This window comes from Sarcophilus harrisii, chromosome 4, assembly GCF_902635505.1.
Source record: "Sarcophilus harrisii chromosome 4, mSarHar1.11, whole genome shotgun sequence".
NCBI classification, from domain to species: domain Eukaryota; kingdom Metazoa; phylum Chordata; class Mammalia; order Dasyuromorphia; family Dasyuridae; genus Sarcophilus; species Sarcophilus harrisii.
In genome coordinates, this window is record NC_045429.1 from 350,494,406 (window position 1) to 350,638,584 (window position 144,179).

Genomic DNA, 144,179 nt, shown 5'->3' on the forward strand with positions numbered 1-144,179 from the left:
GGAGAGTAAAGATCACTTCTAGGAGAATCTGTAGAAAAAAGGATTGAGAAAACCTAACTCATTTCTTGACTTAGGAACAGTAAATATGGAGCTTGAGTGACCTGCTTGCAGAGTGCAGATCCCAGGTGAAAGTAAAATGACCATTCAGTAGCACTATGTGGAGTTGTAAGTATTAGTATCACCTCCTGGTTGGAAAATTTTCTCCTCGAAGACTGTAATGTGTGATGGGTTACTATATCATGTTTAAGTGCCAATGATTGCTTATAAGTCTTTTGTGTTGGTTTGAAGCATTTCTTTTGTGATGAAGGAAATAAGTATTTATCTTATATCTGATCTATTTTGTACATAGAGTACTTTCTAGAAGGGACCTTGTTAACCACTTTGGGGAAGTCCCTCAACATGAACTCTGTTTAAGAGATTTTGTACAAAGTTGTTGTTCATCCTTTGTTTTCCAAGAAGACCACTGACATCATGAGATAATGTCCTTGACTCAGGGTAATCTGGATTTAAGTGAAACAGAGTAGTACAAAGTACAAAGTCTTCATCTTTACTCTTACTTCCAGAATCATTAGAGAACAGAGTTGTGCTATGGGGATAATGAGCTGGAAAAGTTGGAGAAAAAAAATCTGATTTCCAGTTTTTATAGATCAGGTTCTCTTAGTATTGAGCCTGGTCTGCATTAGATAAGAGTTGATGTTCCTTGGTGGGAACAGAGTATTTTACCTCCCCAGGTTGGGTGTCTTTTAACTCTCTAAGTACATGTTGTTTCCCACCATAGAATGGAAGCTTGTTTTGTTTTTGCATGTGTAGCACAGAATAAACAATTAAGAAATCCTGTTGATTGACATCCTCTGTGTAATCACTTAACTTCTCTGAGGTATAGAAAACATCTTAAAATCCTTTACTAAGTTATACATGAGTTTCAGTATATCACATAGAAGAACATTTCCTCATGAAATCAGAGATCCTTGCCATATTGACATGTATGATGGTTTAAAAAGCAATTTAAAGAATTATAACCTAAACTTATTGAAAAGAAAAGATGGAAAGCAGGAGAACAAAGCAATAAAAAGTAGTCTAAGAAGAGGAAGTTTATAAGAAGTGGGCCAGTAGACATTTTTACTAAAACAAAACAAAACAAAACACCAAAAAAACAAAAAGACACAAAGGGAAATGTATAAATATGAATAAATCAACAGATATATGGATATATTTACTTATTGTAATAGTTTTTTATCAAGAAAAGTACCAAGTAAAGGATTGATCTAGATCTACTTAAACTTATATAGTGATATAAGATCTACAAAATACTTCTTCATAGAAACTTTGTAGGTAAATTATATAATATTATTATTACTATTTTGCAGTTACATGATACAATAGATAAAATATCAGCCCTGGAGTCAGGAAAACCTAAATTCAAATTTGGCATCAGATACTTAGTACCTGTGAGACTGTTGAGAAGTCACTTAACCCTGCTTTAGTTTTCTCATCTGTTAAAAAAAGAAGAAAAACTAAAGGTCATTCTGGACAACAAATTTGGAACTATGCCCAAAGGGCTATAACATTATGTGTACCCTTTGAACCAGCAGTGTCTCTACTAGGTCTATATGTCAAAGAGATAAAAGAGGGGAAAGGACCCACATGTGCAAAAATGCTTGTATAGCACTTTTTTGCAGGAATTGGAAATTGAGTGAATGCCTATCAATTGACGAATGGCTGAATAAGTTGTGGTATATAAATGTAATGGAATACTATTATTCTATAAGAAATTATGAGAAGGCTAATTTCATAAAAGCCCAGAAAGACTTACATGAACTGATGCTGAGTGAAGTAAGCAGAACCCAGAAGAACATTGTACACTAACAGCAAGATTATGTGATGATCATCTATGATAGACTTGGCTCTTCTCGGCATCCAAGACATTTTGATGAGTTTTAGAAAGGAAATGTCATCTACATTCAGAGACAAAACTATGGAGATTGAACATGGATTAAAGCATACTATTTTTGGTTTGTTTTTTTTTTCTCATGATTTTTACCTTTTGTTCAGATTTTCCTTTCCCAAAATGACTAAGATAAGGATATGTAAATGATTATACATGTATAACCTATACAGGATTGCTTGATGTCTTGGGGAGAGCAGAGGTAAGGGAGAGAGGGAGAAAAAAATTTTGGAACTCAAAATCTTACAAAAATTAATGTTGAAAAATATCGCTACATGTAATTGAAAAAATAAAATATTAAAAAAAAATTTTTTTAATGAATTGAAGAAGGAAATGACAAACTAGTATCTTTGTCAAGAAATGTGATGACCACGTTAGCACCGTGGATACCTTAGAATCAGCTGGAGTCAGAATAAGCAAAAGTCCTTAGTCTTTATTCTTGATCTTTAGAGGTAGGATTGAATTAGATGGAAGCAGAATCTCTGCGACCTCCTTCTTCCTCATCTACCGCCAAAGTGACTCTGGTTGGTCCTACTCCAACCTCTAGTCCCTCCAGAAATCCTTTGTATATACCAATCATTGAGCTAGCACAGAATAGTGGGAAGGGCCATTTTCCAAGCATATGCCCATAGAGTATTATCCAATCTCTGGTTAGCCTCAAGTGCTTGGCTATCCTGACCTCAGTGCATCAACTCAAGAGTTTTAGCTCTCTACATCTCCTGCTTTCTTTTGTTTTAGAACACAAGTGGTCACACCATCCCTGACTTCTCAGGAGGTGAGAACCCCCAAAAGGAGGTGATCATGCCCTCCCTGACATCTCAGGAAGGGAGATGAAAAGCACCAAAGGGAAGTAGGGATTGCTAGCAGGTTTCTGGGCTGAAGGGTCTTATTAGAAACAGGTATGCACAAACTCATCAGCATGGGAGGTATTACACAAGCACATAGCAATAATGCACAGGCTATTAGTGATGACTCTCCCCACAACCAGTGTAGGCTCAATGTGGTGCAACAAACATGAATTGTACATGCAAGTAGTGATATTACAAACAATATGAATCAACATGGTGTTTTAAGATTTCCAGAAATTCTAGAAAGAGGGTATATAAACAACAGTCACACATACACCTTCTTCAGCAGCCAAGAGATAGTCCTAAACCAATCTATTATCCATTACTTCACGTGCCAGGTAATTCAATGATCCCTGCAAGTTTTTGAAGTCCTGCAACAGTCTTTTTATGTATTAGGGAATCCAATGATTCCAGCAGATTTTGAAGTCCTGCAACAGTCTTATCATTTCTCAGAAAACCCAATGATTCCTGAAGGTTTTTAAGTCCTACAACAGTCTTATCATATCTCAGAGAATACGATTCCTGAGGATTTTCAAGTCCTGCAACAGTCTTATCATTTCTCAGAAAATCCAATGATTCCTGAAAGTTTTCAAGTCCTACAACAGTCTTATCATATCACAGAGAATCCAATGATTCCTGAGGGTTTTGAAGTCCTACAACAGTCTTATGATGTCTCAGAGAATCCAATGATTCCTGAGGGTTTTGAAGTCCAACAGTTTTTGATATCCATGAGTAAAACACCAAAACTGCCAGGCTTATTCAGTGGTGGGCACAGTCAGCAATGGAACCACCAGATGTTTCTTGGGTCTTCTCCTTTGTTTCAAGGATCTGCTCCGTCTCTCTCCGATGGACAAAGCGAATACAGTTCCTTGGCACCCATCTAATTCTTTCTCCATCTGTGGAGATACAAGCAAACCCTCTCCCCCAAGCAGTTAACCTATCTGGTCCCTTCCATTCACAACTTTCTGGATCTCTCCACATCACCTGGCAATTATCAATAGTGGAGCTGCTCGCGCTGGACACTGCCCTTCTGGTGGGTTATAAAACCTGTCTGCCGGAGCCAGTGTATCTTTGTCAAAAATCAAGAAGTTAATAGCATAAAGGGCTAGATTTAGAAGTTCTCTACGGTTACCTGTGGCCTCACTTGCTCTTGAAGTTCCTTAAAGAGCTGATATATATTAGAGGCTACAAATTTTATTTGGGCTATGGCAATTCTTTGTACCACACCTACTGATTAGGCTGAATCAGATACTATATTTATATCTCCTGGATAATAAGTAAGAGCTAGAAAGATTGCATACAATTCATTCTGCTGAGTGGACTGAAAAGGAGTTCTGACTACTCTCTTTATAGTTAAGTCACGAGAGTATACAGTGCAAATATTATGTTTGGATGCATCTGTAAAGATAGTTGGTCCTTTAAGGGGAACTTTAGAAACCTTTTCTTCAAGAATCCATTGCCAATTATGTAATAGTTTGGCTATCTTTAATGGAGACCCATGTGTAAAATTTGGAACCATGGCTAATAAAATTTGCCACTTTGGGATGGTTTCACAGCATACATTAATTTGTGCGTTAGTATAAAAGGTGTATATCTTGTCAGGTCTTATCCCAGATAATTGTACTGCTTGCTAATGGCCTTTAATAAAACTTTAGCCATAAGCACTGGGTAAGAAGTAAGGCTTTGTTCTGGTTGTGCCGGGAGGTTCACCCACTCTATCACACTGTCTCCTTGATGAAGGACTGCTGTGGGTGCCTCTTGTGTAGCAAAAACTGATATTTCCAAGGTTTTTTGAGTGACTCTTTCAACCACATTGGATAAAGTCAGTTCAACTTCTCAAAGCCTCTTGAGCTTCTTTTGTAAGCTGGCGTGGTGAGTTTAAAGCACTGTCTCCCCTTAAAATGTCATATAATGGTTATAATTGATAGGTAGTCAAGCCTAACACTGGACACATCCATTGGATATCTCCTATGAATTTCTGAAAGTCACTTAAGGTGTTTAGTTTCTCTGTTTTTAAGGACAGTTTTTGTACTGTAAGCACCTTAGGATATACTTCATATCCTAAATATTGAAAAGGAGCATGTCTTTGAATTTTTTCTGGAGCTATGTGCAATTTGTAGTACCTTAGTTTTTCCATGGTCTTTTGTAGACATGCTTCTAACATTTGTTCCTCAGGTGCACATCCTAATATTTCATCCATGTAATGTAATAACATTACTTTTGGAAATGCTTTTCTTACTGGAGTAAGAGCAGCAGCAACATGGATTTGACACATAGTAGGGCTGTTTTTCGTTCCCTGTGGCAAAACTGTCCATTCATATCTTTTATAAGGCTCAGCTAAGTTAATGCTGGGCACTGAAAAGACAAATCTTTTCATATCCTTCTTATCTAGAGGGATAGAATAGAAGCAATCCTTAATGTCTATAACCCAAACAGGCCATTCTCTAGACAACTGAGTAGGAGATGGAAGCCCAGACTGAAGAGTTCCCATAGTTCCCATTTGTTCATTTACCTTTCTTAAATCAGTCAACATCCTCCATTTTCCAGATTCCTTTCTTATATACTGGGGAATACCAGAGAAGGTTGTAAGTGTCCTTGGTCAAGTTGCTCCTGTACTATATCTAGTAAAGCATGAATGTTATTGCTACCTAAGGACCACTGTTCTATCCACACTAGTGTATCAGTTTTCCATTGAATAGGAACAGGTGAAAGTGTTGGCAGACCTTCAACAGCAGCCCTGCATAAAAAACTGAAGTACTTATTCTTAATCCTAGTTGTTGTAAAATGTCTCTTCCCCACAGATTGATGGGGATTTTTTCAACTATAAAAGGAGTAAAAACTTCTGCTTCACGTTCAAAAGTCCATCTCAAAGGGGTAGCACTAACTTCAGCTGCTATTGATCCTCCTACACCAGATATGTAGTTGTCTGCCTTAATCTTTGGCCAGTGACTAGGCCAGTTGGCACCTCTAATGACTGTATGATCTGCACCTGTGTCTACAATCCTTCTAATGGTATGCCCTTATATTGCGATATATAATATCACTATTATATAGATATATAATATCATTATTATATAGATAGTGAGCACAGGTCGATCAGTTGTCACAACAGCTGTCCAGTATATTCTTGGACTTTGTTGCTTGGAGTCAGAATCTGGGTAATTATCACCAGATTGCTTATTAGGAGTCTGTATCAGTAAACTTGATGCTACTACTTCTCCTGGAGACTACTGTCTCCTAGACACATTGTCTACCTGTATTAGTGACTGGGATATTATCTACACATTCCCCAGTTTCCCACATCAGTGTATGGATGGACACTGTTTTGTAAGTGATCTCAGGAGGTGAAATGGTCAAGTTTACTGTACCCAGAGGCAAGGGATCCATAGGCTGGAGAGGAAAAGATTTCACCTCTCCAGGGAGTATCTCAGTAATCCTAGCTGTATACAACTCTATTGTCCCCAATTGTAATCCCTTTCTCCCATCAGGTTGCTTTCCGCCTGGTTGATTGCATAATCCCCTTTTCCCATCAGATGGCTTCCTGGCTAATTGGTCATGTCTGGGTACTGGACTTCTAGGCACTCTTGGGTGCCCCATTGGCTGCCATCATACCCCAAGTATTTTTTGTCTTGAGCTCTGGAACTGGGCCCCTCATCCTGTTTCCCTGAATCAGCCTATATTCTAAGGCCCAGTGGAAGCCTCTGTTGCATTTTGGACATGGGGTATTGGGTCTTGTTCTCCCACCCTATTTTCTCATTCTGTCTCTTTGCCAACATTGAGCTTTCAAATGCCCTACTTTACCCCATTGAAAGCATTGACAAGTATCCGTTGAAGTCCCTAGCCAGAAGGGACCCTGTCTTCCTATGTTCAGATCTTGGGGAATCTGCATTATAGCCTGGCTATAAAAGGCATTTGTGCCCGCTGTGGCACAGCGTCTTATGATCTCCTCTAAAGGAATATCCTATTGTAGTCCTAGTATAATTCTTCTACAAATCTCATTAGCATTTTCTTTAGCAAGTTGCCTTATCAAAATGTCTGTTACTGTATTTTCGCCATTAGTTCATATGATATCTGTGTGCAAATGTCCCACAAAATCAGCAAAGGGTTCATTTGGCCCTTGTGTTATTTTTGTGAAGGCTTCACCCTTGTCGTTTTTATTGGGGAGAGAAGCCTATGCTTTGATAGCAGCAGCAGCAATTTGCTCATATACTGCTAAAGGGTAATTAATCTGTACTGAAATTTCTGCATAAGAACCAAACCTGTTAGTTGGTCACAGGTGATTGGAGGATTAACTCCACTATGACTATTTTGTTGGGCTTGTATCCTACAGAGCTCACTACAATTCAGAAAGCCACAATAAGTTTTGTCCACGTTCTAAGCATGTCCTTGCTATAGATTTCCAGTCCCTAGGGGTTAAGACTTCATAAGCCAAATTCAGTAATAATATTTTAACATAAGCTGATGTAACCCCATAAAGAGTGCAAGCCTTTTTCAGGTCTTTGAGGATTTCTATATCAAAAGGAGTGTGTCTTCCACTTTCTTGACCTAAAGAGTTAAACTATTGAATCCAGTTTCAAATCACCTAAATTCTGCCCTTCTTCTGTGGCCTTAAGTACTGCCTTTTGCAATCTAGTCATAGGAGGGGGTGATTTCTCGGGGGGGGGGGGGGGGGGGGGGGGGGGGAGATGCTGGTGGTGTCACTGTCCCTCCCACTCCTCCTCCTCCCTCCATCCCAAAAGGTGAAGTTGATGGGGGCGTGTCAAGAACCAGTTCCAGTTTAGGTGGGGTTGAAGCTGCTTTATGAGAGTGAGAATCACCATGCCCTTCACCACACCCTTCATCCTCACTTAACTCCCCATATCCTCTGGAGATATCCCTTTTAATCCCTACTCTGTCCTCCTGATTTTCGTCACACTTCCTCATCTGGCTGTTCTGAAAACTTTTCTTTTTTCTATAACTTGCAAAATTTTTTAAAGCCAATTGTATTATCTTATATATATGTTGTTTCTTTAGAAATTGACTCAGAACCATTATCATTATAATATTCACATAGTTGATCTCCTACAAGTTTCCAATTATTTAGGCTTATCTCTTCTTCCTCTAAGAACTAAGGGATGTACATTCTAATGTATCCAGGAATCCATCAATCTGTTCCTAGGTCATAAATAAGCCCTGTCTCTTTATCAGTCTGAGTATGCTTCCTGCAGATCTCCCTTGGGGTAGGGTTGGGGATGGGGGTGGGGCTGGGGTTGGGGGAGAATCTTTTCTCAATATCTGCCCCATTGCAGCTAGAAAAGATTACTAGTTTAGCCCTTAATAAAGTAAGTTCCCTGTTTGTCTATTAAAATACTCACCCCATTTCCTGGTCACCAGAGACTTTTTCAATGAAAGTAGGGTCCTTGGCCCCATGCTCGGGCACCAAATGTGATGACCGCGCTAGCACCCAGGATATCTTAGAATCAACTGGAGTTAGGATAAGCAAAAGTCTTTAGTCTTTATTCTTGGTCTTTAGAGGTAGGATTGAATTAGATGGAAGCAGAATCTCCACAACCTTCCTTCTCCCTCATCTATTGCCAAAGTGACTCTGGCTAGTCTTACTCCACCCCCTAGTCCCTCCTACAGTCCTCTGGCTGTATCAAGCCAGCATAGGATAGTGGGAAGGGCCATTTTCCAAGCATATGTCCACAGAGTATTATCCAATCAGTAGTTAGCCTCAAGTGCTCGGCTGTGCTGACCTCAGTGCATCAACTTAAGAGTTTCAACCCTCTACAAAGAAAACCTCAAATGGGGTTACAGAGTCAAATATAGCTGGAAAATGATTGAATAACAACAGGTGAAAAAGCTGAGGCTAGGAGAGATTGTGATTGGCAAGGTCTATCTGACTCTTTATCCAGCAGTTTATCCACTATATCTTGCTGCTTTTTAGTCTGTGTCAACTTTGAGACCTGAGCACGAGAGAAGGAAAAAAGAGGAAAAATGAAGGGAAAGGGGGATGGAAAGAGTGGAAAAAAAGAAAGAGGAGAGAAGAAGGAAGGGGTTGGTAGAAAGTGTGGAAGTAACATTAATTATTCTACTAGAGATCATAGGGCTGCCTGTTCTTGATCTAACCCCAGTGATTTTCAATAGTTGCCATGGAAATGAAGAGCACCTCCAATAAAAAACAAATTGTGGCTCAAGAATATAGTGAAATCTAACTATGCTTTAAGAAAGGATGACTATGAGAAAAAAGAGAAACATGGCGAAGACTTACATGAACTAATGCAAAGTGAAGAAAATAAAACCAGGAAAACAATATAAGCAATAGCAGCAACAAATTTAAATGGAAAGAAAACCCCCTACAAAACTGAAGACTGTAATTGTAATGATCATATTTGGTCGAAAGAAAAGATGAGAGAAAATGCAACAGTTTTTTTTTTCTTCTTCTTTGAGGAGGTTTGGAAAATTGAATATACTCTTGTACTTGTTTGATGTGTTGATTAGTTTTGTAGAACTGCTTTTTCTTATTACTTCTGCTCTTCCCTCTCTCTATCCTTCTTTCCCTATTTCTTAGTTTTTCCTTCATTCCTTATTCCATCCTCTTTTCTTCACTCTCTCTTCCTGCCTTCCTTCCTTTCTTTCCCTCCCTTTCTTCTTTCCTCCCTTCCTTCCTTCCCTTCTTTCCTTTCTTCCTTCCTTCCTTCCCTCCTTCCTTCCTTCTCTCCTTCCTTCCCTCCTTCCTTCTTTCCCTCCTTCCTTCCTTCCTTCCCTCTTTCCTTCCTTCCTTCCCTCCTTCCTTCTTGCCTTCCCTCCTTCCTTCCTTCCTTCTTTCCTTCCTTCCCTCCTTCCTTTCTTTCTTCCTACCTACCTGCCTTCCTTCCTACTTACCTACCTACCTACCTTCTTTCCTTCCTATTTACTTTCTTTTCTCCCTTTTTTTCCTCCTTTCCTTCCTTCCTTTCTTCCTCCTTTCTTTCCTTACTTCTTTTCTTTCTGAGGATGGTCCACAGTTACTGCTTAATAGCCATCTATGACTACCTTCCACACATATTTCCCAATATTGTTTTCTATCAGAATAATAATAAAATACAAAGCCTCTTTTTTAATCTAATTAAAAGTGAACTAAAAAGGAACTTTGGTAGTTCTCTCTGTGCATTAATATGATTATGAAATAATAGCTGTCAGTGGTTATTCATGCACATGTACCCTCTTCTCAAAGCCTTGCTTTAAGTGCCTGCTCCTTCCCACTATGTCCTTTCTTAGAAAGCTTAGAACAATTTTCTACTCACCATCCACTTCTTTCTTTTCATTTCCCCAGAGTGACAGTTAAAAGGTGGATTGTATTCATTTCTATTACTTAGGTTGAGATGAGAGAAAATCTGCCTCCTTTATTCTCCATCATTAAATAGTGAGTGAATAGCCACCTGGTGAGCAATGAAGATTGGGAGATTTGGTTTGGGAGAACAGAAAGAGAACTGCTTGTCTTAGTTCTTTGAGACTGAGGACTTTATTATTTTTCATTTTTGAACCCCAAATACTTAGCATTATACATAATGCATAGGAGCTGTTTGTGATACTGAGTAGGGTTAAATGATTTCAGCTCGGCTATTGTATATCAGGCAGCTAGATGGTACAATGGGTTAGAGTGCCAGGCCTAGAGTCAAGAAGGCTCATTTTTCTAATTCAAATCAAGCCTCAGATATTTACTAGCTGTGTGACCCTGGACAAGTCACTTAACCCTGCTTGCCTCAGTTCCCTCATCTGTAAAATGAACTGGAGAAGGAAATGGCCATCTACTCTAGTATCTTGCCAAGAAAACCTCAAATGGGGTCATAAAAGGTTGGACATGACTGAAAAAATGAACATTCTCTGTACTTGTATATACTAAAGCAAGACAATAACCTTTGAGTTCACAGAATTACCGAACCTCAGAGATCTCTAATCTGACCTGTGGACAGAGGAGGTTCCCTTTAGCAACATCTCTGACAAATAATCATCCAACCTTCTGCTTGAAGAGCTCCAGTTATGGGTAACTTGCCACCTCTTAAGTCAATTTGTTGCCCTTTTGGACAATTCTAATAATTAGAAATATGGCTCTGTGCAACTGCTAGCCAGTTGCTCCAAGTTCTACTCTCTAGAAACAAGAGAAATTACTTCTGGCCTCAGTTTCCTTCTAAAATTATAGATCTAGAGCAATAAATCACCATGAAGTCCATCGAGTTCAATCTCCTTATTTTACAGAAAACTGAGGCTAAAATAGATTAAGTGACTTGCTGAGGTTCACACAGACAGCAAATATCTAAGACAAGATTTAAATTTGGGTCTTCCTGATTCTAAGACTGGGGCTCTGGCCACTGTGCCACTTTGCTGCCTCCTCTATACCTCAATAAACATTTACTAGATACCCACTATGGTGTTGAATATACTAGAAAGAAATGAAACAGTCCCTGGCTTTAAGGAGGTTTTATTCGATTTCATGTACATAGATGAATAAATACAAAGTATGCATATATGTCCCTTGTGTACATACAAGGAACAATTAGTTGACATGGTAAATAGAGCTCCAATTCTACAGAGAGAGGACTTGAGTTAAGATTCATCCTCAAGACACTCACTAGCTGTGTGACTCTAGGCTAGTGACTTAACCCTGTTTGCTTCAGTTTCCTCATCTGTAAAAAGAACTAGAGAAGGAAATGGCAAACCAGTCCCAGAAAACCCCAAATGGCATCACAAAGAAATATGATTGAAATGAGTGAACAACGTAAAATATATGCATACAGTATGTACATATGTATATTTCTCTTTCTATATGTATATATAGATAGATATCTATATCTATATATATCACATAGACAAAAGCAGAGACAGAGAAAAGAAACGGAAAGATAGAGACAGAGACAGGGAGAGAAGAGAGGGAAGTAATACAAAATAATTTCAAGAAGGAGAGAGCATAAACAAATAGGAAAGTATCAGGAAAGATTTTATGTAAAAGATAGCACTTGAGCTATATTGTAGAGTAAACCTGGGATTCTAAGAGGCCAAGGTGAGAAGGTAAGGAAGGATACATTGCAGAAATGAAGGAACTTTAGAAGGGAGGAGCAGGATAGAATGTTCTTTATTTGTAATAACCAGCAGGCAAGTTTAACTAAAGCAGAAAGAGCACAAAGGGGAGGAATATAATATAATCAAGCAAGCAACAAACAGTTCTTTTTTTCCCTTTAATTCAATAGTATTTTATTGTTCCAATTACATTAATAGTTTTCAATATTAATTTTTGTAAGATTTTCAGTTCCAATTTTTTTTCTTTCTTCTTCCCTTACCAACCCCCCAAGACAGCAAGCAAGTTGGATATAGATTATATATGTACAATAATATGTAACATGTTTCCATTTTAGTCATTTTGTGAAAGAAAATTCAGAACAAAAGGGAAAAATCACAAGAAAGAAGCAAATAAAAAGGTAAAAAAAGGAGCAGCTAGGTGGTGCAGTGGATAGAGCACCAGCCCTGAAGTTAAGAAGACCTGAGTTCAAATTTAACCTCAGGCACTTGACACGTCCTAGCTGTGTGATCCTGGGCAAGTCACTTAACTCCAATTGCCTCACCCCCCCCCCCCAAAAAAAAAACAAAAACAATAAGTATGCTTTGATCTGCATTCAGTCACCATAGTTCTGTCTCTGGAGCAGATGGCATTTTCCATCAAGTCTATTGGAATTGTCTTGGATTCCTGTATTGCGGAGAAGAGCCAAGACTATCATAGTTGATCATTACATAATCTTTTGTACTGTGTACCATGTTCTCCTGGTTCTGCTCACTTCATTCAGCACTAGCTCATGTAAGTCTTTCCAGGATTTTCTGAAATAAGCCTGCTCATCAGCAACAAACATTTCTTAAGTTCCAAGCACTATGTTAAATGTTGGAAAAGCAAAAATAGTCCTTACTCTCAAATTGCTTAAGGGGAAGTAACACAATAGCTACATACATTGCCTGCAACTAGGTGGAGCAGTTTATAGAGCACTGGATTTGGAATCAAATCTTCCTGAGTTCAAATCTAGCATCAGACCCCAACTAGCTGTATGATCCTAGGCAAGTCCCTTAATCTTATTTGCCTCAGTTTCCTTATCTTTGCTAAGTATCTTTGCTAAGAAAATGCCAAATGGGGTGACAGAGTCAGACATGACTGAAGAACAACATAGGTATATATATATATATATATATATATATATATATATATATATATATATATTACATATGAAGTACACAAAATTGATACAAATAACAAATAATAAGTATAAACAACAGGTACATACAATAAATAAATATATATAATACACATACATATAAATACATATAAAATGTCTGTGTATATATATTATGTACATCCTGTATGTGTACAAGATATGTACAAATAGGAATAGAAAGATATGTGGGAGTCAGTCTAGTTTTAAATGATAAACTAAGGATTTTTTTTATCCCAATAGCAAGAGGGAGCCATTGATACATAAGCAAAGTAAGGGGTTGTACTAGATGCCCCCCTGAATTTCTATCTAGGATTAGTAGAACTCTGATTTTAAGATGAACTGAACTAGAAAGTACATATATTTTGAAGACAGATTCTCTTTTCAACACTTATTACCAATGAAGCCTATGTGACTTTCAGCAAGTTCCTTAAACCCTAGACCTCAGTTTCCCCTTTTGTAAAATGAAGGGATTAGGCTAGATACTCTGTAAGGGATTTTCAGGTTGAAAATCCATCATCCTAAAATGTAAACATTTATTTCTGAATAGTTTAGAGTGAGCTGCTTATTACATTACAGAGCCACAAGAGGGCTCCCTACTCTCTCTTTTAGCCTTTGTCTAGGTCGTCTATTAAAACTTTTGGTTCCCTTTTTGTCTAACACCTAGGTTTGCACTTGCCAAGGTGCTGATAATGGTGGTAAAGTTTCAGTGCAGAGAAAGATTTGAAATGGTAGATGCCTGTTCGAATTTTTAGTCTAAGGAGATTCTTTTGCTCAAGTAACTCCTTTAGCAAAAGGATTAGAGGAAGACTTTGAAAGGGTGAATTAACTAACTTGCTGATTTCTTATGCAAAGGGAAATCATTTGATTAATAGAAAGAGAAAATACCACCTTTCTAAACCTAGAGAATAGCTCCACATCTGGATTCTATACTTCAGGTACCACTGTAAAGTGAGAAAATCTAGGGCTAATCAATCATTCATTCAAATAACTTGTGTATAGATTACAAAGAGCTTTATAGATTACAGATATTAAAAGGCTTTAAAACTTGGAGGCACATTATTTCTCCTATTTCTTTTATTCCAGTAGACAAGGTAAATATGACCTAGCTATATAAGACAGGTAGTTTGGTTATAAAGTAGTTTTCTTTTTTAAAAATTAAAAATTTTTAATTACCAAAAAGCTATTTTCTTTCCTGTTCTCATTGTGGTGGAAAGAGACAGAAAGAGAAAGAGAGGGAGGGGGGAGGAGGGAAGAGAGGGGGGGGAAGAGAGGAGTTATATTTTAACCCTGAGTCTACCACCTTTCTGTTGGGAAGTAGGTCACATGAATCATTACCCATCCTCTGGAACTGTGTCTGATTATTGAATTGATCAGAATTCTTAACACTTTCCAAATGTTAAATTGATATCCCCCAAATGGCACATCATTACCTCAGCTCCCGTACTTGAAAACACTGGACAAACAAACATATCTGTCCTCTTCTTTCTCCTCTACCTGAATTTTGAATTTGTCACCATCTTGCAACTGTTTCTAGTAGGATGTCTGTAAGATGATCAGTGGGTATTGTTCAGCGGGTTAGTGATCAGGAAGAATTAGAAAAGAATGGAGCCAGTTTTAAAATGCCTAGTTTAAATAGCATTCTCATGGCACTGGAAAGGAGCCCAACCCTCTGTGGGGCCCACAATACACAGTCCCTTTGCTGTCAGGCAAGAGACTACTGTTCTAGAAATTACCAGAGCACTTGTGCTTTGACCCATCAGTTAGTGAAGCCAATGAGCTCAAAGCAAAAGAGCTGGTCAGCTAAGCTGTGCCGATAGTTAATGATGCTATCCTGTGACCAGAGGAGATGAATCCAGTTCAGTTTTATTTTTGTTGTTGTTTTTTTCTTTCTATTTTTTTAAAGAGAAGAATCTAGCAGAGGGAGGGAGGCAAAAAATACCACAAAAGAGGCTGTGGCAGGCTATGGGATGTTACAGGAGTAGACTAGGGCAACCTAGAAACTAGTTTGAGTCATATATGCTAAATTCTTTCCTCTGTTTTTTGTTTTTCCTATGGGTAAGGAGAGCTATCCTGTGGCCTTTTCAAGAAGCTTTATTATGGTCTATTTATTGGTTATTTGAGGATAAACTTGAAGCAAAAACTAAGATCACAGAAAAGGTTATTTAATACTGATAGCCTTAGCTGCTGATAAATGGGGATGCTAATATTTGTAGTGCCTATGTCAGAAGCTTGCTGTCAAGAAAGAGAGGCAGTTAACCTGCTGATTCTGAATTACAAATTCCTGATCATCAATGACTATATTTCCCAGCTAGAAAGTGCCTTTCATTAGGGCACTAATGATTAGAAAAGATTAGAGTTGACTATCACTGGAATGATAAAAAGAATTAATGATAGCAACATTTGAATGATAGCAACAATTGAAACCAACATTTATATATAGTGTTTTTTAATTTTTTTTTTTTTTTTTTTTGGAGAGAAAGGGAGGAAGAAAGGGAGAGAGAAAGAGATGGAGAGAGAGAGACAGAGAGACAGAGAGAGAGACAGAGACACACACAGAGACACACACAGAGAGAGAGGCAGAGACAGAGAGAGAGAGAGAGAGAGAGAGAGAGAGAGAGAGAGAGAAACTGACTATAAGCAATATGCATAGTCAATTAAAATCAATGTCCACTTTGGCCAACACCAAAAAGCTATATCACCCCAGTCCACCACCTTTCTTCTGTTGGGAAGTGGGTCAAAGTACAAAGCACTTTGCAAATGTCAGGAGTCCCAAAAGTCTTAGGGTAGTTGTAAGCTTTTAAAAAAAAATCTCATTTTATGAGATTATTCAGGCCAGTTCCAATGATTTTGTGATGATGAGAGCCATCTACACCCAGAGAGAAGACTGTGGGAACTGAGGGTAGATCACAACATAGCATTTTCATTCTTTTTGTTGTGGTTTGCTTGAAATTTTTTTTTCATTTTTGACCTGATTTTTCTTGTATAGTAAGATAATTATATAAATATATATGCCTAAATTGGATTTAACATATATTTTTTACCCTGTGTAACATATATTGGATTACTTGCATCTAGGAGAAGGAATAGGGGCAAAGAGGGGAAAAATGGAATACAATATTTTTAAAGAGTCAATGTTGAAAAATCATCCTTGCATATGCTTTGAAAATAAAAAACTTCAATAATTTTTTTAAAAGAAAGAAAAAAAATCTCATTTTATCCTTACAATAACCTTGGGAGGTAGTTGATATTATTATCTCCATTTAATAGATGAGAAAATTGAGGCAAACAGAGAAGTTAAGTCATTTGCCCAAAATCAGAGTTGAATTCTAGCCTCCTTGGCTCCAGGTCCAGCACTCTGTTCACTTTATCACATAGCTGCTTCCTTTTAGATTATTGACTGAACATGGAACATAGTGTGAAGTAGCAATTTTGAACATTAGGCCACAGGAGAATGTATAAGCTACTTGGTTGTAGTGGAATTTTGTTATAATGACTATATTGCTTACAAGCATATGTGCTCTCTAAAGTGAAATAAAGGATCTGAATTTACTGAAACAAGAAGAAGGAGATATCATCCACATCCCTTCCCATCTCTTTCCTCCTTATTTTCTTGCTCCTTTCCTGTGATATGCTGTTGATTGGTAGAATAATATAGGAATTTAGGTAGGTTTTCTAGAGGATATGGTTGAACTGTTTAAAGATTTGGGTGGAGGGAGGAGAAAATTACAACTTGATGATAGAATGTTAGTGGTATTAATCCACAGAATAAGGCACAATCTAATTTAACAAATTATTGCTGATTTTTCACTCAGTGCAAAAAATCCGGAATCAGGCATTTTTTATTACTTGGGAAAATAGAAAAAGTATTGTTATAAAGGATGATTCATTGTAACTGGATAAATGAAGTCCCAAGACCCACAAATTTTAGGTATAGAATTGGTTTCTTTGTCTCACCTCTCCAGGAACCTATTCAGCTCTTTAAGCTTTTATTATTCTGACTGCCTCTCCCAAGTAAAAAGCCCTTAGGGTTTCTATAATAATAATATTAATGATAATATCTATCACTTATATAACATTTAAAATTTTCAAAGTGCTTTACATATATGATTTTGTTTTATCCTCACAAGAACTCTACAAAATGTATACTATAATTATCCTCATTTTCTAGATGAGAAGACAGAGGAGAATGAAACAAATTAGTGACTTGACCAGGTTCACACAAGAAAGTATCTGTGGCTGAATTTGAATTCAAATATTACTAATTTCATTTCCAGTGCTTTATTTATTGTATCCCTAGCTGTTGGTTTCTCTTCTTTTCACCTGCTTTATTATTAATTTTTTGTTCAATCATGTCTCACTCACTATGACCCCATTTGGGGTTTTCTTGGCAGAGGAATTCAGTGGTTTGCCATTTCCTTTTCTGGCTTGTTTTACAAAGGACAAAATGAGGCACACAGAGTTTAGGTACTTGTCCAGAGTCACAGAGCTAGTAAGTGTTTGAGGCTAGATTTGAAGTCAGGAAGGTTCATTTTCCTTATTCCAGGCCTGGTACTCTGCTGTGCCACCTAGCTACCACCCTCTTACCTGCACAGTCCAGGTAATTTGTAGCACCAGCAAAGGATATTTGTTCCCTGTATGTATAGACAAACTTAGGTGTTTTATTCATGCCTTTTGTCCTTTTGGGCATTTCTCACTCACCTCTCACAAATGAATCTTACCTTCAGACAAAGAAAAAGAATGAAAAGTAACATGGAAACATACAGAAATCTTTTTTTGTTAATGAATACCAGGCTCTGCCATACTAGTTCCTTATCTCTATGAGCTCTGGGAGGAGATATTTTCAATTTCTTTCAGATTCTTTTCTCTAGGAAGTTCAATGGTATTTCTGTTGCTCAGAGTTCAACTTCCTTTTAGACACACACACAAAACAACTGCATTGTTGAAGTCATAGAGTATATTGTTCTCCTCTGGCTTTGGCCCTTGCTGCTTCCCATATTTTAACTCCCAATTGTCCTAGAACCATCTGTGGGTGCAAAAAGCTTAGTACAAGAATTCCTCTACTTGCTAGGAATTTCTCTGTCATTCTGCTGTTGCCACCTCAAGATCAAACTAGAGCTCCAGCCATAACCCAAGAGTTCCTCATTGCTCTTTTGATACTTCCAACTTCTGCTATCTTTGGGGCTATATAATTCCTTTTCAGGGAACTAAGTACAAATTTCTGTGAATAGCTTCTCTCTTCCTCCTATGCTCTGACCTTTGATTCTCTCTAAATATAGTACAGATGTATGAAGTGGTCTAAAAACAACTAGTCTAAAATCAACTAAAGTTAATTTTACACCAGTCATTGTAAATGTGGAATGTGGTCTATCTTAGCCAACACTCCCTTCTTTGGGTGGTCATCACCAATTCAAACTTATGAGGATAGGCAACTTCTGGTTTGTTTGTATTTGTATACCAACACTCTAGTTTAGCAAGTTGAATTTGCTGTTATTTAGTCCTGTCAGACCCTGAGAGACCCCATTTAGGCTTTTCTTGGCAAAGATACTGGAGTGGTTTGCCATTTCCTTCCCTGGCTCATTTTACAAATGAGGAAACTGAGGCAAACAAAGTTAAGTGACTTGCCCAGGATGTCTAGTAAGTGTCTAAGGATAGATTTGAGCCTGGGAAAATGAGTTTTCCTGACTCTAGGCCCAGCACTCTACCTCATTATGTAGCTGCCTGACCAAGATAAGTTTAGTACAAATTTATAAATGCTTAATCATTCACTTATTTAGCAACAATGTCATCTTATGTAATTGTAAAGGTCTCATTAAAAGTTAACTTATTTAACATTTCTTTTATCAGGGTACTCATACCTCTTTTGAGGGATTCAATAAGACCTTTTTATAAAGCTCTTCTTGGACACATGTTATACCTACAGATCTTTCTTTGGATTAGGAAAAGACTGTATATAGATAGGAACTTACCTCCAATTCTCTCTATCTTGTTCCCTTACCCAGTTTTTTTTTTTTTTTTTTCAGTTTTAATTGGGAAGTTTCATTATTATACAGCTTCCCTTTCTGAGATTTACAATACCTGGGACTATAAGATTCTTGGTGATTGCAGGTATAGTCGAAAGAGCTTGGGTTTTAAAACTAGAAGACATGGATTAGAATTCTGGCTTTGACACTTATTAGGTGTCAGAGAATGCTGGAGAAACTGAGCAAGACAGAGATTAGAGAACAATTTAATAGTTTATTAAATGGAGAGATTTACTGGAACCAAGTAATCCATGTTTAGTTCCAGGGCTGAACAAGACTATCTTCTCAAAGGATCTAACCCTGAATATCAGACAGCAAGACTCTTTTATAGAATAACAAGAAAGTGACTGGAGTAGGTACCTGGATGGGGATAACCTAATGGAAGGAGGCACCTAGGATGGAGGGAGGTAATGGAGAGGATACTGATATTCTAATGATGTCTAAAATGGATAGATCTTTATCCTGTCAAACATTAAGAAGGAATGATTATAGCCTAAAGATATAAAATCTTTATCTCATCAAACATTAAGAGGGAAAGGTTATAACCTGAGGCAGAGTAACTAAATAGGACAATAGGACAGTTTCTCTAAACTGGGTCAGGACATTAAAAGGGAGGAACTGTGGCACAACATCAGATTTATAACTTCTCCCAGCCTCAGTTTCCCCATCTGTAAAATAATAGCTAATAGCTAACATTTATAGAATACTTATTTGTACCTTATAGTAACTATCTTATTTGATATTCACAACAATCCTGGAAGATAGGTGAAGGTAATAATATTTGTCCATAATAACAACGTTATTAGAGCACTTTGTGGGGGTAGGTTAATTTAATTCTTTGTCAAGAAGTTAGAATCCTAGAGTTATTTTCAAGTTTAAGGTCAAATTAATTTATACCCCAAAGTCTAGGCCCTAGAGAACCTCCCTCCAGGTAATGGAGCTGTGATTAAATAGATGGACCTTAAGAAGTTAACCAAGCTCATAATATTACTTGATTGATCATTAAAATATAAAATTGTGATCTCATTCCATTATAATGAAGAAGAGAAGGGATAGATTACTAAGACTTCCTCCCATTTGGGCAGAAAATTCAAACAGGTACTTATTATGCAACTACTGTATCCCCTAGGGATACAAGGAACTGAAAAGTACCTGCCTAGTGGAGTTTACATTCTAATACAGGAGACAATAAGGTACTCATATTAAGTAGATGCAGAAAGTTGTTCATGCTTGTTTTCAAAGAAGACCAAGAATGTCTTGACTTGTATCCAAATGGGATTTAAGTGAGATAGACTTCTACCAGAATTCTCAGACTCACTCATTTTTTTTTTTTTAAGTTCATCATCAAAGTGAAGTTGGAAGGTCAAAATAAGGATGACTGGCCATGGCTGAGGAGGCAGTGGATGATGTTTGTGCCTAGATGTTCAACCAAGCTCTAACCATTGGCCATTCAGACAAATTGTTTTTATCATCTTATTCTCTCTTTCTCTCTCTCTCTCTCTCTCTCTCTCTCTCTCTCTCTCTCTCTCTCTCTCTCTCTCTCACACACACACACACACACACACACACACACATTTTTATAAGACTTTGTGTTCCAAACTTTCCCCCTCCCTCCCTTATTAAGCTATCCCCCCAATGGATAGCTATCCCTTTATTTCCAATTTTTTGCTACCACACAAAAAAAGCTGCTGCAAATATTTTTGTTCATGTGGTCCCTCCACCTCCTTTTTATGATCTCTTTGGAACCTAGTATTCTTAATTTTCTATCTGTCATGCTAGACTAACTGTATAAATTTGTAATGCCTCATTGTTTGTAAAAAGACTATGAACTATTTGAGCTTTGCTGCTTACTATCCATGTGACTTTGAGCAAGTCATTTTACTTCCACTCCAGTTTATCCTTTGTAAATTAAAGCATTTTAACTAGTGTCTAAGGTACTTCAGCTCTAAATCTTCTGATCCTCTAGTTCTGTTGCTGTTTTCTCCTGGGCCTTTAGGATTATCTTCCAAGGATACACCAACAGACCAGCAGGGGCCCTCAGATTTCACTTTGAAAACTGGGGCTCATTCTCTTAGTGTTTTTTTTTTTTTTTTTATTAAACCTTTTACTTAAACAGAAACAGTAGTAACCAATGTTGTTACATAAATGCCAGTATCATAAAGTCTTAAACTAATATGTGTCAGATGCTAATCAGTTACACGCCACTTCACTTTAAAAGTATTCCTGAAACCTTGTAACAAGTGGGGATGATGGCCCTTTACATCTGTCTGGATCAGTGTTCATTTTCAAAAGGCTTTTCTGGTTTAGGATTCTTTCTTGTCAGAAGCCATCATTGTTAAATCAGATTTGGCTATTTGGTTCTTAGGAAGGATCAGGAAATTTTGTTCATTTTTAGACTTTCTCTATCTAAAAAATGTTACCAATTAGGTGATGATCTCTAGATCATCAGATCATGTAAATGAAGGTCGAAGGTGATAGATGACAGAATGGCAAACATTTAATTAAATAAATATGTATGATTAGTGCTGCAGGTGAATTCAGCTGTGTGCTCCCAATTGTCTCGGCAAAAAATAAAATAAAATAAAATAAAATAAAATAAAAAAGATTGCTAGGGCTTTCTCCTTGGTAAATCTGTGGAATCTGAAGCAGCTTGCTATCTTGCTCAGGGCGTCTAAAAAATTTTCCACTTTCTTTCTTTTCACCTAAGAAATTGTTATGTGCCTTCAGGTATATAGGTACATAAAATAGGTAGAGAAATCAAATATTTACTGATAAGTCATAATTCTGCAATCCCCACGTTAAAAGATTCTATATGGAATCTCAAACCAGTCTAAGAAGCTGTGCTCTACCTTACCAGTTCAATGGGACTCATGGATTGCTCCCTTCCAACACAATTCAGCACAGCTGGTGTGCTCAGTCTTAAGTTTTGTAACATTTCTTGATTACAGAGAATTTAAAGAGGCTTGGTAGGAAGGTAGATGAAAAGACAATTAACAATACATCCATCTCCCAGAGCACAAACTTTATTAACAGGACTGTTTTTATGTCATGGAAAGCTGAAGTGCTTAAATTTCTTTGCTTTGCTTCATCTTTCTCTTCAGCCACCCAGTCAGTGTGGAGAAGGTAACTTGGGGAGATTTTCTTTTTCAGCAAAAGTGAACCCATCAGTCACAGAAAGAGATAAGGGCTAAAGTAGAAGGAATTAGGACCTGCAGAATAACTCAGTCTCAGTAAGGGCGGCCCATCCATACCCCCAATCTTTCCAAAGGAGAATGTTTGGAATCTTTTGACACATGTTGCACTTTCTCACAGCCTCCTCTCTCTAAAAGCTCTCCTTCTCCTCACCCTCACCTCCCATAAACTCCAGAAGAGGTAGTAAGGATGTCTGTCTCAGCTAAGCAAAGCTGGGAAACTGTGGCTACAGAAGAGCAGCCTTCTGGAAGATATTTCTTCATAGTACTTTCCTTGAGATCATGGTCTTGAGAATTTTTGCTTTGGACCTGGGCACCAGCTAGGTAATTTTAGGAGTATAGAAGGGACTGAGTAGACTCAAGGTTCATTCTAGCTTGGTTCTACCTCCCTGGAGGGCATGAGTACCCAAAGCTTAACTATAAAACTATATAAAAAGTCCAGCATTTCTACTAGGTACATATCATGTACCCCTTTCTCCCCCTATTTCCCACCCCATGCCCGTGCAAGTTGCAGCTCTCCGGTGATTGAATGAACTAGCACAGGCTGCAAGTGTAGGGACTGCGGGGATCTATATTTCCTCTTCTCCAAACTCCTGTCTCTCTAAGTAAAACTCACACGCCGGCCACGAAGGCCGGGGTCGGTCTGTCTATCTATCAATCTATATCTATACATATTCCCAAACCTAAATAAACAATATGACGCTGAAGGCACACCCCATCCTGATCACCTTTTTCCTCTGACACCACCAGCATCCTCTCCCCGGCCTGGATTCAAAGAGACTAAACCTCCCGGGCCACGCAGGACTCAGCTGGGACCCAGGGCCCAGGCTGTGTGGTCCTTAACTCAGTCCACTCCCCGCAACCCAACTGGCACGAGCTGTGGGGGCAGGGAAGAAGGGGCGGAGCTCCATCAACAGCTGATTGGCTTCGCGTGGAAGGGCTGCGGCCAACCCCAGCCAACCGGCTGCGTGTTGCTATGTGCCGAGCAGAGGGGATAGGCGCGGGGGCGCGTCCGTCACCTGGCAGCCCCCGGCCCGGTCCGGGAGGGATGCGGAGCGCTGGCGGCGGCGGCGGCAGTGGAGGCGACTGTGGCTTTAAGAAGGAAGCGCGAGCGGAGCCCGGGATCCAAGCCGGGCCGCCTCCTCCTCCTTCTACCCCGCAGCACAGCTGAGCTGAGCCGAGCCGGGCTGCGCCGAGCCGGGCAGAGCAGAACTAAGCCGAGCTGAGCTCTGGCCGGAGTCAGATCTCCTGGCCAAAGAGGGGTGAGTGCTGGGACTGGGGCTCCCAGAGGGAGGCCCGGGCTTCGGGGGCGGCGGCGGGAGCTGGAGCAGGCGGGGAACGGGGTGGACGCGGCTTGGGACCTGGGCTGGGGTGCGGGGGCAGGCGTGGGTGTGGGCGTAGGGCGCTCTCCAGCCTCCGCCACCTCCAGTGCTCCCCATCCCCGCACTTCTCCAGCTCGGTGCGTCGGCCACGGGGGTCCGTGCCTCAGCTTGTGCGGGCTTCAGCCCTGCGGGGTTCCCGAGCGGAGCTCAGGCGCGGAGCTTTGAGACTTGGGGGGAGCCGGTCGCCCTGAGCGCCACGTGACTGGTTTGTTTACAAACACTGCCCGCGGGCCCCGAGAGCAGACGCTGCCGGCGCTGGCTCTGAGGGGACCGGGTCCGGGACTGCCCCGGCCGAGTCTTCGGATACAGCCAATGGCTTTCGTCCCCCGGTCCGCTTCCTGCAGCGCCTACTTAACTGCTGGGCAAGATCCCCCGAGCGCTACTTTGGGGTCAGCAGCCTAGAAGTGACCCAGGGAGGTTGGACCCAGAGAGCGAAGTTGAACTTGCCAGAGACCCGACTAATTGGCAAACTCTTTTTTGAAGAAAACGACCCGGACCCAGCTTCGGTCCTTTTTGGAGTCCCGTTTTTAGGTCTGGTTTGCTGAGCTGAGATCATCCTCCGGTCCCAGTGACCAGGTTCGCGAGTATCTGTGGGAGAAGGAGTGGGTGGGGAAGGTCTAGGCCCCCTGCTGAGCGGTTTCTTTACTTCTGGCGACTCCTGCCCTGGGCAGCTTCTGGGTCATCACAGTGGCCACACGCTCCTAGGGGGCGCTGGCTTGTGGTGCTGCCTTTTCCCGTGGCTAGAAGAAGAGCTTCCAGCATGCAGGGACTCGGTCCACCTTTTGCTCTGAACCTCTCTTGGAACAGGGTTCACCAGCCTACTCCTTACTGAGCTACTGTTAACTCCCAGCTACAAAGATGGATGGGGAAGAGAAAGGGGGATGCTTTTTCCCCCTTCCTCATTCCCTTGCCGTAATACAACTGGAGGCCCTCTGCTTCTCCCCTCCTGGCAAGGATAACACCCCAAACTACCCAGGGAACCTTCAAAGGTAAAGTTGGAGTGGACAGGTCTTTGGCTTTCTGTGGCTCTCGGACCTTTCCTTTGGACTTTTACACCTTGCTTTATCCCATTTCCCTTTCTGTTTGTTTTTCTCCCAACTAGGCTGTTAAATACTGTTTACTCTGATCACTGCACCAGATCACTGTATTTGAGGGACAAATGCCCATTTTTGCAGTTGATAAAGGGGCCTATGACTTTAAAATCAAAGTATTTTTCTCTTGGCTATTTAAACTACATTCTACAGCCCCCGGCTTTAGGCCCTCTGAAATCATTCCTGTCAGGATCTTTTGGTTGGCAGAGGAGATTCTTCTATGCATCAATTATGCATCAATTACTTTTAGATTTTATACCTTATTCTTTCTTTACCTATGTGTCTACCTTGGATCCCCTTAGGTACTCTCTGAATTACTTTCTGAAAAGTTAGAAAGTAGGGGAACAGTTCTCTTTCAGCTGAATTGAATCGGGCTGAGATTGAGGATTGACTGGCTGGATATCTAGCCCAGAGAAGGTCTGGTGAAAAAACCAGCTTTAGCTATTTACTTCCATTCGTCTCATAATCACATTAAGAGCTGGATAGGACCTTCTGAATCATTCAATTCAATCCCTTCATGTTGATTGTGGAGGTAACTGAAAGGGTTGTGAATGTGTCTAGTACAAAGAACCCCCAGGCCATTGCTTCTTTGTTTATGGGAGTGGGGACTGTTATCTTTCACTATGATTTTGCTTCCGAGACCCTCTTGTCTGGTGAACTTGTCTCAACTCATTTCCCCTCGCTTCTCTATCTCCCAACACGCTGGCAGAATCTTCCTTATCTGAAGTTTTTCTTTTCCATTTTCTTCTCTGTGACCATGCAGTAGGTGGGCAGCCTTAGTCTCTGACAGCTCTGGAGGCTGAATTTCTTTCCCTGAAGAGCAAGTCCCACGTGTAGCCTGAGGAGCAATTGTGAAAGCTTTCCTGTGGCACTAATCTCTGTCCCAGAGGAGCTGTGAGTGTCTCTTTGGTTAGAAGAAAAAGTATAAGATATAAGAGTATCTGGCAGCTTATCCCCTGCCTAGCCTTCCTTGTCAGTTTAGCATTTCTTATCCTCAAGTCAACCCTATTACTTGTTAATAAATGTTTTTCAATATAATTGGATCCCTATGTAATCTTATGTACTTATTTGTGCATTTAAAAACATTCTGGGAAGGGCTAAGTAGGTTTTTCTTAGTTGCTAAAGAGATGTGATACAAAAATTAACTTTTTAGGGTATAGGAGATGTTTTGAGATTGGCAAATTCATTTTACAGACTTTATTTCATTTGATCTTTACGAGCCTGAAAGACAGGTGCTATTATCTCCTTTCTACAGATTGGGAAATTCAGGTTCAGAAAGGTTGTGATTTCCTTAAGATCACAGAGCTATTAGTTAAGTATTGTGGAAGTATTCCTGAGATAAAATTAATTTCAGAGGTACTTCCACAGTATGAGATAGGATTTGAATTCAGTTCTTATGGATTGTTGTCCAGTATTATCCATTGTATGCTTTTCTTTAGAAGTCAGTTTCCAAAAAGCCTGAACTGAATGCAGGACTAGAATTAGAACTTTATGAGGAACTTCTTCTTGAATAGCAGTCAACTTTTCATGTAAGGATTAGCTGACCATGATTTTATACTAGGAAAAAGGGTCCTTAACTTGGGGTTCATGGGTACTTTGGGGTCTCTGTGTCTGGACCACAGTGACCAGTAGAAAAAATCAGATAAATCAAGTGTGTGTGGATTTATACTGAGTCCCAGAAGTTGAGAGCCTTGAATAACAAGGAGATGAGGAAATTTTTTTCTATTTTTATTCTTACTAACCTCTGATTAAAAAGCATTTTTTTCAATTTCACTTCATCTTGGCTAGCAAGCCAAGCATCAGACTGGTGGTGGCCTAGGTCATGGTGGGGGGGGGGGGGTGAATCTGGGTCCAAAACCCTCATGGGTTCAGGTGGTTGTGAAAGATGCACAACCCTGCTTTCCATACCCTCCACACACCCAGCTGTGGGTCCTGAATTTTAGCTTAGCATTTGTTTAGTGCCTAGGGCTGAGATGGGGGTGGGGAGTAGAGTGAAAATGGAGTCCTTCTGGCTATTGTATTGTATTGTATGAGGCTATTGTTGTGTTTCTTGTGTCCTAGTGGCTTTTAGAGGGTTGTACAGGCGTGTGCTTGGGGCCATTAACAATTCCTGGCAGTCACAAGTAGAAAATGTTGATTATGCTTATTTCAAAATCTCCCCTAGCCTAGGCTGTATAGCCTGGGGGAAGGGCAGATTCATAATAACTTTTTTGTTGGGGAGGGCCGGTTGCACTGGAAGGGAGGGTGACCTTTGTTTATCTACAAGCCTGTATTATAAAGCAGAGCTCAGGTCCCAATCTTTCTCCCTGTACCCCAGCCTCTTTAACACCTGAGTGTGTTTGAGTTAAATTACCCTGCTATAATTCCTTGTCTCAGACTCTCTAGCCCCTGGGACTCAGTATAAATCCACATATACTTGTGATTTATCTATATATCAGATTTTTCTCATTGATTACTGTGGTCCAGACACAATTGTGTGTGAATCAGTCTCTGAATTATCATGAGATTGTGAGCCCTTTGAGGGTGAGGATTTGTCTTTTGTATCACCTGGTGATCACCACACATCCTTAACTTAATAAAAGCTGCAATTTCCCTTTAAAAAGAGCCTAGATGACAAAACTAGAATTCAAGTGAAATGTGCTTTATATGGGAACATTAAGTACAATAGCAATCCCCTCCTCCCCCCTTTTTTTTCTAAGAAATTAGCTTTGGAAACTTTGGGCTAGTTTTGGAAACTACCGGTGTAGAAATGTCCTTAACCTATTTGGCCAACAATCTTTTGGATTTAGGGTTGGATTTTTTTGTTCTTCGGAGGTTTTGTATCATGGAGGAAAAAAAAAAGGATAAAGGCAAAAATGACAATGTTCAAATGGCCGAGGTTAGTATGACATCTGGTTGGGTAGCTAGCTAACAGAGTTCCTTCTAGTGTTTGAGTTTCACATTTCCAGTTCCTCCACAGCTTTCTTCAACCTCTTCCGAGATGGAGTATGTTGGTCTGATGATGGCAGACTTGGATTTCATCTTTATAAGACCTGCTAACCAAAGTCATTAGGCATAGTGGCAGAGATTGATTTCCTTAAAGTGAAATGGTTCAAAAGGCAAAGCCGATTCTTCTTGGACTTCAGATCCTGTGGGTGATCCATGTGGATGGTCTTCCAAGATGTGCTATTGAATTGTAGACCAGTGAGTGGGCTTTGTTAAATCATTTTCGGCTGTATTTGACTCTTTGCTACCCTATTTGGAGTTTTCTTGGCAAAGATAGTGGAATGGTTTGCCATTTCCTGTTCCAACTCATTTTACACATAAAGAAATTGAGGTAAATGGGATTAAGTGACTTGCCTAAAGTCCCAAATTATTTTTAATTTTAATAGCATTTTATTTACAAGTTATACGTCAAATTATTTTTCAATTGTGTCTGATTCTTCATGATCCCATTTGTGTTTGTTTGTTTGTTTAGCAGAGATGCTGGAATGGCTTGCCATTTCCTTTTGCAGCTCATTTTACAGATGGAGATACTGAGGCAAACAGGGTTAATCAACTTTGCTATGCATCACACAACTGAGTTAAGTGTCTGAAACCTAATTTGAATTCAGGCAGATGAGTCTTCCTCATTCCAAGCCCAGTACTCTCTACTAAGAAAAGTCAGTGAAAAAGACTTGTGACACCTGCTATAGCCAGTTATTCTCAATGGGTGTAGTTGACCAAGAGCCAGAAGAGAAAAAAATTAGGATTTTTTAGTTCTGGGATGGAAGAGATTTCCTCTCACTTCTTTATATGCCGAAATTATTATGCATCATCATTAGATTGGGAATTACTTCACAGGTGAGGACTGTTTTGCTTTTCCTTGTATCCCTCTTTTTACCAGAATTGCAACTTATCACTGGCAGGGGATATAGTAGCTGACCAAGAAGCAGCTCTCTTAAGCTTTTCTTGCTTTTTTATTTCTGAACCCAAAGCTTTTTTCCTCCTGAAAGTTTCCAACCTTAAAGAGGTTTGCAAATACATATTTTACGTATATTGTCTCATTTGAGCCTCACAACAATCCTGGGGGATAAGGAGTGTTGTTATAAGTACTCTTCTTGAGGAAACTGAGGCTGCCTCTGCTCTCTTATTTTTCAGGTAGGATTTATTCCTCTACACTGCTATGAACCTTCTCAACAGAGGCTGTATTTTCTAGGTTTCTCTTGACAAATATTAGGGTAACTACAAGTAATTACACTTTAGAGATAGAGGCTGAAGTGCAAAGACACTCCTAATTTTAGAGTAAAGAGGTGGCCTTATCAGTAGAAAAATACACCACCACCCCGCACTTTATATTAGAGAAGATAAATGAAAACTTAGTCATGCTACTTAAATCTGGAAGGGACCTTATATGTCAACTTTCAACACCTTCATTTTGAAATTTACTTCCACATCTAGTATTTTCTGACTCTTTAATGATTTGTCCAAGGTCAACACAGCTTGTTAGTAGCAATCTGGGACTAAAACCTAGGTCATCTGGCTTTCCAGCCCAGGGCTCTTAACTACATCACAGCTTGAAAAGATGCCAACTCCTGACCTAATTAAGTCTTGGTCATCCAATACAATTTCCTACAACCAATGAAAAGCCAAAGCAGAGGGATGAGTCTCACTCTTCTGTGATGTGGCAGAGAGAGAAGAGTTCCATAAAGGGCCACCACCCAAATTCTACAGCCAGATCATCCAGTTGGGTCAGGAACACCTTGGGGTCCACCCTGTTTGTCCTGAGCACTGGGGAGATTGAGAAAGATACCAGAGGCATTTGGGTCTCCTCTGTTGGTTTCCCAGACCCTGGTCTGGGATGTCCATATGGCTAGAGGGTCAGGATGTAATTCCTTCCAAGATGCTAAAGTTTCCCTAATACTTCCTTAGTTCTCTTTTGGAGTGACAAAGGAAGGTTAGAAGCCCATATGATGTATGTCACTAAGGATGAATAGATTGGAGTTCTGAAATGAATATCATCATTGAATCACATTGTATGTCCTGATAAAATGACATCATGTATGTCCTGATAGGATGTGTTTGTTATATCCTGACTCTAATATTCTTCAAGAAGTTCAGGTAGGAGGGTCAAGATAAGGGTTCTATATTAGATGTATGGGGCGGGGTGGGTATGCAGTCTTGGTCTAATAATATACATATTTAATTTGGTTGGGGAATCACTTGCTTGTAGGGTAATCTGGCTCTTGGCTTTTGTATATAACTGGGTATTCTGACCACTGCTGCTCCTACTTCAGAACTATTGAAGAACTGCATAGAAAATAGTTAATTACCATATTTCTTATTAATGCTTATCCCAGAACTTCCTAAGATTTTCCCCCTTTTTTCTTTCCCTACTTCTGAGTGTGTGTGTGTGTGTGTGTGTGTGTGTGTGTGTGTGTGTGTGTATGAGCTTGGGTGTTGTGACAGGGGCCTTGATTTTCCTCTACCTATGTTTCTGTTTCTCCCTCTATGAATATAATGTGTTTCTTCCTCCCTATGCCTTTATCATTGTCTTTCCTCTTATTTCTTCCTCTTCCCCCATACAAACTACAATCTAGAACTCGGTACAAAAGTGGATAAATCATACTTTTTGTTTGTCATATGGTTCTTGATTAGCTTCCCTTCGAACCCTTTCCAGTATGTATTAATAGGGGAAAAAAAAGATTTCTCTTCTTAAGTATAGAATTCATTGAAATTTTCTAGAAACGGGAAGCTGGTGTGAAGGAAAATTCCATTTTGTTGCATCCAACTTAAAACTTTGAGTGGCACTTCTTTCCCAATTTAAGAGAACATGCACCTTTTGTAGTTAGAACAAAGTTTATATTAGATTCATGTGCTTGAAGATGGGGAGGAGGGAGCACCTGGAGCAAGGATGAGAGTTAACACATGTTTAAGTAAACCCCCTAGCTACTGCTTATGGTGTGTTCTGGAATTTTTTGGTCTGCCAGTTTGTTTTCATTTAGGTTTTTATGGGTTCCTTTTGTTTTTACATTTTCTGTTTTCGTCTACCTTTACACCAAACCTTTCTTGGAAGAAAGACATGAAGAGAAAACGGTACAACCAAATTACCCACTGAACCTGATAAGCATTTAGAATAGTTCCCACCCCTTAATGAATGGAGAAAGGTACATTTTCTCGTCTGGAGCCAAACTTGGTCATTGTAATTACACAGCATCCAGTTAAATTTGTATTATTTCATTTGTATTATTATGGCCATTGTAGATATTTTTGCTTATTTCATTTTGTTTCGATTATGTGTGTCTTGCCATGTTTCTCAGAAATGCTTACATTAGACTGTCTGTCTTGTTTGTACAAGCGCTTGGAGAGACCTGTGTTCTACTTCTGATAGTAGCTACATGATTATGAATAAGTCATTTCCTGAGCTTCCTTCTACAATGGTCATAAGTGCTGTAGTACCTTCCTTACAGGGTTACTGTTAAGCTTCAATGAGATAATACCATATGGGTAGAGCACTTTGTACACCAGAAATAACAACAACAAATTGCAACATGTAGTTCACCCTGTGAATTCCCTACCCTCCAACCTCATTTTGTCGATAGTGTACCAGCCCTGGAAGAGAAGAGGTTTTTAAGCTTTAAAAGTTCATTGTTCACACAGAGGAGAAAGCCAGAAATTTGCTGCATACTTAAGCTTTCCCCCCCTTCTGTAAACAATTGTGTTAATAGTTTTTAAGATGAAATCCATCCATCTCTGGAATTAAGGACAGCAAGAAAATCATAGCATCAGGAGAATTTGGGGCTGAAAGGAATCTTAAATACTATATTATGTAGTTCCCTTATTTTACATATGGGGAAACTGAATCCCGCAGATAAGAAATAGCAGGTTCATGATTTGAAGCCAAATTCTTCTCTACCCTCCCTTCCCCCCCCCAAATAATCTTCATGATTTTTCTCCAGGTTTATATCAAGTTGGCTACAAGAGCATCCTTTTTTGAAAGAAGCATGTGTTTCTTTGTCTAATTCTTACATTTACACATGGGTGGGATCCCAGTCAGATGGAAGGGTCTAGAGTTTTAAGACTGAGTTTCAGACTGAGGCAGATTGGTGATGTAGCTGCCTTTAGCCGTCTTGATCTTCTACTTATTTTCTGGGTTTATGGGAGTCTTGATGGGAACTTCTTAGAACTAGTGATAGAGCTTGCTTTGTCAATAAACACCAAAAGAAGAAAAGTCTGCACAATGAATTTACCATCATGTTTTCTACAGAGGTAACATTCAAGATAAAGTGAACAAAGCCTGTATTCTCTTGCACTTTCTCTGAATTTGCTGCTATTCTGTTTTTAGATGAGAAATTCTTTCTAAGGCTGACCTACCAGGTGTCTGTTAGACCATATATATCTTGATTAGTGTTCCACCTGTGCCTAAGGATCAGAAAGAAATGAAGCTCATATACCCCATAGATGAAAGAAATGCTCAGGAAAATGTGCTATGTATTTTTTTTCTACTCTTTGGGATGGTCTGTTTTTCACTTCAGGTTAAGGGTAGGTCTAATTATATAGTGGGATGGATTAGATAGTCTCAGGAGACTTCAGAAATATATTGTCACTTATCCCAAATCATGAATATCCTTTGGGGATGGAGTATGGGGGGATGAGACCCAAAGAATAGCTTGGGGTCACATAGCAAGTTGGTAAAGCTAATTTGCCACTTAAAAATAACATTCCTATTGTGTTTTAAAAGTTTGCATAATGCTGTGAGATGGATAGTACCTGCCATGTTAGGAAAAAAAAAAAAAGGAAAAAAAGAATGGGGGTTGAAAAACAAAGGTACCTGGGAGCATTAACTATGACAATTTACTTTCTCCTATTGGAGCTCCTCAGACAAAGTGGAATGAAGAATGAGAAATGTCAGGCATTGTGCTAAGTGCTGGGGATACAAAAAGGCAAAAAGTCCCTGCTGTTGAGGAGTTTATAATCTAATTATGGAACTAATATCTAATAATTATCTAAACTCTAAAGAGTACCTTATACTACTGTATACAAGTCATCTCTTAATAGCTGAGTGCCTAATCTCAACAAAATTGGATTATTTGCTTTTAATTAAACACATTGCACTTTCATCTTTGTGTTTGCATAGACTGTCCCTCATGCCTGAAATGGACTCTCACCACTTCAGTCTTTTTTCTCCTTCAGTCTAGTTTTCTCCAAAATTTAGCTCAACAATTTGGAACTTTGCCCAAAGGGCTGATCAACTGCATATCCTTTGATCCAGCAGTGTCTCTACTGGGCCGGTATCCCAAAGAGATCATTAAAAAGGAAAAAGGACCCACATGTGCAAAAATGTTTGTAGCAGCCCTTTTTGTGATAGCAAGGAACTGGAAACTAAATGGATGCCCGTCAGTTGGGGAACATCTGAATAACGATCAGCAGGATGATTTCAGAAAGGCCTGGAGAGACTTAAACATGAACTGATGCTGAGTGGAGTAGAACCAAGAGAACATTGTACATAGTAACAACAAGATTATGCAATGATCAACTCTGATGGATGAGGCTCTTTTCAACAATGAGGTAATTCAGGCCAATTATAATAGACTTGTGATGGAGAGAGCTATCTGCATCCAGAAAGGAGTGTGGGGACTGAATGTGGATCACAACATAGTATTTTCACATTTTTTTGTTGTTTGCTTTTTCTCGTTTTTTCTCCCTTTGGATCTGATTTTTCTTGTGCATGATGTAGGAATATGTATAGAAGGAATTGTTTGTGTTTAATATATTGGATTACTTGCTGTCTAGAGAGGGTGGAAAGGAAGGTGAAAAATTCAGAATATAAGGTTTTGCAAGGGTGAATGTGAAATATCTTTGCATGTATTTTGAAAATAAAAAGCTATTAAAAAAAAAGTTTGGCTCAAATGTCACCTTAGAGATATAGTGTGGGAATAGTGGATAAACCAGCTATATGGGTGGTTAACTTCTTATTTCTACAATGAATGAGAGATTTGGATTAAATAGTCTCTAGGGTTCTTTCTAAATCCTATACTATTCTCATGAGGCTTCATGTGACTTCCTCAGCTATTCTTGCCTCTTAGCATATCTTTATGTACCATTACCTTTTCTTCCCCTACTGAATGTAAATTCCTTAAGGTTAGAGACTGTTTTTGCTATGTTTCCATTGTCTAGTAATATAGTAGGTATTTAATAAATGCTTGTTGATTGAGATCATGTGTACAAGAGAAATCTGAGAGACCTTCAGTGCTCCAACCAGTTCCCACTCAGCCTTAAAAGAGAAGTAAGTCTTCTGGGAAGCTCAGGAAGATCTCCTGAACTACTTAGGAAGCAGTAGAATGTGTGTGGTCTAAAAGATGAAGATGTAGCCATGGTGTTTGATGGGCATTATGTCTCTGAGACAAATTTCCATAAATAATGGTAGATCAGAGACAGATAAAGCTCTGAGTCTTAATATTAAATCTACCAATACAGGGGATTCAGCCTTAGTTGCCCCTAAGAGGCAGAGTTTGCTAACGGGAGACAGTGTTAGCCATTTAACCTAAATGCTAAATCAAGCCAAAAATGTGCCATTGTAAAATATCAAACCGTCAATTAAGGATTTATTAAGCACCTATTACTACAAGGCAAAGGGGATAAATATTCAAAGAATGAAATGGCTATATAGAACTTCTCTTATCTTTATCTTATCTTTATGTAAAGAGATTAAAAAGAGTGGCCCAGGAGTGCTATTCAGTGTTAAGGTCCTTAACAATCCATCTTTAGAAAACCAATTTTCTTTGTACCTGTTTTCGATTAGGGGTTAAAACTATCAATGGAAAAATCTCAGATCTTTTCACCTGATAAGACAACCAATCTGTAATCTGTAACCACCACAGTGCTCCAGCTTCCAGTAATCAGATGCCAAGTCAAGGTGCTTCAGGAGAAATTGCCTCTTCTCCATGCAGATGTTGTGACAGCTGCAAGCCCCACATGTGCCCCTCCCCCCAACAAATCTATGAATGAACGAATAGCCATGTGGTGAATACATTTACTTTTCTAACAGATGTTTCAAAGGCCTAAACTCCATCTATAAGCAAAACTTCCTTTGCTGGAGGACTGGTCCTAGATCCTGCCTCTAGCCCATGACACATACCAAGCTGGTAAATTCGTGACCTAAATTCAAGGTCTTTCTAACTGAAATCTGTTAGATTTAGTTGAGGACTTGAATTTTACAGTCCAGAATCTTTGTCATATTTATGATATTGATTCCTTTTTATCAGAGGTAAAAGTGATCCATTTGATTAATGAATGCTTCCTTAATTGTGATTTCTTGATGATTGACAATTAAATGGGTTAGTTTTCAGAAAAGCCCTACCTGCCCTTCTGTGTGTGTGTGTGTGTGTGTATACTTTAAATCAAAAAAAGGTTATTCATAATTATTTTTGAACTCTTAAAGCATTCAGTTTGGTAAGTCAAAGAACACTTTGAATTTTGTAAACCTTAGATTAGTTCTGTTGAACTTCTAAACTTGTTTTTAGAGCCTACAGCATATTCTTTGGACAGTCTTCAGTGGTGACATATTGTTCTTCAAGGGCATATTTGATTTTGGAAGGCCTCAAGTTCAGAGTTAAACTTGGCACACAATGTGGGTGATCAAGCTTATGCTATTTTTTTGGGGGGGGTATATGCCTACAATGCCAGGAGGCTGATTTTCTTAGTTTGGGCTCTGATGGTTCCCCTAAAGGCATCCCAACCACGTTTGAACAATGTTAGCATTGATGGAATAAGTGCTTGACCTTCCTCAAGTGACTTGGGGAAAAGCAGATTTTATTTAGAATCTTTGAATTTGGGACTACCTTGAAAAGTAAGTTTTAACTTTAAAAAATCATTTCCTTTGCACATAATTAAAGGATACTTGGAAAATTGCTGTTTCTTGTCTGGAGAAATAACAAAAGCTTGCCTTCATATATCACTTTTAAGGTTTGCAAAGTGCTTTGCAGAAGTTAGCTTTTTTATCACAGCAAGTTAGGTGCTAGAAATGCTAGATTTTGTTTCAAAGGTAGAAAAGAAGGAATTGTTACAATTGCTTAACTTCCAAGAGAATTCTTAAAAGAGAAAGGTTGGAACTCATGTTTTAGAGACAACATCTCATTGTGATGGGCTAGAGGGAGGGAGGGAGAGAGGGAAGGAAGGAGGGAGCTCAGTTTTTGATTTCAAAATCAAACTCTCCTCTCCAACCCTTCCCTACCAATGAAGCATTTAAGGAAGTCTCAAAGGGGAATTGTCACTAAGGTCATCATGTTTCCTGGGAATCCCTGCTGTCCCATAACTTTTTTCTCCCTGTCTCCCTGAAGTTAAAATTAGCCTATTCTTGGCCTGAGGCTGGAATGGAAGCTAGAGGGAAGAAGTGTCTATTTTTTAAATTTTTATCCATCTTCCCCACCAAGAAAAATTCAAAAAATTGAATATTCAAGGAATGAGTCTGGTTGTCTTGTGGTTGAGCGTCATTAGATTTTTTTTTTTTTTTTTTTTTTTTTTCACCACCAGACCAAATCCTCCCAATCCTGCCACCTCTATCAGTGGTAAAGGTTTGCTTGGGAACATTTGCACAGTTCCAACCTAGTGTCTCGAATGAAGAATAATGGGCCTGGTGTTACGGTGCATGGTAGTGAGGTGAGGAAGGTTTTGCCTTAGCCCCTAATACTCTGGGCTTGTTAGGCGATTCACGGTGCTTCTAGGTTGAGACTATTGGGGTTTTTCTGTTGTGGTTATGGCTCATTTAGGAAAAGGCATCTGTCTGGGTGAAGGAGTTTTGGCCACATATGCTGGCAAGGTCTGAAGTGTGCCGCTGATGGACTTTACCCTTGATCGGGTGTTGCCAAGCTCCTTGTTTTTAATAATATTTCACATCTTTACTTCTTTCTCCCTTGCTGATAGGAAGAAGCCAGCTGCTAATGGTAGCAAATCTTTCTTTAATTTTCACAGTGATAGATTATTACTTCATTTAAAATGGCGTTTAATTTGTACATGTGCCCTGAGGCTTTTAAATATTGAGCTTATTTGATTAGTTGGAAATCAATCTGAGCTTCACCAAAGCCCATGCCCCTCGTTTATAGATGACAAAACAAAAGACCCAGATGGTTAAAAGCTTATAGTGAGTTAGAAGCAGACTCTGCCCAAATAGTGTTTGGAGCCCCTAATCTCATTCTTCCTTCCCCACCCCCCCACCCCCCTTTCTGTCCATCAAATCTTATTTTTACTCTTGATTTTCACCTGAGAATCCAAAACAAAAAGTAGTCGCGTTTCCCCTCCCCCATGTGTCTGGTAGGTAGTAGTTTCCTACTTAAAGCTTGTCTTTTTCATCTAATCTCTCCTTTCATCTTAGCCTTGCAGGCCTTTGCTGAATCCTCTTGTGCTAGTCTCTCCTTTCCCCTTCCTCTCTTTTTTTACATACCTGAGACAGTGGCTTGCTTTCCTTTCAACTAGCCACCTTTCCCCTCCACCCCCAAAGAGGAGTATGAACAAGATGGCAGTTGGCCAAGTTGAGATTCTTCCTGAGCCTCTTAAAGGAGCTTATCTGTCTGAGAGGGCTTCCTAGGTGCCGATGAATTAGTGCCTTTGGTCCGTGTGTGTGTGTGTGTGTGTTCATCTGCTGGGACATAACATATCCCACCTCTTCAGATTGAAGATAGGATTAAGTTTTCGGACCCAGAGTTGAGCAAAACCAGAACCTGTCTTGCTATTTGTATTTCTCCCCTCCTCCTGAAGAACAGAAGTGAAAGAAGAAATAATCCTGCTCCCGGTAAATGCATAATTTAGAATCTGCCCTGTATGGATAAGAAAACAGACTCTGCAGCTGCTGTATAAACCCAGACTGGCAGCCAGAGGCTTGTTTTCTTTTCCTCCCACAGTGTTTGCTCAGGATGGGGGTGGTGGTGGTGGATGGGGTTAGAGCTTGTCCTCCCTTCTACCCTGCCTTCCTCCATCTAGCAGTCAAGATTGGACTTCAGAAGCATATGGTCTAAGGAGAAGGTGTTTGCTTTCACCCCTCCTGCTCTTGCTAGTCTCCTACAGACTTCTGGGAGCTCTGTCTTTCTGAGCTGCTGTATTTTCAGTATTTCATGCTCAGGGAATGAGGGAGGAGCTCAGGAAACCCCAAATGAGTTATCATATTCTTTGTAGGAGGGACATTTTATGTTTTAATAGTGACTGACCCACAATGGTTCAAATTTGGCCTCCAAAGATGACCCTTTTATTAAAGGTAAACTTAGAGCTGCTAAGGTATAACTCATTGAGGGGGTTCTCCTGGGCTCTGTGCTTTGGGAGATGGGGGGGTCACAAACAAAGAGATGGGGGAAGGTCCTGTACTGTCAAATGACTAGGGTAGTGGGACATTACCATCAGCAAATGTGACCTTGGGCAGGAATTTTGTTTCCAGGTGGTATAATGGCAGGAACACTAGTCAAAGACTTGAGTTTGGAGAATTGTGGCCTATGTGACTGAGGAAGTCAATCTTCTATAAAATGAGAGTGTTAGACTAGATGGATCATTAATAATTCTATAGTAAAAGGGGGTCTCATCATGAAATGGACACAGAAAACAGTAAAAAGTTTCTACCATTGTCATCTCTTAACTCCACAGGAATTGGCATTAACTCAACTGTAATTTTAAATCTGTACCTTGCTGGTTTGCCTTGATGCTGATTGACAACTCAGTCAGATAGTGACAGGAAAATTGCAAGTGCTTAGAGGGCCTTCTCCTCACTTGAATTTTATACCAGAAAATTGGTTCTGAGGGAGGAAAGTTGAATACTGACTGGATGCTGCTAAGTCTACTGGTTCTTCCAGGCCTCTCTGCTGCCTTCCCCCCAGGCATCCTGAAATGGACCTGTACCTGAGGTTCTGCCATCAAAACAAGGCCAGTAGGACTGTCCCTCCTCTCTTCCTCACCCCATGCTCCCTCAAGCTGGTCACTGTCTATCTGTGACAACTTTTTCTCTTCTATCTTCATTTCAACTTGATTTCACCCTTGATTAAAAATATGGATGGGGAAGGAGAGCACATACTGTGCTCTGGGCTCTCTCATGTCACCCTGCCTATTCTAAGTTCATTCTGCAAAAGTTGGATGGCTCAGCTTTAACTTAGACCAAAGATTTTTCTGGCTCTATGCTCGTGGAAAAGAAATACTCACACTGTTGAGTTCAGTCTGTTGGTATCTCAAGCCTGAGTGTTAATTCAACTGCCTGCCTAATTAAATGTTAAAGAAGCTGGTGGGAATCAGATGAGACTTTGAATCCCACTCTTAACATCCACTAGCTGTGTGACACTGAGAAAGCCATTTAAGATCTTTGATCCTTTGTTTCCCCATGTAGAGTTTGTAGCATCCACATTACAAAGTTGTTACAGATAATGTGTGTAGAATACTATGAATACTTGCTGCTGTTGTAATTATAATCTGGGTATATATAGGAGCTTTTGGTGACTACTTGTATGACTGTGGGGTAGGAGAATTGGGCAGGACTTGAAGGATTGTCTTAGAAGGTTCACCACAAAAGTGGTGGGCCTGGTAAAAAGGAGACAGTGCTTTGTATGCTCTCTGAAAAGACAGATGGATCCCAGATATAATCCACTAAGAGAAGACTTGATTTTATTTGTCTTCCTCCCCCATCTCTCTAAATAATTTTATCTTCAAAGTGTGATGCAAGTGTTAATTAACACTCATAGTTCTCCTGGGAGGTAGGCGAGTGGGAGCACCCCCAGTAAAAGAAGCCCAGGAAATAAACAGGCTCTAGAACAGCTGAGTGGGCTGGAGGGTGGGCTCAGAACCTGTGGGTCTCTCCCTCTTCTCTTTGAGGTTGCTGCTAGTCCCTGGCCATTATTATCCAATGTCACAAGGCTGTCCTGTGGAGAGCATCACACATTCTTGGAGTAGTCTTCTCCCAGTGGAAGAGATGTAACTTCATGGAATTAATTGCTTGACTTCTCTATTATGTCCACGATGACCAAGAGGGGCAGAGGAGACATTCTACTTCAGAAACTACCTCAAACAGGAGTCTGAGTATAGCATCAAAGCTTATTAAATCTTTCTTGTGTGGGGGCCTGATGCTGCCCCATGAGAACTGCTTTCCTTCTGAATTAAGATTTGCAGGTCATTCGGTGGAGAATATACTCCTGGAGTCAGAATGTCTCCTGAGTTCAGATCTGGCCTCAGACATACTGACAAGCTGCTGTGTGACTCTAGGCAAGTCATTTAAATCTATTTGCCTCGGTTTTCTCATCTTAAAATGAGCTACAGAAGGTAATGGCAAATCTCCATCCCACTGAACAACAACACAGCACATATATGCACATGGTCAAATGTAAAATGTGAGGGCCTTCAGGGAAGAGCCTGTTTGTCTCTAGGGCTTAATATTGTGCCTGGCACATGCTAAATAAATAGATGCTTAATATATGCTTATTGACTGACTGACTTCCTTGAAAGAAGTTGGCCAGCCAGTCTCCTGCTGGTGTTTATGCTCAGTTCAATTGAGTAAAGACCTATTAAAATAATAAAGTCTAATAAAGACTTGCCATGGTCAGTGTGTACTGCATTATGAGCTGGGGTTTGTGAAGATGAAAAAATGACAAGAGTTTAGCAACCCCCAAGTCCAATTGTAGGAACAAAGGTTGATTTAGGGTTGACTGCATCTTTACTGATAGTCTCTTAGAGGATTCTAGAGGTGCCACTTGGGGATGAGAAATTCTCCATGTAAGTGTTGGGAATCAGTGGTTCTAAGCCTTGGGCTAAGGCAAAGGCAAAGAAGGGGATTCCCTTAGAGTTTTTTCTACATGGACTCTGGCCCAGCACATTTTGGAGTCAAACTTTTCCCAGCCCAAAGGGGCAAATTTGACTGGAATCCAGATTACTGGATTTAAAAAAACAAACATTTTTTGATTAAAAAAATCTGTTCTCTCCCTCCCACTTTCTTTTCATAATAAACATGCATAGTCAAGGAGAACAAACTCCTGCACTGTCCAGGTCCAGAAATGTCTCATTTTGTGCCCTGAGCCCATCTGTTACCACTATCATGATGTGGGTAGTATCCAGCTTGCTGGATTTTAATGGACACTCTGGTAGCTGTTGAATACACTTGTAGCTTGGGGGTTTTATATAGAAGTATGTGTCACCATTCAGCAAAAGTGGAGGTATTGCATCCTTTACAATGCTTCACGCTTCATTTAATTTAATTTTGGGGATATTACAAAGAAGAACATTGAAGAGATAAGACCTTGTGGTCCTAGAAGGGGATTTTGGGCTCTCCTTGTCTCCTGGTTCACTTCAGAGGCAGCATCTCTGACAGCTTTTGGGCTATGAGTCAGAAGCTTTGGTCCCATGGCTAATTATTTTATTCTCTGTTGGCACTGCAGGCTGCTGACAACGTGCCGCAGACCTCTGCCTGCGAGTGAGTCTTTCCTCCGAAGCCATCGCCAGTGTGTGGAGCCTGCCCCACACCCGCCACCTGCCAAAACCACGGCCTTTACCTGTGTCTTTCGGTGTTTCCCCTGCGACCCGTCCTGTGGGAGCACCTCCTGGGCCACTCCTGAGTTTGCACAGCATTCAGCGGCGGCTCCAATGGTGAAGATGACAAGGTCCAAGACTTTTCAGGCATACTTGCCTTCTTGCCACCGGACCTACAGCTGTATCCATTGCAGGGCTCACCTGGCCAACCATGATGAACTCATTTCCAAGGTAGGTGTCTTGTTGGGGGCGCTCCTTCCTCATCTGTAAGATGTACCAGGATGAGTTGTGCTGTTTCACTAGGGGACAGATCTCTCACTGGTGAGGTTGACTTCCCTTCTCATCTCAGCCACCCCCATTTTGATGCTTTTAGTCAGCTGAGAAGACACTTGGGGAATGGAGGGGATGGTGTAATTTAAGTGAGAAATTGGTCATCATCTAGCCTGCAATCAGCTGGGGTTATGTGCCAGTTAAGAAAGGGGAGATAGGGGCATTATTGGGGATGATGGGATGTGATTGTCCTAAGCCCACAAGCTCACACATATTGCAGTCTTTCTGGGACTGGTTTAGAACGTCAGATAAGGTCATAGATGATCACATTTAAGGTTAGCCCAGTTGTGCTTATGCTAGTTTGCATCATACATTTCTTTGGAAATCTGGTAAGGCCTTGGACCCCTTCAAAGAATATTTTAAAATACATAAAATACACAGAATTACAAAGAAAATAAATTCTATTGAAATAAAATTGTGTGTGTGTGTGTGTGTGTGTATCTAACAAGTTCACAGGGCCCTTTTCTCCCTAAGTAAGTTGATTTGCAGAAGTGGTCAAGCATCTATAGAGAGAACCAAAAGAAAATTAGTTGAAGAACTGATGAAAGCACATGGGACCCTGGGATTATAGGAACATGAGTCCAGAACCAGAAGAGATTCCCTGTAGTCCATTTTATAGATGAGGAACTAAAGTCTCAGAGATTAAGGATCTGAGACAGGATTTGAGCCCAGATTCTCCGATACTAGACTAGAGCATTTAGCCCATGAATCCAGGCAACTTGCACCTGGCCATCCAGGACAAAAATGGTGCTATTTTTGGTCATAAACAAAAGCAATAGCATCCAACTTTCCTTCTCAGCCAGAATTCCCACCCATTCTGGCAAAAAAAAAAAATTTGCCCCCCCAGAGGTCAGAGCATTCACTGACCTTTCCTTTTCTCTGCCTCTTGCACTGATTCCTCCTGCCTAGCCTTGCTTAGGTCTAATGTTGAAGGAAGCACTGCCTTAGGCAGACCCTGGCTCCATAGGGTCCAGGCTAGAAGCTAGCCTAGAATGAGAAATACAAAGGACATCATGGAAAGCAGAACAGTTTCCTTCTAAAAGCATCGTCTCTATTGTTTGGCAGCTGGGAAAATCTCAGATACATAGTTTTCTTGGTGTGTCCATGGGAAATCCCCTGGATTGACTTGGAGCCATTGTGAGGCAGAGGATTGTGTGTGCTCAGTCTTCAGTCAGAGACCTGAAGAATCGCAGCACAGATGGGGCTGCAGCTTGCCTTGACCAGGAGCCATCTGCACTAAGCTGCTGGGGCAAGGGGACCTTGAGCTTCAAGTGTGGCCCTAAGTCTGCACTTGACTCATTGCAGAACACTGCAGGATAAAGACACAATTATCAGCTCACTAAGCTGAGCTAGGCTGGGGGAGCTAGTTAATCTGGGAGAGCATGGCAGAGCTTCCCAACTCACTGCCTAGCACAGTAAAGAAAGTGGCTACTAGAAAAGGAAAAATGATGGCATATAAAGCAGGGGCTCTTAGGCTGTTCCCAGACAGATTTCATCCAATTTATAAACTTGGGTGGTGAAAAAGACATCTTTATTTTAACTGACCTCTAACTGAAATTTAGCATTTCACTCAATTATGGATTTTTAAAGAAACATCCTTTAGAGAAGGGATTCAGTCATCAGACTCTCAAAGAAGGGGGTTCATGACCCCTAAAAATGTTGAGAACCTTTGGGAAAGAGGAACCTCAGAAGAGCAGAATCAGATGAAGTAGACAGAACCTCCTCTCCCTTCTGACCCTGAGCCACGGGTTTCGAGTTACCAGTGAGCTTGAGATCTAAGCTTCAAGGCCTTGGCTAGCTTCCATGCCTGGAGAATCTCCCATGGAGACTCCCTATAGAGTCCCATAGACCCTAGAGGTTCAGCTTTTGGTGCTGCCATGGAAAGAGAAGCTGACCCTACTGGATTCTCAGCAGGATAATGGATAACCATTAACCAGCTTAATCCACCTCAGATTTCGGTGAGAAAGAATATCTGACTGTGGTTTGTTCTTCATTTTTACATGGGTGGTGATGCCATAACATGCAAGTGAATTGACTATAGAGATTCTCTATTAGGATATCTATTCTCTATTAGGATTCTCATAAATAGGAGGAAGGCAAAAGTTCGTTTGGTCTGCTTCCTTTCTATTCCCTTTACTCTTTCTCCTTAATGCTCCTTCATTTGTTTAGATGACCTTTAGACTCGAGTCAATTGAACCTGCATTTATTAAAGGCCTGCGGCATGCAAAAGTACTTTAGTGGACAAGTGCCCTTACAGAGACTACTCTGCTTGAGCCTCTTTCTCTGACAATTTAACTTGTCTTGGCTCCTCTTTGGATTTTCTAGAAATCCCTTGCTTTTTAAAAGTAGGAAAAAGTTGGGGATCTCTGCTCTCTTCTCCTTCCCCAGCTGAGAACAACTGTTTTAGCCATCAAGGAGAATGATGGAGAAGATCACAGTGACCATGACATTGAATTGAAATATTTCTGTTTAGGGAAATTGACATGTCCAAAGTTGTGAGATTTCCCTTCCCCACCGTCCCCCAGATGCCTTTATTCTTTAAATTTTTATTTTTTGCAATTGTCTTGATTCCAATCTCTTCATTTTAGCCCAGTATTCATATTCCTCAGGATCTTGCTTTTCTCATTTCCCTCTGTATCTTAGGATAAGATGAGGGAGGGGGGAGGAGGAGGAGGAAAGGAAAGGAAAGACAAGAGAAGACAAGACAAGACGGTTTGGTTTCTCTGATAAAACACTAGAGTGGAGGATGGGTGCTAGAATGACTCCTTCCCACTGGGAATCTTGTTACTACTGAGAAGGGGACATCAGTCAGATTACTGGCTATGTCAACATCAGCCACATTAAGATCTATTTGGCCAAAGTTGACTTTTGGAGACACCTCCCCCACCTCAGAGTAGTCTATTCATGACTTAAACATAGTGAAAGGGAGGGGAGGATTTGCTGTGATATCTCACTCAAATCAGTCTAGTCTGAGCATGAGGTGATGGGAAGCTTACACTGTAGTTCTCTGGCCAAGTTTGGGTTGAAAAAGTATCTAGTGTTAAATGAACCATAGTGAAGGGGCAAAGTGTCTGGCTGACTCAAGGGATTTTTTCCTCCATCCCCCAGTTTTTGTTGTTGTTTTTTCAGTATAGCATTTTAAGACTTAAAGGAACAATAACTGATTTAAGTAAAATAACCCCCCATTTGGTATTTTTGGCATTATTATCCCCATTTTATAGATGATATATGTATAATCTTGTGTCTGTGTGTGTACCCAGCTTTATCTGTGGAAAGTGAGACAGGTTACCTTGCACAGCCCTCCCTCACTTTAATCCAACTTACTTACACATCATAGCTTCATCTCCCTGAGGTATTGGATCCTCGTTAAGAAGGACAAACAACAACAACAATGTGTGTGTGTAGGGGGTGGTGGACTTTGAATATTCAAAGGTAGGTCTCCTGTAGGCCATTTCTCTTTCATTGTAGTGTCTTTCCAAGGTGCAGTATAAGACATTTTTCTTAAAATATTCCTTGAAATATATTGTAGGTCATATTTTATAGCTGGGACTCCCCAATAAAGTTCTATCCTATGCCTTCTCCTAAAGCCCTACTCCAAGGCCTGTTCCATATCATGTAAGTGAACTTGAGTTTTCTAAAACTTCTAAAGAAGAGTACAAGCTCACTTAATAAGGTGCTATTGAGTTGGAAGGCCTTTGGTTTAGCCTTTGGGGCCCTGCTGAAAAGGAGACTCAGTTTGGCTATAGACTGAAGTATTTTTTAACCACAGCAATTCTTGAAGAGGGGTTGCAATCTATGTTGAAGTGAATGAGTCTTCCCTCATAAAATTATAAATCTTTGAAGTTGAAGTAATGATAATCTTAAACAAATTATACAAAATATATCCTTCTGAGGTAAGGGTTATCATAATCCCCATTTTACAAATTAAAAAAAAAAAAAAAATCCGAGACTCAGAAAGGTTTAGCAGATTTGGTCAGAGTTACTTATTAGTATTTTAAAATATATATTTATTTTTAACATTATTATTAAATTTTACATTTTAAATTTGAATTTATTAAATTTAATTTTAACTCTAAAATCTCTCCTTACCTCCCATCCCTTGTATACCTGCCGAGAAGACAAGCCAATTATCCATGTGAAATCATGCAAGATGTTGTTTCCATAGCTAATAAGTTTTTAGGACAGGATTTGAATTCAGATCTTCTTGACCTAAAATCCATTGTTCTAAAGTACAGATGGGGAAGTTGAGGCTTAGTATCTTGGTTTTCTCTGTGGGTCATATAGTGAGTATCAGAACTCTTGATATTATTTGATTGGAGGTCTAGTACCAGAAGCTCTTTAACTCTGAATGGAATCTGCTTTCCTAGATGATGAAAAAGAAAGGTCTTTATCTCTAGGCTAGGCTAGGCCAGAAACCTTAAGAGAGGGGGGGTGGTAGGCTTTTTCTCCATTGAGTCCCCCCCACCCCCCCCAAAAAAAAATTGGCTACAAGAATTTCTACCAGAATGTCTAAATTCTGGGGAGGGGAATGTGTTTGGTGACATGAACAGGGAAGAATTAATAAGTGCTCCCTGTCCCCAGCTAGGGAGGAGAGAGAAACCTTCAAATGACATTTCCAGGTGGATCCAGAATTATTTTGGTCTTCTTTCCAGTCTTTCTCTTCCTTAGGTGGAGAAGGCTGTTAAACAGGAAGTTATTTTAGGTTTGTAAGAGAAAACTAAATTTTAATTTAAAAAATATCTTGGACATAGTGTCTGGCAAATGACCTTGAGAAACCTGAATGCCGAGTGAATGAGGCTGGGTGGAGTACTTAGATCACCTTACCCTAGTGCTGTTCTAGCCTCTTATGTTCTTGGAACCCAGACTTTGCTGGCTTCAGGTCCTCCTTTAGAGTCTCCCTTTTCCCTGCAGAGAGAGGTCTATTCACAAGCACAGGCCAAATTTAGCACAAGCTTTAGTTTCCTTGCTCTCTCCAGGGTTAGGATGGATGAGTGGATAGATGGGGGGGGGAGGCGCATTTTAAAGCTCTGTATTTTAGAAAATTGAGCAGAACTGGCTGTTGTTAAAAGAGTAAGGAAACTGGCTGGCATTGTACAAAGATTCTTTTATTTTGTTCCTTGGTTAGTCCCAGCAAAAAATAATCCATAGGTTCTTTTGGAAGTTTACTTAATGGAAAGAATAGTTTCTCCTCAACCGCCTTCTTGGGAAACAGACAGTCTTTATTTTCAGTTGTTGTCTCCCCCGCCCCCCTTCCTTTCCTCCCGCCCTTTCCTCTCTTCCATTTAAGAAAGCCCCACTGGAGAATATATCTCTATTTTCCCAGTCTTGACTTCATCTCTTTTGGTTTTGAAGAATGTCCTGAGGGACATGGGAGCTGAAGCTGATAGATTGAAGCTGGGGTAGTTAAGTGATACTTTGTACTCTTAATAGAGCCTTTATCTGCAGATTGGAAATTGTTACACTTTTTATTATTATTTTGGCTAAATTCCATTATGGAGATGAGGAGAACTGAAATGTTGAGTTCAAGGTCCTCCAGGGAGTTAGATTCCCAGGAAAGGGAGAGTAAGATTCCTGGCTCCTTTTTTTGCACTATAACTTTGATTCTAGACTTTGAGGCACTTGCAATAGTACTCCTCTACCTCTTTTTCACTTGAATTTCTTGTCATCCAAGTCAGATGGTTCCCTTTCCCCCATAAGCTCAGCATATCTACATCTTAGCTGTGTAATTTTCCCCTTAGAATCAGAGCTCCAGAAAAAAATGAACCTGGAAGGGAAGGAGATAAGAGAAAGGGAGAGTTTGGAAAGCCTGGTATGTCTCCAAGACTAAAAGCCTGCTTTTATTATGGAGGAGAGGGAAGAAAGGGTGAAAGAAGCTCAGTGAATTGATGACTTGAGATATCTAGAGAATGTGCTGAGACATCCTCCAGCCTCTTATCTAGGGGCTGTCATGGCTCAGATGTTGGAGTGTGTGCAGGGAGGTGGCATTTTGAGTTGGCACAAGGAATGGCTTACATTGTTGTGCTTCTTTAGTGAAGAATGCTACTGTAAAAATGTGCTTTCGGATTATAGAACAAAAAAAGCTGCCTTTGGTACAGTAGATAGAGTGCTGGACCTGGAGTCAGCAGGAGCCGAATTCAAATTCAATCTCAGACATTGATTGAGCTGCAGCATCCTTATGTGTAAAATTATCTGGAGAAGGAAATAGCAACTGACTCCTGTATCTTGACTAAGAAAACTCCAAATGGGGTCATGAAGAGTTGGATAAGGTTGACATGCCTGAAGAACAAGGCAAAAAAAAAAAAAAAAAAAAAAAAAAAACTGCCATTGAAAAAGATAAGATGGCTAGAATGAGTAGAAAAACCTCTACAGGCTCACTGTTCAACAGACCTAGAATATGTACTTTGGTAAACTTTTTTTTCAGATTTTTGAAGGGCTTTCGACCAAGAGGATTACAACTTACCATCTATACCATTTTCCATGAAATACTTTCTGTAGCACCCGCAAAGTATTGCTGGCCCCTTAGGGGTGCATCAGTGACCCATTTAAAAATTCAGTATTCATAAATTTATTCATTCAAATACAGTATGTAGATCACTGAAAGCACTAGGAGACACACGTGTGTGTGTATGCACATAGATACATATAAATATACACACACATACTTGTATGTATGTGTGTATGTAAAATATAAAAATGTAGGTTTTGCCTTCATGGAATTTCTAAGCTAGGAGGTAAACTGCAAACACAGATGTCTACAATGCTCTGGGTTATATTAAGAATTAGAGAAAGATAAGACCATATTAATTGAGGTCTGATAATGTAGTTAAGCACTCATTTGGGGGAATAAATAAAAGCTCCTTGTTGACCTGTTACCATTAAAGAAGCCTCGGAATCTAAATGGTGAAGAGTATTCTATATATAAGGAGGAAAAAACCATCAACCAATAATAAGTAGTATGAAGCAGAAGAGCAAACACCATGTGGACAAATGAGTAATCTAACCTGGATAATAAAAGGGAAAGGGAATAGTGATATGAGAAACTTGGAAAGTACAGTTTGATAACATATTATAAATGCCCCTTGAATTTTGGGCAAAAGTTTGGATTTTGCTAACTAGGCAATAGGGAGACATAGAAATTTATTGAGCAGAGGAGTGACATAGTGGAAAAGATGAATGGTGATATCTTAAGTAAGTAGCGAGTAAGGAAGAACCAATCAGATGAAAAAAAGATGTTGCTCTGAATTTGAGACATGAGTGAGATGGGTTATTCAGATGGAAATGTGCAACCAGCTGCTGAATTTGGAAATTGAAATACTGAAGAAAGGTCAAGATTGGTGACAAAATTTTGGAGTCATCTAAAGGATTGTTTGTGCTTTGAGGAAGCTCTTCTAATGGATTGACCATCCATTAGTTTGTGACTAATGGATTAATCCTTAATGTGTTGGTGAAAACAGGGTTTCTCCATAGTGGAGAATGTGTTTCATCATGGAACTGGAGAGATGGTTGGGTCATTACATACATACAGTATATCTAAATCATACTTGTTCATGTTCTTAAAAAGAGATAGTCGCCACACTTCTGCTTTAGACTTCATTGCTCTTTTGACTTGTGTGATCTCGGGCAAGCCATTCAATTTGGACTATTCATGTTCCTCATTTAGATATTAGATGGTTTCTGAGAGGAGATGATTCCCTTCTAGCTTAAATCTTTGCTCCTTTTATCTTCTCCCAAAGCTTCATCTTCTAGAATTGCCCTCCAGGGAAACTTGATTGGACAGAAAAGAAAGGTTAGCAACATCTCCCACCATATTCCAAGATAAAGTCAAAATGGGTACATGATTTAGACATAAAGAACGATGCCATAAGCAGCTTAGGAGGGTAAAAAGTAATTTATCTGTCAGATCTATGGAGAAGGGAAGAATTTATGGCCAAACGAGAGTGAACATTATGAAATGCAAAATGCATAATTTTGATTACATTAAAAAATTAAAAACAAAACCAAGGCAGCCAAGATTAGAAAGAAAACAGAAAGTTGGGAAACAATTTTTACTATAATTTTGCTATGATAAAGGCCTCATATCTCATATGTAGAGAATTGTCAAATTGATAAGAATACAAGTCACTCCTCAATTGATAAATGGTCAAAGGGTATGAATAGGCATTTTTAAGATAAAAAAAATTAAAGCTGTCTATAGTTGCTTGAAAAAATGTTCTAAATCACCAATGATTAGAGAAATGCAAAATAAAACAACTCTGAGGTATCACCTCACACCTATTTGACTAATATGATAGAAAAGGAAAATGATAAATATTGGGGAGATTGGAACACTAATGCATGCATTGTGGGTGGAGTTGTGAACTGATCCAGTCATTTTGGAGAGCAATATGTGATTATGCATAATCTTGGGTCCAGTGATATCACAACTAGGTCTATATCCTAAAGATAACATAGAAAAGGGAAAAGGACCCACATAAAGCAACTCTATATAATGACAAAGAATTGGAAATTGAGGGAATGTCCATGAACTGTTGCATGACTAAACAAGTTGTGGTGTATGAGTATAATGGAATACTGTTGTGATTTAAGAAATAATGAGTGAACTGATTTCAGAAAAACCTGAAAAGATTTACATAAACTGAGTGAGGTAAGCAGAACCAGGAAAACATTGTGCATAGCAACAGCAACATTGTGTGATCAGTGATCTAAGACAATTCCAAAAAACTCAGAGAAAATGCCATCTACATTCAGAGATGGAGTCTGAATGCAGATCAAAGCATACCATTTTTTTTTCTTTTTTGTTCTGATTCTTTTACAACATGCCTAATGCAGAAATATGTTTACATGATAACACATGTACATCCTATATCAGATTGCTTCCCATCTTGTGGGGAAGGGAATGGCAGTGAGGGAGGGAAACAAATTTAGAACTCAAAATATAAAAAAAGAATGTTGAAAACATGTAATTGGAAAAAATAAAATGCTATTTCCAAAAGAAAAGGAAGGTTAGGAAACCAAGTAGCACAGAACCACAGAGAATGTCAGTTGGAATGGGACTTCAGTGTCTAGGTAAGCCAGCTTCCTCATTTTACAGAGGAAACTGAAGCTCAAGTGGCGAAGTGACTTGTTCAAAGTCATACAGATACCGCACAGCAGAACCATGATTAACATCCAGATCATTTGACTTCAAATACACTTCTTCCCCTTCCCTGGGCTGCCTTAAGAACAGCTGACATTGATGTCTTCAAAACACCATATATATTGTCTTCATTTGCTGCTCACAATAACCCAAGAAGATTTCCCATTTTATAGATGAGGAAACTGAGACTGAGAAATATTAGTTGACTAGTAAATACTCTGTGACTTGATTTGAATATAGGTCTTTCTTGGTTTCAAATCCTGCAGATTATTTACTGCCATTGAGCTGACATTCTCCAGCCAATTGTTTCTTCCTTTGGGTGGAAGGGAACCATATGGATTATGCACAATATTGTGTGTTGTTGGCTTCCTTTCTCTCCTCAGCCAGTACATGGTGAGAAGGGCCATTCTTAGAGCCTGCCAAGAATATGGCTCTGGCTGGTTCATAGTGAGGTCTTCAAGCTGGATTCCCAGGCTCATCAGTGGATATGAATGATGGAGATATGGGGGGTGAGGGGAGGGGGGATGGCATTGGCTACCACTGAATCTCAACTATTGCTGGTCTCCTTTTTGGAGACATTGCTCTTCAGTAAATATCAGTTGTCATCTAATTGTAGGAAGACTTAAAACCACTGTTAAGTGTGAAGTCATTTTTCCCTATCTGATTTGCCCCGGTAGAATATAAGTTCCTTGAGGGCAGGTACTGTTTGTCTCCTCAGTACTTGGCATATATGGCATCTAAAAATGCTTGTGGATTGATGTGATTGACATGAATTCAGGACAGCTCATTATCCAAAGCAGAGTTGAAAGTCACTCTCTTTTCCTTTTGGATGGGAGGCAAGATCTATCTTGTAGTAGCTCTCACTCCATGTGAAAATTAATGATCTGGGCAGAAGGAAAATCACTCTCCAACTTATTATCTAGGGAGCTGCCAGGGATTGAAGGCTGGTGAATCATCTCTGTTTTTGCTGCAGACTTCAGACCACTGGAGCATGAGGCTGCTCAAATATGATTCTTTCCCTGGTTGCTGTAATACCAAAAAAAAAAATGTTGACTTGGCCTCTTGAGATGTGTTGTAAAAATCAACCCTGGGCTTTGTAAACCCTTGTAGTTTGGGAGACTTCTTCACTAGGGCTTGGGAAGGGCGTTAGAGTCTGAGAACGAGAGCAGGTTTAGAGATGTATGTTTGTCTCTCACATAGTTGCCTCGTTATCCATAATGATAATTATGAAAATTGAGAAAGAGGCCCTTCCTGGTGCCATTAATTGGCATCACATCTATTTGTAACCATGGGCAAATACCTCCTGAAGTATTTTTTAGTATGGCTAGCCCAGAGGATTCTCCCTGAACAAGAAAAGGAGGAAGTTTCAAGAAGGACATCTGTTCAGAAGAGCTGAATTCAATCTGGTTTCCAAATGGCTAATTTTCAAGAAGGGGAGCATCCTGAGAATAAGAATAATCCGTCATCATCTACAGGGCTAAAGCCCTGTAGGAGGAAAAGGGATTTAAGGTCTCTGCTTGTATAGTTGGTATTACATAGTCCTTCTATCACTAGTGATAATCTTTAGCTGAATGTCACCCTATAGGTAAATGATTCATATATTTTCCTTTGATTTTGCTCATGGTGCTTCTGTAGTTGAAATATCCGCTCTTCCCTTACCTTCCTTTGGTCAAAATCCCATTCACAGATCTAACATTGAATGGGAACCTCTTAAAGACTCGGCTCATATCCTTTTCCTAAATTGCAACTTCTTAAACCATGTGTTACAACTCCATATGGAGTCTTCTTGTAACTGAATGTGAAGGTTGTGAAATGTAAATGTTAGATTTATATACCTATTTTATTTGCTTATATAGCCAGGGTCACATAAAAATTTCTTAGGTAAAAAGAGGTCACAAGTAGAAAAAGTTTAAGAAGCCCTGCTCTAGCCTTCCCTCTATTATACTTATTTTTCAGGAATGTCTGACTCTTTATGACCCCATTTGGGGTGTTCATGGCAAAGATGCTGAGGTGGTTTGCCATTTCCTTCTCCAGTTCATTTTACACAGGAGGAAACTGAGGCTGGGAACTGGGTTGGGACTTGCTCAGGGTCACACAGCTAGGAAGTATCTAAAGCCAGATTTGAATTTAGAAAGATGAAACTTCCTGACTCCAGGCTCAGCACTTTATCTACTGTACCATCCTTCCATTTTAGAGGCAGCTTAGTTTAGTGAGTAGGGCACTGGACCGAAATCAGGAAGATGTGCTTCTAAATTCTGCCTCAGACATGTGCCAATTTGAGACTCACAACAAGTTCCTTAACCTCTCCGTGCTTCAACTACAAAGTCTATGACCTTTCTTATTTGAAATCTTTTCAGCATTTGTCTGTTGTTCATTTGGCAATTAGTCATGTGCTACTTTATGATGCCTTTTGTACTATTCATGTCTCATTGCTTCATTTCTCATATGTTTATGTCCTCTCCCCCTCCCCCCCTTCCAATTAGATTGTAAACTTTTGAAGGTCAAGGACCTTGTCATTATATATAACAAAAGTCGATGGTATTTATATAGCACATTTAAGGTTTTTATATAGCATTTTTTTAAGGTTTGCAAAAAGTTCTATGCATCTCATTTGATCTTTTAAATCCTGTAGTAATCAGCATAGTGCCCTTTCACTATTAAGTTGAGAGATTAACTTAAGTTTTGTTTTCAGGAGTGAAAAATATTAAAGGGATTTTAATAAACTGCTACTCAGACTATGGAGTGGCCAAAAAAAAATTCATTTGATTTAGGGCTGTTCTACTCTGCCCTGGACAGAAAGACATCTGGCATTTTGTACTTGCTTCTGGACACTGCATTTTTAGGAGGGATATTGACAAGAGCAGAATGATGAGGGATTTGGAAGGGGGCGAGTCTTTTAAATTTTTTTTGATTACACACATTCCATTAAGAGAATTTTTTTTGATCTTGTATCCCTGATATGTGTGTATATATCTATAGATATAGATTATACATAATTATATGTTATGAAATTTACCAAAATAGAAATTTTAAAAGCATAAGATATTTGATACTAGACTTAATTGGGAGCCACTGGAGTTTGAGTAGGGTCAGATGGCCATATAGGCAGTTTGGTTTGGAGAAGGAAAAGATTTGAGGCAGGGAAACTAATTAGAAAGCTGTTACATACCTAAGTAACGAGGAGAGAGAACTAGGGTGATGGCTGTGGAGTGGAGAGGAAGGGATGGCACAGCTAAAGAATTGACAAGATTTGGCTATTTGATTTGTGAGTTGAGAAAAAGGAAGGAACCTGGGACACTGTGGGGTGGTTCTCTCTACATCAATAGAGAAATTGAGAAGAAAGATGGATCTGAGAGCAAAGACAATGAAATCTTCAGTGACAATCACAGCTGTTGGTCATCCTGTGAGATGTCACACTCTTCCCTTTCCAAAGGTTGTTTCCCTTGGTGGAAAGGGAAGGGGATCCCAAGTGATCTACAAGACAAAAGGCAGAAATTTTCCCAATGGCACCTAAGCAGTTGCTACTATGAGTACCAGCCAGCCAGTAATGCTATGTCATGACTTCTCTGAACTAGCCATTCTAGATGTGAAAGAAGGGAAGTTTGGAAACTTAAACATATGGTGAAGAGGGGTCAGAGTCAGGAAGGTGGGAGACAGTGTCGTTGATTTAATGACAAACCTTACCCATAGTGATGGTGGGGAGAGTAGGATACAAAACCATTTTCCTCTCTAGGAATATTTGATCATAAGGGTCACTCATACCACACGAGGGATCAGGCTTCCGCCCTCTTTCAAAGAGTACTGCTATATATCTTGCCATTTTAGGATTAGTTGAAAAAACTGGGCATGTTTAGTCTGGAAAAGAGAAAACATGTAGTATGTTCAAGGAGGCTGGGATAATGGTGTTCACAGTAACTCAGGAATGTAGGACAGGGATTAGATTTGCTCCACCTGTCCTCAAGAGAGAACTAGCAGTGAGACACGTTTCGGTTTGATATATTAAAGCTTTTTGAAAACAAGATGGGCTGCAGTGGTGTCCTCCTCCCTGGAGGTCTTAAGGCAGAGGCTGGATGATTATTTTTTGGCAATTGTAGAGGGAATTCCTATACAGACATGGATTGATTTAAAGAATGGCAGAATATAAACTTGAGCATAGGGACTGTTCCATTTCTATCTTAGCAAAATATAAGTGTCTAGTACATAGTAGGCATTTAATAAATGCTTATTGATTGACCTGACAATCATTGAGATCCCTTTAGACTCTTAGATTCTGAAATTCTATGAGATTTTGGCTTGCATCCTGGCCTGTGTTGCTTCAGGAGGATGAGGAGATTTAGCAGGATTAAGCTTCTGTCAGAAAGCCTGCTTGCTGCCCAAGAAAAAGGATGGATTTCATTTGAGGGTTCCCTAAGTAAAATCAGACATTGACAACAGGTATGTGTGCTTGGACAACAGTAATAGAATGATATTTCTGGGGACATTTCCCTTGTGTGTCTTCATTTTTTAACTTGTTACCTTTTTGTTATAGAATTTCCTGGGATGATTTTAATAAAAATACTTGTATTTCTATAGTAATTTAAAGATTTGCAATGCACTTTCTTCCCAATAACCTGATAAAAGAAATGTTCTAGGGCAATATTCTCATTTCACAGATGAGGTAAGTGAAGGTTCAAGGAATGATATAACTTGTCTCTTATCACATAGCTAGTAAGGGCATGAAATGTGTAATTCTAACCCAGGGCTGAGACTAGGACTTCCATTCCTGATAATACCCAACTCTGGCCCTCTGTGTGAGGCCTTTCAATGCTTAGGAAATATTCTGTTCTGGAAGTAATTAAATAATAGCTGTGGGAATGTTCTTCATTCAACCATCTTCCTTGTCTGAGGTTTTAGTAGGTCTAAAGGAACACTGACATTAAAATGAAAAAAGCTGCCATAGCTGTCCCATCTTTGCCCCACCTTGTCGGCTTCTCTCCCAGTAATTTTGGTTACTGTGGTTTTGATCTCTTTAACAGCAAACTACAAAAATGTGAGGCTAGGCTAATAAAGGGCCTAGGCAGCCCAAAGTGAGTTCCTAAGCCCTCTATGTAAATTGTAGCAGCAATGCAGTCTCCATCTTGGAGATGAGAGGAAGTTCTTAGAAAGGTGTTATTTTGGTGATCCAAAAGACTTAATTTTTTTCTGATGCTTTTTATATTCAAAATCTTTCCTCAGTCCTGATTTCTTTAGCCACTGAGAAGCAGCATACAGGTCTGGAGAGAGGAGTTATAAATCGATCCTTTATATGGATTAGAATCTTTCTTTACATTGCTCCAATCCTTTGTACCTCTTTTTCTAACCACTATTCCCACAACTTGTTGGTTCTGATGGCAGCTAGGAAGGCTGGACTGGGCAATAACCAGTAGGAGAGGATAAGGATGTAGCCTGATGAGCTGTTGCTTTCAACAAATCTGTAACATTTTATTTTTCGCCACACCTGTGATTTTACTAGTATAGAGAGCTCTGATGTAGAGAGAAATTCTGTCTCTACGGGGGTTCTAAGTGTTTTGTATGTATGTGTGTCATGAATCCCTCTGGTGGTATGAAATGCATGGGTCTAAGAAAGTCTCAGAATATTTTTTTTTTTAATGCAGAAAATGAAATGCATTAGGATTGCAAAGGAAATAACTTATTGAAATACATTTATCAAATGTTTCAAAATTTCTCCATGGTCTCCTTGGGGACCCGGAGACCTCAAGTGAAAAGTCCCAGATTATTGATCTTAGACTTGCTTGGGGACACTGGGGAAAAGAATCTTTCCCAGAACAAGACAGTATCTGTCAGAGGTGAGACTCGACCCCTGGTCATCACTATTATCATCATTTTCATCTTCATTATGGGAATGTCATTCACTATTATTGCTCTCATAAATCTTAAAGATACTTTTTTAATGTGTTGAATCTTCCAGTTACATTGAGTGAATAAAAAGGCATTATTATCTTGACTGAAATAAACTGAAACCAAAGAGGTGAATTACTTGCCAGTGGCTTTCCAGGTAGTACCAAAGAGGGATTCATACTCTGAATCCAAAATTAACATACTTTCCACGATACCACACTGCCTATCTTGTATTTACATATTTGCAAGTTCTCATTCAGCCATGTATGTCATCATTAGCCTTCCTCTTGTGTTTACATCATCTTCTGGTTCTAGTAGCCAGGACTATCCTTTCTCATTTACTCTTCTAACATCATCTCCAGTCACCTACTGTCTTTTAAGCTTCTCTCTTGTGATTTGCTCTTATGTTCATTAAAATTTTTCTTGCATATAGGACTGAGGGTGATATAATTTGCTCTGAATCCTTAGAGATAGTCCTATTAAAGCATCCATTATAACACCAAAACCCTAATTAGATGGGCAAGAGTTGTCCTCTATATTTAGGAAGGGCCCTTCCAGTACTCAGCAACAAGCACAGCAATACCCATATCGGAATGCCGAGGACCTGGTACCAGTTCACTTAGTAGGGTTCAAATTATCTTTACTCCTCCAGTATCAATGCAGCAAAAGTTCCTACTCCCAGCTGAATCAGGATTAATTGTTGGGAGTTGTGCTGGGAGAGTAAAAAGAACTTTGCTATATTGACTTTATAGCAATAGATGTTACACACTCATAGGATCTTAAGAGGTTGAAGTAGAGGATCAGCTAAAACAACCCCCTCATTTTATATTTTTTCCTTCCCCCCCCCCTCATTTTATAGAGGAAGGAACTGAAGCTCAGATAATGTTTCATATCACACAAGTAATAATTGATGGTAGGGTTTCAAACTGCCATCTAGGTAGATCTAGGGGGCTCTTTCTTTACTGTACCATTCTGTTTCCCATGATATTTACATTTATTTTATGTTAGTCATTGAAAACAAAGGGGCCCAATTCCTTCCAGCCCCTGTTTTTCTCAACTAAGTCTGCCTTACCTTCTCCCCTTTCCCCATGCTGTGTCAGCATAGGCTAGCTTAGCCTAGAAAAATGATTCTTTCTTCAGAGTTTCTTCAGAGCCAGGCCTGTAGCTTCCTGTGGTTGATCAGTCTTTTCCTTTGGTGTGGCTTAGAAGAAAAATTTGTAGAGCGAGGATCAGAAAGCCTCCTTCCCCAGGGAAAAGGCTTATTGGGGGTTTTGAGGTTACTTTTTTTTTTTTTTTTTTTTTTTTTGACACATTTGGCTTGGCTTCTTTGTGTTACCTGGGGAAAGCCCACTGGTAATTTCTTGTTCCTCGAAGTATTGAGAAGGGCCTAGAGGAATCATTTCCAGCTTGGATAAAAAGTCAGGATGCTTCTATAAATGTCCTTTCCCTCACTGAAAAAACTGGAAGATGATAGAGGCAAGATTCATCTGACTGATTTGTGTTTCATCATTCTTTATCCCTTTCCTTCCTCAGAACAGAGACAAAGGCAAGGTATAACTGGGGGAGGAGAGTTTTCCCCTGTTTTGTTGTCCGATAAAATAAACAACAGACTAGTCAGAGCTAGGTCCTGCCTGGGGCATTAGGTGCTGAATAAATACTTGAGAAAAGAGAGATAAGATATGGTTTGAAAAATCTAGGTCACAGGACTGGTGCCAAGCCCCAGTGTAACTGGTCACCTTGAAATGGACTCAGAGCCCTTTGCTCAACAAGTCATGAGGCAGAAGTACTAACCCTTTCCTAGATCCCTAAACAGCTAATTGTGTATCTTGGCTGTGGATACACTCCAGTGTTAGCCTCTACATCTTTACCGTACATCCAAATCTTGTGAGAATCTATGACTAGCACACCCATGACTCATGTGGAGGCCTCCAGAGCTCCTGCAGTAGCCCAATCAATAGCCAACATTTATCAAAACGGGTTGTGTGACCCTAGGGAAGTCACTTGACCCCAATTGCCTCAGCAAAAAGCAAAAAAAAAACCAAACAAAAAAAACAGGTAGTATATGATAGGCACTATATTAAGTGCTTATAATGTTCATATAAATATAGAAATGTTTATATAAATTCAATTAATATTATTTAAATTTAATTTAATTAAGTATATGTTAAATACAAACAAGAAAATAAACAATAAATTGGAAGTTCTCAGGAAAGACACTAGTGTAGCATTAAGGGATACTGGGAAAGACTTCTACAAGAAGTCTTGGGATTTTTAGCTAGGATTTGAAGGAAGTTGGGAGACAGATAAGGAGGGACCACTGTGGGGGACAGTGGGTGAAAATGTACTGACAAGAATCAGAAAAATGGAGTATCTTGAGGAACCCCTAGAATCCAGCATCAGTCTTTGGCTTAAAGAATACCTGAAAGAGAAGGGTGGTGGTGAGGGGAAGAAGAATGGAAAGGCAGGTAGGAAGATTTTCAAAGGTATTGACACTGGTGACAATCCCTCTCACAACTAGCAGAGGGGCTCTATGGAATTTTCCCTCTGTCCTTTGTCTCCTTATGCTGTGAATGGTTACTCTGTTTCTCCCCACCCCTCACCCCTACCCCTGTTATATCTCTAGAAGCAGATGATAGTGCTGATTTCCTGTGAAATAGAGATGGTGAGATCATTCTTTGTGATTTCAGAAGGAACCGTGGAGGGTGTGCGATATTTTAGGGGTTGGTTAGCTCAGTAGCTGAACCACTGGTTTCCAAACCTTAGCATCCCAGGCAGCTAGAGGTATACAGAACAGATGCCAGTTAGCATTGGTAACCGGGAGTTTCCTCACACGATTCCCTAGACCAATGAAATCACAGTTCAGGAACACACCCTCTCCACCCTCCACACATACACACAAACACATACACACCCCAAATGCTCCCATTTTTATAGTGCTTTCCTTACAACACCCCCGAGATCAAATCTGATGTTTATATAGTGCTTTAAGATTTACAAAGTCTTTTATGCTTTATCTCTTTTGATGAGTAGGAATGCTTGCTACACTTAAAATAAATGTCAGAATCAAGATTATGGTTGATCTCCAAAACCTGTTTTTATTAAATACTTGTGTTCATGCAAACTCTGCTGGTATAGGGGAGAGGGTGCTAAATTGGTTTGCAGTTATGTAAAACAGTTTAATAGCACAAGTAATGGGTATAGGGCTATGCAGAATCAGAAAAACTGACATCTTCCTCTAAAGTGTTCTGGTAGGGTCAGTGATGACAAGAAAATGCAAAACGCCAGTTCCCTTAGTTCAGGAGCTTTGTTGGGTATGGGGCCCTTCATTCTGTTGTGCTGCAGATGGGGGATGGGGCTGGTAGATTCTCCCACTGGACCCATGTTCAGTGAGTGCAATGGTGGATGGAATCACACAGCAATATTTAAATTGCTGGTTCTCTTTTTGCTGAACAAGTATAGTTAGATTCATATAACTTAATGCCCAGATGATGTAACTCCTTTGGATTTCCATTACTTTTGTTTCCCTAATTGCAAGCAAGTTCTGAAGAACTAAAATTTGACTTTGCTGCATCTGGGAGGATGGCAAGAGCAAATTTGTGACTTCTGTGTCTTATGTGTTTTGTGTAGGGTCATTAGGCAGTGTAAGACACTCTGCTTTAGACCCTGGCATTCTAGAGCATGAGCTCTTCTACCTTCCTTTTGTCGAGGACCCCTTGGCAGTCTGGTGGATGGGTTGCCTTTATTTACTATAATTGGAGGACATGCTTTTTTTCCCCAAAGTTCAAGGACATTTATCCAAGAACCCTTTCGGAGTTCATAGGCCCCAGATTAAGAATCCCACTCTGGAAGAAGGGAGTGTTGAGTTATTGGAGGAAAATCTTTGCAGACATGCTCTTCCATCCTGCATGAACCTTCCCTTGGAAATTAATCCATAATCTACCAGCTGACCTCCATGTAAGCTGAGGGACTGTATCAGTAACTCCCAAAGGTCCATATTGACATAGCCTGGATTTGATAACGAGGAGAACAGTTTGAAGGCCTTGACATTATTGTGTGTACTATTATTGGCCTATAGTGGAGCCAAGCCCAGACTTAGCTCCTAGAATGGACTCGGGCAACTGGGCGGGCCTGTCTGACCTGCTGTTGAAGTCAGAAGGTAAAACCCCTCATGGAACCTCTCTGTCTTCCATGAACTTCATCTGAACTATGAAACTCCTCTTATTTCTAATTCAGATTTCCAATTCAAAATTTGACCTGAGCCTAGGAATAGAGTGGGGGAAGAGTTTATTCCTCATCTGACAGTTTACTTATTAACTCTCTTCTTCCCTGAAACATAAAGAAGTAAACCTTGGAAGTAGGTAAGGCAGTTGTCTGATTCTCAAACTCTTGCTGAGCCAGGGCCTTTTCGAGGGATGCGGAGAGGGCCATGGTGTCTTTGGGGCTTAACATCCATGTTCTTCAGAGGAAGGGAGAGTCCTATTCAAACTTGAGAGGCAGCCATAGTGGTGGGCCACCTAACTTGTTTTTTTTTTTTTTTTTTTTTTTTTTTTTAAATAAATAAACCCAAAGCCAAAATTTTAATTATATTTCAATATAATTGGCTTCTGCATCCAATCTTATGTATTCCATTTTATGCTTTTAAAAACATTTCTGAGAAGAGATCCATAGACTTCCTTGATTGCCCTAGGGACATTAAGACACAAAAACACAAAAAGGCTTAAAAACTACTGATGCATCTAACTTTTGTGCTCAAGTTTCAACATTTTCTTAAAAGTGTGAGAGTCACTAAACTTTGAAACCTCAGTTTTCTCCTCAATGATAGACTAATTCACAGAGGTAATGGTAGAATCAAATAGACTTGAATTCCAATTTAGCCTCAGCCACCAGCTGTGAGATCCTGGATAAGTCCCATAATCTTTTTCTGCCTTGGTCTTTTCAAGTGTAAAATGGAGATGATATTAACATCTATTTTATACATGGTTTCTTCTCAGATAAGATTTGTAAAGCACTTAGGAATGTGTGTCTGGAACACATAGTAGGAGCTTAATATTGTTGATTCCTTTTCATAATTGGTTGATTTCTTCTTCTCTTTCTTTTTCCCCTCTCCCCCCTCCCCCTCTTCTCCCTTCTTTTCTTCCCTCTATCCTTTCTTCCTTTCTTCTTTCCCATCATTCTTTCCTCCCTTTCTCCCTCTGTAGGAAGAAAAGGATTCAGATCCACAGTCAGCCCTCAGACCTGAGTACTTTAAGGGACGCCACCAAACATATTACTTTCTCACTAGATCTCCTACCAGTTCATGCCAGTGTTAAGTTGTCCCAAGTTCTTTGTCTCCTATTTCATTCTATTAGGCGGCCATCCATTAACCAAGGTGCCCTTTGGGCTTATTTTTTCCTTGGGAGATAAGAGCAGAGAAGGAAGAAGAGGGGAGGATGCTGGAGGAATTGACCATATCCTGTTCAATGATAGGGACAGCTCATTTCTGTCCTAGGTGTAGGCCCTGGGTTGTGGCTGACTCTGGCCCTTTATCCAAGGTTGGAATTTGACTTGGCTAGGAAACAATTGTGCATATGCTCAGGCTTTACATTTCCAGTGGAAACTGGGGGCTGAAGGTTCATAAGTGTCGGGAGATATAGGGAACGGCTGTGTTTGGTGTGTGGGCTGGGGGAATGTGGGGTGGCCTCCAGAGCCAGGCCCTGTCTCTGTGGGATCTGCCCGAGCCAGGCTCCAGCGCTAGGAATGTTTTTTAGTGATGTTCATTCCCTGGGCTGGACCCAGCTAGGACATTAGTTGTGCTTTGGAGTATGTAGAAGAAACAAAATGTTCCTGAATCTGGATCTACAAATTAAGGGTGGCAGCTTCTCTCTCTAATACACATCATACACACGTATCTCACACACACAAAAACCCCATGAAAGTTCCCCATTACCAGACCTTACTCTTGGGTAACTGACTGGGTAGACTGGTTTTTAGTTACCAGACTGAAATGGGTGAATACATGTAAGTCAGCAGTACGGTTGTAACCAGGAAGAAGGAGTGGACAGTATACAGGATAAGGCCCATAGGCTCTGTTCTTTTTTTTCTGTGTGGCCCTCTCATTTCCTAGGCTACTCTCCTCTCCAAGGACATAGCCTGAACCTCTCTCTCCATAACTGTCTGCATAAGGTGCAGTCTGGACCCCATTTGAGGTGCTTTATTATTGAAGTTCCCTAAGGTGGTCCCCTAGCATTCCCATCTCTTTTTAGCTCCCCTCCCAAACACACACACACACACACACACACATATACACACATACACACACACACAATTCTAGGTAGAATGAGCAAGAATTATTTGTCTGGAGTCCAAAGAGCTGATTTTATTTAAAACAAAGCAAAAAAAAAGTGTAAAGAAATGCAACTATTAAGTGTTTATCTTGGAATGACCTCCTCTCAGGAGCCCCAGCTGAGGATTCTGATTAAAAATAGATCTGAGGAGCACTTCCTGCTCAACTGATAGCAAATGCTCTGCCTTGGCTCTGACCTCTCCTCTCAGAAATCTGCTCCATGTTTCCATAATGCTAATTGAGTTCTTCTCTAGGCCTAATCAAAGAATCTTTCTGCCTGCTGCAGACAATCCCTGCTGCTGGCCGCCTTCACCCTTCATGGAGCAGGCTGGAAAGTGCCAGGATTCGTGTGGAAAGTCCTGGAGGAGGCCAGCTGGCTGGGCCCTGTAATGTCAGAACTCTAGCAAGAAGCTCGGCTTTCTAACACCTCCCGCCCCCACTGCCACAAGGAGGCTTTGCCTGCATAAACCATCAATGAGAGAAGAAAAGCAGTGGGCACGGAGGTGATCTTGCATATTATCGGGTGCAAGCAAGACAGATACTTATCACTGGAAGGGAGGCAGAGCCTCCCAGATACACAGGCTGGAAATTTTAGTGGGCTTCCACTCAGAAGGCATAGAATACCTACCTGTAACCCCAGGCAAATCACTTTACTTTTTCACTAACAGTTCCGCCTGAAAAATGGGTACCTGCCTATCAAGCATTACTTTCTGTGTGCATTACACACAGTGACCAAAATGATTTTACTAAATTATGGGTTTAACCAGTTATTCTCCTACCTTTTTAATGGCTCCCTATTACTTTTAGGATCAAATACATAAGATTTCTGTTTGGCATTTAAAATCCTTCATCATAAGTTATCTTTTCCCAGACTTATAAAACATTACCCCACTTCCCACCCCCTCCCATGCACTGATCCAGCCAAACTAGAGGTCTTTGCATACTTTATAAAGGAGATCTTTAGTGAACTGTGCCTTTCTCTTTTGTCTTTCCTCCCAACCAGTCACTGATTTCTTCCCTTCTCAAATTGTATGTATTTTTATATCTACCTGTTATCTTCCCTGATAAGAGTATAAGCTCTTTGAAGGGACCATAGTTTCATCTTTTGTCTTTGTTGAGTTAGCTTCCAAGTACAATGATATGTGAGGATCAAATGAGATAGAATTTTGAGAATTTAGTTCCATGGAAAAATTCCTTGAAAATAAAAAGCGATGTACAGAATAATATATTACTGTAATTAATCATATGTGTTAGGGAGTTTTAGGAGCCATTCTTCACTTCCATGTGTTGTTATGCTCTTATTCTTCAGGAAGCCAACAAACAGTCATTAAAGAGTTACATTGTGACTTGGAAGTTCTTAATACTCAAAACTTGTCCTGTGAGAGTGCTGGACTTTAACCAAAGAGGAAGAGGTTCAAATCTTTGATACTTACTTGCTATGAATCTTAGTAAAGCACTTAATTTCTCTTGTTAAACTTCAGGCAGTTCCTTAGGATTTTTAATCTACTAAATCATGTGAGAGTTGCGATCTGCTTTGGTGAAAGATAATTATATCTATTTCCTGGCCATAAAATGTTCTTCAAGGGTCAGCTCTCATTTCCACCATTAATAAGTCTTCTGACAATTTCAGGAAAGGCTTCTTCTCCAAAGATATCTGGTACTTAACATTTATAACCTCTGCACAATTTAAGATTTATAATATACTCCTGTCTAAATCTTTTGTTTCATTTGTATTAGTCTTGTTTCCCAATTAGATTATAAACTCCCTTGGGAGTAGTAATCATGTTTTAGACTCTATTTTATACCTCATAGCAGCATGTGGCAGCATATCATCCTAGGTACATGACATCATCTGATAAAATATTTACTAATCTGCAGTCTTATTGGCTTGGAATTCATGCATACACAACGTAGACATATTTATATATGTACCAAGGCAAGCACCTGTCTAATTATTATAAGTTTTACAACCTTCAAGTCATCCAACTTCTTATACTATTTATCCAGTCAGTTACCAGATCTTATTAATTTTTCTTCTGCATTCTGTCCCTTTCTCTCCTCTCACTCAGCCACTATTCTAATTTATTATTGTCTAGACTATCGCAATAACTTCCTAAATTGCTTTCTTACTCCCAAGTTTTTCCCATTTCCACTTACTTGCCAAAGCAGAGATCTGACTACTTAACTTCCCTGTTCTCTATTATCTCTAGAATCAAATATTTTTTTTTCTTCCTCCTTATTTAAAGTCCTTCAGTGTCTAGGCTCCAACGTACTTTTCAGCTTCATTTAAACATTAACCCTTTTCATGTGCTCTTCAGGTTCAACCATATGGATTTTGCTATCATTCATGACACTCCCACCTTCACCATTTTTTTTTTTTCTAGTTTTAGATTAAAACCAACACTTCCTATATGAGATCTTTTCTGGTCCCCCAACTGCATGAAATTCTTTCCTGAAATTACCTTCTCTTTATATATTTATATGCACACATTGTTCCTTCCATAAGAACACAAGCTCCTTGAAGGGTAGGCAGTCTTGTATGTTTTTTTTTTTTTTTTTTTTTTAATTATTCCTTTTTAGGTTTTTGTATCTCTGATATCTTACTATGTGTCACATAATAATAAATGCTTTTTAGTTGATTAAAAACTAGTATTTCTTGATTAGGTTGATTTCAGAAAAGTCTGGAAAGGCCTACACGAACAAATACTGAGTGAAGTGAGCAGAACTGGGAGAACATTGTACACAGTAAGAAGATTATGTGATGATCAACTATGATGGACAATTCCAATAGATTTGGGCTGTAAAATGCCAGTCACATTCAGAGAGAAAATTATGGAGACTGAATGTAGATCAAAACATAGTGTTTTCACTTTTTTGTTTATTTGTTTATTCTCTCCCCCCCCCCCCCTTTTGGTCTGATTTTTCTTGCACAACATGACAAATATGCAAATGTGTTTAAAAACATTGCACATATTTAATCTATGTCAGATTGCTTGTTGTCTTGGAACATGGAGAGGGGAGGGAGGGAGGGAAAAAAAAACAAGTGAAAACTGAATGTGGAAAACTTTACATGTATTCAGAAAAATAAAATACTTTTAAACTTCAAAAAAAAAACTTAGAATTTTTGAATGATAAGGGAGTGTCCCATACTTATATGATCCTGGGGGCAGCTAGTCCTGGAGTTCAAATTTAGCCTCAAGACACTGCTTGTAAGATCTTGGACTATGAGATCTCAGTTTTGGGTTTTGTTTTTGCTTTTTACTATAAAATGGGGATAACATTAGTACCTACCACTCAGTGCTACTGAGTCAAATGAGAAAATATTTGTACATTGTACAAATACACATTTGTGAACAAAAGCACATTGTGGTGCTTAATAAATGCTTGTTTCCTTCCTCTCTAGGAGCCCAGATGTTTTTACCTTTTTACCTTTCCTAGGGAAAGAGGAGCATTGGAATACATTAAAGTGATTTAGTTTGCATCTCTTGAAGGAAGATAGTCTTAAGCTGAGAACAAGCAGATAAGGCAGATTCATGTTGATAAGAAAATACTTTATACAGATACTTATTTAGATAAACAAAAATTTTAAAACATGAGGGAAGAGAGTTCTTTAGTGTCTAAAGTCTTCATTTAAGGAGTTGAGGCATCTCTTTGCGCCAAAAAATCAATGATCTGGTCTATTCAAGGGCTTGGTTTAAACTGATAAATTAAACTGCATCTCTGTTGTCAGAGCTGAAGGTCTCTCCCTGACTTTCTCTGCTTTAGTAGTGTTCAATATTGAAGTCTTTTCTTGACGCTTATAATTTTTAACCCTTTCTTCCCAGCTTGGTTTTTATTGTTTTACATCATCTTCTAAGTCTCACTCTGACTTTTTGTTTCCCCCATGAGCCTTACTACCCTGGGAAAACAGGAGACAGTACATATATTGTTAAACTCTTTCCCCCACCCTGAGGCAGTTGGGGTTTAGTAACTTGCCCAGGGTCACACAGTTAGGAAGACACTTGTCTGAGGCTAGATTTGAACTCGGGTCTTCCTGACTTCAGGGTTAGAGTTCTATCCACTGCACCACCTAGCTGCCCCTTGTTAAGTCAGAGACATTTAGTGAGATATCAGAGGTGAAATTTGAACGCAGGACTTCATGATATCCAGCAACCTAACCACTGTACCACATTGCCTGTATTTGGAATTTCTGAGTTTTATCGGTTGGTAAGGGAGGAGCCCAAGGGTTTATCTGGTAGCCCCTAGGCTACTGACTAAACCCACTGACAAGGACAAAATCTACAAAGTTTACCAATCAGAATGGTGGTTGTTATTGTTCCTGTATAGCGGGAAATATCCAGCCAAGCAGAATGGATATTTATATCGGCCTGTTTGATCTTTCTCTTCCCTGCAGGGAAACTGACTTGACAAACTGAATTAAGATCATTAAGATCTGAAGCTTGCTTAGTAAACCTGGAATCTTTAAAAGCCAAACAATCTTAAGATGCATTTTTGTTTGAGGGTCCTATATACCTAGAGTGTTCTAGAAAGGGTCTCCTTTTGTGAACTCTGTAAACTTTATTTTTTTAATAGTGTGTTATTTTTCAAATACATGTAAAAGTAGTTTTCAACATTCACCTGCAAAATCTTGTATTAAAATTTTTCTCCCTCCTTTTTCCCCCACTCCCTTCCACAAGACAGCAAGCAATCCAGTGTAGATGAAATATATGCAGTTCTTCAAAATATATTTCCATACTTGTCATGCTGCACAAGAAAAAACTGTGAGAAAAGAAAAAAAGCCACATAAGCAAACAACAATAAAAAGGTGAAAATGCTGTTTTGATACATAATCATTCTCCATAGTTCTCTCTCTTGAATACAGATAGTTTCCATCCCAAGTCTTAGAATTTCCTTGAATTGTTCATCACAATTGATAACATAATCTTGTTACTGTGTACAATGCCCTCCTGATAATGACCATTTCACTTAGCATCGATTCACATAAGTCTCTCCAAACTTTCTGAAATCATCCTGTTGATCATTATTTCATATATAATACTATATATGCCATAAATTTATTCAGCTATTTCCCAACTGATGGCATCCTCTCAATTTCTTTCTCAAAGTTCTTTGCCACTATAAAAATGGCTGCTGTAAGCATTTTTGCACATGTGGATCCTTTTCCCTTTTAGCATTTTTTTGGGATACAGACCCAGTAGGTATCAAAGGATATCTGAGTTATGTAAGACCCCTGTCCTGTTCTGCAGTCTTCTTCTACAGCATTCTTCTTCATTTCAATTCAAATTGAAATTTACAATTCTCATGTTTCTATAAGATTCTTCAGTAGATATTTTTTTAAATAGAAGAAAAATCGGCACAGTCAACCACTTACTTAAATAACAAGGAAGTATCAGTAATTTTTAGTCAAAAGCCAAGGATTCTTAACCTAGGTTCTGTAACTCTTATCATTCCATAAAGTTGCATTATTTTGGATTTTGTTTTTTATTTGTTTAGAAAATAAACAAGTTATTCATATGCAAAGTTTATATGCTGCATGGGGGTGGATTATACCTTGTATTTCGATTAGTTATATTTTAATATAATTATTTTCTGGACTTAAAAATTTTCTGAGGAAGAATCCAGAATCCTTACCATACTGACACATAAAAAGCTAAGGATTCTTTTTCCCTTCTTGTGATTGAATGGCAGCCTCTTGAGGTGAGGGACTAGTGCATATTTTTTGTCTTTATAACACTAGAACCCATCTCCCGATCTTGCACAGGAGACACTGATAGAGAGGAGAAAGAATTATAAGCCAGAAAGACTGGATTCAAGTCTTTTTTGGACACTTGCCTATGTGACTCTTAGTCTGACCTGCATCTGTAGGGAAAGTTTCCTTACCTAAGAATTTCCTTCAATCAATGAAATCATAGGTTTCCAGGGCATACCCAGGCTTATCTATAGATTCTGTTTGCCATGATTTCAGATATTTAGAACTGAAAAGAGACCTTAGAGGCTAATTAGTCTAAAAAATCCCCTTATTAAAAAATTTTTTTCAAATTAAGATCTACCTTCTCTTCCACCCTCTACTTTTTACTCCTTACCCCACTGAGAAAGCAAACAAAAAATAAACAAAAATAAAAACAGTTCACTCATTTAAAAAAATATGTTTCCCCAATTACATTTTAAAAAATTTTTAACATGTGTTTAAAATTTGAGTTAAATTCACTTGTTCCTTATGTTCCCTTCTCTCCCCCTCATTGAAAAGGCCAGTAACTATGATATAGTCCTGCAACATGTCCATGTCAGTCATAATGTGAAAGAAACGATGGACCAAGAAAAGTTAAGACTCCCAAGAAAAATAAAAATATGTTTCACTCTGTATTTAGACTTTTATCAGTTCTATCGGTTTTCTACTTCCAGAATGGAACTTGGATCAACTATATTGCTGAGAATAGCTAAGTCATTCACAATTGATCATCACACAGTGTTATTGCTGTTAGTGTATACCAGTGGTCTCCTGTTTCTCCTCATTTCACTTTGTATCTGTTCATTTAAGTCTTTCCAGGTTTTTCTGAGAGCATCCAGTTTGTCATTTTTTATAACTTAAATTATTATGACTATTATTAGATTATTAGACTATTTTTAGATTATTATTATATTAGATTTTATATTATATTATTATTATTTAGATTATTAGATTTTATATTTATATTATTAGATTATTTAGATTATTATTATATTAGATTATTAGACTATTTATGTAAAGATTATATACGACAACTTGTTCAGCCATTTCCCAAATGATGATTATCCCTTCAATTTCCTATTCTTTAAAGATGCAGTCCAACCTGCTTATTTTACAGAATAGGAAATTTAGGCCCAGAAAGGCTAAGTAAGTTGGTCAATATCGCACAGCTAGTAAATGAGTAAAGAAGGAATATTAGAACCCAGGACCTCTGGTTCCAAATTCAGTATAGACTTTTCCCCTCTTTCTTTGTGTACTTCATACTTGTTTTAATTGTCTTATGCCATTTAATTATATGAATGTACAATGCTTTATTCAGCCATTTACCTATTGTTGGGCATTCTGGTTTTTTCCATGTTTGGAAGGTTTTTTTTTTTTTTTTTTTTTCCCATGATATATTTAGATATTAAGAAAATTGTTGAATAGATAGCACTTGTTTTCAGTAAAACTTTAAAAAGTACATTTCTAATAGTGAATTATGGTCCAGAAGTATGATTATATTTGTGAAATATGACTATATACATTTGAGGCCTCCCTGTAGGCTACTCAGGCCCTTAACCTGATCAGTAAACAAGGATGGATTTCTTCTGGGGAGGTTTCTTGTTTAAAAGTTAAGCTCTATTAATCTATCCCATCTCTTATGGGTAATGCCTCTTGGAGCCTTAAAAGTATTCCATTTATTTTCATTTTTATTTTTTTTAATAATAGCTTTTTATTTTCAAAATAGTTTCCAACTATTTATTCAACAAAGATAATTTCCACCATTCACCCTTGGAAAATCTTGTATTCCAAATTTTTCTTCCTTTCTATCCCCCATTTCCTCTCTAAACAGCAAGTAATCCAATATGTGTTAAACATATGCAATTCTTTTAATACATCTTTCCATAATTATCATGCTACACAAGAAAAACCAGATCAAAAAGGGGGGAAAAAAAGAAAAAAGGAAGCAAGCAACAACAAAAAGGTGAAAATACTATGTTGTGATTCACATTCAATCCCCACAGTTTTCTTTCTGTATGTAGATGGTTCTCTCCAATCTCCTCATTGTTGAAAAGAGCCACGTCCAGCAGAATTGATCATCACATTATCTCGTTGCTGTGTTCAATGTTCTCTTGATTCTATTGACTTCACTTAGCATCAGTTCATGTAAGTCTCTCTGGGTTTACTGATCGTTTATTATGGAACAATGTTCCATAACGTTCATACATCATAACTTCTTCAGCCATTCCCCAACTGATGGGCGTCTACTCAATTTCCAGTTCCTTGCAACTATAAAAAGGGCTGCCACAAACATTTTTGAGTATGCCATTTATTTAGAATTATAAAATCAAAGCTGGAAGAAAACTTGGGTGTCTTTTTGTTTCTATAGATTTTGAGATTGTTGGAAGTGAGAAAAAGGACCTTAGAGATTATTAGATCCAAACCCTTCATTTTGTAGAAAGGGTCACTAGAACCTGTCCCAAGTTCAGGCCTTTCCTCTAGATTTTCAGATTATCTCATCTTCTGAGCCCATTAACCACTTGGAAAGGTAGGAACTATTTGTTTACTAATAGCCTCCATCAATTACTTTTAGAAGATAGCTTTTCAGACACTAGCTTTTACATAAAAACTGCTTAGCTTGAGGATCTTGAGTGTCAACTGAAGTAAAATTCATTAAAATTTGATAAGCATTCTTCCTAGTCTCACAGTATGATTTCCCTTCCTCTTTCCCCAAGTTCATTATGAGGTTGGTTCAATAAATTGTTTTAAGTTTTATTGACACTTCATGTCAGCCATCTATAAATATGTCCCTATTCAGGGTGCCTTCCTTGGTAATAAAGAAGAAAAAAAAATTGAGTAAAACCAGCCAGCATCTGAAAATATAATCAGCATTCCACTTCCTCAATGCAACAAGAGTGATGAAATTCTTCACGTTTTCTCAGCTAAGATTGGTCTTTATAATTCTAGTTTCTTTTTAACAGTTAATAGAGATTTGGGAGAATTTACAGATTATTCTCTCCTTTATGTTTCTATTTATGTGCCAGAATGTGACAACAACAGCTTTTAATAGCTATATGGAATAGCCTTTTTCACCTAGTTAACTATTCTGAAAAGCAAGGCTGTTTTTTTGTTTTTTTTTCTTCCTCCCACTGTAATGTCAAAACAGTTATTGTCAACAATAGCTAGATCAGAGTTTAAGGGGTCTAGTCCTTTTTAAGAATGGTCAACAATTACATAGCTTTTGGGTTTCTCCCTTTTTATCTTTTTAGGGAGCTGTCAATTTTTAGTGTCTCATTTTCCCTGGGTGATTAGAGAGCCTGGGAAGGATGTTGAAAGTTGGCAACCTGAGTTTTCCCACTGGTTGAATGTTTACGTTGGCTTTCTTCACTCCTAACCCTTTGCCACCGATTTGGAGAGGTTCTCTTCCTTTTGGTTCAGTCAGTGACAACAGCATTGCCTGGACTTGAGCTGAGTGAGCTTCCTAGAGCTCTGGAGAAGTAGATGTTTTTAATTTTTACTTTATGGACCATCATTTCAGTTGTGTCCAACTTTTTGTGACCCCCCATTTGGAGTTTTCTTGGCAAAGATTTTGGAGTAGTTTGTGCCATTTCCTTCTCTAACTTATTTTATAGATGGGGAAACCAAGACAAGCAAGGTGAAGTGACTTGCCCCAGTATCACAGAGATAGTAAATGTTAAAGAGTTCAGACTTGAACTCGTGGCTTTCTGATTTTAGGTCCTATGCTCCATCCACTAACTGGAGCAGCCTTTTGAATGTGTTCATAGGCTTGGTTCTCTGGGGAGACTGCCGAGAATGGTCAGAACCCATAATGCATTCCTCATTTCCTGTCTTTTAAAGTTCTAAGGATGACATCTAGGGATAGAGGTGGAATGTGGATGGAGGAGACTTTGGTTTGGAGGGAAAAGTTTTCATCTTTTTTATTTTTATAACAAAGTGTTAAATATGAGTACCTTAGATATTAACTGGTTGTCTGTCACTCATCCTCAAACTTTGTTTCTGCATCTGTAAAAAGGGATGGTAATACCCACTTTATAAGGGCTGCTTTAAAGAAAGTGTTTTAAAGAACTCTTATGTGGAGAGGCCTGGACTCGGGAAACTCTTTAAGGTGTTGAAAAATTAAAATTAAAGGGGTCCCCTTTTGGGGACTTTGATTATGTTTCCATTAGAGATGTTCTAATTTGCCTTCTTATTTGCTTGCCTAGGCTTAGTTAGCCATACCCTCTCTATGTAAATGTGAATTGCTTAGTATTTTGGGGGGAGGAGGAGGGCTACTCCTGAATTCTTCAAACCTGTCTTTTGCCACTCTAACCCCTAGGAAAGATAAGATTTCCAATCTGATGATAAGTAACTGAGGTCTCAACAACCCCTTTTAATAAATAAGATATGCAGCTCCTTCCCCAGTTTCTGTCTTTTCAAGTCCTTAGAATTTCATGACACTCAAATGCATCACTAAGACATTTCCTCCCAGTTCCTTCTCCATTTGTCTTGTCTCTCAGTGAGTGTGTGGAGAGACCTATAATTCACAGAAACATGAAAGTCTAATGAGTAGAAGGATAAATAGGTGGTTCAGTGGATAAGAATGCTAGGCCTAAAGTCAGGAAGACCATCCTAATCCAACCCTTTCACAGAGATAGAAGTTGTACAAAATCACTAGGTCATCACATAAAAGTCACAGTGTAAATACAGAAAGGATATCTCTACCCTTAAAAACCAGCCACCATTGCAACAGTCTTTCCTTAAAACTGGGCTTAAATGGAAAACCTGAGAGATCAAGCAATCAAATATTTGTCTAGTGCCTATTTTGTGCCAGGAACCAAGGAATAGATACGTGATTCAAAGACAAAATTTCTAGGGAGGAAACTGAGCTCAAAAGGGTGAAATGCCTTGTAAGCATAGGCTGTGGAACTCAATAACAACAATATTGGGCAGAAGTCTATAAAATGCTGGGCCAGGACTCGAGAAGGCCTGAACTCATACTTTCTTACCTGTCTAACCTCAGGTAAATTGCTTAATTGTCTGCCTCAATTTCATCATCTGTAAAATGGGACAACAGCAGCTACCTCTTGGGGTTGTTGGGATAAAATATTTATAAAAATTGCTCTATGTATCTTAAAGTGATATGTGTTATTAAATATTACTTACCAACTCCTACTTCTATTGATATCACCACCACTACCAAGATCATCTTGTCAACCCTCCTGCCTTGAGGTAGTAATATATGGATTTTTGTTTATTTGTCAAAGAAATTGGCCTGGGGGAATTCCCCAGCTTTCTTACAAGGCTTGTGTTGTCTTCTGTGTACTAGCACTCCCACAGTTAGGAAATGTGCTCATGGCTAGTCTATTATTTCTCTTACTTTAATGTGTTAATTTCCTCTTGATCCTATTTATGTAAAGAAGAAAGAAAATTCTTTTTGTACCTAAAATACTCTGCCTCCTCCCCTTGTTTCTCCCCCCTCCCCTTTCCTCTTGCTAAATAATTCCCGTTTCTTTAAACAGAATTCATATTCTAATTGTGGAATTTTTCATCATCTTCATTGTTCTCCAAGTCACCCTCCCTACTTTTTCCCCACATGCTTCCTTAAAGGTGATTTCCAAGCCGGATTCGGTTCAATTGATTTTGCAAGGCAGAAGGCATTGGTTTAGACTTTTGTAGCTAAGAATGTAGCTTATTTTGACCTCAAATGTATCTCTGCACCTTCCCCCAAAGGATGAATACTTGTAGAACATGGAATCTGCCAGTGTGCCCAGGTCCATGGTTGCCATTGTTGCTCCCCTCTTTGACATGTGTTGGGTTCTGGTCTGTCTCTAGTGCAGGATGCTTAGATTCACTTGATCCCCAGGTAGTCAGGGAGATAGCTTTCCCTACCACTCAAGACTTGCATGGTCAGTAGGAAGCAGCTAAGAATCCCAAACCACTTGTGTCCCATGTGCCTGAAATTTGTTTACCAGGGGCAAAATCTTTTCTTTTATCCCACAATGAAACCAATCTAGGAGTTCTGTTTCCATTGCTTCATCTATCAAAGTTCAGTTTTCCCCAAGAGCACAAGAGAAGATTTTTTTAATGGGCAGAATGTCTGCTCTGAATCAGTCCTAGGGATAGGGCTGGAAGAGGCTTCATCAATTAATAGGAGAGGAAATTGATACCCAAAATCAAATAGCTAAGAAGTGGGGGAGCCTGGGTTTGAATGTATATTCTCCAGCTCCAAATTCGGAGTGCTTTCTGATTTTGTCTTTGTGAACCTTTGGGCTCAGAACAAGTCTGAAGCAAACCCCAAGAAAGTCACATAATTAGTATCATTGATTATCTGTTATGGCTTTTTCTACCTCTACTGGGTTAAAGCTTTAAAAAAAAAAAAAAAAATCCCATCCAAGCTTCTCCCATCTTATGGTTTTCCATAAACCCTTTTATTTTCTTATCAAAAAAAAATTTTTTTTTTCTGTGCTCCAAATCTCATGATGGCCACACTCTAGGCAGGGTCTGCTTACTTCTTCCTATACCAGATTTAGTTAAACCCTGTTTTTCCTATTGTATTTGCCCCTTTTTTGCCATTACAAAATCTAATTTGCATTTCTGCTGTGGCTCTTAGAAAAGCTTTGAATTTTCTTCCTGTCAGACCTCTTCTATGTTATCTGAATGAGGTTAAATGAGTACTATGAATTAAGAGACTTCAAAAACACAGGTAATCCCTAGAAAAAAAGAATATACTGACTTTACATTATAGTATAGCTAAGCCTTCTTAGATTTTTTTTCATAAGATCATATAGTTTATTGTTGGAGAGGACTTTCAAGATCGTTTGGTTTCATTCACTCTTTTTACAGATGAGTAAACTGACTTACAGAATTGTAACTTGGTCCAAGGTCAAAGAACTAGGTACCCAGACAGTCATGATTTGAACTCCGGTACTCTGTTCTTTCTTTCTACTGTTTCATAGAAGAACTGGAAGGAAACCAGCTCTAAGACCCCATTGGTGCCCTTTCCTGCTTCAGAGAATAATTTTATCAGTACTTCAGGGTTTCTACCAACCCCATTTAGTAAGCTAGAATCTTCTCCCTGGGATTTGAACTCAGATCTTCTATTCCAAATCCCTACTATGCCAAGTTGTCCCTAAAACACAGATAAACTGAAGAGAGCATGTGGACCTGTCTGCCTACAGAGAGAGAGAGATTATTATTGCATTATTAGGATATAAACTGTAAAAATAGAGATTGTTTCATTTTTTTGTACTTGTATCCCATAAGCTTAGCATGAGGTCTGCTAATATATGTGTTGATTAATTGACTGAAGGATGGCACTATGTAGGGAGCAGGCCACTGAAAAGGTTGGTGGGAGGAGAGAGGAGAGGAACAAAGAAAAACTGCCAAGCAAAATTTATTTTAAAAAGAACAGATCTTGCCTCCTTTCCAGTGCTGTTATTCTTACTTTCAGGGATAGCAAAGACCTTCTAGGCAGCTCTTTGGAAGTTGGAAGTCTGGGGACAAGGTGTTTTGGAGCTGCCCCAGCATTACCATGACCCTATTCCCTTTGTCTTTGCATCCCCAGTACCAGTTCCTAATATCAAGTAGGCACTTGACAAATATTTGATTATTTGATGTCTCAGATTTTCCAAGATAGGTCCAATAACTGATGGTGCAGTGGATAGACCACTGACATCAGTAGAACCTGAACTCAAATATGGGCCTTGGATACTTAAAGTCACTTACCTGTAACTGCCTCCCCCCCCCGCCCCCCCAAAAAAAAGAAAAGAAAAGAAAGAAAAAGAAAAGGAAAAAAAACCCCCAGAAACCCCAAAGTACTCACATTTTTAAGGAAAGACTTGTGATTGTTACTTTTTAAGGGTAGGGAGATATATTTTCTTGCATTTGGAATCTGACCTGGGTTCTTTGAATTTATAACCTGTATGACTGTGAGCAAATTCCCTTACCTTCTCTGGACCTCATTTCTGTATAAAATGAAGGGATTGGATTTGTTGACCTCCCCTCAAAAATCTCACCCCCTCCTTAACTTCATTGTGTACAGAACATCAGGGAATAATTGTTAGAAATCATTAAAATTGTTGTTTTAGTTGTGTCTGAGTCTTGTGACCCCATTTGGGATTTTCTTTTCTTTATTCTTTTTGGTGATATTCCCTTATGAGCATTGTAAACAATTACATTTCCAAAGAAACTAATGCACTAATATTTATACTTTTCATTTGATTTTGGGCTAGTCTATTATCTCCATTTGGGGTTTTCTTGGCAAAAATACTGGAGTAGTTTGCCATTTTCTTCACTAATTCATTTTATAGATGAGGAAACTGAGGCAAAAAGGGTCACACAGGTATTTAATATTTGAGGCCATATTTAAACTCATCTTCTCTAACTCTAAGCCTAATGTTCCATCCACGGTGCACTTACCTGCCCTAAAATTAAAATTACTATACTTTATATGCAGCTTTTGTGTGTCCCCTGGGAGAATGCAGGCTCCTTAACAAAAGGGACTGTACTCCCTTTGGTCCTTAGCACAGTCCTTAGTGCACAGTAGGCCAGGTGCCCCAATTTGAGAATTTAGGAAATATGGTCCCCACTATTATGATAAAAATGATCCAGGCTCTCTGGCATGGGAAGTGGAAAACGGAGACTCCTTTGGAATAAGCAGGCCCTTTGAGAACAGAATTGAGGTAAAGGGTGGAGACTTGAGAAGAGCAGCCAAGATATGGGAGGGAATGTGCATGTGCTTGTTCTGAGGCCCCTTCCCAACCTGAGCGTGGCCTCTTTTTAAAAATGGCTCTGCTGCTGGTAATGAGAGCTACTCCCAATCCAGGCCCTCCAAGTGGCCAAAAATAAGTAATAAGTGGCTTGGCTACCAAATAGGAAAACCATTTCTTTCTTTCTTTTTTTTCCCCCTCGTTGTTTTTAGAAGACAGGGCTGGGCCAGGAGCTATTCTTTTAAAGGGCATAACATTTTGAGTTAGAAAAATCACTTTTCCTGAAGGTCTGAAAGCCAGCCTCGGTTGGTGTTTCAGGTCCTGGAAAAGAGCTGCCTTGGGGCCTGGCAGTATTGACAGCAAACAAATGGGCCTACAGTCTAGTCTGCTGGATCTCTCCCCTGGTCTGGAATTCTGTTTGCTTAACTCTCTAATTGCTTCCTTAACTTCCTCTGCTGGCTCCTGACTGTCAGCTTGAGGCTGGCCCAAAGAGAAGGCTTTGTGGGGAGACCCCAAAGGGACCTGACTGCAAGGGAGCCCAGCCTGGGTTCTTCCTGAGGGTCTTGTTTGCAAGATCCCCATTCTTCCGGGGCTGCTTTTCCCTTTAAAATGTTGACTTAGTGTTGGTTCCCCAGGGTGAAAGCCAAAGAGAGAGGCTTTGCCTTCCAAAGTGTGATCTGTCTTCTGAAGTCAGGCAGGAGAATTAGAGATTCATCCAAGCATTGCCCTGGTCTCCCTAATCATCTCCTGTGGGTATCTGAGGGAATGCGTCTATACTATAGCAGCCCAGAATGGCTTAGCTTAGATTTGCAGAATAGAAGGGAGAAGGAGGGATCAGGTATTCTGATGTAACTCTGGCAACCTCAATGGCTGCACTGGCCACTTTGGACTTTCCTTCTTTGCCATCAGTAAATCTGTTCATACTCTGACTGTTAATTCCAAAAAATAGATACGGAGTGCTTACAACATTGGGAGGTAGTGGGTTCCCAGTGGTGTACACTAACTACCAAGATGATCACTATTTGAATGATTGTAAACAATGGCAGTTCACATTCTAGTCAGCAAAAGAAGCTGTTTGTATGTATCCTGTGTTACAAAATGGAGCTCAGAAATGGTACAAAGTGATGTAAAACAAGAAGCTTGTCATTTTGGCTTCCTTTCCTGGTATCTACCAGCACGCAGTCGTTTAAAAAAAATTAAAAAAAAAAAACTTTCTCCTTCTCAGCCCTGTAGCATTTTTCCATACACAGTTCTCCCTCAATGTTTTCTTACCCATGAGGGTTGGTTAAAGCTATATTAGGCTCCCCAGTTGCTTTTTAACGGCCTTTTCCTCTCTGCCCTCTAGTATCAGTTTTCACATGCTATGAGCTATGGAGTTTAATAGTGGGTGTTTCTTGGACAAATGGACTCTGGGACCATGAAACTAGAGTGATGGAATAGACCTTATTGACTAACTTCTCCATTTTTAAAGGGGATGAGCTCAAAACCCAGAGACTTAATTAAGGCCACTTGGCTATTTAGGTTCCTAGTCTACAAATCCTTTGCCCCTGCAGGCATTTTTCCTTTCAAAGCTCCACTTGGTTGTGGTTTCATCTCCCAGTATGAGCATTCAACAAGTATTTGTTAAATTCTCACCATAGTCCTACCCCTCCTTGTTAGTCACTGGGATACAAAGAATGAATTAACCTCTATCCTCAAGAATGACTGACTCTATATGGCCCCATATGGGATTTTCTTGACAAAGTGTTGGTCATTTCCTTCTCCAACTCATTTTACAGATGAGGAAACTGAGGCAAATTAGGGTTAAACAACATACCCAGGACCAGTGAGGAAGTGAAGTGTATAAAACCAGATTTGAACTTTGGAAGAAGAGTCTTGATTCTCACCCAGCTGCCCTTTTCCTTTCTAGTCAAGAGTTTTGATGTTACAGTATTTGTCTATTTTGTGTCGGGAACTGTGATAGATACTGGGAATGTTGGTAGGTCTGGATCTACCCTAATTTGAGGGTGGGGATCAGTTATGGGCAGTGAATTTCCTGACTGGTTTCTTGCTTAATGACTCACTAATTCCTGCACCTGATTTCTTTCTGAGCTCAGTTCAGACTTCCCCTCCTACAGGAGAGCTTTCATGATTCTTTCCCCAGCTTCTGCTTAGCCATAGACTTCCAGCTTCCCTGAGGCAATCTTGCCTTTACAATTTTATTTTGTACATGTTTTGTGATTACATATACTTGTTTTGTAAATTCTCCCCTGCCTGACTGATTATAAGCTCCTTCAGGGCAGGAGCTATTTCTTTTTGTCTTTTGTATTCCCAGCACCTCGCACCATGCCGGGCATTTTAAAGACAGTTAAATAAATACTGGTTGATTTAGTGGCTGGGTATTCTGAATGAAGGGGGGCATTCTCTCTCCGCTCTCCCCAGGCTCAGCCCACCAACACCCCCTGGCAGCCCAGGATATTTAATTCAGGGGATGGTTGTCAGAAGCCATTAAAAATGCAGGCAGCAATGCAGAACATTAGCAGTCTCATGTCAGCAAGACATCCCGGTGTAACTGGAGCCAGGGAGACACGAATGGGGCCCGTGTTCACAGAGGGAGATACCAGATCACCCCTGTGGACTGCAGTTCCTGCTTCTCCAGTTCCCCACAGCCTCGGGCTCAGAGAAAGACACTCCTGTGTAAGGGCTGGAAACCAGACCGGGGGTTTTATGAGCTGCTTGGCCACCGAGAGGTCAGGGAAGGGCTTGTGGCTCCACATGTGTCCAAATAGAGTGTGGGCTCCGGGGAGGAAGCAAGTATGACAAAATGGTTTGGGTGGTTCTGTTCTGAAACCTTAACCCTCCTCCAGCAGCCCTGGGCCTCCAGCAGGTTCCCTCCTGGTGATGGTTGAGAATCAGGAAATGAAACTGCCCCAGCTGGTTGTCACACCCTCTCTGACTGTAGGAAGTGGTGGATTCGCCGGCTCCGAGGGCCAACGGGCGTCCCCTCCCCCCAAAACCAAAAGCCAAAATAGAGGCTCAAGGGAGGGACTGGTGTAGACTGTCCCAGGTAGCCTTGGCTGCATCCACAGAGGCAGAGACTCTAGTAATGTCTGTTTGTTTTTCTTTTACCTACCATCTCCTCAAACAGGAACTTGGAAGCAGCCTAAAGTGCTCCTCTCTGCAGACTGCCTCTGGCTCTGTGCTTTGTTACCTTGCAGATAGCACCTCAGCCTGCTGAAGTCCTTTGGGTGGTTGTTACCTAGCTAGGCCCAGGTTTCCCCAACAGGTGGGCGCATGCCATTTGTATCTAACTATTGATTTGTTTTCTTGCATTTCAGTCGTTCCAAGGAAGTCAAGGACGAGCTTACCTCTTTAATTCAGTGTGAGTGTCTCTTTTGGAAGTGGTATTAAATTGTTCTTTGCATCTTTGGAAGATGGAAAAAGCAACCCTGGAGGATAATTAAACAGTAGGAGCTGCCTCCTGTTCTGATGAGACACTGCCTAGGACATAAATTAAAAAATACAGTCCATGGAGGATTATGTTCCCTGGTTTGCTTCTGATGGTCACCTCAGGGATATTTGTTTTTTCTATTTTTGGAGAGGGTGGTGGGAGGGACTAGAGAGACTAGAGAAATAGCTTCCAAATTAAAATGTCATTTCTCCATTTGTTCTCCTTGTCTCACTCTCACTCTCTCTGTCTCACTCTCTCTGTCTCTGTCTCACACACACACACACACACACACACACACACACACACACACCCTACCCCTACCTTAGAGTGGCAGGCTAGTGAAATGCTTTCTGAGATCTTCTCCTTGCCTCTCCCTTACCCACACATCTCACCCCCAAAGGTACTCCCCCAGTCTCCTCAGGCAAGAAAGCCTGACCAAACTCCAGCAGATCTCACAGGATTCATAGAAGTCTAGAATGTCAAAGTGGGAAAGGACTATCTTTTTTCCCCAAGAGTGGAGCATATGGACTCCTTTTCAGAATAATGTTTTTAAATAAATAAAATTTTTGCATATGTCATTGGTTTTCTTTGTTTTATTTTACATACAATTATGTTATGTATAAAACAAAAAAGGAAACCAATTATATATGCGTGTGCTTATGCATATACATATGTATACATATGTATACATATGTATATGCATAAGCACACGCATACAAAGGAAATCATTGAAAAAATATTGAAAAAAAAGTAGTTCCCCTTCCAAATTTTTGGACCCTTTAGATTCTAGCCATAGACTTCCATTGGATCCTAGGTTAAGAAACCTATTCTAGTCCAGTCTACTCATTTTAAAGGTGAGAAAGCTGAGGACTATTGGAACAGCTAGAAAAGAAGAAAACCCAATCATGACTGAGCCAAGGCCAACCCACTCAACAGAACAGTAAAACTCAGAGTAGGCCAGGTTAATTAATGGAGCAGCTCTAAACCTCCACCCACATCTCCCCAAGTGCTGGGGGCATGAACCACAATTTCCCTGGAGAAGATAGTCCAGGCTGATTGAAAAGTATTGGGATAAGACTTAGTACATATTTGGACAAGTGTTCACTGACCCTGCATATGTTTGTGATCACCTGTCATTTGACATAAACTTGGTTTGGTCCTGCTAGAAGGGTCCTTTTCTTGGAGGGGCTCATTCTCCCTCTCCCCCCCAAATAAATAATGACAACTGTAAATTAAATGATTTTATCATTAAAGTAATACATAATTTCATAATACATCTTTTATAGTTTGTTTAAAAAAATGAATTTGATGCTTAAGAATGGTTTTCAAAGATCATAAAATTAATTTTGGGATTTACAATGGGAAGAGTGCTGAGTCTAGTGTCAGAAGACCTGAGTTCAAATCCTACCTGCCACCTGCTGCCAATGTGATCTAGGGTCAGTCACCTTATCCCTTTGGGCCTCAGTGATGGGTCTAGACTGTAATATGGACCTCTAAGGGCCCTTTCAACTCTAACCTATGATGCTAAGACTCTCTGGTCTACAAAGTCTCCTTTCCTGAGACCCATTACATTCATTGGGTTTGAATCTGGGTTTGAAAGAGAAGTGACTAGCAAAGGAAGCTTTCCTCTATACAGAAGCAGCACAGAAAGGCCATTCTCTCCAGCAGGCACACTGGACCAGAATGGAACACTCTGAAATCCCTTTGTCCCAGGACCTGACTTTTGCCTGTCTTTGGGGCCTTGATCTTGCTCCTGAAGCTCTCTTCTCTCCCCCACCCCCGCCACTCCCCCGGGAGCAGCTGCTTTTAGGGGGTTCTTGCCCTGTTCGTTTTTGCAGGTAGCTCAGCTCCAGGGACAGCGCATGCAGCCGCATTCATCTCTCTCCTTTCTCTCTCCCCCATCCCCACCTCTTTGGCACAGAGTTAATGTGGGCTGTGGACCTGCGGAAGAGCGAGTGTTGCTAACGGGGCTCCACGCAGTTGCAGACATCTACTGTGAAAACTGCAAAACCACTCTGGGCTGGAAATATGTAAGTAGGGTGGCCTTGGCCATGGGTGGGCCGGGCTTGCCCCTTGGGATGGAGAGGGCTTTGTGAGAAGGACCCAAGCACGCCTCTGAGCCCCGCTTTCTCCTCAGCAAGGACTCTGTTGGCTGAGTGCCTGGTGGGGTTGGGTGACTTTGCCAGGATCTTACAGCTAGTTGATGTCAGTCAGAAGCAACATTTAGGTCCGTTTCTCTCCTGACTCTTTAGGTAAGGGAGGTGAGGCTCCATTTTGTACAAGATGAGAGAGAAGGGGCTTGTTTACACTTAAGTAAGCAGAAGACTCAAGGTCCTTCTCCATTTTTATTCCTCTTCTGTTCATTTTCCAGCTTGTTCTTTGTAAAAATAAGAGAGCATTAGGACCAGTAGCCCCCACTTCTCTAGTTGTCCTTTGTGATATGGCAGCCTCAGCCAACACTGGGGATCAGAAGACTACATCTGAGACCATTGCCACCTTTATATGGAGCCAAGTGTGGACACCCCCTGGGGTAGAGTGTGATTTTCCTAGGGGATACTTTGTTGTTTCCTGGGGTAGGAAGGATGAGTAGCAGTGACCTACTATCCCCGGAAACTCTGGCTGCCTGGTGTCCTGAGAATTTTTCTGTCTCACTTTAGGGTGGTAATTCAACCCTAGATGCAGTTGCCATGGTGACAGTATCCATTGGTTGAATTTTTTCATTTTTATACTGTTTTGTGTATGTGTGTGTGCACGTAAACTTTCTGTGTATACACACGACATCTCCTCTCAGTTAGCCCTCTGACACGCTGAAGTATTTGAGCCTTAGTATTTGAAAAGAACAACCTCCCGGGTTTCCAAAGGACAATTTATCTTTTAGGAAATGCCTCAGGGTCCTCCTAAAGGACAGTTAACCTATCAGTTCCATGTTTCTTCTGTCCTTTCAGCCAACATAATCTACTTTTAACTCTAGAAGGATCATAGAACTAGAGCTGGAAGGAATCTTAGACCAGTTAGACCAAAGCCACCCCTTCCCCCCATTCCCACCACCACTGCCATTAATCACCCAGATGAAAAAATTGAGGTCCAGGAAGGAGCTAATGCTGTTATTTATTATTCAGTGTCGCCCCAGTCTGATTCTCTGTGACCTCTTTGGGGTTTTCTTGGTAAAAATCCTGAACACAGGGCTTCCTGATTCCAGCACTCTATCCACTGTTTCACCTCACTGCTCCAGAGAGATGGGACAGACCCTAAGGATTTTCCCAAAGCCATGCAGGTAGTGTGAGCCAGAATTGAATTTGGAATCCAACTTCCAACTACAGAGCCAATGCATTTTCCATTGTAGCATGAGGAAGAACCTCTCTGAGGAGGAAAAAGAACAGTGTTCTTCCACAGGAGAGCGTGACAGCAAGAAACCTTTCAGGAGGAGGGGGCAGGCAGGGGACTAAATTCCATTCTTATTCCCCCCTCCTCCCATTAACTTAAAAATATTTGAAATATCAGAATTTTGCTTGCATTTATTTTGGGCCCCCTACATTTTGAGCTTAGTCTGAGAGCAGACATCAAATAGATCAGACTGATGGCTTTTTCAAACCCCATCAAGGATTCAATGTCCAAATTCATTTTATGACCCACATCCTTCTAAAGCTAGAAGGAGGAACTCTGAAGTCATTCGATTAACTATCTTGTAGATTTTTCTACTGCTTCTTTCCTCCATCTGCTTCTGTTGACCGTTTGACTACTCATCAGTTTGAGAAGGAACACTGAATAAGAGGCAAGATGCAAAGTCAGTCTATTTTTGCTGAAAAGGTTCTGTGAGAGGAGTTCAGAATTAAAAACAAGAATAAGTTTTGGAGGATTATTTATCAATTTCCTTTATTCATACTTTCTTCATCCCTCTCATTTTTGTGACCTGCTGAATTGACTTTTGTTTTCTCTCCATTATGACCCAGTTTCAAGACTTCCTAGGGGTAACTGTGTGGTACAAAGCTTTGCTTTGTATGTGTCAGTTTTAGAAGGAGCAGGGGATAAATCTTCATGCCTACCATCCTTGTTATCATGTCCTCTATCCTACAGACACTTAATGTCATAACACATCCTTGTTCTCCATCTTTCCTATTCTGCTTTTCTTAAAAAAAAAAAAAAAAAAAAAAAAGTCTCAACACACTCATCAGACCCTCTTAAATGGTATTGCATTACTTTGAAAAAATATAGCAAATCCAGCATGTTGTCATTTCTGAAATCGCCAAATTTGTCTGTTTCAAAACTGTTTTGCTTCTTTCTTGAATCTCCTACTATTCTACACATTTTCATCTTCTCCCATTCTAAAATCTGTACTCGCACACACACCCATGCACCCATGCAAAAATACAGATACTTAAACCCAGTGCTATAGAAGAAAGGGAAAGGAGTTGGCAATTCTTAAACTTTCTGCCTTCTGTCTGTGGAGTCTATTTGTTAGAGTGATTTGATTCTTGAAGCAATAGGTGTAAGACCCAACAGGATAATAGATTGAAAACTGGAAAGGACTTAAGAAATTAGCTAATTCTTTTTATATCTTCTCAGCAGAAAAGCTAAATAATTTACCCAAGATCATAGCATAAGGTGAGATTTTAACTGAGCACTCATTTCTGTTCTTAAATCTAAATACACACCTGAACTAAATGTTTATAAACTATAAAAAAACACAAAACAAAACAAAAAAAGCAAAACCAAAACCCACGGGCTCCATAGCTCCTCTCTTCCAACACCAAAGTCTCATCCAACTTCAAGACAAAGACAATTTCACACAAGTCATTTATTAAGTGTCAGTCATCAGCACTGCACACACTACTACACTCTCCTGATCTAAGCAACTTACATTCTAATAGGGGAGACAAATACACATCAGTAAGCATATACAAAGTATTTGGGGGAGAGTGCCACTCTGTAATATCTTAGAACATAAGGAAAGCACTCAGTGCCAGCAAGAACAACTCTCCCTTGATGGCTTTGAATGTACCTAGGAAGGTGAATCCATAGATAGATAGTTCAGGTTTTTAGCCATACTCACTAACTGTTGGAAGTGGTTTTTTCTTCATTCAGCTAGCCGAGAGACAGACACAGACAGAAAGGGAATCTTGTGACTTGATTGGTAAAGGCAACTTCTTCCTCTTCTAGATTAGTATCTGCTTTTATAGTCTTATAGAGGCATTTAAGGGCATTGAGTTAAGTGACTCATTCCAGGTTTGCTTAGCTGCTATGAAGAGAGAGAGCTTGAACTCGGGTCTTATGGAATCTTGAGAAAAGTTTCCTATTCATTATGTGTCAGGCAGCCTCTCCAGATGTCCTTATGTCCATGATAATAAAATTGTTCTCCTCACCAACCACTCCACTGTAGGGTTTTATTAGCTAGAATAAGTTTATCAGGTAAACTACCAGAAGTATGGATTTTTTTTTTTTTTTGGCTAGGAGGTCCAATATTGATGTTGCTTGGCAGAAATTTTCTCCTACTGCATTGTTTGCTGTAGCCCATGATTTCTGTGGAGGAGAAGCAAAGTAACAGGATATAAGTATATAAGTTAAAAGGAAACCTTTTTGTTCCCCACAATGCTTTGCTTCTCTATTCAACTCATTCAGCACATTTCAGAAAGGTTCCAACCTTGGTGTGCTTCAAAGGATGGTGAGGATGACGAGGGAAACCTTGTTAGATCTCTTAGATCTACTTAGGATTCTTCTCTAAGATAACATACTAAAGACATTCTTTTTGATAGGACTTGTGGAATAGTGGACAGGGTGCTGGAATCTGGAAGACCCGAGTCCAAATTCATTAGCTATATGGTCGTGGACAAGTCCCTGCCATTCATTGTTTGTGTCACTGTGGACAAGTTACTTAACTTTTCTGAATCTCAGGGAACTTTAAAACAACAACAACAACAAATCTAATAGTATTTTATTTTTCCAAATACACGTAAACATAGTTTTCAACATTCATTTTTATAGAACTTCGTTTCAAATTTTTCTCTTTCCCCAAGATAGCAAGCAATCTGATACAGGTTAAATACAGGTAATTCTTTTAAATATATTTCCATATTTGTCATGTTGTACAAGAAAAACTTCAGGAAACTTCCCCCCAAAAAATCACATGCAGTGGAAAGAATCGGAGGACCCATATTCAAATCCTGGCTCTGCTATTTATTAGTCCTATGACATTAGCAAGTCACTTCTTTCAGCTTCAGTTTCCTTATCTCAGAAGTAAAGGTTTATATGAAACGGTCTTAAGCTTAAGATGGAAGATCTCCAAATTCACTTTTAAGTGATTGCAGGCTGAAATTCTCATAGGTCTTTGATCTATTGATGTCCTTGTGGTGATATGGTAGAGTCAGGATGACCTGAATTCAAGAGTAGCCTTGGATATTTACTAGTTCTGGGACTCTGAGCAAGTCACTTAACCTGTAAGATGATCATAAATAGGGTTTTTGTAAGGATCAAATGAGATATTTGTAAAATGGCTAAGCACCGCGCCTGGCACACAGTTAAGTGCTCTCTAAATGTTTATTCCCTTCCCTTTCCTTGTCATAATGAGTATAATAATAAAGTTTAGGTGTAGCCTTCATTCTGTGTTGAGTTGTTTCAATCATGTCTGGCAAGTTTTTTTAGTCATGTCCAATTTTTCGTAACCCCATTTGGAGTTTTCTTGGCAAAATACCAGAATGATTCGATATTTCTTTCTCTAGCTCATTTTGCAGATGAGGAAACTAAGGCAATCAGACTTGCTATTAAGTCATACAGCTATTAAGTGTCTTGACTAGATTTGAATTCAGATCATCCTGATCCCATTGTCAGGTCTTCCTGATTCCAGACCCAGTATTTTATCCACTGTACCACCTTATATGATAAAATGCTAATTATTAGAAGTGATTTTATGAGAATCCTATAAGAATTAGATAGGTCCTTGTAGTGGGTTTCAAACTCTGATGTTCACTACTTGTTTACTAAATTGTGAGGCTCACTTAGGCAACCCCAAGAATGCTGACAAAGATATCTCCATCCTGTTTTACACAAATTCCATGTCCAAGCCCAGCATGTGTGGGATGCCTTGATACTTTGGAAAGTACTCCACTTAATTTTTGTATCTCTGGACCATTCTGTGATCATCTTACAACCATTTAGTCAGTGGAGATGCCCCATGCTTCACCCAATCTATGTCACACATCCCTCCCCCCTGCTGATGCATCATTTTTGACCCTCAGGAACAAGGTCTATCAACCTATGAAATTCCACATTTCACCATGTTTCTTTTGCATATTCGATATCAAATCCTATAACAATAAGTCCTGAAAGAAAGGGGGAACTCAGATCTTGAGGAAGAACTGAAGGTCCTATTCATTAAGAGGGAACCGTGGATGAGAGTGGACTCCCTGTTAAAGGATGACTAAAGAAAGAACTATTAATTTTGGTTTGAGGATATAAAGAGCTTAGAGTATTGTTTTGGACAAAGCATGGAACTTTTGATTACTTAGAAGTTTAGGGAATTTTATTGAAGCTGAAAAGTTCAACATGACCTGCCCAAAGTCGATGGGTGGTAAATGGAAGAATCTGGATTTGCACCCAGGTCCTCTGTTGCCACCCTGTGCTGCTTGATCAGTCCATGGACATTGTGACCGCTCACTCCCTCTCTCTTTTTCTGTTGACCAGGAACATGCCTTTGAGAGCAGCCAGAAGTATAAAGAAGGCAAATACATCATTGAACTGGCACACATGATCAAGGACAATGGCTGGGATTGAATAGAGGGAGTCCCCCCTACCCAGTGTCTGAATGAATGCCATCCAACTGAACATTGTATCCGAGAGGGGAGAGAGTGACTGAACGAACGCTTGGTTCCATCCCTTTAGAGGCTTTGGCATCAGGAGCATCCTCCCACCCTATCTCCATCTTTATTGGTGACTGGCCTCCTAAATTGCTGTCTCTCTGTTTCTTTGCTTTGTATGTATTTGTGAGATGACCCTGGCTTCTCTCTCTGTTCTAGTGTTGGCTAAAAGCAGTGGATGCACCGAGAGCTTGGCAGCATTCTACTTTAAGGAGAGTCCCAGGGACCCCCTGCCCCTTCCCCCCGAGGGCGGGCGGCCTTAGCCTTCTTTTGTGTCAGGATAGCAATGGCAGGGGGGTGTGAGGAGGGAAGGGGCCCTGAGTGTCCCAGGGCAGGGGTGGGCATGGGAGGGTGGAGGTAGGAACTGCTGCTCCTTAAAAACCCTGGGAACCCAGGAACCTTGAAACTATCAACTTGTCCAAAAGGACAAAAAGAAGATTTAAAAAAAATACCTCATGACTGAATTCTCTTTGAAGCTTCTGTTCCTGACGCCCAACAATGTGCCAGGTCAGCATGCAAGGAGGCTCTGCCTCCTGTGGCTCATGCAGTTGTGGGGCAGGAGTCAGACTGCCTTGGGCTGGTTTGGGGGCACCCTGTGTTAGCTGATGGTTGTGTCAGCCACTGGTGAGCTTGTGGTAGGGTCTCAGTGATTTGTTCCCTGACTGTGTCTGCCTGTGCCCACCCGACTCCAAGCTCTCCCTTATGCTCCCCCATCGTGGCAAGGAGGGCTCTGCCCTTCACCAAGTATTGACGATCATGGGCTCTCTGGCAAGCAGAGGCCAGTGGCCTTTGACCTGTGACCCACGAAGTCCTGTAATTAAAGGGACAGCAAGTTGACCGCTCCAAAATCAGGCAAGGAAACCATAGGAAAGCCAGCACAGTTAAAACGACTCCAACTGCCTGACCCCTAACCCTTGACTAAGCACAATGGGTGGGGGTGGGGAAGGAGAGATTTGGAGGGATGGGGAGGAGAGGAAAACACCTTTTGGTGTCAGACCTCCTCCCCACTTCCCCAGTGGGTGGGGAATCCCAGGAGCAGGGATGATTCACATGCAGAGTTTGATTGGTTTTGATTCCAGCCCTGTCTTTTAAGCTATGAAAACTAAAAGCTTTGGAGATTATGGTTAATGTGTTCTGCAGGCAGATATTTCGAGCCCCAGTGTTATTTCTCTGAATTCAAATGGGAAGAAGTATAGTAATTAACCAAAGTCGCCCAGCAGTAGGGAACTGATTAAATTTGATGTCAGACTAAGAGTAACAAATTCTAATCTTACCTTTTCTTTTTTTGGAGGCTAGGAATGAAGAGGGGACATAACTTGTGATATTAGGAGGAGTCGAGTGGGGGAAACCCAAGCCAGGAAGGCTTAGGAGTAAAAAGCTTTGTCTTGCATTTAATCATCCACACTGTGATGTCTGTTCTACAGCAATCCAGCTAGTACCTGGTGAATGATGTGAGGCCCACTCGGATGGAGTTCATTTCATTTCTCAGGCTTAAAATACTCTATTTTTCCTAATGATCTTGTGTATCATTCTCAACATCTCATTTTCCAAGGAGACTGAATCTGAAAAATTCAAGTCTCAGTTGTCACAAGTGGTTAATTCGGGAGCATAGGGGAACCTGTGCAGTGGAATGGGCTTTGAAGGCAGCAGAACCAGGGAGCCTCCTGGGATAGAGTCTGTGATGGAAAGAGGTGATTATGGGAGGGCTATGAAAAGGGTGAATCTCTGGGTCGCTGTCCTGTAGCAAGATAAATTCTTGAGTCCTGGTGGTTCTGGCTCAAGGCTGACCTTGGCCTGGAAGTTCCCTCAAACTGGACTTTTCTTCCTTTTGACTGACTGGTGCAAGATAAAAAAGGACTTCTTCCTTACAAAATCTAGTTTTTGGTTCTCTTTTTAAAAAAACACTTTATAATTAGAACTATTCCCACCCCCCAAAAAAACAAATCAAAACCCCAAACAACTCCAAAACCATTGGACCAGTCTGAAAGAATAAGAAGGGAAACTGAGGTACAGTTAGATTACTTTGTTGCAATCTGCTAGAGGAATTTTCTTTCTGCTTCCTCTAATCCCTTAGATTGCATCAGAAAATAGCTTCAGTTTTCACATTCCCCGGCTAGCTTCCCAGTCCTGAAATAGTTGGATTCCCACTCCCTCCCTACTGAAATATGGGCCCTGGGCCCTTTCCTTTAGAGATTTAGCCTTCTCTTTAAGGAAAGTTTCACCTGATTTTTAGGACTACAAATGAAATGGAAATTTGGCAAATGTTTAAGCAAACCTAGACAGTGAAAGATAGTGAGTTTGCAGCGACCAAACCCTGGCCCTACCCCCACTTAATGCCCTGGGAAAGCTTCCATTGTTCTCTCTGGCACTCCTGGTGCTGTGAGGAACCCTTCAGCACCCCAAAAGTGCATAGCACCTCCTATCCGAAGAGAAGGCTCAACAGCAGAACGACCCCCTTCATTAGGTTTCCCGTATGTGTTGACTAAACCATAAGTGCTTCTTACAATGTTAGCTCCATCCATGACCTGTTTCGTGTCTAGCAGTATTGGAGACCACAAATGGAGCTCAAACCTTGTCAAACTTGTGGACTCAAACTATTTTAGTTCTTATATGTGATTTTTTTTCTCTTAAAATTATTTACTCAGCATAACCAAAGACCTCACTCCTAGGCCACTGGTAGGTTCAGCCAACTGGGAGCTGGTGGGCAAAGCTGGGAGAGTGAGAAGAGAGGAAGGAAGAGAAGGGGGAGAGGGGAGGAGGAGGAGTTCTTTACCTCAGCCAGCAGCTGCCTTCATTTGCAGTGGAAAAACTGTTAGCAGAATCTCCAGTTTCAGCTCACTCTGCTCCACCTTTGGATTGGGCCGAGACCCTGAGTGCTGGGGCCTGGGGTCTCCACGGCCTGGCCCCGGCACTGGCACCAGCACCAGCCTGGAAGCTGGATGCCATTGACTTGAGTTGGTTGGAGCAAAGCAGCTGCAACCCAGCTTGATGAGCACAGGTGTCCGTCTGGGTACTACATCCATACTTGGACATGGCAAGGTCAGTCAGTGCTGGTAGAGTTAGCATGCACAAAGGAAATATTCCCCCCTTTCAACAAATTTTCAAAGGGTAATATATACAGAAGAAAAAAAAAAACCTTGTGAAATAGACTTTTGTAAATAATATTTAATTTTTTTAAATAATATATTTGGTGCTGTTTTCTCAGAGCTCCTGAGAGCACTTTTTATTTTTATTTTAAAATTTTACTGTTTCCTCTGAATTTTTTTGAAGTATGTTTTAAGGGAAACATGCATACTTTTTTTTTTTTTTCCAAAGTCTGTCATTTAGTCTGGGGGAGGCAAGAAAGCTTTGCTTTTACCTTTTCCTGGTAGAAGTGACATGTAGTGAATCAATAGGTTGAATTGAAATGTTTTTCTTGCACCAGTATTGGCTAGGAAAAAAAAAACAAAAAACATTGAGGTGAAGTGCTGTTAGCTGTGGCTTCAAAGGCCTTCAGGTCTGTTGTTTTTAATGTGCATTTTTTAAAAGTGTTTTCCAATGGCTCCTGCTTTTCTTTTTACTGGGAATATTATGTAAAAGTTTACACAGCTCCTGTAGCAAGGCTTTTCTTTTCTCCCTCTCCCCCACTTTGTGTGTTGTTTTTTTTTTGTTTTGTTTTGTTTTTGCACTCTGTCTCTAAGTGGACCAACAGTACAAGCCATAGAGAATGCATCTTACCACGCCATGTACAGGCAGGGCTGCAAGCAGTGCTGGGTCTCTGGTATACCCTCCCCTTCTCTTCTGTGGCGCAACTTGGATGAGCTACAAATGAATCTATTGTCCTTGTGGAGATCCAAGAGTTAGACCTCTTGTATGTTTTCTATTTGCTAATGTGAGTGTATTAATTGCATATTCTGCGGCTCCCAAAGTGTTTAACAAGATGCCTCACCATAAACAGGAACTAGTATTGGTCCAACAGGCATGAAATGTAGACATGCCTGTAGGCAAACAAATTTGTGAGGTCAGAATCCCTCAGGGTCAGGAAGAGGCCTGGGAAATGAAATCCTGGAAAATAATCAACTTATATGTTTTTTAAGTCGGTCCAAAAATGAAAAACCACTATGGGGCGGGGGGTTGGGGAGGGGAGAAGAGACACTTAATTTTCAAATTAAAATGTATAAATTAATCGGTGGCAAGATAAAGATAAAAAGAATAAAATATAAGCTGTTCCCAATATTAACAAATTCTTACTGCCCCTTACGTTTTTGTATAAAATTTTGTTAAAAGTGGGAGCAAATTCCCTTTTTGCGGAGACTATCTTTTCAATACCAGTCTGTTTATTGATGCTTGTGTTTACAAACTGTATTTGTTGGGTTTTGGGGGGTGGTTTTTGGGGGCATATTTTTTCAGGTCACTTTGCTTCAACAAAGGCAATTGTTTTTCAATAATTTGTCTTCACCTTTTTTTCCTGTATTTGTACATAGTGATTCAGTATTAGAAGAAAGTGCGTTGTTTTCTCATTTCCAATATGTGTTGGTGCTCATTTGAGAAAATAAAGTTTTCAAATATTCTGTGTGTTGGCTTCTATTCTGACTTTTTTTTTTTTTTTTTTTTTTAAGGCTCAGCTTAATTCATCTTGACATGTGAGACAAATCAATCTAGATTTAGGAGGCAACTCTGAAAAGATCAGACCTGCCTTGTGGGGGTGAGGGGCAGGGATCGGGAGAGATCACCCTTGGTATCGCCACCCCCATTTTAGATGGAATTGAGGACCATAGAATTGACCCATCCAAAGTCATACATTTAATAAACAGGCTGGAATGGCAAGATGGAGCTCAAATCTCCTGTCCCATCCCTCTGTAATATAATCCCCCATCCAACGTTGGATTTCCTGAAAATACACCTTTGGATGAAGCAATATTACAGGAGGAAGCTGATTCCATGGGAACATTACTCCGGATTGAAGCAGGAGCTACCTGCGTAGAAGTGAGAGACTGGAGATTACAGCCAAGTAAGCCTAATGCTGTTAACAAGGAGCTTCAGGGCACTGCCTGGGAATCGAGTTTATAGGATAGAAATGATATTGAGAACATCGGGTTCTATGTTCTCTAAGGTTAAGGCGATGGTTTGCCATGGCTTCCTCCCCCAGGTTAAGAACTACTCTAAAACCATCCCTGAACATCCCTCCCACACCCTAAAAAGCAAATTTTACTAAAACATTGGAGAAAACGCAGAGTTTGGGGTAGAGAGAATGCCCCAGAAATGCACGAGATTGTTATTATTTTAGCTGACTCCAGTTGCCTTAAATCATTGTCTTCCCCTTGTGTTCGTCTCTGAGGGCCGAGTTAACAAGAGAGAAAGGATTGTTCCAGGGAGAATGTGATACGTGGTTATCTTGTGCCAAGGGAGGGAAGGGCCTGGAACCGGAGGGGTCCCAATGAATGCTCAGGAGGGGATGGGACCTGGATTAGCTGGCAGCAGCCCCACAGGCCCTCTCCTGCTGGTCCTTTGCCGGCCAGTGCCTCCTGATTGATGTTATCTCCAGAACCAAGAGTTCACATCAAGGCTGAGTCTTGTTGAAATACAGGCTGACAGGCCTTCCATGTGCGTATCAGGATGGGGAAAAACTTAACCCCTAGAGGGCTGCTGGTCCTCAGTGCATTCTCTGGGCCCAAAGCTCTGGGTTTCTTCAGTATCTTGGTTTTTGGTGAGATTAACTATTTAAAGTTTAGAAGAAGAGGAAGCCAAAGATTGTTTTAGAACAGAGATTCTTAATGCAAAAAAGGGCTGGGGGGAGACGGACCCTTTTACATGTTGATTTCAGGGAGTCTCTGAACTTGGGAAATTAAATCTTTAACTTAAATTCAGCATTCATTTCAATTACAAGTTTAAAAAAAATTCTGAGAAATTCATTTTTTACCAGACTGGTGGAAGGATCCATGCTATTAAAAAAAAAACAAAAAAAGTTAACATTTACATCCTTATTTCTCTGTGATGCATTAGCATCATCCAGATGCCCTATCAGCTGCAGCATTTAATGTACGTAATCTTTAAGAAGAAACTTTCACTCTGTAATGCATTAAACAAAACTTTTTGTTGAACTAAAGCAGGTGACCAGTTCTAAATTATATATATTATATATATATATATATGTATGTATAATGATCTTAGATACTTGACCCTTTTTGCCTCAATTTCCTCATCTGTATTATGAGCTGGAGAAGGAAATGGCAAACTATTCCAGTGATTTTTGTTAAAAAAAAAAAAGTCCAAATGAGATCAAGTCTGAACAAGAAACATCTGAGGCTGCAAAGGGCATGGACCAAAGGAAAGATGTTGAATAATTTACTAGTCCACAATGTAAGTAAGGATTTCAAGATTGTAGATTATGAGCTGGAAGAGACCTCAAGTCATCTAATCAATCCCTTTCCACCCAATTGATGAGTAGCCTGAAGCTTAGAGAGGGTTAGATGTCTTACCCATTCTCACACTGGCATAAGTGGCAAAGGCAGGCTTTCAAACCAGGTTTTTTGTTTGACTCCAGAGTAATCCAGTATCCAGTTAATTTGGACCAGGTAACACTGGTCCAGGTGGAAAGGTGAATTTTAGGTATAAGGTACATCTTATAGAAAAAAAAAATTTGTTGTGGAAAGGTTCCTATATGTCAATAGCCCAATCTCAGCTCAGAATAAGATTAAGGAAAAATTCTTAATCACCCCAGCTGTTTGTCTTAAATATTTGGTCATTTAACCTTCCTATTTCTGGTTTAGGGCCGACCCTGGAAAGATACATTAGAGTCTATATAGCATGAAAAATCTCATGGCAGTATCTTACTATGGGAAAATTGTGATATGGCAACCTCCCCGCCAATAATTTTTAAAGATGAATTTAGGATGAAGGGGATAATGTCCAAGATAAGGAAGCTGATAGTGCCATTGTATTCTGGCTATATCAGACCACAGTACATTTTATAGTTAGTCCCCAGCATCATATTTTTTAAAAATTTATTTTAATACTACAATACTTTTACCAATTCATGTAAAGATAGTTTCCAACTTTCAATTTTGTGAAATTTTGAGTTCCAAAATTTTTTCCTCCTCCCTCTCTTACCTCTCCCCTCCTCATGCTAGCAAACAATCTGATTTGGTTATACACAGCATTGTATTTTAGAAAGGACATTGGCAAGCTAAAAATTATATAAAGGAAGGCTACCAGAAGAATGGAGGGCTTCAAGGTCATGTTCTAAGTGGGAGTGCTTGAAATAAATGAGATTTTTTTGGATAAATGTTAGGGGAAATGGGAGAGCTATCTTCAAAGTATTTAGAGGGACCTCAGGTGAAAGTAGGATTAGATTAGTTCTGCTTGGTTTCAGAACATAAAACTGGGAGCAATGAGTAAAAGTTGGAAAAGGAGATTCAGGGTTGATGGCAAGAGAAAAAAAAAACTGTCCTAATAAATTAGCCCCTTTTTTCCCAGGGGGCTTTCTCAGGAGTTAGTGAGAAGGCCTTCATCAGTGGAGGTCTTAAGGAGCAAGCTTGAAGGGTTGAACTGAATGACCACTTCCAGCTCTGAAATTTTATAAAAACCAATGTTAATTTATGGAATTGGTCTTTGTTTAGAAAAATTCCTGGTAATGTTTGCTAAGCCTTACTCTTATTTTAGGAATGATATGAGTTCTGTCCCTCCTATTATGGACCAAGCTTCAATCAGCTCTTTGATATCCTATTGTAGGTTGGTCATCTGCTTTAGAGATTATGTGTCTTATAAATTATTTCTGGTCAGTGTTCTGATGTTTGTCCCCTGAAGATATGTCTGTTATTAGTCCATTGTGGCTTGTCTGTTTTAGACAAAAACCATGATGACAGATCTGTGCCTGGCAATACCAACCAATCTCACATAAGCACTTTTCCAACTTCCATCTCTTCTCAGAGTGGACTTTCAGTCTATACTGAGCTTTAGGAAGACGAGACATCTTTGCCAAGAGTGATTTTAATGACACTCCCTCCCATCCCCCACCCCACGTTCCCCACCAGACCTTTTGCTGACCTTGTTAATCATTGGGCTTCTTCCCTCAACTCTTTCTTACCAAAGAAGGCAAATTAGCCTATTAGTCATAATTAATTTATTAGGAAAGGAAACTACCATTTAAAAATCACTGCCTGTTTCCTGGGGACAACAATAACTGAACATGGGGGATAAACTGATATTTTGGATTACCTAAGCCCCTAATTCTCTTCCATTATTGTGAGTGTTAAATGTATGGAGAGTTATTGAAAAGATGACTCAGCTGAGAAACAACTTGTCTTCATCTGCTTTAGCATTTTAAATGAGGAAGGGATGTACATGGCATAGGTTATATGACAAAACTCTACCACTTAACTGTGTGACTTAGTGCAAGACAACTTAAAATTATCTGAGCTTCACCTCCCTTATTCATCAAATGAGGAGATTGAATTAAACAGCTTTGAAGCTCTGGAGCCATGATCTTATGATCCTAAGTCACTTAAACCTCTCCTGTCCTCAGTTTACTTATTTGTCAAATGAGGAGGTTGGACTGGATAGCTTCCAAACTTCTACCCAAATTAATGCATCTCTATTCCTTATAAAATGGTCACAACATTAGTAACAGATTCCTTTTTTAAAAAATTCAGTCATTGAACATTTTTGAGCTCATTGAGACATGGTTTTTTGTTTCTTTGTTTTTTTAATGGAAATAGAGATGGATTTGAATCCAGAAAAGAGCCAGGTTTCAATCTCTCTTCCAGCACTTAATAGTTTATGTGACTGAGGGCTTGTTACTGATAGTTCACATTTTAAGGTTTCCTCATGACAACTCTGGGAGGTTGACAGTGAAAGATGGCAAAAGGGATGGAATGAATACTGGTCTTCAAGTCAGGAAAACCTGAAGTTTAAAGCCAGCCTCCAAGTCTTACTAAGCTGTGTGACACTTAACCTCTGCCTGTCTCATCTTTTTCAACTGTAAAATAGGGATAATAATAGCATCTTCTTCCCAGAGTTGTTGTGAAGATAAAATGAGATAATATTTATAAAGCACTTAGCACAGTACCTGACTCATAGTAAAGGCTTAAGAAATTCTCATTTTCTTCTGGCGTTTCCTCTACCCTTTTGCAGATGAGAAAGCATAGATATTACCCTGCCTTACATATTTGTGATGAGTTTTTGATGAAATTATGGATATAAAACACATTGAAAACCTTAAAAACAATAGAAATGTTGGTTAGAGTTATCCACATGCTATCTAGTCAGTTTCCTAGGGGAATGAATTCTAGGGAACAAAAAGTCCGAATTTAGGACATAAGATAGATTGAACTATGCTCCCTTGTAAATTATTCTCCCTGACCTTCAGCTCACTAGACACATCTCCCAAGTTCATTCCAGTGGGTAGCCCCAGCAAGCAGCTGAGAAATGGTAGGTGAATTCCCAAGAGCAAACCTTTTCAAATGGGCAGCCAGCCGTCTTCTCCAAGAGCGATCAATCACATGCCTGGATTGGGAAGCCAAGGTCCCTCCAATGGCTGGTGACTCACAAACAGCTCATCTAGTTCAACAGAGCCTCTTTTTCTTTTGAATCAGGGAAGGGGATATTTACTGAAAAAATAGAGCAGCTCACATTTTTAGAGTGCTTTATGTTTTACAAAACATTTCCCATACAACTACATTGTTGTGCAGGAAGTAAAAAATATGAACCCCATTTTACAGATGGGAAATCAAAAGCTCAGAGAACTTAAGGAACTTACCTGGGTTACCCAATCAGTAAGCATCTAAGCTAACCTCAAACCCATGTCTTCTGCTTTTTCTAAAAGCATTGCATCTTCCACTGTACTATAGGATCACAGATCTAAAGTTAGAAGAGACTTTAGAGATAGATTATCAAACATTAATCCCTTCATTTGGCAAAAACTAAGGCTGAGAAAACTGAAGTAATATGTCCAGAATTACATAGTGAATAAATATCTGAGATAACATTTGAACCCGGGCCTCCTTAACTCTATGCACCAAACCCTACTTCCTCTTAAATCTGAGAGCTTTTTTCTTTTCTTTTCTGGAGGTGGGGAGGAGAAAGAGTGCTCATCCCTCTTTCTCACTTTTATAAATGCACATCAGAAACAACTCATGACTATTTTGGTCTCTCACATTTAATTCTGCCGAGTGAAATAGATATCTTGAACTTTCAAATATTGGATAGACTTTCTGTTCTATTAAAAAACTATGGGCCTAAAAGCATTATCCTGGATCATCAGAGAAAAATGCCTGCTCTCCTCTGAGGAAGCACTTACCCTCATACAATTGCCAACAAGGAAAAGTCTTTGGGTTTGGTGTCTATTTGATTATAACACAAGGGTGGGCTTAAAAGTTCTGTTTTTTTTTTATTTCCTTTGAAATTTAAAAGTGAATTTTTTAATGAATATTCTGATAGTTACAGATCATTCTGTAGTTTGTTTTATGAAGGGGAATAAAGAGAGTATTATGTCCTCTTCATCCCTCCAGAGTGAAGTGCAAACTTCTCAGCCCTCATTCAAGTCTCTCTACAAATCTGGGTCTCACTTATCTTTCCAGTCTTATTTCTCACTACTCTCTTTAATGCTGTCTACATTTTAGTCACATTAGAGTTGGAGAGTCAAAGCTACTTGCTAATAGTTCTAAGAGGGGAATAGTCTTCTAGGCTAGTTGGTACAATGGGGAGAACTCTGGGCTTCAGTTCAAATTCAGCCTCAAATTCAGCACTTACCTAACTGTATTGTGCTCTCTGCAATTGTTTGTATTTCAGGGGCAGCATTTGAGCTACTCTACAAACCTGGGGTCTTTGACACAAAAACCATCAAAAGATCTGGACAGTAAGTTATAAAGTCAACAAGAGCAATCCGTTCACCATCCCTTGTCCTCTATTCTCTCAGCTGTGACTATGTTAAAGGTCATGGGAGCCTACAACTAGCAAGGTTTTAGAAATTAAAATCTACCACTGATCATTAATTTGAGTCTTATCTGGTGTAAGATATAATGCATTCACTATGAAAATAATGTTAATGATTTAACCTAAATTGATGAACCAAGAAATTAAGTGCTAAGGCATTTAAATTGCTTTTTAACTCTTTGTTAACTCTTCAGGTGGTCAACCTCTTGATGATGGGTGTAGATTGTTAGAAGCCATCTAGTCCAACCCTTTCATTTCATGTGAGGAAACTGAAATCCAGAGAGGGGAAATGCAAGGTGAGACAGCTAGCTAAGGGCAATTAGGATTAGAAGTCTAATTTCTCAGTCTGGTTCATTTTCCATCATGAAAAAGGGGAGCCATTGGCGTGGCTTTTCTAATCAAGGAGAGAAGAGAAGAATCTTTATCATGAAGGAGAAGGTGAGCAGTTACCAAGACAGTCCTGAATTTCAAGGATCCATTTGAGATCTCTGTGTTAACTACCTTTCATTCATAGGATTTAGAACTGAGAAAGCACCTTGAGGTAATCTAGTCTAATTCATTTAACAGAAGAAAAAATTGCAGCCCAGATGGGAGAATATTCTTGCTCAAGGTGACAAGAATAGTAGCAAAGGCACAATTCCAATGTAAGTCTCCTAACTCCAAATTCAATGTTCTTTCCACTAAATCATGCTGACTCTCAAGTCTATACCCAGAAAAATGTGTGCCCCACCAGCCTGAGTCGTGTGTACAGCCTGAATAGGGTTGATTGACTAGGTGAAATTCTTTCAGGTACATTCACTGGCAGGACTCCCGTGGGGTGTGTGCCTGTACTTCTAAACTGTTCTAAATAGTGTGGGTCATGCAGATATAGCAAGAGCAACTCAGCCAAGCTCAGGGTTGTTTTATTTATGGTTTTAATAATGGAGTCTTGGGGGGTGTGCAGGGGGAGAAGAGGGAGGGAAGGAATTTCATTACATATTCCCAGAAGCCAAAATGTCGCTTCAGAATGTTTATTAAATTTATGACTGTTTATGGTTTGTCCTAAACTTATTCTTTGAACTACCTTAATAAATACAGTTTAGATGTCCTTTCACAAAGGAAGCAGAATAATTTGAATTATTGTTTGGAGGCTCTGTTTGGTATGTCCCATAATCCAGCCCAGTACATTGTGGCAAATTGGGATTAGGCAGGGGGAAAGCCTCCCAACTAGAGGCCCAAAGGTTAGGGTGATGATGCAGTAGGGTGAAAGGGGAAAGGAGGAGACATCTTTCTAAACTTCAGTTTCCTTCTTTGTAATAATAGTAATAATCATAAATCCTTTACTAAAGCTCTTCTATGCTTCTTCAAAGCTCAAGACCCTGGATTCTTGGAGGCTTTTGGCACTGGTTTTGACAAGTACTGTCAAGACCTGGAAGGGTTCAAGTTCAGGATCTTAGGATGGCTTCTATGTGTGTCTGTCATTCACAGACCAGCCTAGCCAACTGCAAAGAGGCTCATCATTAGATTTCTTGCAATTTTCTGGATTTTTTTCAACTATAACAATTCTGGAAGGTTTTCTCCTATGGTGTGGAAAGAGTTGTACTTAGCATTTGGTGGAATAAAAAATGAATTCACTACAAGGAGCACTCATACCAAAGCAGTTACACATTACTGAAAATTCAATTTAACGAACATTTTTGTCAGGCACCGAGCTAGATGCTAAGTATACAATGAAAAGATGAAAGGCCCTGCCCTCTGAGGAATTTATATTCTACTGGGGTAGGAGGGAGAGAAATTTTGAATATATGCAAAAAATACATAAAGGAAGTTGAGGACCCCTAACTAGGGGCCTCAGGAAAGTCTTTTTAATTTTTTTTAAAGAGGTTGTGCTTGAGTGAAGTCCTGAAGGAAACTCAGAATTCCAAGAGGCAAAGGTGAGGTGGGAGACCATCAAGGCATTGGGAGACCAACTGTGCAGCCAAAGAGTCTGGCAATGGGAAAAGCAAGATAGCTAGTCTGGTTGGAAGACAAAGTGTATGATGGGAAAGTAGTAGGAAATCAGTCTGAAGGACAGATAGAGAACAGATTGTGAGACATGTTAAATGTCAAATGCAAGAGGTTGTATTTGATCGTAGAAATAATAGGGACCCAATAAAGTTTATTGAGCAGGAGAATGATGTTGTCGGACCTAGGCTTAGGAATAACATTTTGGCAGTTGTATGAAGAAAGGACTGGAGAAAGAGACTGAATGCATTTAAGAGTGTATTGCAATAGGGCAGGTGAGAGATGATGGAGATCTGAATCAGGATGAAGGCTGTGTGAGTAGAAAGAAGGGGATAGATGTGAAAAATGTTGTGGAGATAAAAGCTTTGAACTGGCAACTAATTGGATTGGGGAAAAGGCAAGGAAGGGTGGGGTGAGACTTATTCAGATGCCATGAACCTGAATGATTAAAAAGATAATGGTTCCATTGGCATAAATGGAGAAGTTAAGAAGAGAAATGAGTTTAAAGAACCATCAATCAATTAACAATCTATCAATCAATAGCAATCAATCAGCCATCAATTACAAACTTACCATATGTCTGAATTCTAGGGATTCAAAGATAAAAGTGAATCAGTTCTTAACTTAAAGAAACTTAGATTCTCAATAGTTTCTTATTTTTCCAATTCCATGTAAAGATAGTTTTCAACTTTCATTTTTGTAAGATTTTGTGTCCTAATTTTTTTCTTCCTTCCTCCCTTCTCTCCAAAACAGCAAGCAAACTGCTACAGGTTGTACATGTACCATCTTTTAAAACATATTTTCATATTAGTCATGTTGTGAAAGAAAAATCAGAACAAAAGGAAAAAAACACGAGAAAGAAAAAGCAAACCCCCCCCCCAAAAAAAAGACAAAATAATGTAAGAAGCTTATATTCTAATAGGGAAGGTAGTATGTGTGTGTGTGTGTGTGTGTGTGTGTGTGTGTACCTATGCAGAAAACACATACATAGTATATTCAAGATAACCTTGTATAGGAAGGCAGTAGCTTCTGGGGAAACCAGGTAATGCTTTCTGCAGAAGATTCCAGTTAAAAAGTCTTTTCTCTCTCCCCCACCCTTTTTTTTTGCTGAGGCAATTGAGGTTCAGTGACTTGCCCAGCATCATACAGCTAGGAAATGTTAAGTGTTTGAGGCTAGATTTGAACTCAGGTCCTCCTGACTTCAGAGCTGGTACTCTATCCACTGCACTGCTTAGCTTCACCCCAAGCTGAAGAGTCTTGGAGGAAAGTCAGGATTTTAAAAGGGGAAGATGAAGATCATTCCAGACATGGCAGATGACAGTAGAAAGGTAGGCATTGAGACAGGAGATGGAGTACAGTGTGGGAGAAATAGCAAGAAGGTAGGTTCCCCTGTTCTATAATATGTATGGAGATGAGTAATGTATAATGAGACAGAAAAAGTAAAATGAAGTTAACTTGAGAAGAACTGTAAATACAAAACACATTCTAAAGATAACAGGGTATTTCTAAAATTTATTGAGTGGAGCAAGAACCTGTGCTTTAGGAAAATCCCTTCTGTAGCTGAAAAGAGGATGAATTGGAGTGGAGAGAAACTTGACTTGCAGAAGACATTTAGGAAACTTGTAATAATCCAGGAAGAGGTCATTGGGATTGAACTAAGGTAGTGGCTGTGTGAGTGGAGAGAAGGGGATGTATGTAAGAGATGTGGGGATGAAGACAATATTTGTCAAGTGGTTGAATATGTGGGGTGAAGGAAAGATGGTGGAGACTTTAATAAAAGTAGAAAAGTTTGGGAGAAGAGATTCTTTGGGGGGTGGAAGGAGAGAAAAAGAAGAGAATAAGTATTTATTAACCATTTATTAATGTATCAGGTACATTACTAAATACATTAAAAATATCTTTTTTTATCCTTATAACAACCTTGGAAAATTGGTGTCATTAATATTCCTATTTTACAGTTGAGGAAATTGAATCAGACCAATTGCTGTTAAGTGACTTGCTCAGGATCACCAGCAGGCATCTCTCCAGGAACATGACTGAAAATGAAGGAGCTGAAAGGGGAAAATTGGGGGATCTGCTTTACACCTTCTACTGAGAAATAGACAGGAAAAGGAGCAATTGTGTCAAACAGATCAACAAGAAATATTTGGCACCAGGGAGTGTTCCCCTAGGACAAGAAGATGATGGAGAAGCAGCTTGGAGTAGTAAAATGAGTACTGAATTGTGAGTTGGGAAGTCCAAGATTTTAGTCCTGGTTTGATCCCTAACATATATTTTTTTTTTTTGATGCTGGGCAAATAATTTCACTTTTTTTGCATCTTTTCCTTTTTTTAAATATAAGATCAGATTTATTTTCCAGCCCCAAAGTCTGATTTTAAGTGAGGCTAAAAGCATGCAGCTGGGGAAAGAGTATGAAGAGGAAGAGTTCTTAACGTCACCTGAGAAAAACTGCTTTTACCTCAGGGAGCTTCCCAGCTAGGCAATTAATCAAGAACTCACACCCAGTAGGTAACAAATTTTTTGGTTATTTTTGCTATTTTCCCATACCCTATGATAATATTTATTATTTAGTTGATTAATCATGTCTGACTGTTTGTGACCCCATCTGGGGTTTTCTTGGCAAAGATACTTGAGTGGTTTACTATTTCCTTCTCCAGGTCATTTTATGGATGTGGAACTGAGACCAACAGAATTAAGTGACTGGCCCAGAGTCACATAGCTAGTAAGTGCTTGAGGTCATATTTGAAGCTCCTGACTCTAGGGAAAGTGCTCTATCCATTACATAACCTAAATGGTAATATAGATTTCCCCAAACTGCTATTGATTTTATAGTTCCAAATTCTGGTTTCTGGAATCATGGCTCTCAATCACTTCTCATTTCAATCAGATTTGGAAAAAATCTAAGAAGCCACCTAATCTAGTCCCCTTACTTTACAGATGGGGAAACTGAGACGCAGAGGAATTACTTCACATATTGACATAGAACTAACAAATAGTAAAGGGCTTAGATCCTGCTCTTTTTGGATCCAGGTCAAGATAAAATGAGATAATATTAGTAAAGTGCTTGACACAATACCTGGCACACAGGCACTAAATAATTGCTTGTCTCCTTCCTTTCCCATTCCAAGTCCAGCACTTTAGCCACTATACCAAAAGAACCTATCATGGTTCCTTCAGATCTGAATTAAGGGGAAAATCTTTTCCCCTCTTATGCTTTCCTTTCTTCAGAACTGGAAACAACAATAACTTACATTCCTAGTGTGTCTCTGAGAATGCAAAGTGATTTCTCCACAAGATTCCTGTGAGATAAGAGATACAAAAATTATCTCCATTTTACAGAGAATACCGAGACCAAGTCACGTCACCCAACTAGTTAAGTGCTGGAGCCAGGCCTGGAATCCAGGTCTTCTGAAACTCAGCCCTGTCACTCTTTCCATTACTGCAAAAAGAACTTGGATTAATTAGGCTAAGGTGTGGTGGTCTACGGTTCTATGGTTCTCATTCAGCAATTTTAACTTATGTGACAACCATTATTTACTTTCCATGGTGAATTTCCAATAATTGTTACCTACAAGCTGTTGATGACCTGACACCTGGTTCCTCCTTCTAGCCTGGAATCTTTAATCCCCAGAGAATCTTTGTTTTTTAATTTAGTCCAGTCTCGAGGCCCTATTTCCATTATAATTCAATGAAAAGTCCTCACATCTCCTGCAGAGACTCAGTCTCATAACAGTTTCCATGGTAAAGAGAGATAGATACCCAGGCTTCGAGTTCCATCTGATTTTAGTTTGTTGTTGTATGACAAGAGAATCTATTCATCAGGAAGAATGATGGGTAGCTGAGAGGTAAAACCTGGGTAATGGGGTGACTGGTCGCCCTGTGGGGTGAAAATTGCTGAGCGCCCACCAGATATTTCAGTTCCATTTCTGAGTTGATGAGATCTTTTCCACTAAGGAGGTAGGTAACTCATTCTCACTGAGGACATTATTGCACAATACCAGCGAGTCTGAACCTGTTGTGTCCAGCTCACTGTATGTTTTGTCTGAGATAATCACGGGGTCAGGCTGAGGGACAACTGTCTGAAATATCAAGGGAAGCCCCAGCCATGTTGCCTAGATTGAACTTAGTGTAGAAAACTACTTTAACAAATGTGATTTCTGTTTATAATAGCCAAATAAAAAATGAAAGAAGAGCTGTATCTGCAGTCCAAGCCTTTGAGTTCAATCCGAGCTATGGTAGTTGTTTTTGTTGTTGTTGTTGGGCAGTTAAGAGGCACAGTAGATAGAGCACTGGGTCTGAAGTCAGAAAGACTCAGATACTTACTAGTTCTGTGACCCTAGACAAATCACTTAACCCTGTTTGCCTCAGTTTCCTCCTCCGTAAAACGAGCTGGATAAGGAAATGGTAAACCACTGCAGTATCTTTGCTAAGAAAACCCCAAGTAGGAGCACAAAGAACTGGGCATGTTTGAAAAAACTGAATAACATCTTCTACTCCCCATGTAACCATGGGAAAATTATTTAATCTCACTGGACCTTAGTTTCCTCATTTATGAAATGGGCTAAGTGACTTCTGAGGTCAGCTCTAAGTCTATAAGTCCCAATTTTGAATACATAATTTAAATAATTTATAATATAACATAATTTAATAGGAGATACTAAGTAAAACACCTTCCAGACACACATTTTACTTAATTGTTTATTATTTTTCATTCAACCTCTTCTCAATGAATATTTACTCCCAGAGAAGCTGGCAAGTTGCAATAAGCCCCAAAGCAATCATTTACCCAGTCACCTGGTCTGGGAAAGGCAAAGAAAGTTATGGATCAGAGAGATTTTTAACCTCTAACCTACCTCAGTCCTTCCTCAGAAAGTAAATGCAGTAATTGATTGGATCTAAGGAAAGGAATGGGGTTGAAAGTAGCTCAGAAGAATGAATGTTTACATATTACAACAGGCATTCTGAATAGGGATAGTGGAAAAAATTGAGAAAAGGAGATGGAAAATCACTAGATTTCAGATCAATGGACCTGGATTCAAATTCTAGATCTGTTTCTTACTAGTGAATGTTCATGAAAAAGTTACTTCTCTTTTCTCTCCTCTTTCCTCCCCCACTCCGGAATTAATTCCTTGTAGCTCTAAACCATATTGTCCCAAGACAAGAGAATATAAATGAAGAGAAGCAAAAGGAGGAATAGGAGAACTGAAGGGAACAGGATGGTGGGAGGTAATAAGAGGTAAGCACAGTAGAATTGAACTTGCCAGTAAAGTATAAATTCTTTGAGGACAAGGACTATTTTTATTTTTAGCATTTGTATCCCTAATTCCTTGCAAGTAGTAGGTGCTTAATAAATGCTCATTGAATAATATGAGGTCAATCAATAAATAGCACTTATTAAATAACTTCTATATACCAGGTAGCAGCTAGGTGATGCAGCAAATAAAGTGCTGGACCTGAAATCTTTGTGTGTTCAAATCTGGCCTCAGATGCTTACGAGTTATGTGACCTTGGGAAAACACTTAATCCCATTTGCCTCAGTTTCCCCATCTGTCAAATGAGCTAGAGAAGGAAATAACCAACCACTCCAGTATCTTTGCCAAGATAACCCAGAATGGAGTTAGGAAAAGTTGGACAATACTAAAAAGATAATTACAATGATTGAATTGTTACCTACGAGCTGTTGATGACCTGACACCTGAAAAGATAATTACAAAAGTAAGCTAGCTCCTTCCTTCAAAGAACTACTTTCTGTTAAGGGGAATATGACCAATAATAAAAAGGAAAAAGAGGATCAATTCAGAATAAATACAAAGTCATGGTGGAAGGAGAACAGATCACAAACCAGCTGGGGGTATTCAAACAGTGCCCTTGAAGAGAGTGGCACCTGAACTAAATCTTGAGGCATCCGGGTGGCTCAGTGGATAGAAAGCAAGTCATTTAAACTTTCTTCCTCAGTTTCCTCAACTGTAAAAAGGAGATAATAATATCTATTTCCCAACACTGCTAAGATTAATTGAGAAAATATTTGTAAAGTACTTTGCCAATTTTGAAGCACTGTTTAAAGGCCAGCAATCATCATCATCATCATCCCAAGAATGGGAAATAATCTATGAAAAGATACAAATTAGGAAGATGGAATGTGTTGTGTGGGGAATATCAGTCAGACAGATTTACTTGGAGTGTCACATTCATGAAGAAGGAATGGGGGAAAACGTGAAAAGATAGAGCCAGACTGTAATGAGCTTTTGATGGTAAGTAATTGATACTTACTGTCTAGAGACAATAGGGAGCTATGGAAACTTCTTGAACTGGAACATGACATGGGCTGTGCATGCTTTAGAAATATTAATTTGGCAGCTGTTTGGAGACTGAGTTGGAGAGAACGGCTGGAGGCAGGGAGGCTGAGGAAGGAGCCATTGTAATGGTCAAGGAAGAGGATGGGGGCAAGTAAGTGGAGAGAAGTGGATGAACATGAGAGATACAGAAGAGGCAACAGAGGGAAGGCTTGGTGCCGGATTGTGTATGAAGGATGAGTGAATCCTATATTCAGAACTGATCTATGGCTGAAGGTTTAGAGGCCCCTATATGCAGCGTCTTCATTTTACAGGTGAGGAAACTGAGGAATGGAGCGCTTAAGTGACTTGTTCTGTCTGGGGTAGGATTTGAATCCAGCTCCTCCTAAGCCCGAATCCAGTGTGCCAACTCTCCCACCCCTCTTCCAGATGCTTTTCTCAGCAGAAATCTGGAAAAGGCAAGAAGAGGCAAAGAAAGAGTCCAGGGAGGCCTTTAGCCCCCAGCCATTGAGTCCAGTCCCTCTATTTCACACAGGAGGAAACTGAAGCACAGAGAGGTGAAGTCTGTGTCCAAGATTACGCAGCAAATTAGTAACAGAATTCTGGGCTCCCAGTGCCCAGCCCAGTGGTCTTTCTACCGCCACAGGCCTGGACTGTTACCCATCCTGCCAGGGAGCTCGCCCTCCCATCAAGCACTGCGGGCTCACTTCTAACGCCCTCCCACTCAAGAAATGCCTCTGAGACGCTTGAAGTCATACAACCCTTTTTCCTGTGGCCCAGCATGATCCTGAGCAAACTCCCAGAGAGGGGCTAGGTATCAAGGAAGGGCCGCTGGAGACTGGCCCTGGGGTGCACTCAGGCTCTTCGAAGAAAATCCATTCCTGAAAGGCCCCGGCCACTGTCCACGCTGTTGTCCCTGCGGGAGAACTTCTGGGGGCACAAAGATCTCCCTCATCTTGGGAAGAATCATCTCCCCCATGACCTTTGCATGCCCTCCCTCTCTCCCCTTTCCTTGGCCCCCCCCCCCTCCGGGCTTGTTACACAATTTCTGGCATCAGGGGCCTGAGCAGATTAATCCAGGGCTCTGATGACACTTCGGATAACCTCGGGCAGAAGCTGTATGGCCCTGATACAGATTCATGGCCTACAGGAATCTAGCCTGAGTCAGTCAGTGTCCCTCTTCCTCCCTCCCTCCCTCTCTGTCTCTCTTTCTCCCCCCTGTCTTTTTTCCTTTCTTCCTTCCTTCCTTCCCTCTCCTTTTCTCTTTCCTTCCTTCCTATTTTCTTTCTTTTTCTTTTTTTCTCATTCCATTTTCTATGCTCATTTGTCTTCTTTCCTCTTACCCCTTTCCTTCTTTCCTTTTCTTCCTTTCTTTTCTCTTATCCCCTTACTCTCTGTTTTTCTTTGCCCATTTGTCTTCTTTCTGCTCTCTCCTTCTTCCTTTCTTTTTTCTTTCCTTTTTCTTCCTTTCTTTCCCTTTTCTCCTTGTCTTTTTTCTCTTTTTCTTTATCTCTCTGTTTCTCTGACTATTTGTCTTCTTGACTCTCCCTTCCTCCTCCCTTCTTTTTTCCCTCTTCCTACTTTCCTTCCTTTCTTCTTTTCTTTCTTTTTCTTTTCTCTCATTCTGTTTCTCTATGCTCATTTGTATTTTTCCTCTCTCCTCCTTCATTACTTCCTTCCTTTTCTCTTTTCCCCTTTCTCTATCTCTCTCTGGTTCTCTTTGCCCATTTGTCTTCTTCCCACACTCTCCTTCTTCCTCCCTTTATTCTTTTCCTTTTTCTTCCTTTCTTCTCATTTTCTTCCTTTCTTTTTTCTCTTTTTCTTTATTTCTATTTCTCCTGTCATTTGGCTCTCCCTTCCCCCTCAATTCCTCCTTCCATCTGTCTCTCTTCTTTCCATTAAAATTTTTTTCAGGGAAACAAAGTCCTGGAAACGTAAAGGAAAGCAAGATTTCACCCAGTTCTGTGTGTAATTGTGGATGTGTATATACGTGGGTGTGTGAGTGTGAGGTAACCCATTCTCAGAACTCTGTCCACTGACCCTGACCTAGCTAGATATGAGGCTTACATTGTGGTGGCTGACCAACAGAAACAGTTGAAAGCTGACCGTCCTCCTGCTTTCCCAGCTTTCTTCATGTTCAAATTTCATTTCTCAGAAGAAGAAATGTTTGCATGTGCCCCAAACTGCCAAACCACATCATCTCTCTTTTCCTGGATAGAAATGATGACAGGGGGTATTGGGGAAGTAAGGAAGGGAGGGGGAATAGTGGAGGAGAAGAGAAAGAGTTGTGTTTCTGCTGGCTGGCTGGCTGGTAATATTTGGTTTAGGTTACCAGGCAATAAATCATGGCTTACGAGCGAAAGGCCACTGCTGGTTTCAGACACCATCTGGTTCCATATTCCCTGGGGTTCCGTATCCAGGGTTACCCAGAAAGATGGAAGATACAAAGCCCCAGAAATCAAGGGTCCACATTTCTATTTGGCTCAGAGTTCGAATGGAGATATTTTATTCAGGAGGTGATGATGACAGAATAGCTCCTTCTAACAACAACTCCTATTCACTTTGTGGGATTGACATCATATTTTCCCCACCATGACCCTGGGAAGTAGGGTGTCACATGGGTTGCTATAGACAGAGACCACTCTACTTAGTGACTTGCCAAGTAGTGATGAATTTCTTCTTATTTAATCATCCTGATTCTCAGATACATTCAGGCTGTAACCTAGAATGTAGTCAAAGTCTTTGCCAAGTCACTTAGCCTCCTTGGGCCTCAGTTTACTCATTTGTAAAATGAAGGAATAGGATTAGAGGGCTTTTCAGAAAGTCTTTTCCTTTCCTTTCTTCATCTATAACATGGGAACAATGATATCTGTAGTACCTACACTATCCCTAGTAGAGCAGCCAGTTATCTCCCTCATGATCCTGCCTCCCTATACCCTACCCAAACAGTTGGGTGAACCAGTTTACAAAATAATGTCTTTAGAGTTAAGAAAATCTGAGTTCAACTGAAAGCAAAATGGGTTGTGGGGAATTAGCCCTGACAGCTTCCAAGGTCCCTTTTAGTTTTAAAAACTAAACCTCTAACCTTTGATGAAGATTCTAATTAGATTATGAAAAGGTGAGTATAATAAGGAGTAGATAGGACAAAGGCAAACAGAGTTAAGTGACTTGCCGAGGGCCACACAGCTAGTAAGTGTATGAGGCCAGATTTGAATTTAAGTGTTCTTGATTCTAGACCTGACACTCTAATCACTGTACCACCTAGCTACACTAGGTCCAAATCCCATCTCTAGTACTTACTACCTCTGTGACTTTGAGTAACTCTAGATAATGTCTAGATAATCACCCTAGATAATCCTAAAGACTAAAAAAACTTCAGAGCTGATGTTGATAAGCTCTGGCTGAAGGACTTTTCTCATGAGGAATATTTTGTGGTATCAGACTCAAATCAAAACAGGTCCATCCTGTCCTACCCAGAAGTTGGATAGACAGAAACACAGAAAAAGGTCCAGAAGTGGCAAAGACTCTTTACAGGGGAGAATGGGAAAGCCCAGGGGTCCTTCAGTTAAGTGGGTAGGTATTAAGTGGGTAGGTAAACTGGCAATTCGGGGGGGCTTCATGGCTTGGTTTTGGAGTGAATGAAAAGGTCTCATGTTCTCTAATCTCTCCAAAACAAAGGAAGATTTAACTATCTTTACTATCATGTTAGTGGTATTAGTGGGCCCACTAAACCAGTGATAAGGATCCTATGGCACACATATTGACTTGGAAAACCAAGTAATAACATTATTTGTTTTATTAATTTTATTAATTAATTATTTATTATTAATTAATTAATTAATTGATTAATTAATGTTTTATTGTATTTTTATTTATTTTGTTAAATATATTCTCACATTTTAATATACTAATGTCTTCTGCTTCTTACACCATTATAGTTATCTCAAGTATTCTTTCCCCCTCCTCCCAGAGAGCCATCCCTTCTAACAAATGGTACATTTTTAGAGAGGTAAAAATAGCAGCATGCCTCATCAACACATTGGAAAAAGTCTAAAACTTGAACAATGTGCTTTACCAATAAACTGCCAATCTCCATAAAGGGGTGGGTTTGGGATATCCTAACTTTTCTCTTCACTCCAGTCCTGTTTGATTTTTGTAATTTTGTTACATTCACTTTTGATGATTCATAATTGTTCTTTCCATTTACATTGTTGGTTACTGAGTATATCACTTTCTTTGCTCCGTTTACTTCACTCTGCATCAGTTGATACAGATCTTCTTTGTATTCATCAGACACATCATTTCCAACAGCACAACAGTATTCTATTATATTCATGCACCACAAATGGCTTAATCGTTCTTTAATTAATAAGCATCAACTTTATTTCCAATTCTTTGCCATCACGAAAAGAATTGTTATATAGTTCTTTTTGTGGTGGCAAAGAATTGGAAATTGAGGGGATGCCCATTAATTGTGGAATGCCTGAACAAGTTGTGGTATATAAATGTAAGGAAATACTATTGTGCTATAAGAAATGATGAGCAGGTGGGTTTCAGAAAAACCTGGAAAGACATACAGGAAGTAAAGTGAGCAGAATCAAGAGATCAGTTACATCCACGTTGCCTGATGATCAACTATGATAGATTTAACTCAGCAATGCAATAATCCAAGACAATTCCAAGAGACTTGTAATGAAAAATGTTGACCACACCCAGAGAAAGAACTATGGAATTGAAATACAGATCGGCATACTATGTTCACTTTTTTCCCCCTTTTTCATGGTTTTTCCCTTTTGTTCTGATTCTTCTTTCACATGACTAATGTGGAAACATTAGTTTAACATGATTATATATGTTTGACCTATATCAGATTGCTTGCTCTCTTGGGGAGGAGAAAGGGAAGGGAGGGAGAAAAATTTAGAGCTCAAAATCTTACAAGGATGAATGTTGAAAATGATCTTTAATGTAATTGGAGAAAAATACTATTAAGTTAAAAAAAGATTGTTATAAATATTTGGGAGTATATAGGGACCTTTTTCTTATCAATGGCTTCCTTTTCCCAATTATGTTTTAATATAGTTCAGCCACACTCAGTTGTGTTGCAGGCTGTATCAATGAACTCACAGGTCTGGTGCAACCCCCCCCAAAAAATACCGACCCCCCCAATAAAATTAGTGCCAGCAATCAGTTCCATTTTACAAAGAAATGTTGGAATAGGAAGACAAATATTTTTATTCTCATTTTACAGATTAAAGACATGAGGGACTTGCTTGGGACAGCTAGTGAATGTCAGAGCTGTCTTGAACTCAGGTCTTCTGATTCTAAGACTCTGTCTCTCCAGAGTGAAAGATTTCCCTCTTATTATCCCCTATTCCTAGGGATGGGATTGGAATGATTTGGAATAAATAGAACATGATAGAGGGAGTAAGTCCCCCAAATTCCAGAGTCTATTATGACTTCTTAAGGCAGCTGGGTAATTCTCTCCACAATGCTGGGCCTAGGATTTAAAGAGCTTATTTACCTATGGAATAAAAGGGCTGAATGACACTTACTAATTACTCGGGGTTCTAGGTTCCTTGTTGGCTCAAACCAATGCTTTCTTCCCCTGGCCTGATGAAAATTCCCAGAAGATAATTTTCAAAGATCACAGACACTAAATGTGACACTAATGCTCTTAAAGTAACCCAATCTAAGATAAAGCCTAAGAGGTTAGAATAAGAGGAAATGTTTCTTTGCACAGATGAACTTTTCTTATTATTCAGTTGTTTCAGTCATGACTCTCCATGACCCCATTTAGAGTTTTCTTTGCAAAGATACTGGAGTGGTTTTCCATTTCCTTTTCCAGCTCATTTTACAGATGAAGACACTGAGGCAAACAAGGGTAAGTATCTTGCCCAGGGTCCACATAGTGAGGAAATGTCTGAGGCCAGATTTGAACTCAGGTTGATGAGTCTTCCCAACTCCAGACCCAGTACTCTATCCACTGAAGCACCTTGCTTGCCCCTGAACAAGTGAACTAAATATTGCACATTCATCCCCCACACATGCACACACATATGCCTGTGATTTCATTGGTGCAAGGGCCTCCCAGTTGAGGAAATTCTTGCTACCTATGTAAGCTATCACTTTCTACCAAATTCTTAGTCCTAGAGCATTAAGAGATTAAGTGTTTTGCCCAGGCCATCCAGCCAGAGGCACACCTGAACATGTCATCCTGATTCTATCTACTGCACCACCTAACTGCCCCAAGACTTCCTAATTCCAAATCTAGCTCTCTCTGCTTTGCTTACTCTCACTTTCCTTGCTCCCACCAAACTTTTGTCTTATGAGTTAATTGCTAAGGTTACCTCGATTTGGATAAAGATGAAAATTTCTGTTTAGTTTCCTCAGTTCTTTAATTTTTTCCCATCTTCAGGCTTCCTTCAACAAAATATTGGTGTAAAAATATAAGGAACCTAGAACCCAGAATGGTGGACACATGATTCCCTTTAACCTTAAAGCCCAGTTTTATGGGAAGAATCCCCTTCATGGGAAAATGTAGAAGTACTAAAATTTGAAGTACTTTTTCCTTCACTTCTTTCACTCCTCTAGAGTTTTAATAAGTGAGCAGTATTCTGGGTAGTGCAAAGGTTAGTGCACTAGACCTGGAATCAGGAAGACTCATCTTCCTCATCTCCCTGAGTTCAAATATACCTCAGACACTTACAAGCTGTGTGACCCTAGATAAGTCACTGAACCCTGTTTGTTTCAGTTTCCTCATCTGCCAAATGAGTTGGAGAAGGAAATTGCAAATCATGCCAGGATCTCTGCCAAGAAAACCCCATAAGGAATCATGGAAGAGTTGGACATGATTGAAATGATCACAGAACAAACTCCTAGTATTTTGGGGGATTTCTTCTGGGGGGAGATACCAATAGGGAAGGCTGCTGAACTGTCAGGAAGGGACTTATGGAATCTTGAAAAATAGAAGATGCCTCCCTCAAACCTGACATATTTGATATTTGGGGAAGGGGATAAAAGGTGAAAGGGAAGACAAAGAGGGGAAAGGCTGGAGGAGCTCTCAGAGGTAAAAGCAAATCATGACAGTCAAAAAAAGAAATGAATTACTCATATCTTTTTAAATGCATTTATCAAATGAATGTTCATTTCAATGAATAATTTAAAATATTGGGGAAAAAAGAAGCTTCCCATCTGTCCAAAAACATGGAAATTTGCATGTCTTAATTCCTATAAATCCTCATAGGTGAGAGATAGCCAGTTCTAGGGTCTAGAACATACAGTGGCCACCTGATGTTTTCTGTCTGGAAAATTCATGTTCATTTTTGATTGTCCCAGAGTCCTGGAAACAATCTTCAACAGAAGAGTTAGTCCTCTTTCACAGGATCTCACCTTTCCTTCCTACAGCTCGGTGGTTCAGTGAGCAAAGTGCTGGGTTTTTGTCTTGTTCAGTCATTTCATGTTTGACTCTTTACGACTCAATTCGGGACTTTCTTGGCAAAGATACTGGAGTGGCTTGCCATTTTCTTCTCCAGCTTATTTCATAGATAAGGAAACTGAGGCAAACCGCATAAGTAACTTGTCACATAGCTAATAAGTGTCTGAGGCCAGATTTGAACTCAAGGAAACGAGGGAGATGAGTCTCCTGATTTCAAATCCAGTTCTCTATGCACAGTGCAAGATCGAAGTTCAAATCCTGTCTCAGACACTGTCTAAATGACCTGGGCACCTCTCCAAACCTCAGTTTCCTCAATTGCTCAATGAGGAGGAGGAAGTTGGATTGGATGACCTTCAATGTCCCTTTTAGTTATAAATTTATGATTATATAACTAAGATTTTGCTTGAGTTATGAGGATATAAGGGGTGGGAAGAACTCCAGAATAGCAATAGATTGAACTTCATTTAGGGAAGTTATAAATATTTAAGCAACAAGCATTTATTTGGAGCCTATTATATTTTAGGTGGGATGTAAGGGTCCAGGAGAACTAGCGGTATGAAGGCTGCTAAGCCCTTCTCAGCCCTTTACACTTATAGCACCAAGAAACTATAGCTTACACAGAGGCCATATCCTGCTGTCTGTGATTAAAACCAGGCTAATGGTAACCCAACAGGACTCAAACCCATCAATGAGTGAACGGGATGTCTCTCCCAAGCATGTGAAGACTTCTTCAGGCAGAATGGGGTGAGAACAATTTGTTCCAATGGCGCTATGGAGTGCTTGAGCTTGGTCAGACACTGAAGATACCAAGGTTATCCACAGCATCCTGGACCATCGCCAGCCATCTTGATTTTTGTCATATCCCTGGACTTGAATGACTTTGGAAGTGAGGGTGATACTGATGGCTTTGGGCAACTCTGCTTTGCTTAAATCCAAAGTCAAGGCATCACCTGTAATGGTCTCTTTGAAAATGAAGGCTTGGATTGGATTACTCGCTCTCTGGGGGCGGGGAGAGGAGGAAGAGAGGGAGAAAAACTTGGAACACAAGGTTTTGCAAGGGTAAATGTTGAACACTATCTTTGCATGCATTTTGAAAATAAAAAGCTATTAATAAAAATACGTAAAACAAAAAACAAAAAAGGACAAATAACACTATATGTTTGGTATAGAGCAGCTAGGTGATGCAGTGCCTATAGTGCCAGGACTGGAGACAGAAAGACTTGAGTTCGTCTATGGCCTCAAACATTCACTAGCTGTGTGATTCTGGACAAGTCACTTAACCCTGTTTGCCTCTGTTTCCTCATCTGTCAAATGAATTGGAGAAGGAAATGGCAAACTACTCCAGTATCTTCCCCAAGAAAGTCCCAAAGGGGGCCAATTGAACCCAATAACAATATGTAAGACACTGAAGATACAAACTTTCTGTTTGAAGAAATAGTCCCTATCTCTAAGGAGTTTTCCCCTTCTTTCCCCCAGAACTTAGGGCCTTCCTCAGTAGATTTATCTTTTATTTACTTCAGGGTGTAAGTTGTTTCCCCATCAAAATGAAAACTCCCTGAGACCAGGGGTAATTTTTTTCTTAAAAAAATTTTCCTCAGAGTTTATCACAGTGCCTAGCATATAGTAAGTCCTCAATAAAAGCTTAATGATTTTTCCTCTATACCCAAAGGGCTATCAAACTGTGCATACTCTTTGATCCAGCAGTGTCTCTACTGGGCTTATATCCCAAAGAGATCTTAAAGAAGGGAAAGTCAAAATGTTTGTGGCAGCCCTGTTTGTAGTGGCTAGAAACTGGAAACTGAGTGGATGCCCATCAATTGGAGAATGGCTGAATAAAATGTGGTATATGGATATTATGGAATATTATTGTTCTGTAAGAAATGACCAGCAGGAGGATTTCAGAGAGGCCTGGAGAGACTTACATGAACTGATGCTGAATGAAGTAAGTAGAACCAAGAGAACTTTGTACACAGCAACAAGAAGACAATACGATGATCAATTCTGATGGACATGGCTTTTTTGAACGAGATGATTCAGGACAATTCCAATAGAGTTGTGATGGAGAGAGCCCTCTGTACCCAGAGAGATGACTGTGGGGACTGAGTGTGGATCACAACATAACATTTTCACTCTTTTTGTTGTTGTTTGCTTGCATTTTGTTTTTCTCATTTTTTTCTTTTTGACCTGTTTTTTTCTTGTACAGCATGATAATTGTGGAAATATGTGTAGAAGAATTGCACATGTTTAACATATATTGGATTACTTGTCATCTAAGGGAAGGGGTAGAGGGAAGGGAGGGAGAAAAAAATTGGAACATAAGGTTTTGCAAGGATGAATGTTGAAAATTATCTATGCATATTTTTTGAAAAATAAAAATTTTAAAAATAAAAGTAAAAACATCAAAAAAAAAAAAAAAAAAAAAAAGATTGTTCCTATCTAGAGAGATAACAAGTACATGCAAAATAAATACGAGGAAATTTCAGAGACAAGACACTAACAGCTGGTGGGGGTGGTCAGGCAAAGTCTCACGTAGGAGGAGATGATTTGAAACTGAGCTTTTTGAAGAAAGCTGAGGATCCTAAGAGGTGGAGGTGGAGAAGGAAGTAATAGAAAGAGATGAAGAGTCCAAGTAGCTACTGGTAAATAGTCTGTGGGTGATGTGAGCTGGGCCCTGCACTCAGCGACTCAAGAGGAATTCAGAGAATCCTGGGAAAAAACCGCATTCACAAAGAGTGATGCCCATGAAGGATTTCTCTGTCCTGTGCCAGAGAGAGTAATCTCCTCATGGTGTATATAGCAAAACTGTTGTCAGGAATTGGCAAATGCTTGTGAGAAAACAGGTGCACCTTGTGAGAAAATTGAGCCGAGAATAGCACTCTGACAGAGAATATGCTGGATGTGGTGGGGAGGAAATGAGGGGAAGAAAGGGAAGAAAAGAAAAGTAAGAATCCAAGGGGAGAGAAAGAAAATTTTGGAAGGGAACAGTGTTAGACTCTTAGCATCAGAGAGTTTGAGTTGAAAGGGACCTTAAAAGTCATTGAGGATGACCCTATTTTATAGATGAGGAAACTGAGACCCAGTGAGGCTCAGCGACGACTTGCCCCTTTGGGTGGTCAGCTGGGCAGTGCCTGTGGTGGATTTTAAACCTAGATGTTCCCATCTCCAAGTCCACTTCTCCATGCTGTCCCCATTCCCTTTTCCCATAGTGCTTTTCATTTTGCATCTTCTTTAACCCAGAGTCCATGTCATGCTTTTGGTTAGGGAAGAAGGAGGCTTTGTTGATTGGGAGAGAAAGAGCTTTAGTGGGCACTATGTCTGAAGTTAATGAGCCCACCAAGGGGATGCCACCTTCTTGTTTTGGACTGGGGCTCAGGGAAGGGACTGCTTCTCAGAACTTGGATTATCCTTGAAGGTGGAGCTGGTGATGTGCCCAGGGTTACCCCTAGCAAGATTTGAGAGTAGGTGGAAAATACCACTATGGGCTCGACTTTTCTTTCTCCCTGTCTCCTATTAGCCACATTAATCCGGGTGAAATCAGGTTGAAATGAACATCAGGGCAACTTCAAAAATCCAGTTCATTTGGTTAAATGGATCAAGTGCCTGCTGTGTGCTAGATGCTGGTGATACAAAGACCAAGCTACAGAGGGGAAACCTGAGCAAGACTTGGGGGATGAAAAAGGTCATTCACAGACTTGGCCTTGGGGACTGGGAGGGAGTTTGGGAGGTGACTGTGTGGGTCTGGGTGTGTGCCATGGGCCATTTTTAACATCAGCTGTTGCAGCTATTCCTTCCTCTTACTTCCTTCTCCCATCACTACTGAGGTCAGTGGGGTGGGAGCTAGGGTGGGCAGAAAACAGTTACCTTTTCTGGGATACCTGGCTCTTGGTAAGTGAGATGTAAAAGCAAATTGTAGGCAAGACTACAAGCCTCCTTCCCAGACTGGAACATATAGATAGAAAGATAGGGTGTATGTGTAGTAGTAGTAGTAGTAGTAGTAGTAGTAGTAGTAGTAGTAGTAGTAGCAGCAGCAGCAGTGTACAGTATACATATATATATATATCACCATTTCTGCATAAATACGTGTGTGTATGTATATATATATTATGTATATACACACACTGAGAGAAGCCAGTTAGGTTCCCTGTCACAGGAATGACCATTTCAGTCCAATAATCATTTGGTCATTTGGGACAGATTCTTTTTTTTTTTTTGTCTCAATTGAATTTTCTCTTTTTTTTCTTCTTCTTTTTTTTAAAATTAAATTAAATTTTTAAAAAATAACTTTTTATTGATAGAATCCATACCAGGGTAATTTTTTACAACATTATCCCTTGCACTCACTTCTGTTCCGATTTTTTCCCTTCCCTCCCTCCACCCCCTCCCCCAGATGGCAAGCAGTCTTATACATGTTAAATAGGTCGCAGTATATCCTAGATACAATATATGTGTGCAGAACCAAACAGTTCTCTTGTTGCTCAGGGAGAATTGGATTCAGAAGGTATAAATAACCGGGGAAGAAAAACAAAAATGCAAGCAGTTTACATTTGTTTCCTAGTGTTCTTTGGGTGTAGCTGCTTCTGTCCATCCTTGATCAATTGAAACTGAGTTAGATCTTCTCTTTCTTGAAGAAATCTACTTCCATCAGAATACATCTCCATACAGTATCATTGTTGAGGTATATAATGATCTCCTGGTTCTGCTCATTTCACTCAGCATCAGTTCATGTAAGTCTTGCCAATCCTTTCTGAAATCATCCTGCTGGTCATTTCTTACAGAACAATAATATTCAATAACATTCATATACCACAATTTACCCAACCATTCTCCAGTTGATGGGCATCCATTCATTTTCCAGCTTCTAGCCATTACAAACAGGGCTGCCACTGTTTGGCACATACAGGTCCCTTTCCCCTCTTTATGATCTCTTTAGGATATAAGCCCAGTAGTAGCACTGCTGGATGAAAGGGTATGCACAGTTTGATAACTTTTTGGGCATAGTTCCAAATCTCTCTCCAGAATGGCTGGATGTGTTCACAATTCCACCAACAACGTATCAGTGTGGGACAGATTCTTTCCCAGCAGTCTTGGGAACCGTAGTTTGAATGAATAACATTTTCTGTTTTTTTCTAGGACCCACTGATAATATAGTTTCCTATGAGATCTGTTCAGCCTGGTTGTCTTCAGGGGAAGCTTAAAATGACCATGTCAACATGGTTTGTTTGATATCACCTGTTCCCCCTTTCCACTGGTGGACAGTCTTGTTAACAATGTGCATTATTTCTTAGATGATTTATTATTTGTTTTTAAAATAGATTTGTATTGATATAATTTTTCTTTAAAAAATTACCTGTTTCCCTATTTATCCTTTTTCTCCTAGGGAGTCATCATTTTCTTAAAGATAAAGAAAAACATTCTGCAAAACCAACTAATACATCAAAAAAACCTGGCATTATATGCAATTTTCCACATCCATTGACTCCTCCCTCAGCAAAAGAGCAGAGGGAAGCAGAGACAAAGAATATGGCAAAGATGTGTCTATTAAGGGACTGAGCTGCTTATGTTTTGAATGATTTCCCCCCTCCCCCCTTTCTGGATTTCTAAGTATGGCAGCTTCAGGGAGGCTGTTATGTTTATATTTAATGAGTTATGTTATATTTATATTATATTATTATATAGATATTGTTCTATAAGAAATGACAAAAAGACTGATTTCAGAAAAGCTTGTAAAGACTTTAACATAAACTGATGCTGGGTAAAGTGAGCAAAACCAGGAAAACAGTGTACACAGTAACAATAAGATTATGTAATGATCAACTGTGATGGACTTAGCTCTTCTCAATAATTCAGTGATCTAAGGCAGTTCCAATAAACTTTGGATGGAAAATGCCATCTGCATTCAGAGAAAGAAATATGGAGACTGTAGACCCTAAAGTATATTACTTTCACTTTATTTTCCTTTCTTTTTTTTCTTATGGTTTTTCCCTTTTGTTCTGATTTTTCTTTCTCAACATGACTCATATGGAAATATGTATATTTTTTAAAAAACCAAATGTACATGTATAATCTAAAATATAAAATATATAAGAAGTGAAAAATATTATATAGAGATGTATCTCACAGGGAAAATTAAGTGGCACAGTGGATAGTATGCTGAGCCTAGAGTCAGAAAGACTAGTTCAAATGTATCTTCAGATATTTACAGTATGTGTGACTCTGGGAAAGTCATTTTAGCTCTGTCTGCCTCAATGTCCTTAATTGTAAAACGGGGACGATAATAGCATTTACCTTTCAGGAGTGTTGTAAGGATCATATGAGAGAATATTTGTAAAGTTTGAGTAGCTTAAAACAAGCTCTTAACAAAGGTTCGTTTCCATCCTCTCTTACTTTATCCTCCTGAGTTTTTTATTCTACTCTGGAAGCCCAAAGATTAGAAATCTCCAGATAGAAAGGACCTCAGACGCCACCTAATCAATGAGGTCACTTTATAGTGATATGGCCTGAGGCCGTACAGGTAGTAAACATCAGAGGTAGGTTATGAACCCTTCCCCTGAGACTCAAGAGCCAGTGCAGATCATCAGATCTATTCCTCTATGTACACACACACACACACACACACACACACACACACACACACACTTTTTGTTTTTCGCTTTTTTTAAATAGATAGTTTAAGGAAAGATAACAAAATTCACAAACTATCTCTTCCTTCAAGCTTACATTGTACTGGGAGGAAACAATATTGACACAGACAAATACATATAAGGGAGTGCTAGTTACTTGGGGGTGGGGGCAACATTGAAAGATCAGGTAAGGGAAGACTTTGAATCTGTATCTTCTGATTCCACTTTCAATGCTCTTCCATTTCCTTTCTCCCAAACACATTCCCTGCTTTTCTTTCCCAGTTAGGAAGGAGAGTCACCTTGTTCTGGCCTAGTCTGAAACAAGGTGCCTTTAGCTCTCTACCTCAGCACTGTTTAATCCACCAGTAATCCAGACTAGTTCTCAGGGTGACAGGGGAATCCTCCTTATCAGATCACGGGAAACTATGCTTTTCTAAGGTTGTCACCCTAGTGCTTCAGAGGAGCCTACGTCTTCACATCTGGGTTCCACTCTGGGGGAGGAACATGAAAGTGAGTCCTTATGGTGGGCCAGAGTGGAACCCCGAGGGGGCTCAAAAGAAGGGGACTTGCCTCTGGGTAGCAGACTAAACTTAGTCTCCCCAACCTGTCCGGGGCTGCCCCTTGGACGGACACTGATCCAAGGTCACGACTCTCCAAGACTGAGAATGTACGTGCCCTCCCCAGTCCAGCTCCAGGAAGTTTGCTGTGTGCTTGTTTTAAGTGTATTATTAAACTGTAATCATACTCTGCACAGAGCCAGCCAAAGCAGTGGCTATTTTTAGAGAGGTGAAGAAAGCTGACTCAGACAGGAGCTGACTTGGGGTTTAGAGAGGGAGCTTGGCTTCCTGATGGCCACCTTGGCCTGCTGTCCCAAAAGGCTAGAGGTCAGAAAGAAAGACAGAGAGACAGAGACAGAGAGACAGACAGAGACACAAAGACAAAGACAGAGACAGAAAGAGAGAGAAAGAGACAGAAATAGAGGCAGAGAGAGTAAAGAAAGAGGAAAGAAAGAAAGAAAGGAAAAGAAAGAGGAAAAGAAAAAGAGAGACAAAGAGAAAAAAGACAGAAAGAGAAAGGAGAAGAAAGTGGGAGAGAGAGAGGGAGTGAGGGGGAGAAAGAGAAAGAGAGAGGGAGACAGACACACACACACACACACAGAGACAGAAAGAGAAACAGAGACAGAGACAGAGAAGAGAGAGACAGAGAAAGACTCAGAGACAGAGACAGAGAGACAGAGAAACAAAGACAGAGAGAAAGAGAAAGAAAGAAACAGAGACAGAGACAGAGACAGAGAGACAGAGAAAGACTCAGAGAGAGAGAGAGAGAGACACACACACACACACACACACACACACACACACACACACACATACACACACACACAGAAAGAGAAACAAGCCTGTTTTCTTTGTTCCTTCCTCTCCTGGGGTTAAGAGTCAGCATCAAATTCTATTGCACAACATTGGAAGTTGAAACCCGAAACAGTTTGGATTAAAACAACATTTAGCCATCTTACCCTGGTCCCTGGAGAGGCTCAGAGACCTGAGGACCAAACAGCTTGGCTGTAGATAAACAGGCTTCCCACTGAAAAGGTTTGAAAAGACCATGCCCAGGGTTGGAGAGAGACACCAGTTGTGGCCTTCCCCTGCTTCTGAGCAGTGACTTCTGGAAGCCCTTAGCAGACAGGTGCTTCCCTTATTAGCACAATGCAGTGAATCCAACCTAGAACTGGAAGAGATTCAAAGGTCATCTAGCCTAACCCTCTTTTGTTACAGATGGGTAAACTGAGACACAGAGCAGTGGGTAGCCCAAGAACAAACAGGTAGTAAAAATCAGAGATGGTTTTCAGGTTAGGGTCCTTGACCTTTCGTCCATTCTCTGTTCTGCTTAGAGCACATCTGGAGTATTGTGTCTCGTTCTGGAGGCTACATGTAGGAAGGGCATTGATAAACTGGGTAGCATTAAGAGGAGGACAATCAAGAAGGTAAAAGGCATCGAGTCCTTAACCTTAGAGAATCAATTAAAGGAACTAAGGACATTTAGTTTAAAGAAGAGAAGACTTAGGGAAGACATGATAGCAATGATGATAATAGCAAGTGTTTATATAGCACCCAACTGTATGCCAGGTACTGTGCCAAGTGCTTCACAGATTATCTCATTTAATCCTTACAGTAACTCTGAGAGGTGTTATTATTATCTCTGTTTTACAGATGAGGAAACTGAGGCAGAGCTGATAAAAAGTGACTTACGCAGGGTCACACAGCTAGTAAGTATCAGGCCAAATCTGAGGTCATGTCTTCCTGACTCTAAGCTGGGCACCCTATCCACTGAGCCAGCTACTAGCCCCTAGGACATGATGGTTATCTTCAAGTATTGTAAGCATGGCATATGGAAATATAATCAGATTTATTCTGTTTTGTCCTAGGAGACAGAGTTAGAAAGAACAGTTGAAAATTGCAGAGGGTCAAATTTAGGAGTTACAATAACAGAAATTTCATAATCTTTGTTTTTGTTGAGTCACTTCAGTCATGTCCAACTCTTCCTGCCTCCACTTAAGGTTTTCTTGGCCAAGACACTGCAGTGGCTTGTCTTTTCCGTCCCCACCCGACAGTTGGGGAAACTGAGGCAAACAGGCTTAAGGGTCTTACCCAGAGTCACACAGCTCAGAAGTATCCGAGGCTGGATTTGAACTCAGGAAGCCGAGTCCTCATTCCAGGCTTCTTGTTCTGTGCACTATGGCGCCACCTAGCTGCCCCTCTAACCGTGAGAGCTCTCCAAAAATGAAATAGGCTGTCAGAGAAGACAGTATATATATATATATATATATATATATATCCTGGGCTATTGAACTCTTGATTTCAAAGGTTAGATAAGCCCTTGTTGGGTATATTGCAGAAAATAATCAAATGAACTGGGTAGCTAGTGGGATGACTTTATTTATCTATTCATTCATTCATTTATTTTATTTTATTATTAAAGCTTTTTATTTTCAAAGCATATGCACAGATTTTTCAACATTGACCCTTTAGAAAACCTTCTGTTCTAAAATTTCCCCTTCTTCCCCACATCCCCTCCCCTAGATGGCAAGTAATCCAATATATGTTGAACATTTTAAAATATATGTTAAATCCAATAGATACATACATACTTATACAATAATCTTGCTGCACAAGAAAATCAGATCAAAAAGGAAAAAAATGAGTAACAAAACAAAATGCAAGCAAATGAACAAAAAGAAGTGAAAATTCTATGTTGTGAACCACATTCAGTCCCCACAGTCCTTTCTCTGGGTACAGATGGTTCTCTTCATCACAAGATCATTGGAACTAACTTTTGGGTATGATAATGTCTGGGTCAGGAACCATGTATCTGACACTGATGTTCTGTTGGTGGTCCTCAGGAATGAGAGTGAGTGGTATAAAGAAAAGTATGATAAGGTTGTTTATTAAAAGATAGACAGAGGTGAGAGGTGAGACCCTGAGGGGACACAAGGACAAGTCAAAGAGGCTAGGGACATGAGACAAAGGGCTTTTCATTTCTCTAATTAATGTACAATGGATTTTAATGGTGTTAGATGGTACAGTGGATAAAACACCAGGCCTAAAGTCAAGAAGACCTGAATTCAAATCTTGCCATGGACATTTACCAAATGGCAAGTCACTTCACCATGGTTTGCCTCAATTTTCCTCATCTGCAAAATAGAGATAATAATAGCATTTATCTCTGAAGATTCTTGTGAGAATCAAATGGGATAATAATTGTAAAAGCTCTCAACACATTGCCTGACATATATAGTAAGTGCTATATAAACATTAGGTAATATTATTTTTCTGGAAACACATTTGTTTCTTCTTTTAGACTTATCACTGCAGTATCTGAAAGAGGTGGGAAAGTACTCTGATCTCACTGTCAATATAGGATCAAATCCTGGTCCTCCCACTTAGTCTCCTGTATAACTATAGCAAGTCCATTTTGTTTTCTTTCTCATTTTTTTCCTTTTTGATCTGATTTTTCTTGTGCAGCATATTTGTGGAAATATGTATAGAAGAATTGCACATACTTAACATATACTGGATTACTTGCCGTCTAGGGAAGGGAAAAAATTTAGAAGACAGGATTTTGTAAGAGTGAGTGTTGAAAATTATCCATGTATATATTTTAAAAATAAAAAGCTTTAATTAACAACTAAAGTCACTATACCCCTCTGGGTTTCTCTTTTTGTGGAATGGATGATCCCTTCTACCTTCAAATCTATAATCCTGTGAAGTATTAGGAGGAGCAGGGAATTAATCAACAAGAATTTGCAAAGTACTAAGTGCTGGGGGGTGCAAAGAAAGGCAAAACCAAGGCTCTGTCCTCAATGAGATTATATTTTGTTGGGAGAGACAACATGTAAATAAATAGATAAGTACCAAGCTGATGGAAGGTAGCCTCAGAAATGAAGGCTCTTGCTGCTGGGATGGGAGGGAGGGAACAGGAAAGGGCTCCTGCAGAAAATGTATTTGAGCTAAACTCTGAAAGAAAATCAAATTCTAAGAGGCAAAGTTGAAGAGGGAAGGCATGGAGGACAGCCTATGCAATGGCATGGAGATGGGAGATGGATTATTGTGTGTGAGGAATATTAATAGGGCAAGTATAACCTGTATGATAGAATGACCACACAAAGCAGGTAAAGTTTCCAAGGTAGAAAGAAGCCAGGTTGTGAAAAACATTAAGTACCAAACAAAGGATTTTATATTTGTTCCTGAAGGTACTAGGGAGCCACAGGAATTTATTGATTAGAGAATAAAATGATCAGAGCTATACTTGAGAAAAAATGACTTTGGCAGACGTGAAGATTGGATTTCAGGGAGACGTTTGAGGCAGTTTATTGCAATAGTTCAGGGTAAAAGAGGTTGAGGACCTGAGCTGGGTTGATGATTGTATAAGCAGAGTTCTCTGCACTTCTCAACAGCCTCTTCACATCTTGAAAGGATTTCCTCCAGGAGGACTTTCTTGATATTCAACCACCAGAGTGATTTTTGTAAAGGTCAACTCTGATCATGTCACCACCCTTCCACCCACCTCTACTCAATAAATTCCAATGGTTCCCTATTGCCTCCAGGATCAAATACAAAATGTTCTGTTTGTCATTTAAAGCCCTCTTATCTTTCCAGTCTTTTCACCCCTTACTCTTTGACATGGATTTTTCAATTCAGTGACACTGATGTCCTGGCTGTTCCACAAACAAGGCATTCCATCTTGCCGCTCTGGACATTTTCTCTGGCTGTTTCCCCATCCCTGAAATGCTCTCACTCTTCCACTCTGACTCCTGACCTCCCTAGCTTTTTTTAAGTCCTAAATAAGATTCTACTTTCTACAGAAAGTCTTCCAGCCCCTCTTAATTCTAGTGCCTTCCTTCTACTAATTAAGTACTTTTATCCTGTGTGTAACTTGCTTTGTATGTTTTTGATTGTATGTTATCTTCCTGACTAAATTGTAAACTCCTTGAGGGCAAAGATTGTCTTTACCTCTTTTTGTATTCCCAGCACTTAGGACAGTGCCTGACACAGAGTAGGCACTTCATAAATGTTTATTGCTTACTTTATTGATTGTCTAGATGAGGACTTCTTAAATTTTTTCCACCCTTTTCACCCAAGAAATTTTTTTGTGACTCCAGGTATATAAGTATGTAAAACAGGTATACAAATCAAACATTTACTGATGATAAATCAGAAATAAATTTATTTTAAAACAGTTCTTTAACATACATATAATTTTACTATTTATTGAAAACAAAAACAAATTTGCATATTAATATAATGGATATACTTGTTTATTTTTACATAAAGAATTAAATCTGGAAGAATATTTGATATATTTTACTTTTGCCTAATTTTTTGAGATCTTTACATTTAGTCACACCACTCCAAATTAAGTTGCGATCCACAGTTTTGGCAGGACCCATCTATCATTCACTTTTTAATTCATTTTCTGGACTTCTCACTAGCTGATTTGCCTTGATCTCATTTCTTCTTCCACCTTGGCACTATACTCTTCCCCAACCCCATATCTGATAATTCCTTATATTAGTTATCTGTCCCTATTAGAATGTAAGCCCCCTAAGGGTAAGAACTATTTAATCTTCTTATAGTTCTATTCTTATTTTTTAGCACAATTCCTGGCATTTAGTAAACAATAAATGTATGCCCTATCTACTTACCTCTCTGTTGTCAATTTAGAAATGACTATATTCAGCAACTGATTGGAGAAAGGCCCACAGCACATTTGGTGGTTTCTTTAGATAGGATATATGTCAGATTGTGGCCAAGAATTACAGTACACAAAAATAGTGGAAGAGGCAAGACCACAGATCCATGGAAACATCAAAATATATTTTTCTAACAGCTCTCAACAAGAAACCCAAAGGTTTTTCCCAAGTGGTTTTCATTTATCTTCAATATTATTCAGAAATGGAGGCAACATCTCAGAGTGCTCTTCATCAAGAGCTGACCTCTCTGTCAATAAAAACTAGGTTCAGATTTTTCTTTTGACACATTTGTACTGACTGCATGACTTGGGCAGGAGACAAGTCCTCTCACCTCTCAGCATTCCCAGACAACTCTCTGACAATAGAGAAGTTATCTACCTGCATTAATAAAAGAGTTTTCCAAAGCAATGAAATCCCTTAGTTTTATTCCCATGATAATTCATAATAAAACTATTAGATAGTAAGAATATTATAATCCCCATTTGTTAGATGAGGAAATTAAGATTCTTAAAAGGACTTACCTCCTGGATATACAGAATTTCAGAGTTGAAAGAAAACAAACTAGCTCTCTAATCCAATACAAATTTGATAAAATAAAACAATAACAACAAAACCTTTACAACGTATTTGACAAGTGGTCATGAAGCCATTCAAAGCTGGATATCAACATTTTATTTGCTATCCTATACTATTTTGCCTGCTCTGAGATTAGCATCACTTGTATGTGCATATATCTAAATAATTTTCTACCATACACAGACTCATAAAGTCTCAGATTTGGAAGAGACCCAGAAGGCACCTAAATCCATCCATACCTGCATAGGAATCTACTCTCCTCCATCTTTGACAAGGGTTCATCCAATTTCCAGCACTGAAGAATAGGGGACTCATTATTTCCTGAGGCAGCTGCAACTGACTTTTCTCTACAGTGGTTACACAAGATCATAGCTGGAAGGAAACTTAGAAGTCACCTAGACTAACCCCCTCCTTTTACAGATGGAGGAACCAAGGCCCAAAGAGTTTAAGAGATTTATTCAGTGTCACACAGATAAAACATGATGGGATTTGAAAACTCTCTTCTTTTGACCACATATCCATTGGTCTTTTTCCTGAGGGAGTGGAGAGTGGGATGTCAATGCTGGGAACATTCCCAGATCCCAATTGGTTTGAATAATGAATCCAATGAAGTATAATTCCATTGAGCTGGTGCCTATATTTAACATAATTATAACTTCATCTAATTCAAATCCGCAAAACCATTTCTTAGGATTCATTATTTGCACAAATGAGAACCTAGAGCAGGACCCTCTCTCCCCCAAATCTTAAAGCTATTACAAGATAATCACCTGCCATCATCTAACTGGGAAGCTGAAATAGAGGTGCGATGATAAAATAACGAGACCCGTTGCTCGTGTATATGTGTGGCTTTTAAAAATAAATGTTGCTACTTTCTGATATCACCATGTGCTACTCTGAATTTGCTGGGCCTTTTCAAATGCTCGTTGGAAAGCTCTTGATCAGGAAGAAATCCATTCTGGTCCCTGTGATTCAGTCCTTCGATCAATCACTTTTTTTTTCTTTGTTCTGCTCTAGAAACAAATAACATAATAGCATTAGTTTCTAAAGGGCTTGTGGGAAGCTGCCAGGCTGCAGACAGCTGTCTCCTCTCCTCTTAGTCAAAGTTCAGTAATTTTCACTGTACCTTGAATTAGGTCACTGTAGCAGGGCCTTAACTCCCAGCCTGGCAGGGCAGGCTTTCCACGTCTGTCTCTTGATATGCTTGTCTCGGGAAAGGGATTCTATTTCACCTTTGGAGGGGCTGGGTATGTGCGTGCATGAGTTTGTGTGTGTGTGTGTGTGTGTGTGTGTGTGATGGGGGGAGATGGTGTGTGTGTCTCCTTCACTCCTCGGGGAAGGCCATTTTTAGACCAGTGAGTGGGGAAGAAAAATCATCTAGACCAAAAATAAACCCTTTCTGCAATAAGCAGGGTTTGAAACTGGACTGATTTGCTCTAGCTATTTTTTTAAAAAATCAAACTGGCATTTCAGGGTGTAAATAGCAGCTCAGCTTGTTTTCCCTAGCACTGACAAGAGGGCTGGGCTTCCTACATAGATGGGGCCCTGTGACATTGGGTAAAGGGGAAATGCCACTCAGGAAAGCTTGCCCTGGAGCTAATGAGATAAGACCTCAGTCCTTTGGTCAATGTTCAGGTCTGGATTGTATCTTCATGGCCAGGTTGTTTCTAGGACCTTCTGAAAATACAAAGACAGCTCTTTTAAAGGAGTGTAACAAAAGAAAAAACAGGATGGACCCCGTCCAGACACACTGAGCTACTTAGGGGGCAAAGCAGAATCATTTTTTAAGATCACAGGAATTGGAACTAGATGGGACAATGGGTGTAGAAGTCAACCCCCTTATTTTAAAGTCAATCCCTGGCAAGTGATGCCCAGAGGGAAATGACTTTCTTAAAATTCAGATTGTCAGCAGCAAAGCAGGAATTCCAATCCAAATGTCTTTGTTCTTTTCACAAGACCATGGCTGCCTCTAAAGCAGAGGTCCTTGAATCTTTTGACATGGACCTCTTTGGCAGCTTCATAACACCTATGGATCCTTTGTCAGAATAAGGTTTTTAAATGCATAAAATAAAATACAGATTACAAAGAAAACCAATTATATTGAAATATAGGATGTCCCAGAAGACAGATAGTTTTAAACTATCTTTGATAGCTTAAAACTGCCCTAAGACTTTTGATATATGATGTATAATAATCAAAAACTCTAACTACCAAACAATTATTCAAAACATTTTAAAAACAATTTCACAGACCCCGGGTTAAGAACCACAATCTAAAGAGTCTGTCAGGGTCTTCTACACATCCACAATTTTGGGATCTTTATGTCCTTTCTTTTCTTTCTTCCTTCCCTCCTCCCCTCACCCTCCAGTCTTCTGATGTATTAGCTATATTTCTCCATAGACTGGAGGGACTGATGTCCCCTTTGCTCCAGCTTTCCATCCTGATGCTTAGCAGAAGAGAGACTTTGTCACACTTCCATTAAAGGAAGCCTGGATGAAGAGGCATCTCAAAATACGTGAGAAGGGGAACTTGCTGTTAGTGGGACTGAAGGTCTCTGCAGCATTTCTATACCTGTTACAGTCAGTCAGGGACTAAGTGTTGAACTTGAGGTCAAAAAGACCTCAGATTTGAACCTCAGATTGGAAAGACCTTACTTTGACATTCTAGCTGAAGGGCCATGAGCAAATCATAACTTTTGGAAGCCTCAGTTTTCTCATTTGTAAAATAGAAATAAATAATATCTGTTGGATTTTTCTCTGGTTCAAATGAGAATATATATCCTTATATGTATGTATATATATATATATACACACATACATATATATATATATACACACACACATATGTATATGCTTTATGAGACAAGCAGAATTGAAGTAGTCTGAAATGTGAGATGTGCAGATTTAGAGAATCCACTCCAAATGTTCCCATGGACTATTTGTGCCCGACCTGTGGTAGAACATTCCAAGCTCATGTTGGTCTGATTGGCCACAGTTGGATACACTGTAACTTAATTCTAACATAATGATATCATTTTGGTCTCCTTTGAGAGCCAAGGAAAACAACCAAGCACAACCAAATATGTATGTATATGTGTATATGTATATGCACATACATGTATACATATATGTGTGCATACATACGTACATACATACATGTGTTACGATCTTTAAAACATAGCCTTGAAGTCTGGAAGACCATCTGTCACATCCTGCCTCTGTGATCAGGGACAAACTCCAGAGCCCCCAAACATCCCTCTGATTTTAAGAACTGGATCAGCTGCTGAGCTGCATTGGTGAAGGAGTTTTTCCAAAGTGAGAATTCCCTCCATCTTTGAAATCACAAAGGGAAAAAACAACAGTCTATTGTTATTATTCATTAACTTAAGAAGGGACCTACATGAAGCCTCATTCCTATTTGGCATATTGAAAAAATCATGAAACATCCATTATGGCCCTCACCACGACCGTATCCAGCTTTGAGCTCGAGCCCATTTCCACATTGGATCCCTTACTGTTTACTGTCAGTACTGCTGTGAGAGGCAGTTTAATCTAGTAAAGACAGAGCCGTGTTCATCTTAGTCGGCAATTTCTCACTTCTTATCTTTGAGGGGACGAATGGACTTTGGCCGCCTATCTTTCCAGCCAGGTCGCTTATCCAATCTGTCCCTCGCGTCTCCGGCATGAAATGAGCAAGGTGTCAGCCAGAAAATAGCCCTTCTTTATGATCTGCCTAGCAACCCCTAGTGGAAATGATGCTTCGATCACTCTGGGAGCTTCCATCAATCAATCAGTGGGTGTTTGCTAACATGCTACACAGTGCCCAACCCTCCTCACATCTAGACATGTGCCTTTCCAGTCTTTTTTTCCTCTTATTCCCCTTCATACACTTTCTACCCTCTTAAAACTGGTCTATTGCTTTTCCTCCATGCATGCTATTTCATTTTCTGACTTTGTATCTCTGCACAGGTGGTTCCTTTCTTTTTTACATGCTAATAATAGCTAACATTTATATAGTGCTTACTATGTACCAAGCACTGTACTCAGTATTTCACAATTATAATCTTATTTGATCCTCACAACAACCTTGGAGGGTAGGTGCTATTATTACCCTTACAGCATTGACAATTGCCAAACCTTTTGTTCCAATTTTTCCCCTTCTTTCCCCCACCCCCTCTCCTAACCAATATATGTTAAATATATTAAAGTATAAATTAAATACAAAATAAGTATACATGTCTAAACCGTTATTTTGCTGTACAAAAAGAATCAGACTCTGAAATGTTGTACAATTAGCCTGAGAAGGAAATCAAAAATGCAGGCAGGCAAAAATATAGGGATTGGTATTACCCTCTTTTATAGATAAGGACACTAAATAGACAAATTAAGTGACTTACCCAGGGTCACACAGTGTACAAAGTCAGATTGCAAGACGAGTAGGAGACAGAAGGACTGGGCTTGGATCCCAACTCTGTCTTTAACTTGCTATGTCACTTCATAGTTCAAGACCTTGGTTTCCTCACTTGCAAAATGAAATTATTCCTCTCAGTTCTGAGTCTGAGTCTGAACTCGGCCACCTAGCTGCCCATGCGAGAATCCCTGGCTGGCCTCTGAAATATTGTGTATGGCTTCGTGTATACTTTGTATTTACTTGCTTGTATATATGTCATTTGTTTCAAGTAGAATATAAGTTCCCTTGAGGATAGGAATTGTACTGGTTTTGACTTTGTATCTCTGGCACGTTGTATCTTCTTTATGCTTAAGTGATGTTTGTTCCATTGAAATGAAATAAAATTAATAAGGATGGCTAGGTGACACAGTGGAGAGAGTACCAGCTGTGGAATCAGGAAGACCTGAGTCCAAATGTGGCCTTAGCCATTAACTATTTGTGTGACCCTGGGCAGGTCACTTAATCCCAATTGCCTTAAAAAAATAAAATTAATATGATTGATTGCTAGACTGGGGGAGAGGCAGTGTTAATGGAGAAGCGAGTGGTTGAGAAAATCTCCTACCTCGTCTGCCTTTTAGAGTAAATGGGTCATGGGTATCATCTTTGGGACTGACTCCTGGCAGCTATTACCAGCAAAACTCACCATCAGCAATTGATAGATAAAGTAGTATTGAAGGGATTATAATAGCAAAAATAGGCCCAAGTAATAGACGGGAAAATGGTTTTGCATTTGAGATGAGGAGATGGACACAAATTGTATTAATCGGCTGGGTCGAGAGCTTCCATTATTAGCCTCTATTCCCTTTCCTCATTGGCCAACAAACTCTATTCAGTGACCTCTAGCAAAAACAGGTCCCACTCATGAGATAAGGGAAGTTTGATAAAAGCTTTCTATTAACAGCCTTGCCAGATAGCAGAAACCACTGATACGTGTGGGACAACTTGGCTCTCCCCGTGTACACAAATTTAGCACCGAATTTCCAATAGAATCACTTAAGGTAGATAATGTAGTGGAAAGACTGGACTAGGAGACAGAAGGACTGGGCTTGGATCCCAACTCTGCCTTTAACTTGCTATGTCACTGTGAGCAAGTCACTTCACAGCTCAAGACCTTGATTTTCTCACTTGCAAAATGAAATTATTCCTCTCAGTTCTAAATCTGAGTTTAAAATCTATTATGAGCTAACTCCAAGGGGAGTCAGTTATTGGTCATCTCTAGATCCCCACTCTGATAAGTCAGTGGGTTATAAAAGTGACCATGGTTCTTGAAGACTAAGTCAGGCTAATAGAAGCTCTGTCAAGTTCTAAGAAATCAGAAAAACTTCAAGTATGGGCTGACTGATAGACTCTCTATCCTTTCCCTTTATTTTTTTTGGGGGGGTGGAGCAAAGCAACTGGGGTTAAGTGACTTATACAGGGTCATATCTCTAGGAAGTTTTAAGTGTCTGGATTCAGATTTGAACTCAGATCCTCCTGACTTCAGGGCTGGTGCTCTATCCACTGTGCCATCTAACTACCTCAATTACATGTATCTACCATCCAAAAGCCAACCTAGTTAAGTCCATATTTGGGGGGAGGGGGGAACTGATTTGTTTAGCCTTAGTAATTTATTAAGCTGTCTTTTAAAGTCCAGAAAGGATGTGACCTATATTCATTGGAATGAAATCACGTATCCTGATTTAGTAGACATTTTGACTACTAAATTTCCAAGTAAAATACAAGCAAAATCTCATAAATTCATCATTATAGAATTGGAGGCTATCCCAATCTTCTCATTTTACAGAGAAGGAAACTGAGGCCAAATGAATTGCTCTAGATTTAGAGCTGGATGTTGCTATTGCGGCCTTTTAGTCCACCCCCTTCATTTTACAAATTAGGAAACTTAAACCCAGAGAGTTTCCAGGGTCACATAGCTAATAGGAAACTGACTTAGGCTTGGAACCTAGATTCTACTCACCTGGACCTCAAATCTAGTGCCCTACCCACTATATCACATTGCCTTTTGTGCTCTTGGAAGAGTTTGGAAAGCTACATAATAAATGCTTACCTAAATATCAGCAGACCACTTTCTAATAAAGCAAAGGAAAGGCCTTTTACCTGCTGCTGAACTTTTACCTTTTGGCATTTCCTGAGCTAGCATAGCTTGGTCTTTTGCCAAAACAAATGGACAATATATAAGGTGGCAGGTCCCTCCCATTGAGTATTCACCTGGATTGTCTTGAATTCAGCTGACAGCATGGCTCTTCCCCATACCAACAAGGAGTTAACATTTTTGCCCTGCTTTCCTGGTGACTAATGCATTGTGTGTCTCAGAGATCAGTGAGGGAAGAGACTGACAGTCAATGTGGGAAGTGGATGAGATTTCAGTTCTCCTTTTAATGCCTTTGATGGGTACAATGAGTAAGGAAAGGGATTGTTGATGCCTCTATGGTGGCCTCGGTTGCATAATTTTGTCTTGAATGCCTGCTTCTTCCTTTGCTCCGTGACTTGTGTATCACATAACTTAAAATGGATCTCCCTTTCCAGATTGTTTGGGATGTGGATAAAATGGTTTATAAATAGCCCCTTTCAATGGGTACTTCAGCTCTTGAGCACATCTCATCACTTTGAAAAATGACCTGTTTTTCTGGAACTGCAAGTGATGATGACCTCACCAAATCACATGTGTTCTCTGTACATTTTTCTTTGTTTCAAGGGCCTCCAGAAAACAGTCTCCTGGACAGCTCCTCCCTGCTCATCATAGAGTCCCTGTGGCCTAGTAAACCTAGTTTTGGCAAAAGAATTGGGAGATTTTTGACTCCGAAACTTTGTACAATGCCGTCTTTTGAGAATTGCCTACAGAGATACTTAATAAATGCTTTATGGTAGATTGATTGATAGAATCACAAATTCAGAGTTAGAAGGGATCTTAGTCAAAGGATCTTAGGTTTTGAACTTAAAAGAAAATCAGAGATCATCCATTCCATCAAACACAGCAGGCCAGGCAACACTCAGGGACCAGATTAAAATGTAATTGGGGAAATATTTTTTAAAAATACAATACAACATACATAACATTCTATTTTAAAACTAAATCAATATTCAGTCCACAGGGATCTTTATAGATAGAATGAGGATCAGTGGTTCCAGTTTCTACTTGAGTTTGATACCACTGATCTAGTCTAACCCTTTAATTTTATAGAAGAAACTGAGCTCCAAAAAAGTTAATTATTTTACTTACATTGTTGTTCAGTCATTACAGAATTGTCTGATTTTTCATGATCCCATTTGGGATTCTCTTGGCAAAAATATTGAAATGGTTTGCCATTTCCTTCTTCAGCTTATTTTACAGGTGGACATCTGTAGGTAAGGGTATGATACCCTATGTGGACAGAGGGAGGAAAAGAGGGAAGGAAGAAAGGAAGGAAGGAGTCTTCCATACATGAGGCAAATGGGATTAATCGACTTGCTCAGGGTTACACAGCTAGGAAAGTCTGAGGCTGGATTTGAACTCATGAAAGATTGATTCCAAACCCATTACTCTATTGACTATACATAGAATTATAACTATAAGGCACCTCAAAGGCCATCTAGTCTAATTCCTTCAATTTACAGATGACAATATTGAGTCCCAGAGAAATTTCTTGGCAAAGTAATATTGTCAGAGGCAGTATTTGATCCCAGATCCCCCAAATCTCAATCTAGTGTCCTTTTTATTATGATAACGCTTTAATTCAATCTCCTCATTTTATAGATGAAGGGAGTAGAGACCTAAAAAATAAAATTATCCAGAGTTACACAGGCAGACACTATATCCATGATTATAGTTCTTCACAACAGTAATGCTGATGAATTCTCTTCTTTGGTCTTTCTGCTTCCTTGCTGGGTGACCTTGGGCAATCCATTTTCCCCCTTCCTGTGAGATGGTTCAGTTCCTCTTCATAAAAAATGAGGAAAGCAATATCTGCCTCAGAGGGATACAGAAAGGATTAGTGAGGTGATGGCTGCAAAATGCTTAGCACACCACTGTTTGTAAATAAACACATGCTATCTGTTTAACTGCCTTCATTATTCTCTCAGATTTAAGGACACCCAACCCAGTGGTTTATTACCCACAATGGAGTGGAGCAGTTCTACAGGTGCTGTGAGCCAGGAAGGTACAAGATTTTACTAAGGGGAACACACTCAAAAATGGGAGTGGAGGAAGGATTGAGGAAACTGGGATCTGGGGAAAACATACTCAAAAACAGAAGTAAAGGAAGGTTGGAAGAAATTGGGCTCTGGAGGAACATATTCAAAGATAGAGGTAGAAACACCACTTCAAGTCATCAATATGGCTCTACTTGAAGGCCACATGTATTTGTCAGATAAAGGCCTCACAAACTCGTTACACAGAATAAGATTTGTTGTCCTCTCCCTCATTCCCCAAATCATCTGGCTTTTATATTTCCCTATTTCTTTTATAGGTACCACCCTATTTCCAGGGACCCAGGTTTATAAATTTAGACTCTTTGCCTCCTTCTCCCTCACTCCCCTCCCTAAGTCTAATCAGCCTCGTCTTGTCCATTTTACCTCTAAACTATATCTCACAATTATTCCCTTCTTTAGACTAGCATAACCAGCTTTCTAGTTCAGATTCTCATCACCCCTTACCTTCCATTTGGCCCCTCTAGCTCCAATTTCTCTCCTCACAGCAGCCAAATGGATATGTCTGAAGCACAAGTCTAATTATGTGAAGAAGCTTCAGGAGTCCCCCACAGCTCTTGGGATAAAATAGAAAATCCTGTTTGTCAGTTCAAGCCTTTCATAATCTGGCTCTAATAGTGATTATAATAGCACACATTTTTATAGCATCTACTTTGTGCCAGGCACTTTACAAATATTATCTTAATTGATCCTCATAACAACCCTAGAGAATAGGTACTATTATTAACCCATTTTACAGATGAGGAAACCATGACATATTGAGATAAAGTGACTTCCCTGGAGTTATATGTGTAGTAAATGTCTGAAGTTAAATTTGAACTTCCTAAATCCAGATCAAACATTTTATCTACTGAGCCACTTAGCTGTTCTGATCCAATCAAATATGATCTGATATTACATTACTAAAGGCAGCTAGGTATTGTAGTGGATAGAGTAATGGGTTTAGAATTAGGAAGACTCAAATTCATGAGTTCAAATTCAACTTCAGAAACTCACTAATTGTGTGATTCTGGGCAAGTCACTTAACCCTATTTGCCTCAGTTTCCTCATCTATAAAATGAGCTGGAGAAGGAAATGGCAAACCACTCCAATATATTAGCCAAGAAAATCCCAAATAGAGTCGCAGAGGGTCAGACAGCACTGCAATAATTCAAAAACAATACATTGCTCTTTGTTCCAGCCAAATTAATCTACTTGCTGTTCCTTGTATACAACATTCAGTCTTCTGCCTCCATGCCTTTGTGGATTCTGTGCTTCCCCAACACTTGTTCTCCTTACTCCTATCTCTGTCTCTTGGAATTCTGAGCTCCCTACAAAGTTCAACTGAAGTGACATCTTCTACTTTCTGTTCCTGTCAATGCTAATGCTTTCCTCCCTTCCTTGAAGTTCCTTTTTATATATTCTTCATTTATATATTTGTGTGAGCGCTGTTTCTCATTCCTGACCCAAGGAGATTATTATCTCCTTGAGGGCAAGAACTGTTTAAGTTTCATCTTTGTATGTCTAGGGTCTAGCACAATGTAACAGTACATATAAGAGATGCAGTGTTGGGTCTGAGAACAGTAAACCCTGAGTTCAAATATGGCCTCAGCTGCTTACTAGCTGTGTGACCTTGGTCAAATCACTTAACCCTGGTTGCCTCAGTTTCCTCATTTGTAAAATGTTCTAGAGAAGGAAATGGCAAAGCACTCCGGTATCTCTATCAAGAAAATCCCAAATGGGGTCACAGCTTAAAGCAACTAAACAAAAGATGCTTAGTTAACACTTACTGTATTTAATTGAAATGGCTCAAAAATATGAGGAAAGCCTGAACATAACAAACATAAATTCATTTCATAAGAAGTGAATTGGTTTCCAATATGAGACAAGATTTCACCAATATGGGAATTCCCTCTACCATCACAGACCAACACCCATATAGGACTTGGTACCTAAGACCTAGGGAGTTGATTGAAGCTCTGATTAAGAGATTAAGTGACTTCTCCTAGGTGCACACATCTGATAAGTGACAGAGCTGGATTTGAAACCATCTTCTTAATTCCAAGTGCAGAATTCTACCCACTCTATCATGGGGTTTTTATTTTAATTGTTTATAAGTAAAAGCTAAATTGAATTATTTTCCTGTCATATAGAAAGTAAAAGTAAAGTACAGCAGGAAGAGTTGACCATTGTGTTTCCACGAAATTTATCAGGTAGGATTTATGAAGGAATGAATAAAAAAACATTTAGAAAACATTTACTATGTGTTGAACACTATGTTAACTACCAGGGATACCAGGGGGTAAAAACAGATCTCAGCTCTTCTTTTAATTAAGGGAGCTAATGTTCAACAGAACGTTCAGATACAAGTCATATGGAAAGGTCCAGATGTGCTAAAGAATTTTTGGAGGAGAGAATGGCAAGACTGAGGGTTCCTTAATTTAAGTGGTGGGTAAGATGACAATTCTGGGGAACTTCTGGGTATGGAAGTGGTAGATGAAAAGGCCTAATGCTTTCTCATCTCTCCAGAACAAAGGAAGTTTTTACCGAGTCTATCATGTTAGTGAAGTAATACTCAAATAGAAATGGGGCCACAAAATTATACATAAGGATCTCTATGGGATAAATATTGACTTAGAAAACCTCATATTAACATCATCTATTGTATTTTTATTTATTTTGTAAAATATTTCCAAATTATATCATGATATGTTTCTTCTGGGAATGTAGTGAGAAATTAATCTTCTGGATAACTTGTTTGACCCCTTAGGGTTAAATACCCAAATCTCTGTTAGGAAATCTGAATTTTTGAGATGTTCTTTAGAGTTGGGACTGGCTTTCCCCTTTCTTTTTATGCCCTATACTTAGCACAGTGTTTAGTATTTAATAAATGCTTTAAAAAATGCTTCTTAGTTGATTGAGGAACATATGATAGAGCAATAGCTCACTTTTACATCTACATCATTCTATAGGATTTGCAAAGCTTTGGATAAGTGTTATCTCATTTGATAGATGCCTCTTACTACCTATTTGACTTTGGGACCTCGGTTTCCTCATCTGTAAAGTGAGAGGGTTGTATTTGTTTATGTCTAAGGCCCTTTCTCATTCTAAGCCTCTCATCTCATAATCTTATGAAAATTATTCTAGTTTTCCCCAAACAAAAGGTCAGAGTCCACTGAAGAATCTTATATCATTGAGGATGAAGCTTGAAATTCCCTGATAGTATATCATGAAACACTTCATATCACACCCTTTAGAAGCAGGACTTGTATAGCCAATTGGGTCATGTACCATAGATTTTAGTTGATACAGTCAGGGAGATCTGTATGTTGAAAAATATTGAGGTATGGAGGCTGCATTTCTTCAACATGGAGATGGTGGTTGTTCAGTACTTTTCAGTTATGTCCAACTATTCATGTCCCCATTTGGGGTTTTCTTGGCAAAGTTACCACTGGAGGGGTTTGCCATTTCCTTCTCCAGATCATTTTACAGATGAGGAAACTGAGGCAAACAGGGTGAAGTGACCTGCCCAGGGTATCTGGGCAGTAAGTATCTGAGACCAATTTTGACTCTTTCTGACTCCAAGCCCAGAACTCTATCCAGTGAGCCATCCAGCTGCTTCCCTTTAACCCATGAGGCAGAGAGTAATGAAGTCACCTGCCCAAGGTTTCACAACTAATAGGTGTCTGAGGCCAGATTTAAATTCAGAAAAATAAATCTTCCTGATTCCAGGCCAGACACTCCATCCACTGTTCCCCCCAGCTGACAACTACAAATCAAGATTTGGTGTATTGCATCAGACAACACCTTTATATTGACTTTTGGCAACAACAACCTCAGGTCATAGGATTTTGTGCAAGATGTTTCCATTATTCTTCAGGTCAACATCATTCTGTTTGACATAACAGGGACAGAATGGCTTTAGGCCCAAAGTTTGAGTTCTGAAGACAGCTACTTCTGGGTCACTCACGAGGAAGGAAAAAACAATATATGACAATTAGAAAACATGTTTGAACAATTATGGTCAAGAGTCAAGATCCTCTGGTACCGTCTTCTTGAGATAATAACTAATTCTCTAACATTTACGGTCTTCATAAAAGCCTTACCAATGAAAGAATCAAAAGCCCAAGGGCTAACTTTACTATGTTTTTTTTTTTTTAACTGGGTTATGAATTCCTCATATGGGGAAGTTAAATATGAAAACTTGATTCTGGATGAATGTCATTCTGAGCTGCCTTGCATATCAAACAAGTATCTTTTATTTCTCATTGGGTTAACAGGGATGTTCTTCTCTGTACAAAGATGATCATTCTTATGTATATTCCTTAAGGCTTTTATGTTACTCTGAAAGAGGTCAGTCGTACTGGAACCAAAAATCAGACTATAATTTTAATGACTAAAAGAGACCCAGTATTCATTTTTTATAGAAATGACTGACAAGATAGATTTTCAGATTCCAATTCCAATTCAGATTCAGAAATGAAACTTGGATGAAAACTAACAAAGAAATATAAAAAGTATAGATCCCAGCACCACATTAAATAAAGGAGAACATTTTAATGTTAGAAATCGCATCTTCTACTAATGTAATATTGCAAAAGAAAGTGCTTCTCTACAGATACTAGTAGAATAAGTGTTTTTTGCCCAAGAAGAAAAATGAAAAATACTAGTAGTTCCTTGCCTCCTACATGCAAATAAATCCATCTGATATATGAAAAAAAAGATTTGGTGTGTTGGGCTGCTTTTTAGGAATATGAATCAAAGGACTTGGTTTCTAGACCCAACTCTATCACTTATATTACCTTAAGCCATTTCACTGCTTTGGGATGAAGTTTCCTCATCTGTAGAAAGAGGAGATTGGACTAGATCACCTCTGAGGTCTCCTACCATCTCCCAACCTAGGATCCAAGTGTGGTCAAAAATCAGTCACTTCCTGAGAGTCATTATGGAACCAGTAAACAAATAGACAGATAGATAGGAAATGTCTGACTGTGAGTGGGTTTAAATCCTTCAAGGCAGACACATTTCCCCTGCTGAGCTGTGTGCTCTCTAGGAGCAGGATTGAAGAAAATTCAGATTTTGAGTTATTCTGACCTATCTTACATTTCCTCATATGTCAACCTTTGGAGGAGGTGCATTAACACCTCCTTAACTCTGAAAAATGAGAAAGTGGAGAAAATACAAAACACCCAGAGGAGGTCAAATATGAGTTCAGGTGTAGTTCTTAGATCACCTAAATGAGACCAGGGATGTGCTTGACCTTTGAAAATGTCAGTTAGTAGCCTTAAAGAGCTGTCTGGTGTCTGCTTCAGAGGTCATGTGCCAGTCTTAGCTCTGACTGGTGAATCTCAAACTCATTGGGTTAATTATATTGGTAAACATTTATTAAGCACTATACACAGACACACACATATATGTGGTGTGTGTATGTGTGTGTGTATACATGCACGTGCAGAGACAACGTAATATAGCAGATGGAAGTTTGACAGCTGCCTACTGACTTCCCTGGCTTCTTTTAAGTACTATCTGAAATCCTGTCTTTTACAGAAAGTCTTTCCCAGAACCTTTTAATTCTAGAGTTTTCCCTCTGCTGCTTATTTCCCATTTATCCTGAACATAGCTTGCTTTGTGTATATTTGGTTACATGTTGTCTCCTCATTGGATTTAAAGCAGGAACTGTCTTTTGCCTCAACATTTAGCACAGTGCCTGATACATAGTAAGTATATCCCTAACAAATACTTATAGACTGACTGATTGATATCCCTAATGGGGCATTTGGGCTGAAAACATGAGTCTTTGCTCCAGGATGCAGCTTAGGAGTTCTGAAAACACTATAAAATTCTTCCAAGGAGACATCTTTCTCCTTTCTTGGCCCACCTTATTGTCTCTATTGTTTATCCCAAAAGAGATACAAAGACAAAACTAAAATATTCCATCTTCTCTAAGAGTTTCTATTCTCCTGGTATAGTAAAAGAACATTGGTTTTGTTGTTAGAAGATCCAGGTTCAAATACTTCCTCTGACACAAGTTCTCCACCTGTGTGGTGTCAGGTAACTCCCCAAGAAGTTACTTCCCTGAGCTGCATTTTTCTCAGATATAAAATGAGAAATTGGAACTCCGTGACATCTGAGACCTTTTCTAGTATTAAATCTAAGAGAGAGGTCCTAAAGATGTGGCAAATATTAAATGGATAACAGTTCTATTTTCTTATTTCAGCCTCATGTAATCTACATCACGAAGGCATCTCATTCCTTTAACTTTTTGCCTTCTCATCTGAGGAGTTAGTAAGCAGCCTGTCATCTTTTGTGTTCATGTATCTGCCCTCTATTGTAAACTCAGTTGAGAGGGAAAAACAAACCAACAAACAAACAGATCCAAAGATCAAGAACATCAATATTTGGAGTGGAGGGAAAAGAGTACTGGGCTTGTTACTGGTCACCTGAGTACACAATGATCTGGGACTCTTGTTTGCTCATCTGAATTGGACTAGATGGCTTCCGGAGTCCTTTCTAGCTTGATAGATCCATAGTTCTGTGTCCTCTCTGCTTTTTCTGTGTAATGTCCTTGGAAACCAAAAAGCTGATCTTCATGTAACTTTATAAAGGGGCTTGTTCTTTAGGTTAGAGGTATCAAACTCAGGAAAAGTTTTCCTGGAGTCACATAGTGATTTGTTGTTCAGTCATTTTTTTTCCTAGTCGTGTCCAGTTGGACATGACCCCATTTGGGGGTTTCATGACAAAGATACTGGAGTGGTTGGGTTTCTCCAGTTCGTTTGACAGATGAGAAAACTGAGGAAAACAGGATTAAGTGACTTGCCCAGGGTCACCTAGTTAGAATGTGTCTGAGGCCAGATTTGAACTCGGGAAAACAAATGTAGGCCCAGCACTCTCTCCACTGTGATACCTAGTTATTTATTTATATGCTGACTTAAAAAATCACGATATTATCTGTGTTTGTATTGCATTTTTTATTTATTTTGTTAAAAATTTTCCCAATAACATTGTAATCT

At 39.6% G+C, this 144,179-nt stretch overlaps 1 protein-coding gene across 3 annotated transcripts; it reads left to right on the top strand.

Moving 5' to 3' along the window:
• The first annotated feature begins 23,585 nt into the window (after nt 1–23,585).
• Nucleotides 23,586–93,054, top strand: YPEL2 (yippee like 2). 3 transcript variants are annotated; one of them, XM_031966505.1, is made up of 5 exons: nt 23,586–24,176; nt 41,041–41,362; nt 80,529–80,572; nt 82,563–82,671; nt 88,316–93,054. In XM_031966505.1, the coding sequence occupies exons 2-5, from the start codon at nt 41,246–41,248 to the stop codon at nt 88,403–88,405; spliced, it is 360 nt and encodes a 119-aa protein (XP_031822365.1). In that variant the 5' UTR covers nt 23,586–24,176; nt 41,041–41,245; the 3' UTR covers nt 88,406–93,054. The 3 variants fall into 3 exon arrangements, with proteins under 3 accessions (XP_031822365.1, XP_003767967.2, XP_031822364.1); XM_003767919.4 differs by lacking the exon at nt 23,586–24,176 and adding an exon at nt 24,184–24,589; XM_031966504.1 differs by lacking the exon at nt 23,586–24,176 and adding an exon at nt 28,181–29,770.
• The last annotated feature ends 51,125 nt before the right edge of the window (nt 93,055–144,179 follow it).

Excerpts from the sequence above, each read along its gene's own strand:
- YPEL2 (XM_003767919.4), top strand. The coding sequence starts at position 24,459 with ATGGATGGGGAAGAGAAAGGGGGATGCTTTTTCCCCCTTCCTCATTCC. Across the intron at positions 24,590-41,040 it reads TACCCAGGGAACCTTCAAAG|GCTGCTGACAACGTGCCGCA; the intron begins GTAAAGTTGGAG and ends TTGGCACTGCAG. Across the intron at positions 82,672-88,315 it reads CCACTCTGGGCTGGAAATAT|GAACATGCCTTTGAGAGCAG; the intron begins GTAAGTAGGGTG and ends TCTGTTGACCAG.